This window comes from Nicotiana tomentosiformis, chromosome 3 (genome assembly GCF_000390325.3).
Source record: "Nicotiana tomentosiformis chromosome 3, ASM39032v3, whole genome shotgun sequence".
Taxonomy (NCBI): Eukaryota; Viridiplantae; Streptophyta; class Magnoliopsida; order Solanales; family Solanaceae; genus Nicotiana; species Nicotiana tomentosiformis.
The window spans coordinates 148956549-149100727 of NC_090814.1; the positions used below are offsets into that span (position 1 = coordinate 148956549).

Genomic DNA, 144179 nt, shown 5'->3' on the forward strand with positions numbered 1-144179 from the left:
TCTTTTAAATAAGATCTTCTCCCTTGTTCTTCCCTCTTCCTATGATGAAGACCTGCTAAGTGATTTCCGAAAGCTCCCACTATGACTAAAAAGCTCCCAATAGGCCACGTAGCAGCTTAAGCTTATATTATAATAAAGTAAGTAGGAAGGAGCGAAAGCTACTCGACCAGACGGGAGAGGCGACCAAAGGAAGCTAGTTCACCTTCTCTCCTCCGTTACAACATAGGTCATTCCAATCCCGGATGAAAATATTCCTAAATCGAAGTCAAGGAGGAAAGTTCCATCGTGTCCTTCAAAGATCGATCTGATAATTGCGTATATAAGGTTTTACCTAACTAGCCCTAAAGGTAACTTAAAATCCTCAAGCTCTTCTAGATACGTTTTCTCGGGATTTTTGCTTTCATTAGAGTGGTATCAGAGCTCTATTCTGAAGATTACATATAGAATAGTTCCTCTTACGATTAGTCGTAATTATTTATTTAATAGTTAGATTGGAATTTACCCTGATGAAATCCCTTGTGGGCTTATGAAAAGAAAGATATCCTTAAAGAAAGCATTACACATGAAGAAGAGTAGGCTTGCTTCTTTCAAGGCCACTCTACTGAATTCCTGACAGCAAACGAGCGGAATACTTGACCCAGAAAATACCCCGAGAAAGAGGGATCTCCGAGATCCACGGGAGATATGTCTTTTGTAGGTGATGAAAAGGTGTAGTTAATTCACTACAAATAGACTGAACACCGTAGTAGGAGCTACATCTCTCAAAGATCGACTCGAAGGTAGCCATACTTATCTTACGATATAAGTGGACTACCCGCGATATCGAAAACCATGAGAGATAAAGCAGAACCAGTCAGCCTTTGCATCACGACGTCGAATCATCTTTCGATGAAACGACGGTATGATGCGAGGAAGCCCCGTCCGCATCAATGATATAGTGGGTGATAACTCTTTGACTCCAGGGATGGACCCATCTCGGCTGTGGATCTAATCAGCTCCATCTGACCGCCAGCCTCCACAGTGAAGCTTCCGGCTACAGCTTCCACTGCAAGACAGGAGTTGAAGTGAGTGCTTCAGGTGGATAAGCTTCGGCGCTCTCAACCTGGTTTGGATCGTTTGACTATGGCTCCGCGTTCTTTACAATCATAAGCTCGATCACGAGGGTCCAAATCAGGGTCTCCATCTCGCCTTATTTATTAACTAAATTCGGGAAAATCAAAATTTGCATAAGTTATAGGTATAGCTCAGGAGATGAAATTGGATCCGCATCATCTGGAACTAAAGAAGCTTCGGGGTCTTGATTTCCATTCTATTCTGCATATGGAATTAGAACCGGGAAACCCCATGATCGTGATTTGATCATCATTAGGTGGTGAGAAAGCACGCCTTATGACGAAGGGGGAGCATTACGCCCGATCAAGACAGCAGTCTGCCCTCTAATAGAGGGTGCTATGGAAGAAATTAGGCATTGAACTGAGGTTTAGTAGTGCTTATCACTCAGGACGGCCAGACTCCAGTCGTCGGTTTACTGGAAGACTTGCTGAAGAGCTTAGTGCAAGGGAGACCGAGCAAGGGGGATAAGTTCTTCCAACTGCTGAGTTTGCCTATAAAAACGATGTGAATCGGCCTATATTAAGTAAGGGGGGAAGTAAGCATTTGAAGTGGTGTATGGTAAGAGGACTAACAATAAGGGGGAAGCGCAGCGATCAAAGCTTTGGTTTAGGGTCCACTTGGTTTAAACGAAAGAAGAGATCTTTCTAGCGATTCAGTTCCTAGAGGGTTCCAAACCTAGCCTTCCAATATGAGAGCGAGACAAGCAAGCCTGAATCCATCTAATGAAGGAAGTGATGCTTGCTACGATCAATATCCGAACAAGACCTTGACTTTGAATCTAGATGATGGGTGGTACCCCCTCTCCCGCGCGATTTGATCTTTCTCCCATTTGTCGAGTCGAGCTATCACCCCGATTGGAATAGATATACACAGCCCCTCTACCCCTTACTCTAGTCAGCTTTCTATCTCTTTCTCCAACCTTCGATGATCCTCCTGCAGGCAAATCATCGAAGTCAAGAAGAAGTGAATGGGCCTGATCTTCCGATATCGATATCTGATCCCTAAGCTGAGCTCCAAAGTCTGGATTTCTTCCTAAAGCTAAAGTAAGGGCAAGGCCCCGGTCGGTTTTCCCTTTCTTTCCTGGTTATCTGTTCTCTAGTCGTATAATCATACCATTCTGCCATACTATTTTCATAATTCATTCCACGTGGAAAATCGTCTAGCTATGGAACTCTTCATCAGACGATTTCTCATATGATTATTTTCGTGAATTCGATGTAGAAGAAGTTCGCCTTGCCTCCCTTTATTAAGTACTAGGCTAAGGGCGGACCCCTAACCTAAGAGTTCTGGTTATGACCAGCCGAAAACAGGCCCTCTAGATGCCTTATAACCGTACTTTTAGCCTATTCCCGCTTATGCATACTTCATGGCTGATAGGCCTACAGACACTTGACGCCCCGGAATAGCCTTGCTTTCGCATTCCCCCTCCTTCCTTAGATCAGGTTAGCACTTATGCTGCTTCACGCAACTATATTCAATCAATTGAGTAGAGAGGGCAATTGAATCAGTCGTCATCCTTCGCTCTTGTGCTAAAGGCTCTCTTACCACAGGTCGCCATTCCATCCTTTTTCGAAAGGGTAGATGCTTTTCTCCTCGATTCATCGAGATTTCAAGTTGACATCTCGAACATAATCCTGTTGTTGGTAATGGCCTTGGCGAATGACTTGCCACGCTTTCTAGGCTTGACTCTTGTGGGATGTGCTCAGCCGCCTCCAACTCTTTCTGTGGGTCAGACAACTTCCTTAGGTCAGCAGACATCATATTGATCTCTACTGCTCCCGCAAACGGTGATGTCTCGATTCCCATTGGTCGGTCTGCTATCCGGAACAAACCTTTGTCCAAGTAATCTTGAATCAGATTCCTAAAATTTACACAATTATTTGTAGAGTGAGTCCATTTCTCGTGCCATTTACAATAATGTTTTCCTTTTCTTTATTCTTATTTAGGTATCTTATGTCCAGGCAGACATGTCAAAAGCTGTTGATAACCTGGCGGCTGCTTCAGAGCTTCAGATGCCAACCAGTCGGCCGCGATCTTACCTTCTCTCTTCTCTATGAGTATGCTTACAAAAGCACTGCCAATCCCTTTGAACAAGATTCCAGCAAGCTTGGATCAGTTGTGCTTGAGGGTGATTAGAGGAAATCAAATGAATCACAGCATGCAAACAATATTCAAAATCAGTTTCAAGAATGACCTGCTTGTAACCCAAATCCCATGCCAACATACGGCCACGGTAGATGGCCCAGAATTCAGCCACAATCTTGGTTGTACAATCCAAATTCTCAAAGAAAGCAGACACCCATCCGCATTCATTTTAACAAAAAAGACTGTAAGGGAAAACCATCTAACAAAAATATTCGTATATTCTCGCTCATCCACGGGTTTTTCCCAAGCCAAACCCTACACACGGCCCTCAAGCACGGTCTAACGTGGAAAATGATTTTCCTTTTAGATGATGACAAACGAACTGAAAACTGCGAATGCTTCTAATTAATTGAATCTTTTTTTAGAATCCAATTTTCTTATATATATAGCAGAGTGGTGTCTTTATGATAATTCGTCAAGTAAACCTGCGCCCAAAGTGCTTATGTAGCCGGTCACCGTTTGGCTAAGATCCTTGATAACTGATTCATAAACCACTAATGCTTTCAGTCTTGTGTTAAGTGTTCGCATAGCGACTAAGGTCCTAAAAACTTGATGTCAGACTGTTCAACATGAGGGACATCTAACTCCTCTAACACAGATAACATAAAGACTAGGATTAGATGCTTAACATAACGACTCGTATGCTTTCACGAAAGATAGAGGAGCGACTCCGGAGAGAGACATCTAACAATTCAGCTAGAACAGATCCCGAGACTTCACCCCTTCCTTTAAACTGTTGGGCACTACATTCTATAAAAAGAAAGTGAAAATGAAAGGTAAACAAAAGAGAGAACAAATACAACAGAAAGCGTCAGAGCTTCGAAAGCCTGAAATTGAGCTTGAAATTGAGTGTCCTTGAATTGAGCCTGTCGTATCCTTCCCAACCCAAGACGACAAGGCGGTAACGGAACTACGGCAACTCCGGAATGCATCATGCGGTTTCTTTCAACGCATGGGTTATGGCCTAGGAGAACTCATGCGAATATTGGCATTGGGAAAGCCATGCGTTAGGTAAACCAACCGCACATTTCAAGCGAAGGAGTGAAAGCTACTCGACTATAATGGTTGGAGAGGACCTACAACGAGTTGCGGTTGCTTCGCAAGCAATACTCGACGGTATAGCGCATGCATCTCATCGTCTTGGGAGCACTCATAGTTGTTTGATTCGTTGCATTAGGGCAATACAACTACGAGAACCAGTCGTCCTAACGCTACTGTCAAACCTACTTACGTTTTCCTTATTACCACTCGTCGGGTAGTTATTCCGTAACACCACTAGTCGTTATAGCACTAGTCCTTTTTGTTTGGCGTTAGGGGGCCCCACGAGTCATCGCTAGCGTCATCGATTATTTTGAACACAGATCGGTCACACTACTGGTTGTTTGGAACGCTAAGGCCGAAAGGCAGGCGGTCGGGAACACTAAAGACGCTTGCTCTGGGCGCTAGGGGCCGTTGCTCACGCAAGCGAAAGGGTGTTTTGGAGCACTAAGGGCGACAAGTGGTTGCTTCGCTCAACAAGACTGAAACCTTCGCTTGCACCACTAGAGTCGTTCCGGCACTTTGAGTTGTTACTAATAGTAGTGTAAACAATATCCTCGAAACTAGCGCATGCGATATCCCTCGGTGTCTTTATGGTAACCAGCATGCGTTAGGGAAAGAGTATAGCAAGCCGAAGGCGATCCCCATAACTACAGGTGCTGGGTATCGTTTGCCATATCGCTCTAACGCACATCGTTATGGCGCTTTGGAACACTGCTGATCGCCACCTCTTGCAAGCAACCGTCGGTCACAAATGGGAATAATCATTCGCTATCATAGGCGCTTCTAATTTCTTTGGAGATTCTCAATGCAGCATGCGCTGAAATCCGCCTAACTACTTACTACTCTACAACACTTAAAATAAAAAATGAAATGGAATTCAAATTGGTTGAGAAAAAGAACCGCGCTAGTCGGAATTTGGGGAAAGATAGAGAGCTCTCTAGGCTCTCCTGATCAAATTGAGAGTTCTCTTTGCCAGTCCATGAATATGCCGCACCCAGCAGTTCGAGGAGTTGGCCAGATACGGGTCGAAGCCCTCCCTCGAAAAAGTCAGGACTTTTGGGCAGATTCCAGTATCCGACCCATCTCTTTCTGCCTATTCCCCGGGTTGTCGGAATATCTGGTTCGATCAGGACCAGGAGTCCCATTCATTCATTTATGGGAGCGACTCTCTGTTCCCATTCTCCACCGGGTCATCAAGTGATTAGCCAGCTCAATCCATTTTTCCATCCGATGATCTTCACCCTAGGACTGACTCTGTTCGACCTGCCTTGATTGCCTAGCTAATGCTACCGTCGCAAGCAACCTCTCAAAGAATAGGGAGTGAACGACCCTTCTATCTAGATCGGTGATTCCGTTCGGCCGAGCCAGCTATCGAAAGTCTTGCAAGCAACCTACACTAAGCTAAGCGAGCTAGAAGCTAAAGTGAATCTTTTTTGGCATCTTTTTCTTTGCTTTGACCGCGACTTTGTTTGGTCTTCCTCTTTCCTTCGGCCCATCTTTCAAAGCTAGCAAAAAGTTTGAGCCTTCGGGATCTCTCTTGAATGGCGGTCGGTCAGTCCTTTTCTTCTGTTGATGCTGAGACTGATGGTTTGACTGTCTCCCATATCATTCGATAATAAAGATCCACTACTTGCCTTGTCGACGCTAAACTCAGTACCTCGCTTCCTTACTAGTACACCTACTAGACCCATACTCATTACGAATGTGTTCACCAGACATCTGACTTAGCAACCATCTGCTTAGACCGGCAACGATAAGGAAGGAGATCTATGGATAATGGGATATAGAAGTCAAGTGCGACGGTCAGCTCAGTCAGAGCAAAAGCAGTCAGGCAAGGTTATCGTCAGACAATGTAGTGCAAGCGACGGGTAGTGCTTGCCATATGAAGAAGGCGACTACAATGGGAGACGAAGGCGACGTGGGCTTGCCATATAGATGTAGCGCTTGCAAGGCAATTCAGACGACGTTAGCAAGATGTAGCGCTAGCTAGGTTAGGGTAGCGCTTGCCATAAAGAAGCTAGCCAGAAAGCAGGTCAGGCAGGCGAGCGATAGTACAAGCAAGCTAACACGCGGGCGAGGTTGAAGGGGTCTTGCGCAACCTTCGGATTATCGCAAGCGCAACCTTTGACGCCTTCGTCGACAACCTCTCATTTGTTCGACTACTCGCGGGGCCTGCTGCGTTTAGGTATAAGAAGCCCCACCCGGGAAAAGAGTGTAAAGCAGTACTCATGTTAAATTGTGTCCCTTGTAAACGAAAGAGCTCATGCCATAAATTGCTAATGAAGACCGGGTCCCCAGTCGCTGACAATTGAGTATGGCATTCCATGCAATGAATATATCAGTTAATGACGTTGCCAAGGTAGATGTTTTTCTTTGCCTTTCAAGATATTGTGTATAAAGAGAAAGATAGCCAGTCCTCTTGGGCGGCCGAGAGTGTTATGTAAAAAGGACCAAGGAGGATCCTATCCTAAAGGAGAAGGAGGAGGAGTAGGAGTAGGAGCTAGCTTTAGGGGCAGAATCGAAGCGAAGAAATTAGTTCATGCCACGACGATCTATATGGAAGAGAAGTTTTGTTGATGCATTCCTCTTGAGAATGAAGAAGAAGAGAGATCCTCTTTTTAATAGGAAAATTTGGTCACGTAGATCTTCTATTTCGCCGGAATTCGTTGATTGCTCCGTACGAATTTACAATGGAAAAACTCCTGTTCGTTGTAAGATTACTGAAGGAAAGGTTGGTCATAAATTTGGAGAGTTTGCTTCTACATGGAAACGAAGACCTTCGAGAACAAATATTGGACCGGGAAGAAAAAAGGGGAAAAAGTAAAGTCTAAGCGCATATGGCACGAAAAGGAAATCCTATTTCGGTAAGAATTGATCTGAATCGTAGTTCAGATTCAAGTTGGTTTAGTGAGGGCAACCGCGAAAGTCACCGAATGGGTCAGTCTTTTAGTTCTCCCAGATTAGAATATCAAAGGAGGACGTTGCAGATGCCCGGGGCGGACACGACTTCTTCTAAGGCTAGAAGACCACTGGAAGACACCCAGGACTATAGCATGTCGTGAAAGAAGCACACTGGATGGGTGTGCTTCGACCGTGTCTCCGGGGCACAGTTGAATGTATATATCATGAACGCGAGGTGCAGGATACCAGGCCGAGAAACCCGGGCAACCATTCCCCTATGTGCCAATCGCTAGCGCATCCAGGGCCCCGGTGCCCAGCTCAGCTGGAGAGGCCTAGCTTGATCTGAGAAGTGCTAATTCGGTTCTGATAGACTTCATTCAAGAATGCCACCGCCCCGGGAATCAATAAGAAAACAAGTGCTAAGATTCAGATCAGTGAATAAACCGAAAGGAAAGAAGAGACCTTTCTCGCTCAGCGCCTAAAGTGCACTATGCTCCGCTTCAACAAATGAGAGTTTTCGGTGGAACCGGTGAACCACGCGAGCTGGTTAGATGCGTGGGACAGAGGGCTCGTAGTACCTGCTAGCGCGGCTACACAGTGGAAGGGAAGGAGCCTAAATCGACCCCCTTCTTTTTTTCTTTGAAAAAAGCAGTAAGGAGTAAGGAGATTAAACTCTCGGATGAGACTAAGCAGCTACCGACCGTTCCGACGCGCCCTTGACCTATTTTGATTAAGACCAAAAACCTATCTCTAAAGTGGAGCCTAGTTTAAGCTGTCAAACAAGTGATGATTGAATGAAAGAAAAACCACTAGTAGGGATATGGATGGAGTCTCGCTCAGTAAAGAGAGTTGACAGGAGAAGAGCCTTTACTTTCAAATGACAACTACCTCTTCCTGCTGCGAGGGCCTTGAAACCAAACCGCCCCCCGCCCGATCAAGTACCTGTTGCTTCGCTGGTAGGCCTACTTAGGTTAGGGTTCCAAACCTCAGTTCTTACCAACCTCCGGTGTGTAATCTATATCTTTCTAGCTAGAACTCGATCGAATAAGAATCATTGATTCCCTCTGCTGTCAATTTCTTATTCATTCATTGCATTCGGCCGGTGCTCCTTTCTCATCTCAAACCATAACTACTCTGAACGTTAGGGAAGATAAAGGAAGACCGCCTGAGCGAAGCGACCGAAGGAACTTGACTTATCCGAACCGAACGATAGCAGCTTAAAGCGTTGCCTATCACGAGCAGCCTCGCTCCTTGATCGGCGGGGAGGAGCATCTCAAAGTATGGGGCAAAGGATGTTATGTTTTGATTTTGTCTCCCGGGATCCACCACAGGTTGGGTTTGAGAGTCGTGTGATGGGTGACTATCCAGCACGGTTCGGAGAGCACTTTTAGTCTGCGCTGGTGAATGGAAGCCCCCCCTATCAAGCAAGAAGGAAGCGGCTCTTCCCATGGCGGAGTCACCATAAGGACAAGTAAGTGAGGATCATCATACTGCCTCTCTCTAATGCACTCATATAAAGAAGACCAAGCGACTGTGCAAGCTAGAACCCGACAGGGTTCTAAAACATCTAACCTCACGAACTGATTAGCCAAAGTCTGAACATCTGCAGCTAATGGCCTCTCACCAACCGGAATATACGCAAGACTGCCCATACTCACAGCCTTTCTACTCAAAGCATCGGCCACCATATTGGCCTTTTCGGGGTGATACAAAATGGTAATATCATAGTCTTTCAACAACTCCAACCATCTTCTCTGCCTCAAATTAAGATTTTTTGTTTTAACAGACACTGAAGGCTGCGATGATCAGTAAATACCTCACATGAGACACCGTAGAGGTAATGCCTCCAAATCTTCAGCGCATGAACAATGTCTGCCAATTCTAAGTCATGAACAGGATAATTCTTCTTGTGAACTTTCAACTGCCGCGATGCATATGCAATTACCTTTCCATCTTGCATTAATACTGCACCAAGCCCAATGTGAGATGCGTCACAATATACCGTATACGATCCTGAACATATAGGTAATACCAACACTGGCGCCGTAGTCAAAGCGGTCATGAGCTTCTGAAAACTCAACTCATACTCGTCTGACCATTTGAATGGGACACCTTTCTGGGTTAGTCTGGTCAGTGTGCTTGCTATAGATGAAAACCCTTCCACGAACCGACGATAATAACCTGCTAAACCCAGGAAACTCCAGATCTCTATAACTAAAGTAGGTCTAGGTCAATTCTGAACAGCCTCAATCTTCTTAGGATCCACCTTTATGCCTTCTGCCGATACCACATGCCCCAAAAGGGCAACTGAGTCTAACCAAAACTCACATTTTAAAAACTTGGCATATCACTGATTATTCTTCAAAGTATGAAGCACACTTCGAAGATGCTGCTCATGCTCCTCTCGTCTGCTGGAGTAAATTAAGATATCATTAATGAATACAACCACAAAATAGTCCAAATAAGGCTTGAACACCCGATTCATCAAATCCATAAATGCCGCTGGGGCATTTGTCAACCCAAATGATATCACTAGGAATTCGTAATGCCCATACCGAGTTCGAAAAGCTATTTTAGGGACATCAAAGGCCTTAATCTTCAACTGATGGTAACCATACCTCAAATCGATCTTCGAAAATACCTTGGCACCCTGAAGCTGATCAAATAAGTCATCAATTCTTGGCAGCGGATATTTGTTTTTGATAGTGGCCTTGTTCAACTGCCGATAGTCTATACACATCCGTATAGAGCCATCTTTCTTCTTTACAAATAATACTGGTGCACCCCAGGGCAAGATAATAGGCCTAATGAATCCCTGGTCAAGCAATTCATGTAACTGCTCTTTCAATTCTTTCAACTCTGGAGGGGTCATACGGTATGGTGGAATAGAAATGGGCTGAGTCCCTGGAGCCAAATCATTACAGAAGTCAATATCTCTGTCGAGTGGCATCCCGGGCAGATCTGCAGGAAATACTTCTGAAAATTCACGAACAACTGGTACTGAGTCCATTGAAGGGACATCCGCACTGGGATCGCGAATATAAGCCAAATAGGCTAGACACCCTTTCCTTACCATACGCCAAGCTTTCATATAAGAAATAACTCTGCTGGCAGAATGGCTAGGAGTTCCTTTCCACTCTAACCAAGGTAACCCCGGCATAGCTAGGGTCATTGTTTTGGCATGACAATCCAATATAGCATGATAAGGAGACAGCCAATCCATACCCAAGATGACATCAAAATCTACCATATCAAGAAGTAGAAGATCCACACTAGTCTCAAGATTACCAATAGTAACCACATACGAACGATAGACATGATCTACTATAACAGAGTCTCCCACTTGTGTAGATACACACACATAAGCAATCAGAGAATCACAAGGCACAACCAAATATGAAGCAAAATATGAGGACACATAGGAATAAGTAGATCCTGGATCAAACAGAACTGAAATATCCCTATGGCAAACTGGAATAATACCTGTGATCACAACATCAGATAACTCGGCCTCAGGCCTAGCTGGAAAAGCATAAAATCAGGGCTGGGCCCCACTACTCTGAACTGCGTCTCTAGGACGACCTCTAACTAGCTAGTCACCACCTCTAACGGTCTGACCTCCACCTATAATGGCCTGACCTTCACCTCTAATGGCCTGACCTCCCCCTCTAGCTACCTGACCCCTACCTCTAGCTGGCTGAGCAGGCGGTGAAGCAACCGGTGCCGGTATGATGGCACGAGAATCTTGTCGAGATCTATTACTCGCCAATCTAGGGCAATACCTCCTGATGTGACCAATGTTTCCACACTCATAACACCCATCATGATGTTGTGGCTGCTGAAGCTGAAGTTGACCCAAATAGGCCGGATAACCACTGTAGTAACTCTGGAGTGGTGGTGCACTGATAAGAGCTGAATGTGCACTGAATACTGGTCGTCCAGAGTAAGGCATAATAGGACCGTGACTCCCTGAAGCACCGGGAGATACATGAAGTGCTGAATGAAATGGTCTGGGAGGATGACCCCTACCAAAATTACCCTTACCTCCAGACGAGAGACCACTGAAACCACCGAACTGACGAGCCCTCTTATCGGACCTCTGCCCTCTTTCCTGTGCAAGAACCATCTCGATCCTCCTTGCGACATTAGTAGCCGCCTGAAAAGAAATCTCACTTCCGATTTCCTTGGCCATCTGAAGTCTGATAGGGTGAGTGAGTCCCTTAATAAACCTCCTCACTCTCTCTCTCTCCCTCCGTAGGTAGGAAAAGGAGAGCATGACAGACCAAATCCACAAAACGGGACTCATACTGAGTAACAGTCATACTGCCATGCTGTAGACGCTCAAATTGCTTGCGGAATTCCTATCTCAGTGTGATAGGAAGGAACTTCTCCAGGAATAGCTGAGAGAACTGCTCCCAGGTAAGTGTAGGCGATCCAACTAGTCTGGTCAATGTATAGTCTCTCCACCACCTCTTGGCGGAACCCGTCATCTGAAATACAGCAAAATCAACCCCATTGGTCTCAACTATACCCAAGTTTCGCGGCACCTCGTGGCAGCGTTCAAGATAATCCTGTGGGTCCTCAGAAGGTGTACCACTTAAGTGAACTGGAAAGAGCTTGGTAAACTTATCCAGTCTCAATAAGGCCTCAAAAGACATGGCGGGCCTATCACCGATCTGTGCCGCAATAACTGGCTGAACTACCCCAACTGGCGGGGCTGCTGGAGCCTGATTCTGGGGAGCCATCTGCTCCGGAGCGGGAGTAGTGGGAGTTTGTGCTCCTCCCCCAGCCTGTGAGACGGCTGGTGCCACTGGAAATGTACTATTCTGGGCCACGCCCTCCATAAGACTTACCAAATGGACTAGAGCGTCCTGAAGTACTGGAGTGACTATGAATCCTTCCGGGACCTGAACTGGTCCAACTGGTACATTCTGAACTGGAACCTCCTCCTGAAGGTCCACTTGAGGTTCTACAATAGGTGTAGCTGCTTGAGCTCTGGACTGAGCTTTACCTCGGCCTCTGCCTTGGCCTCTGGCATGACCTCGACCTCTACCCCTGGCCATAGTTACCACCAGGGGTTCTGGTCCCTGTCCATTGGTAGAGGTATGACGTGTTCTCACCATTTACGAGAGAATAAGAGTTGAATGGTTCAATCATCGATGATAGAATAAAATCGCACGACAGAATAAGAAAGAAGTGATATTGTTCCTAAACTTCATTGCCTCTGAGAGATAAGTACAGACGTCTCCGTACCGATCTTTCAGACTCTACTAAGCTTGCTTGTGACTCGTGAGACCTATGCAACCTAGTACTCTGATACCAACTGTCACGACCCAAAATTCCCACCTTCGGACCGTGGTGGCGCCTAACATTTCACTTGCTAGGCAAGCTAACGTTAGAATAATATTATCTATTTTTAAAATAATTTTTAAATCTATTAATAATCAAAGAACAAATATGGAAGTAAAGTCTAAATGTAGTGAATAATCCATAAAAATGACGGTGTCTAAATACCATCCTAGAATTGGTGTCACAAGTACACGAGCTTCTAGAATAATACAAATAAAGGTCTGAATAAAATAAAGCTGTCTGAAAATAAACACACAGCTAAAGTAAAATAGACGGGGACTTCAGAACTGCGGATGCCATGCAGTTATACCTCAAGTCTCCTCCGAGTAGCTGAAATCCGAGCAAGTCTATGGCACGCCGCTGGGACCAACTCTGAAATCTACACAAAAAGTGTAGAGTGTAGTATCAGTACAACCGACCCCATGTACTGATAAGTGCTGAGCCTAACATCGACGAAGTAGTGACGAGGCTAAGGCGGGTCACTTACATTACATGTACGCAATATTAGTAACAACAACAATAGTAGAAATAAATCAGGTAAATCATTTATAATAATTCAAGCCAACTCAGCAGTCATAACCAATTATCATTTCCATCAATTCTGTTGCAGCGTGCAACCCGCTCTCACAATATATTCACATTCAATTCTGTTGTAGCGTGCAACCCGCTCTCACAATATATTCCTTTTAATCAAGTCTGTTACGGCGTGCAACCCGATCCCCCAATATATATATATATGTATGTCGACTTTTAAATAAGTCTGTTGCGGCGTGCAACCCGATCCTCCAATATAGACTTGCAATAAGTCTGTTGCGGCGTGCAACCCGATCCTCCAATATGGACTTTTAATAAGTCTGTTGCGGCGTGCAACCCGATCCTCTAATATATTCATTATAATCAATCCTGTTGCGGCATGCAACCCGCTCATCCAACATATTTATTTACCAATTCTCATAGAAGAATTTTTCCAATAAATACAACAATTAATATAAAATTATAAGAAAACAAAATACAATAATTATGATTTAATTACGAAACAACAAAGGCAAATAGCAAATTATTATAAAAATCAGAGAGAAAATATGTAGTTTAATATTTAATATGCTAAATGTTAAATAAAAATTAAGGCACATAATTCAAATAGCATGTAACAATTAATGCAGGAATTCAAAGAAACAACTATTATAATAATTAATTCATGATTTAAAATAATTTATAATTTTTCAAGTATGTAGGCAAACAATTAATTTGATGACGTATAGACACTCGTCACCTCGCCTATACGTCGTTCACATGCAATTCACATAATAATTAATTTAAGGGTTCTAGTCCCTCAAGTCAAGGTTAACCACGATACTTTTCTCGCTTTGCAAATTTCAATCAATTATTCAACCACAACTTTTCCTTTTAAATGTGATTCTGGAAGCTTCAAATCTATTCACAAACAATTCGATATATTCAATACTAATCATAGGAATTAATTCCATATGAATTTGTAAATTTTCTGGATAAAAATCAGAAATTCATTTAAATATTCGACAATGGAACCCACGTCTCAAATCCTGAAAAAACTCACGAAATCTAAATAATTGTTCCGATACGAGTTCAACCATACAAAAATTGTCCAATTCTGATATCAAATGGACCTTCAAATCTAAATTTCTCGTTTTTGGAAGATTTTAGAAAAATCTAATTTTTCTTCCATAAATTCGCGGAATTATGAAATATAATCAATATGGGATAAAGAATACTTACCCTAATATTTTTCGTAAAAATTGCCCAAATATTCGCCTTAACCGAGCTCAAAATGACCAAAATGAGTAAAAATATCGGACTCTTCGATGTATACACTGCCCAGGCATTTCTGCACCTTCCGTGCCTGGGCTCGCACATGCGAGCTCGCATCTGCGAGAAAAATCTCGCATCTGCGAAATGGGGCTGCCAGGCAAGGCCTCACACCTGCGGAGAAAAAATGCGCACCTGCGCTGCCTTCGCTTCTGCGATCATTTGGTCCGCTTTTGCGGACGCGCGGGTGCGTGTAGGTTTCCGCACCTGCGGACTTTTGCCTAGCCATGCCCGGGCACATCTGCGATCGAAGGCTCGCTTCTGCGAGCTCGCACCTGCGAGAAAAATCCGCAGGTGCGATTACAGCAGAAGGAAAAATACAAATTTTGTTTAAGTCCAGTTCTTGATCCGATTTCCATCCGTATCACTCTCGGGGTACTCGAGACCCCGTACGAATATACCAACAAGTCCAATAACATAATACAGACTTATTTGGGGTCTCGTATCACGCCAAACAACGTTGAAATTATAATTCACACCCCGATTCAAACTTTGAGTTTTAAACTTTCAATTTCCAAATCTCGTGTCAAAATATATTAAATGAATCCGGAATGAATTTAAATTTGGCACACAAGTCATAAATAACATAACAGAGCTGTTTAAATTTTCAGAATCGGATTCCGGCTCCGATATCAAAAAGTCAACCCCGTGGTCTAACTTGAAAATCTTTAGCCTTTAAATTGCTAGTTCCGTTAAATGGTCATAACTTGAGCTAGGGACCTCCAAATTAAATTTTGGGCATACGCCCAAGTCCCAATTCACGATACGGAGCTCCCGAAACTGTCAAAATACTGATCCCGGTCCGTTTGTTAAAAATATTGACCAAAGTCAACTCTATTGAGTTTTAAAACTTTATTTCATATTTTAATCCATTTTTCACATAAAAACTTTTCGAAAAATTATATGAACTGCGCATGCAAGTCGAAGAATAAAAAATGGTACTTTTCGAGGTCTTAGAACACAGAATTACTTATTAAATTTAAAGATGATATTTTGGGTCATCACACCTGCGCGTGCGTGCCTGCGGAAATCCTTTCCGCTCCTGCGGACCTTGTGCATCTGCGATGACTCTAACGCATCTGCGGGCATCGCAGATGCGAAAATTAACCTCGCACCTGCAACCCCGGGCACTCCCCCATTTTTCCGCTTCTGTGCTTGTCTCTCCGCACATGCGATCCCGCACCTGTGATCTCTCCACCGTAGGTGCGAAAATACGAGATGCATGAAGACTTCAGTGGCAACACAAATCCAACTTTTAATCCGTTAAGCACTCGAAACTCACCCGAGGCCCCCAGGACCTCAACCAAATATACCAACCAATCCTAAAATACCATACAAACTTAGTCGAGCCCTCAAATCATATCAACTAACGCTAAAATCACGAATCATCCTCCAATTCAAACTTAAAGAACTTGAAACTTCAAATTCCTACAACCGATGCCGAAACCTATCAAACTACGTCTGAATGAACTCAAATTTTGGACACAAGTCATATTCAATATTACGGACCTACTCCAACTTCCGGAATCATATTTTCACTCCGATATCAAAAATTTTACTAGCGGTCCAAAACTCCAAAAATTTGGCTTTCGCCAATTCAAGCCTAAATAAGCTACGGACCTCCAAAATACAATTCGGACACGCTGCTAAGTCCAAAATTATCCAACGGAGCTAACGGAATAGACGAAACTCCATTCCGGAATCGTCTTCACACAGTTCCGACTACGGTCAAAATCCTAAAACTTAAGCTTCCGTTTTAGGGACTAAGTGTCCCAAATGACTTCGAATCATCCGGTAATTGAATTCAACCACGCACACAAGTCAATACACATAATACGAAGCTGCTCAGGGCTTTATGCCGCCGAACGAAACTTAAATTCTCAAAACGATCGGTCGGATCGTTACAAACAGGCCCCCACTAAAATTTATCATTTCAAAAATCCAGCTCTTCGATTTGAATAGATTTATCAAAGAGTAAATTTCGTCAAAATAAATTTCCATTAAAACAAGAGAAAGGAAATCAATTTCCATTCACTGCATGCGTTTCTCCAAGGTCATTGTTAATTATAGATATAGATTAGGTCTGTTACTAATTGGTCATGGAGAAATAGGTTTAAACAACATTTGCGTATGTTGCTCCGGAAAAAGTTGTTAAATCAATCACTAATATGGAGAATTTAGTTTGCATTTCTTGAAATTTGTTGAATAATTAATACACAAATCAAAAATCCAGTTAAATAAGAAAGACAAGTGTTAGAACATAATTTAAAGTTTTAAAATTTGATTTTGTTCAACTTTTAAATTATATTGTGTGATTAGTATTAAAAAATCTCTTTCTTCTTTATTAATAATGTACGTTATAGAAACTCCAGTTAAATAAGAGAGATAAATATTCTCTTCATATATTTGTTTGAATAGAAATTGAAGCTCAAAATTGATTTTCTTCAACTTTTGAATATTTTTGTAGGATTAATTACTAAGAAATATTTTTTTATTACTCCTCGATTTTATTTTATATGATGATATTTGAATGGATCGTGAAGCTTAAGCAAGAAAAGAAGAGATTTTACACATACTAACGGTACTCTTAGAACTTGGGTCATATATATGCTATGATATTTTTATGGTTTTAAGACCATGTAATTAAGAATAAACTAAGAAGTTCAAAATTAAAGAATTTTCAAATATAAAAAATTGCCACTCTTGTTTCTAAAAGAGTAAAACTGAAAGAATGTCATATATAACGAAACAAAGGTAGCGAAAATATTCAACAATTCTTTTCCTTTATAAACATGCCAAAAGAGCAATAAAATGTGTCCTTTTTGGGGAAAGATTAAGAAAAAGAGTTTCACGTAAAATGAAACAAATGAGATTAAATAATAGAGAGCTGCTAAACGGCCACGTTAAGTTGGCCCAAATGTGGCCACACTCGTAAAAAGACTATCATAACCTTATTCAGTTTTGCAATTTTTCCCCCAAATAATTTTCCCTCTAAAACACACTAATAAATACAGTAACTTATTTCTATTCCCAAAATACATTGAGCAACTAAAATTGATACATGTTTCCATACATATGAAGATGAAAAGTCGCTATATACTTTGTGTATTTTATGTGTATAGCAAATTATACTGTATATTTAATAAAAATTAATTATATACTTTATTTAATAAAAATATACGATCTACACATCAACAAAACAAACCTTTCATTTTTTTTATCCTTAAACTAAACATGAATTCAAACCAAGAAACTTGGTAGTACAAGAAACATTTAACTTGTTTAATTTAATATTTATTGCACCACACTCATTTTAATATAATACAAATAAAAACAAAAAATTATTTTAAAAGAAACTTTGACTCTATTGCTCATATCCAAAATATGATTTTTCTTATTATATATTTTTTTAAAATCATCTCAAATTCAAATAAGTCATATCCTTTTATTTTTTAAATTGGACCCCATTTTTAAAAAAATCATCTTATGCGTCCAGACTTAAAGTATTCGCTCTCAATTAAGATATTAATCATAAAGAACTATTTTCTTATTTTTTAAACATATTATATACAATATTGTAACAACGTTCCTACTATTATTTTTTTTCTCTATATAATATTTTTTTTAAATTATTAAAAAAAAGTGGATCGGAAGAAAACGGATCACATGGTTAGTGAATAGCTATTAAAATAAGAATCTTAATTTTTGAAAGCTTGCAAAAGCTATTTACTATAAAAATAGGAGTAGGGTGATTGCCTACGCGTCCAGACAGTTAAAGGTACATGAAATGCGCAGATGCGCCGTTTTGGACCGCAGGTGCGAGGAATTGCCCGCAGATGCGGCCCCAGCCCGGATAAGTGACCTTCGCACCGGCGATGATTTTTCCGCAAGTGCGGATATTGCTGGGTTGAAGAAGCAACTTCGTGGGCTCATCCCGCATTTTTCACCAATTCGATTTAGAGCTCGGTGGGAGATGATTTCTCGAGGGATTTTGAAGGAGAACTATTGGGTAACTAATTTTAACTCTATTTTGATCATAATACATTAATCTATTGTTGTTTTCCTCATCTAATTAAGGAAATTGAGGGTAGAAGTTTGGAAATGGGGGAAAAGGTTCCCCAATTGAAAATCTGAGATTTGAATGGAAATTTGACGTCGGATTTAGATGATTTTTGTTCGAGTGAACTCGTGAGTGAATGGGTGTTCATAATTTATAATTTTTAGCCGATTCTGAGACGTGGGCCCGGGGAGAAGTTTTGGGCATTTTTCCTAATTTCATGCTTTAGGTTCGAATTAATTAGCTAAATTAGTTACTTGTAGTTATATTTACATTATGCAATTAATTTGAATAGATTCGGGCCATTTGGAGTCGGATACTCGCGGCAAGAACATGATATCAAGTTGATTTAAGCGGTTCGAGGTAAGCGGCTTACCTAACCTTGTGTTGGAGACTTTTCTTTAAGATGTTTGATATTAATTGATGTGTGGGCGCCGTGTACGTGAGGTGACGAGTACGTACACGGGCTATTATTACAAAAATTCCATTTTTCCTTTCTAAATCATAAACTATTTTTTTCCTTATTAAATTGCACTAATACATTTAATTGTTAAACTTAGACTAGAGAAGTATGCTTATGTGTTTTAACTGCCTATTTGACATTATGTGCGCCATGCTTAGTTAAGTCCCTACTTTCCTTATATGTGTTCAGTATAAACTGTATAACTCGATGCCATATCTGCCATTTCATCTTGCGTTGCATATTTAAATTGGGACTACGGATGTATTCCGGGAGATCCCCATGTACTGCATGTTTAAATTGGGACTACAGACGTATTCCGGGAGATCCCCCTGTACTGCATATTTACTTTGGGACTATAGACGTATTTCGGGAGATCCCCCAGCACTGCATATTTACTTTGGGACTAGACGTATTCTGAGAGATCCTCATGTACTGCATATTCATTTGGAACTACGGGACGGTATCCCGGGAGATTTCCCACTGTGTTTACCTTATTCTGAGTCGAGGACTCCTTTAACTGTTAAATTTTTGAGAATTTCTTTAACTGTGTTACCGTAAATTTTACTTATATCTTTTACTGTTTAATTTATTATATTTACTCCGGTAGGGCCTTGACCTGACCTCGTCACTACTCGACCGAGGTTAGGCTTGGCACTTACTAGGTACCATTGTGGTGTACTCATGCCCTTCCCTGCACATGTTTTCGTGTGCATATCCAGGTACGAGCTATCAGCCTCAGGGTTAGTGCGTGTTGCTGATTCTAGGAGACTTCAAGGTATTATTGCTTGCGTCCGCAGATCTTCGGAGTCTCCTTCTACTCCCTCGCCTAGAGACTTTCTTTATTATCTTCAGACTTTTGTATAGAGCTACATAGATTATAGCAGCTTGTGACTTAGTGATATTCCGGGTCTTGGAAAATTATTTTGTATATGCCGAGTGGTACTACTCTTGGCTATTCACAATATGCTGTTTATCTGTAAAATGCTGTGTTTTCTTATTATTTTTCGTAATATTAGGCTTACCTAGTCGTAAAGACTAGGTGCCATCATGACACCTTATAGAGGGCTAATTTGGGTCGTGACAAGTTGGTATCAGAGCACTAGGTTCATAGGAGTCGCGAGTCACAAGCCGGTTTATTAGAGTCTCGCAGATCGGTGCGGAGACGTCCATACTTATCTTAGGGAGGCTATGTAACTGTTAAGAACAATCATATTTCTTTGATTTCCTTGTCGTGCGAGTTATTGACACCAAAAATTCTAAGATTCTATTCTATTCTTTCTCACAGATGGTGAGGACCCGTACTAGGAGGACCAACAATTAGGCACTCGAGCCCCCTGCCAGAGCCGCCAGAGGCCGGGGTAGGGGTAGAGGATGACCACGCGGTGCAGACCGAGCACCTACGAGAGCTGCGTCAGAGGAGCCCCAGCAGCTCCAGCTAGAGGGCCAGCACTAGAGATCCCTAATGCTACTCCAGCCCTCCAGGAGATTTTAGCTCAGTTCATGAGCATGTTCAGCACTCTGGCTCAAGCTGTACTATTTCCGATAGCTCCCGCTACATCTCAGGTCATGGGAGGGGCACAGACTCCCGCAGCCCGCACTCCTGAGCAGAGGGTCCAGGTTTATCGGGCCCTAGAGTATATTCCTATGCCCCCAGTGGCTCCGGTTCAGCATGAGATCAGGGTAGTGGCTTCTGAGGCAGAGCAACTCAGACTTGAGAGGTACAAGAAGTACCACCCGCCTACTTTCAGAGGACTAGCTTCAGATGATGCTCTGGGTTTTCTTGAAGAGTATCATCGTATTCTCCGCACTATGGGTATTGCGGAGACGAGTGGGGTTTCGTTCACTGCTTTCCAGCTGAGGGGAGCAGCATATCAGTGGTGGCATGCCTATAAGCTGAGCAATCCGGACGAGGCAGCCTCACTCACTCTGACTCAGTTTTCAGAGATGTTTTTACGTGACTATGTTCCTCAGAGCCTTAGGGATGCTTGGCGCGCAGAGTATGAGCAGTTGCGCCAGGGTGCTATGACTGTGTCGGAGTATGCAGTCCGTTTCAGTGAGTTGGCTCGCCATGCACCTGCTCTGGTTGCTAAAGTAAGAGAGAGGGTTCGTCGCTTCATTGAGGAACTCCACCCCAGTATTCGGACCAGTATGGCCAGGGAGTTGGAGATGGACATCACTTATCAGCAAGCAGTGAGCATTGCCAGGAGAGTGGAGGGCATGTTTGCCTGGGACAGAGAGGAGAGAGAGGCCAAGAGGTCTCGAGAGACTGGTCATTATTCGGGAGCTCGTGCACCAGCAGCATGCTATGGTAGAAGTTTTGTGAGTCGCCCTATTCATTCAGCTCTTCTAGCAGCCAGCGGTGTTCCAGCTCCTCCTAGACCTCAGAAGCCCTATTATGCACCGCCAGTATCCAGCATGCCTCATACTCGAGGTGATATTACCGGCCAGTCCAGCAGGCCAGGTCTGAGTCAGTATCAACCGTCGCGTCCTCTGAGAGGTTGTTTTGAGTGTGCTGACACTCGTCACCTGGTTAGAGATTGCCCCAGAGCCAGGAGGGATGCACCTTCACAGACTTATAAGCCTCCACGTGCTCCACCGGGTCCTTCGGCCATTCTTCCAGCACCAGCTGCCACCCCACCTCCTTAGCTAGCTCGAGGTGGAGGTCAGGGAGGTCGAGGTCGCCCTAGAGGGGGAGGCCAGGCCAGGTACTATGCCCTTCCAGCCCGTTCAGAGGCCGTTGCTTCAGATTCAGTCATCACAGGTATCGTCCCTGTCTGTCATAGGGATGCATCAGTATTATTTGACCCAGGCTCTACGCATTCATATGTGTCTTCTTATTATGATCCACATTTGGGGATATCTCGGTATTCTTTGAGTTCCCATGTTTATGTATCTACTCTCGTGGGAGATTCTCTCGTTGTGAATCACATATATCAGTCGTGTTTGATTGCTCTTAGTGGTTTTGAGACCAAAGCCGATTTGTTATTACTCAGTATGGTAGATTTTGATATTATCTTGGGTATGGACTGGTTGTCACCCCATTATGCAATTCTTGATTGTCACGCTAAGACCGTGACACTAGCTATGCTTGGCTTGCTGAGATTAGAGTGGAGAGGTACCTTAGAGTATACTCCCCGAAGGGTCATTTCATTTCATAAAACTCAGCGAATGGTTGAGAAGGGGTGTGATACGTATTTGGCCGATGTGAGAGATGTCAGTATTGATACCCCTATAGTTGAGTCAGTTCCAGTAGTGAGGGACTTTCCAGATGTGTTTCCAGTTGATCTTTCGGGTATGCCGCCCGACAGAGATATTGATTTTGGCATTGATTTGTTGCCGGGCACTTAGCCCATCTCTATTTCTCCATATCTTATGGCTCCTCCTGAATTAAAGGAGTTGAAGGAGCACTTATAGGAGTTGCTTGATAAGGGCTTCATTCGGCCCAGTGTGTCACCTTGGGGTGCTCCTGTCTTATTTGTGAAGAAGAAGGATGGTTCTATGCGGATGTGTATTAATTACCGCCAGTTGAACAAAATCACAGTGAAGAACAGGTATCCATTGCCTCGTATTGATGACTTATTTGATCAGTTACAGGGTGCCAGAGTGTTTTCCAAGATTGACTTACGTTCAGGTTATCACCAGTTAAAGATTCGGGAGTCAGATATCCCGAAGACTGCTTTCAGGACCAGATATGGTCACTATGAGTTTCTTGTCATGTCATTTGGGCTGACTAATGCCCCAGCAACCTTTATGCATTTGATGCATAGTGTGTTCCTGCCTTATCTTTATTCCTTCATCATTGTGTTTATTGACGACATCCTACTATATTCCCGATCTCGGGAAGATCATAAGCAGCACCTGAGGACCGTGCTTCAGACTTTGAGGGAGAAGAAATTGTACGCAAATTTTTCTAAGTGTGAAATCTGGCTTGATTCAGTGGCATTCTTAGGCCACATAGTGTCTTGTGATGGGATCAAGGTAGATCCGAAGAAAGTGGAGGCAGTGTAGAGCTGGCCTAGACCGTCATCAGCTACGGAGATCCATAGTTTCCTTGGTTTGGCGGGGTATTACCGTCGCTTTGTGGGGGGATTTTCATCCATTGCAGCACCTATGACCAGGCTAACCCAGAAGGGTGCTCCGTTCAGGTGGACCGAGGAGTGTGAGGAGAGCTTTCAAAAGCTCAAGACAGCTTTGACTACAGCCTCGGTATTAGTATTGCCTACAGGTTCAGGGTCTTACAGTGTCTATTGTGATGTCTCGAGGATTGGCCTTGGAGCGGTATTGATGCAGGACTGTAGGGTGATTGCCTACGCATCTAGACAGTTGAAGGTGCATGAGAAGAATTATCTGGTTCATGATCTCGAGTTAGCAGCTATTGTTCACGCCCTGAAGATCTGGTGTCATTATTTGTATGGTGTTCCCTGTGAGATTTACACTGATCACCGGAGTTTGCAGCACTTTTTCAGGCAGAAGGACCTTAATTTGCGTCAGCGGAGGCGGTTGGAGCTACTTAAAGACTATGATATCACTATATTATACCACCCGGGGAAGGCCAATATAGTGGCCGATGCCTTGAGTCGCCGGGCAGTGAGTTTGGGGAGTTTGGCATACCTTTCGACAGATAAGAGGCCCTTAGCCTTGGATGTTCAGGCCTTAGCCAGTCAGTTCGTGAGATTGGATATTTCAGAGCCTGGCCGGGTATTAGCTTCTGTGGTTGCTCGGTCTTCTCTTTATGACCATATCAGGGAGTGCTAATATGATGATCCTCATCTTCTAGTTCTTCAGGACAGGGTTCGGCGAGGTGATGCCAAAGATGTGACTATTGGTGATGACGGTGTGATGAGGATGCAGGGCCGGATCTGTGTGCCCAATGTAGATGGGTTTCGGGAGTTGATTCTCGAGGAGGCCCACAGCTCGCGGTACTCCATTCATCCCGGTGTCGCGAAGATGTACCAGGATTTGAGACAGCACTACTGGTAGAGGAGGATGAAGAAGGATATAGTAGGGTTTGTGTCCAAGTGTCTAAACTGTCAGCAGGTCAAATATGGGAACCAGAGGCCGGGTGGATTACTTCAGAGGTTAGAGATCCCAGAGTGGAAGTGGGAGTGGATAACCATGGACTTTGTAGTTGGGCTTCCACGGACTTTGAGAAGGTTCGATACTATTTGGGTGATCGTGGATCGGCTGACCAAGTCAGCTCATTTTATTTTAGTGTTGACCACTTATTCTTCTGAGAGGTTGGCAGAGATTTATATCAGAGAGATTGTCCGCCTTCATGGTATTCCAGTATCCATCATTTCAGACAGAGGTACATAATTCACATCACGCTTTTGGAGAGTCGTATAGCAGGAGTTGGGTACTAGGGTGGAGTTGAGCATAGCCTTTCACCCTCCGACAGACGGGCAGTCTGAGCACACGTTTTAGATTCTTGAGGATATGCTCTGTGCCTGTGTGATGGAGTTCGGAGGGTCATGGGACCAATATTTGACACTTGCAGAATTCGCTTACAACAACAGTTACCAGTCCAGCATTCAGATGGCACCGTATGAGGCTTTGTATGGTAGCGGTATCGGTCCCCAGTGGGATGGTTTGAGCCGAGCGAGGCCCATTGTTGGGTACAGATTTGGTCCAGGATGCCCTGGATAAGGTGAAGGTGATTCAGGAGAGACTTCGCACAGCCCAGTCCAGGCAGAAGAGTTATGCGGACCGGAAGGTTCGTGACTTGGCATTTATGGTTGGTGAGCGGGTCTTGCTTCAGGTATCGCCTATGAAGGGTGTCATGAAGTTTGGGAAGAAGGGCAAGCTGAGCCCGAGGTCCATTAGTCCTTTTGAGATATTGCGGCGAGTTGGGAAGGTTACTTATGAGCTTGCCTTGCCTCCCAGCCTAGCAGGAGTTCACCCGGTATTCAACGTGTCTATGCTCCGGAAGTATCACGGTGATCTGACTCATGTATTGGATTTCAACTCAGTCCAGTTGGACAAAGATCTATCTTATGTTGAGGAGCCAGTAGCTATTTTGGACAGGCAGGTCAGAAAGCTCAGGTCAAATAATATTGCTTCAGTAAAGGTCCAGTGGAGGGGTCAGCCGGTCGAGGAGGCGACTTGGGAGACCGAGCAGGATATGTGCAGCCAGTACCCTCATCTTTTCACAGTTTCAGGTATGTCTTTATACTCGTTCGAGGACGAACGATTGTTTTAAGAGGGGGATGATGTAACGACCTGGCCGGTCATTTTGAAAATTAGAGCCCCGATCCCCTAATATCTTTTTTCCCTATATTTGTTTCTGCTTTTGGGATTTGCCGGAGTGTTTGGTTATGGAATTCGGAGAGTTTTGGGACACTTAGTCTCTAATTATGAGTTTAAGCCTTAGAGTTTGGACCGTAGTCGGAACTGTGTCAAAATGGATCTGGAATGGAATTCTGTCGACACCGTTAGCTCCGTTGAGTAATTTTGGGGTTAGGAGCGCATCCGGAATGTGTTTTGGAGGTCTGTAGTAGATTTAGGCTTGAATTGGCGAAAGTTAATTTTTTGGCGATTTCGGCAGATAGTGAAAATTTTGATATCGAGCTCGGAATGGAATTCCTAAAGTGACTGTAGGTTCGTAGTGTCATTTGTGACATGTGTGTAAAATTTAAGGTCATACGGACTAGATTTCATGTGATTCGGCGTCATTTGTAGAATTTGGAAAATTTTAAATTCTTAGGCTTAAATCCGTGCTTAATTCATGATTTTGGTATTGTTCAATGTGGTTTGAAGGCTCGACTAAGTTCGTATGGTGTTTTAGGATTGGTTGGTATGTTTGGTTGAGGTCCCGGGGGCCTCGGGTGTGTTTCGGATGCTTAACGGAATGAATTTGGACTTAAGAAAAATCTAGTGCCTTTGTTGGTTCTGGTGTTTCGCACCTGTAGAAGGGAGGCCGCAGGTGCGAAGAAAGTGCGCAGATGCGGAATTGGTGGGGCAGGTGATGGAGCGCAGGTGCACAAGTTGGACCGCACCTGCGAGCCCGCAGGTGCGAAGTGTGGGCGCACGTGCGGAGCCTGGCTGCATTAGTGAAATGCGCTGATGTGCCGTTTTGGACCGCAGGTGCGAGGAATTGCCCGCAGATGCGGCCCCAGCCCGGATAAGTGATATTCGCGCCTGCAATGATTTTTCCGCAGGTGAGTGACCGCAGATGCGGCCCCATGAGCGCAGGTGCGGAAATCACTGGGTTGAAGAGGCAGCTTCGAGGGTTCATCCCTCATTTTTCACCAATTCAATTTAAAGCTCGGTGGAAGACGTTTTCTTGAGGGATTTTGAAGGAGAACTATTGGGTAACTAATTTTAACTCTATTTGGATCATAATACATTAATCTATTGTTGTTTTCCTCGTCTAATTAAGGAAATTGAGGGTAGAAGTTTGGAAATGGGGGAAAAGGTTCCCCAATTGAAAATCTGAGATTTGAATGGGAATTTGACGTCGGATTTAGATGATTTTTGTTCGAGTGAACTCGTGAGTGAATGGGTGTTCATAATTTGTAATTTTTACCCGATTCCGAGACGTGGGCCTAGGGAGACCTTTTGGGCATTTTTCCTAATTTCACGCTTTAGCTTCGAATTAATTAGCTAAATTAGTTACTTGTAGTTATATTTACATTATTCAATTAATTTGAATAGATTTGGGCTATTTGGAGTCGGATACTCGCGGCAAGAACGTGATATCGAGTTGATTTGAGCGGTTCGAGGTAAGTGGCTTGCCTAACCTTGTGTTGGGGACTTTCCTTTAAGATGCTTGATATTAATTGATGTGTGGGCGCCGTGTACGTGAGGTGATGAGTACGTCCACGGGCTATTATTGCAAAAATCCTGTTTTTCCTTTCTAAATCATAAACTATTTTTTTCCTTATTAAATTGCACTAATACGTTTAATTGTTAAACTTAGACTAGAGAAGCATGCTTACGTGTTTTAACTGCCTATTTGACATTCGGTGCACCATGCTTAGTTAAGTCCCTACTTTCCTTATATGTGTTCAGTATAAACTGTATAACTCGATGCCATACTTGCCATTTCATCTTGCGTTGCATATTTAAATTGGGACTACGGACGTATTCTGGGAGATCTCCCTGTACTGCATATTTACTTTGGGACTACGGACGTATTCTGGGAGATCCCCCAACACTGTATATTTACTTTAGGACTACGGACATATTTCGATAGATCCCCCTATACTGCATATTCATTTGGAACTACGGGACGGTATCCCGGGAGATTTTTCACTGTGTTTACTTTGTTCTGAGTCGAGGACTACCTTAACTGTTAAATTTTCGAGAATTTCTTTACCTGTGTTACCGTATATTTTACTTTTATCTTTTACTATTTAATTTATTATGTTTACTCCGGTAGGGCCTTGACCTGACCTCGTCACTACTCGACCGAGGTTAGGCTTGGCACTTACTGGGTACCATTGTGGTGTACTCATGCCCTTCCCTGCACATGTTTTCGTGTGCATATCCAAGTGCGAGCTATCAACCTCGGGGTTAGTGTGTGCTGCTGATTCTGGGAGACTTCAAGGTACTATTGCTTGCGTCCGCAGATCTTCAGAGTCTCCTTCTACTCCCTCGCCTAGAGACTTTCTTTATTATCTTCAGACTTTTGTATAGAGCTACATAGATTATAGCAGCTTGTGACTTAGTGATATTTCGGGTCTTGGAAAATTATTTTGTATATGCTGAGTGGTACTACTCTTGGCTATTCACAATATACTATTTATCTTTAAAATGTTGTGTTTTCTTATTATTTTTCGTAATATTAGGCTTACCTAGTCATATAGACTAGGTGCCATCACGACACCTTACGGAGGGCTAATTTGGGTCGTGACAGTATTGCATTGGTTCTTCGGAAATGAGCTAAGTGAAAGTTTTCTAGCCAATGGAATGACTTATTCCATTAGTAGTTCAAGGGTTATAGTGAATACGTATATTATCGCATAGCAGCATGATAGGTGCAGTGAGCGGCATGGAAACTTGAAGTTGAAGGTCAAGGTTGCGGTTTTATTTTGAGAAGAATGTCACGAGCTCGGGTGAGCAGGGAAGAAAATTTAGATGTTTAGAGTAAGCTGGCGTTATCTTAGTGTCGCCTGAGAATGGTGTTCGGTGGAAGAAGTATTGTGTATTGGTTTGTGGATTGTGAATTACCTTACATATTAGCACGGTCGGTGGTATGGGAATGCAGCTGTTGCCACCTGGGGCGGAATGGTTGTGGGAGCGTACCCTACGGAGAGATTTGTATCGGTGTGGCGTGGTAGTCACCTAATTATTATAGATTGAAACCAAGTATGGAGATTTTGATGAGGTCGCTAACGTGTGTGTTTATGCAGAGAGGCGTTCTATTCCTTGGGCGGTGGACTATATGATGGTTGTTCCGGATTTAACGGTTGTTATTGTGTGTCATGGAAAAAGGTTATTATGGATCTTTGGAAGGATATTGGCTTAGTATGATATGATCAGAATTGGTGTGAGGTTCTTTGTAGCTTGTAGTGTAATATGAGCAGGATGGCTCTCGAGATGCGGGTCATTATCACGCCTTAGTTGTGTTTGAGTTTTGTAGCATGTGGCGCTATCCGTCTCCCCGGTATTTGTATTATACACTCGGTGTGCTTGTGGTTGATATTCGGGTATATAATATTTGGATCGGGTTGCACGCTGCAACAGTGTCATGATGGATCTGGTTGCACGCTGCAACAATGAAATGTTGAGTATGGTTGTGTATATTTGATTTTGTGTATTTTGTTTCTCATTCTCTGAGGAGAGTTCATAGCGCCTGTTCGAGCATTGTTATTTGTTACGTGGGCTGGGAAGTTCCATTCCAGAGTTCATTTTTTTCTTATGTATCGCATTCGAGTTTGTAGCCTGTTCGCACATTGTTGGCGTCATACGAGATCTTGGTCAGTGTTTGAGGTGGCTTATTGCCTGTATAGCTTATACTGGGTGAGATGAGACTATTGGACCTGAAATTAGTGTAATCAGATTTATATAAGGTATATTAAAGGATAAATATCCCTATTCAGTTCAGAATGAGGTAATGGTCCTTGTCAGGAGGAGAAACTCCATGATTTGTTAATTCGGCAAGTGTTTATGAGTTTCTACGCATCTCTTTCGTCGTGGCAGTATTGCGAGTATTGGAGCAGGGCTTATATGTGTTATGGGGTGTATTATGGACTACGGATTTGTGAAATTAAAGACATTAGGTCGGAGGATGATATTATGGGCAACCGACTTATGTGGTGCATGGGGTGATTGAAGCACACATGCACAATCATGTTTTGGTACAGTGCGTGATGATTGGTACGGTGTTCGTGTGTTAGAATAAGGTGCTGTAAAGAAATTCGGGTGTTGGAATTTGGGTCTAAGGCTTATAGATTGAATAAAAGAAAGGACCTTCAATCTGGCTCGAGCTGAGGTGCCAAACTGAGATTGTGATGGTACGAGTAGGTGCACGAGGTGTTAAACAGTGATTTTGGACAACTTTGGAGTAGTTCTTAGCACGTTCAAGGATGAACGTATGTTTAAGTGGGAGAGAATGTAGCGACCCGACCGGTCGTTTTGAGCCCTAGCACATCATTCAGCGGTTTGAGGCCTTGAGAAGATTCACTTCGGGTATTGTGACTTGCATGTGTGGCCGGAATTTAATTTCGGAAAGTTCGGAGTTGATTTGGAAAGCAAATCCTCATTTCGGAATCTTTAAGTTGGAGAATCGACTAAGGTTGGACTTTTGAGTAAACAACCTCAGAATTAAGATTTGAAGGTTCCAATAGGTTTGTATGATGATTTCGGACTTGGGCGTATGTTCGGGTAGAGTATCGGTGGCCCGGGAGTATTTCGGCACTTATCACGAAAAGTTAGTATTTTGAATGCTTAATAATTTCCTAAGTTTGGGTTGGAATGGATTTTTATGTTATCGATATCCGTTTGGGATTCCGAACCTTGGAATAGTTTCGTATGGTGATTCTGATCTTATGAGCGTATCTGGACGTTGACTTGGAGGTCCGCAGATCATTTCGGCGTCAATTGGCGAAAGTTGGAAATTTGGATAAATTTTAGAAGTTTGACCGAGAGTGGACTTTTTGATATCGGGGACAGATTCTGATTCTAGAAGTTGGAGTGGGTCTGTAATGTCAATTATGACTTGTGTGCAAAATTTGAAGCCAATCCGACGTGATTTGATAGGTTTCAGCATCGATGGTAGAATTTTGAAATTTCAAAGTCCATTAAGCTTGAATTGGGGTGCGATTCGTGATTTTGATGTTGTTTGATGTGATTTGAGGCCTCGAGCAGGTTCGTGTTATGTATTGGGATTGGTTGGTACGATTAGACACGGTCCCGGGGGCCTCGGGTGTGATTCGGGGTGGTTCCGGACCAAGTTTGGGTGTTTTGATGTTGCTGGTTGTTGGTTCTGGTGTTGTTCTTCGCGTTTGCGAAGAAGGATTTTGCTGCTAGGACTTTGTTCTTCGCGTTCGCAAAGAAGGAATTTCTACTATCCGTCGTTTGACTTCGGAAGCTTATATCTCTCAATCTATAATGAATCTAGAGATGATCCAAAAATAAAAGTTATAGCCCTTGGTGTCTAGGTTTCAGAAAGGTAAACCATTTATAATTTGGAGTTGTGTACAAAACGTTATGGTGGATACATTACAGACTATCAGGGAAGAGTTTAGAAATCTCTGCTGCACAGGGCTGAGTTTGAAAGCTTATATCTCGCAATATTCAATGAATTGGGAGATGATTAATATATGAAAGTTATAGTTCTTGATGTTTAGTTTTCAGAAAGTCAAACCATGTGTGATTTGGAGTTTTATACAAAACTTTATGACTATTATACTAGAGGCTGTCTGAGAAGAGTTTAAAAATGGCTTTTGAGAATTTTGTTCATCGCGAACGCGATGGGGAGCTTGCGAACGCGAAGAAGGGTCGCCTGGGCAGTGTATATGTTTGCAAAAATGGGTTTGGCTCATTTCATCTCATTTCCTCCATGGGAGTCGATCTAGGAGCGATTTTGGAGGTCCATCTTCATCACCTATGTCAAGATAAGTGATTCCTACCTATTGCAAGTTAAATACTTGAATTTTATATAGATTTTAATATGGAAATTCATGGAAAAATTATGAAAAATTTGGGGGTTTGGTAGAAAACCTAAAAATTGATATTTTTGAATTTTGACCACGAATTGGGAATGGAATTGAGAATAAATCATATGTTTGAGTTCATATTATTATGGGTAATGTTTATCTTTGAAAATATTCAAAATTCGGGCACGTGGGCCCGAGAGTTGCTTTATCGACTTTTCGAGCGGAGTTAGAAATTATTATAAAGTGATTAATTATGAGTATTAGAGCATGTTTTGATTGGGTTGCAACTTATTTGACTAGTTTTGGAGCGACGGGCGTCGGTTTGAAGTAGTAGGGAGGCTTTGGAGCTGGTTACGGAATTTCGGAGCGAGGTAAGTCTCTTTTCTAATCTTGTAAGCGGAAATTTACCCCATAGGTAAAATAATTCAATAGGTGCTTTTATTTGTGGGGGCTACATACATACGAGGTGACGAGAGTCCGTGCGTAGCTACTATTATGCTTATGTCCGGGTAGTCTAGGACCTAAATCACGTTATACTTGCGATGCTTGCATCCTACTTTTTAATTTAACCGTTTAAAACATATTGGAACTTGATAAAAGAATTTCAAAAGGGTTAGACTTCACCTACTTGGGTTTTGGACGGGTCACTTGACCGTTAATGAGAATTGATATTTCTTTAAACATCAAACCTAAATAAATCCTTGATTTGGTTGTCTGAATGTGTTTATCTTTTGTGAAACGGGCCAAACGCCTCGGTAGATTAAATAGATGCATCTATGGTTCGCGTCGTTCGACCCTCCGGCAGTGCACAGTTTAATATTATGTTGGATCGGGCCATACGACCTCGGCATGATTAGCGCATGACTTAATTGATTGTTTTAGAATTATTGATAATTGATATGGCCTCATTGGTCGGAGATATAAATTATTAAAAGATGAAAATAAATTTGGAAATCCACTATTAACAAGAGAATTTTTTACCTACCTCATGATATTGTGTTTACTGTTGGTATATTAATTATACCCCATAGTAAGTGTCCGAGTCGACCCCTCGTCACTACTTCTTCGAGGTTAGGCGGGATACTTACTGGGTACGCGTTGATTTACGTACTCATGCTACACTTGCTGTACATTTTTGTGCAGGTACATATATGTTTAGCGGCCTTGTGGACGCAGAGGCGCGATTATGGTGGGGACTTAGGTGAGCTGCATTCCATACGATGCTCCGCAGCCAACAGAGTTTCCTTCTAGTACTTACATTTTTCCTGTCCAATTTGTATTCCGAACAGTTGTTGTATTTTATTTTACATTCCTAGTTAATGCTCATGCACTTGTGAAATCGGGTTTTGGGATGATTATGGATTGCACTGTATTGGAATTTTTAAAGATATTATTATGTATTTTATAAACTTCATCTTCTACTATTTAATTGAGGGAAAAAACTATGATTTCAAAAATATTAAAATGAGACCTGAATTAAGTATTTAGTATTGGCTTGCCTGGCAGCGGTGTCCAGCGCCATCACGACCTTTAATAGATTTTGGGTCGTGACATTTCTGCTCTTCTTAGCCAGAAAACGCCATCTCCGACGAACTTTCTTCTCTTCTTTGCTATTTAGTCACATAAAATGATTCAAATATATTGTATTATGTACAAATTCACTCAAACATATTGTATTTTTATATAAATATATTTGTTTTGCCTGTATTTTATGTATTTCGAAGATCTGTATTTTTTTAATACAGCTGAATATACCTTTATTCATGTGTACTGTACATACAGTGTGCATGAATACAAGATATAAATATTGAAATACAAACATTAAAATAGAACATAATATAAACATTGAATACATTTAATTTTAAAATATAGTGAAATACGGTAAAATATACTGAATACAAATAAAAATAAAGTGAATACACCAAATGAAATATATTGAATACAGCAGTAATAACAAGTATTAGGAATAACTAAAATATTGTTAATACAAATACATTTGAATACACTGAATATAAAATAGCGAATACAGTAAATACAAATATTGAATCTATTTTATTTTTTTTAGCAAATTATATTACTACGCATGCTGCCTAGTAGTTATTCTACTAATAAATAAAAACCACAAAGGAAGAATACAAGTAAGGGGGCCAATAGCTACAGTATTGTTGTTTCTATGCCTTGGCTATATAATCATCCATCTGCGCCTCCATTGCCTCTTAATTGCAGCCTCAATAGGCTGCCGGCATAGTCTCACGAGGGCGAATGATCTCATAGCCGTATGGATATTTTTCAAAGGCGTAGGACATAAGCAAACACATATTGCGCTAAACCTTACCTTACAATTCCTACTGAGGCATTAACAACCCCATGTACTAGTAAGCATATAAAAAATAAGAACTAGAACGCACTAAGTATTTTAAGATCATCACAAAGTTTATAACATACTCTGTGATGATATTACATATGGTAATACTTTTAATGCCTTGAATGCAACAGTAAAAATAAATATTGAAACACACTAAATACAAAAGTTAAATACAACATTTATATACAACTGAAAAATTATTCTAATTAATTGGGTTGATAATGAGGTATGTTAGAATTGATTTTGTTGAGTTATATTAGGAGCGTATCACGTTAATTAATATTATTTCCGTTATTAGATAGCTGAACATACATATTTTTAAGGTGATTGTCGTTACTGTATTCATGAATACATGGCGCGAATACATGTGAATACATGCGCGTACAGCTGGACTGTCCTGATTTTAGGCGCTTTTTGCTATTGTATTCATGAATACAACAGCGTGAATATAGCGAATATACTATCATAACAACTTAATAGTAGTTATAGGAAGTAATTATGTATACAGTAGCTATAGAAAGTTAATAGTACTAAACAATAATGGTTTATGAAAATTTCTCTAATTTAAAGTGGTGGGGCCATGGTCCAGCTAGTCTATATATAAATATAAAGGAGGGACATTGGCAAGGTGATATGACACCATTTTATGTTTAGCAATTATATTTATATTTTATCTCCTTTTTGGCATTTTTACCTTCTTCCTTCTCATTCATTTATTACGTTTAAAAAAACTGTATTAAAGAAGAAACAATCTTTGCTTGAAACGTTGCTTCGGTTCTTTTGCTGGACAGTCCAAACATTGCTTCAAATCAAAGCCCAAGATAAACCAGACGTCCCTTCCTCAAATCTCTCCTCTACGCCGGTCATAACTGTACACCACCCAAAGTATAAGACAAGGAAAAATCAACAAGGCAAATTAGGAGCCATTGGTGGCGGACTTCCAATTCTGATTCGGTGTAGAATCAGCGACCACCAATGTTATTGCTTCGAAGCACTCGATGTGGCACCTCTTATCAATCAGAATACACATTTTTTCTTATTTCTCAATTTTTTGAGGTTTTACCCCTATTTTATGTATTTATGCGTCTCTTCACTTGCGTCTCCCTTTTTGCGTCGGGTCAATCGATTTTTTGACTCTTTATAAATTTATTTTTAATTTTATGACCCTACCTCTTATTTTACGTATGGGAGATTTACTTTTACACGTAAGAGATATGTCTTTTACACATAAAAGATTAAAAATATTATTTTTTTTTAATTCAAAATTGTAAAAAAGCATGACGACAAATAACACATTTGTTTGTTTGCCTCTCAAGCGCGTCTTCCTATTTCTCTTCTATCTGACTATCTCTCGGTCGCCCAAGGTAAATCAACTCTTTCTCTTTCTGAGATTTTTCTGTTTTCTTCCATATTTCTGCTTTTGACAGTTTTAGGTTTTATTTCATGTTAGGTTGGTGCTACGTGTATCTTTAGAGTGGATTTCCTGTTTGATTTCAGGTCAATTGTAGCAATCAAAATTTCATTTTCTGCCTCTTTCTTGCCCACTTTGTGACATTCAATTAATCTTGAATGGAAATATAAATTTCGCTCTTACACTTTTGAGATGAAAATACACTCAAAATCATACACTTTTGGCCATTTATCAATGCACCTTATTTATTATAAATCAAAATTATTTTAAAATATTATTTTTTATAGCTACCTTTTATATTTTATAGTAAAATAGGTATTTATGGTATATACTACAACTGAGGCATGAAATACGCTATTTATATTTTTCCTCTTTCTCAGAGCTTGTTTTTCTTTCTCTCTCTCTTCGAGAGACTCAAGCCCTAGTATTGATGGCGGACGAGAAATAAGAATCTCTCTCTTCAAGCAACTTCCTCTGACAAGCTTTATAAATTAGCAATACGACATAGATGTTTACAAATTACCTACTGGATTTTTCCTCTTTTGCAATTTATTTTTCCCTTTTGATTTTTCTTTTCGCATTTGTTACTAAACTTGAGGGCTGCAACGAAGATTCACTAACATTTGTTGGCATGGTTTCATATTTTTCTTTGGTAACCTACAACTATAATGTATTTTATTGAGAAAAGGAAAAATAATTCAGTGATCATAAATTTATTGTACGGATCCGACGAACTTTCTGCTCTTCTTGGCCAGAAAACGCCATCTCCGACGAACTTTCTTCTCTTCTTTGCTATTTAGTCACATACAATGATTCGAATACATTGTATTATGTATAAATTCACTCAAACACATTATATTTTTATATAAATATATTTTTTTTGCTTGTGTTTTATGTATTTCGAAGATCTGTATTTTTTAACACAGCTGAATACACATGTAGTCATGCATACTATACATACAATGTGCATGAATACAAGATATAAACATTGAAATACAAACATTAAAATAGAATAGAATATAAATATTGAATACATTTAATTTTAAAATATAGTAAAATACGGTAAAATACACTGAATACAAATAGAAATACATTGAATATAACCAATGAATATACTGAATACAACAGTAATAACATGTATTAGGAATAACTAAAATACTATTAATACAAATACATTTGAATACACTGAATATAAAATAGCGAATACAGTAAATACAAACATTGAATCTATTTTATTTTTTTTAGCAAATTATACTACTAGGCATGCTGCCTAGTAGTTATTATATTAATAAAGAAAAATCACAAAGGAAGAGTACAAGTAAGGAGGTCAATAGCTACAGTATTATTGCTTCTATGCCTTGGCTATATAATCATCTATCTACGCTTCCATTGCTTCTTAATTGCAGCCTCAATAGGCTGCCGGTATAGTCTCACGAGGGCGAATGATCTCATAGCCGTATGGATATTTGCCAAAGGCGTAGGACATAAGCAAACATATATTGTGCCATGTGAGTTGTGAAACGGCTTGGTGAATTTCTTATGTGTTGGGGTTCCGCATAGCGATGGTGTTATGTGAGCAGGATGGCTCTCGAGATTCAAATCATATACCGCACCTTAGTTGCGCTTGAGTTTTGTACTGTATGGCGCTATCTGTCTCCCCAGGGATGGTATTATGCACTTAGCATGCTTGTGGTCGATATTCGGGTATTTTGTAATAATGAGCATTCTAGCTCAGTAAGTATCTCCTTATATAGGTTTTATGTGCGGATCGGGTAGCATGCCACCACGGGTATGTTGTTTGGATCGGGTCGCACGCCGCAGTAGTGTGTTATTGAGTACAGTTTCCCTTATCTATTATCGTTTGTTTTGCTTCTCATTTTCTGAGGAAGATTCAAAACATCCTTACGGATGTTTAAATTAGTTACGTGGATTGAGTGGTTCCTTCCAAAGTTCGATTCCTTATGTATCACATTCGAGTTTGTAGCTTGTTGGCACGTTATGGCATCATATGAGACTTTTGGCAGTGTCTGAGGTGGCTTATTGCCTGAGCAGCTTGTACTGGGTGAGACTAGATTATTGGACCTGGGATCAGTGCGATCAGATTTATAGGAAGCATATTAAAGAGTAAATAGTGTTATCCAATCTAGACTGAAGTAATGGTTCTTGTCGGGAGGAGAGACTCCATAAATTGTAATTCGGCAGGTGGCTATGCGTTCTACACATCTGCTCTGTCGTGGCGGTATTGCAAGAGTTGGGACCAGGCTTATATATGTCATAAGGGGCATGGTGAACATCATATTCGGGGAATGTCGGCTATTATGATCAGAGGATATTATTATGGTTATGCAAATATTGCGGTGCATGGTGCGAATTCAGCAAAGGTGCAGTCATGTTCTGGTACGTCGTGTGGTGATTGATACGGTGTTCGTATGTTGGAAGAAGGCCTGGCAGAGAAGTCCGGATGTTGGAACTAGGATATAACGCTAATTTGACAAAACAAAAGGGGAATTCTTCAGATTCACTCGATCCAGTATGCTCAACTGAGTTGGGGTAGCACGGGTAAGTGCACGAGGTGCTAAATAGTGAATTTGGACAACTCCAGCGCAGTTCTTAGCACATTCGAGGACGCACGTGTGTTTAAGTGGGAGAGAATGTAACGACCCGACCGGTCGTTTTGAGCCCTGGCGCATCGTTCGGCGGTTTGAGGCCATGAGCAGCTTCACTTCAGGTATTATGACTAGTACGCGTAGTCGGAATTGAAATTCAGGGAGTTCAGAGTTGATTTGGAAAGAAAATCCTCATTTCGGAAGCTTTAAGTTGGAAGAATTGACTAAGGTTGGATTTTTGAGTAAACGATCTCAGAATCAAGATTTGAGGGTTCCAACATGTTCGTATGATGATTTCGGAGTTGGGCGTATGTCCGAATCGGGTTTTGGATGACCCAGGAGCGTTTCGGCGCCTATCGTGGAAGTTGGCATTTTGGAAAATTTTTATAAATTTAGGTTGAAGTGCATTTCAATGGTATAGATGTCCGTTTGGGATTCCCAGTCTAGGAATAGCTCCGTATGGTAATTCTGGTATTGGGAGCGCGTCCGAAAGTGGATTCGGAGATCCGTAGGTCATTTTGGAGTCATTTGGTTAAGGCTAGAAATTTGAAGATTTTTAAGAAGTTTGACCGGAAGTGGACTTTTGAAATCGGGGTCGGAATCTGATTCCGGAAGTTGAAGTAGGTCCGTAATGTCAAATGTGACTCGTGTGCAAAATTTGAGGACAATCGGACGTGATTTGATAGGCTTCGGCATCGATTGAAGAAGTTGAAGTTTCAAAGTTCATTAAGTTTGAATTGGGGTGAGATTCATGATTTCGATGTTGTTTGATACGATTTGAGGTCTCGAGCAAGTTTGTGTTATGTTATGGGACTGGTTGGTATAATTGGACGGGGTCCCGGGGGCCTCGGGTGTGTTTCGGGATGGTTTCGGACCAAAACAGAATGATTTGCTGCTGCTGTATCTGGTATCTGGTTTCCTACTTCGCGAACGCAAAGGGAGTCCCGCGTTTGCGAAGAGGAACTTTGAGGCTGCTGGGATTTGGCCTTCGTGAACACGAAGTTTGAGACGCGAACGCGAAGGTTGAGACGCGAACGCGGTGAAGAACTTGAGGAACCTACGCGAACGCAAGTGGGGAGTCGCGAACACATAGAAGGAAATGAGGACTAGGCCTGAGGATATTTGGCATATGCGAACGCGAGGCTGGGTATGAGAACGCGAAGCAGTGTGGGCGGAAAGGAACGTGAACGCGAAGTGGAAATTGGGGCAGTGTGTCTTTGGCCTTCGTGATTGCGATGGTCTTTCCGCGATCGCGAAGAAGCGCGAACCTGGGCATTGCAGTTTTATATACGGGATTTGGCCATTTTCCTCCACATTTCTTTTCGGTTGGGCAATATTTGGAGCTTTTGAAGAGGAGATTTCATCATCTATTATGAGGTAAGTAATTCCTACATATTGTGAGTTAAATACATGGTTTATATATGGATTTAGACATGGAAATTTGTAGAAATTGTGGGTTTTGGTAGGAAACCTAGAAATTGATATTCTTAGATTTTGATCATGAAATGGTGAATAAATTATATATTTGAGTTCGTAGGGTTATGGGTAAAGTTTATCTTCAAACATTTTTGGAATCCGGGCACGTGGGGCCGAGGTTGATTTTATCAACTTTTCGAACGAAGTTGGAAATTGTTACAAAATGATTAACTATGAGTATTAAAGTATATTTTGATTCGGTTGCGTCATATTTGACTAGTTTTGGAGCGACGGGCATCAGTTTGAATTGTCGGAGCGGCTTTGGAGCCGGTTATGAAATTTTGGAGCAAGGTAAGTCTCTTTTCTAACCTTGTAAGAGGAAATTAACCCCATAGGTGAACTAAATTATTATGTGATTCTATTTGTGGGGGCTACGTATGCACGAGGTGACGAGAGTCCGTACGTAGCTACTAACTATGCCTATGTCCGGGTAGTTTTAGGCTTACATCATGCCTTGTTGCTATTGTTGTTGAGTTTATGTTTATTGCTTGCCTTGAAAGGAAGCGAGATTGAGTTAGCTTATTAAACGTTTCGAAAGAAGTTGAAATTGGGGAAAAGTTGGGAACTTAAAGGTTTTCATTTGAACTTTGTATTTTTGAAAATAATTGAGGAACACCATAATAACTTAAGAAATCTATGTGTAACCGCGTCGCATGTATGTTTCGCGAGCGGGGTAATTTCGTTAAAAAGCTACAAGCAGAATTTCCTTTATTTTGAAAAGAATCAAGAAATAGATATGATTTTAAATGTTAAATTTATATTTGACCGCGTCTCACGTATGATTCCGAGCGGGGTATTTCCTACTACTCTCATGAGAGCGGGCCGATCGCCTCGGCAGGTTAAATGGATGCATTTATGGTTCGCGCCATTCGACCCTCTTGCAGTGCACGGTTTAAATATTTGTTGGATCGAGCTATACGACCTCGGCATGATTTGCGCATGCTTGTATTGCTTGCCTTGACATTTTTAAATAATAATATTGCCTCCCTGGTCTGAGATAAATTGATAAATGATAAAGTAGGAATTTGAAAATGTCTTATTAACAAAAGAATTGTTTACTCATTTCATGATATTGGGCTTACAGCCGCTCTTCATGATCCATGCTTAAATTATATCATTGGTGTCATGGCCCAAAATCCCAACTTGTTGTGATGGCGCCTATCTCGTTACTAGGCAAGCCGAAAATCTCAATAAACCACAATCTCTCTTAAGTTTGAAAATATAATATTTAAATACAATATAAAATCCCACAAATACTGATATGAACACTCCCCAAAACCTAGTGTCACTGAGTACATGAGCATCTAATATGGATACAAGTCTGGAACATAAGGTCTATAATAGTCTAAGACCAAAATACAGTAAACAAAGAGGTAGGGAAAGAGAGACAAGGTGTGCGAAACATGGCAGCTACCACTGAATCTCCGGAAGATCAACTGCATGAGAGAATCAACACCAGCTATGTCCAGAAGCATCTGGATTTGCACACGAAGTGCAGGGTGTAGTATGAGTACAACCAACTCAGCAAGTAACAATAATAAGTAAGGAATTGAAAATAGTGACGAGCTATACAATTATAATTCATTTCTAGTAATTCCAGCAAAGAATAGACATGCTTTCAAATCCGGTAGTTTAAGTCAAATCAATTTTATACAATTCAAGTTCATGTAATCCGGATATAGAATTCTTCAAAAAATTTCCCCACAACAATAGATAGCAACTAAGTGCATCAACCAATGAAAAACAAGTACAACCTCTCAGGACAGCAATCACTCACTAGGCTCCCAGCCCTCAACACTCACACTCCATGGGTACCCGTGCTTGCTGGGGTGTACAGACTCTAAAGGGGCTCCTACAGCCTAAGCGCTATAATCTGCACAGATAACTTACGTGTTGCACGGACAACTCATGTGCTATAATATAAATATCTAGATCCGCACGGCCAACTCACGTGTTGCACAGCCAACTCACGTGCTATAGTATAATATAAGGATCTGCATGGACAACTCACGTGTTGCACGGCCAACTCACATGCTATAGTATAATATCTCATAATCAGGCCCTCAGCCTCACTCAGTCGTAAAGCTTTCCAGTCTCTCGGGCTCTCATCAATCATAAAATCAGCTCAAACAACAATGATATGATACGTCAATAATGAACAAATATAGATTGGGATAAAATAATCAAGTAAGTTGTGACTGAGTACAAAACAACAATTTAAGCAGATAATTCAACATGTACACGACCTTTGTGGGTCCCAACAATGCCAACATATAGCCTAAGTATGGTTTCTAGCATGACTTATAGTCAAATTTCCACAACATAGAGAGAGCACATGACTATCAACAAGTTATTCAGATTTACAGTTTCCACGGGATGGACCAAGTCACAATCCCCTCGATGCACATCCACACGTCTGTCACCTAGCACGTGTGTCACCTCCAAAGTAATCACATGATACGAAATTTCGGGGTTTCATACCCTTAGGACCAGATTTAAAAATGTTACTTACCTCAGAGCGTGAAATTCTTTACTCTGCTATGCCTTTGCCTCGCAAATCGGCCTCCGAATGCCTCAAATCTAGTCACAAATAATTTGTTTCAGTCAATAAAATTTATTGGAATTAATTCCATAAGAAAATACGAATTTTCCATAAAAATCCAAAATTTAGCTCAAAAATCGCCAGTGGGACCCACGTCTCGGAACCTGACAAAAGTTATAAAATCGGAAAGCCCATTTAATCACGAATCTACCCATACCAATTTTACCAAAATTCAACCTCAACTCGACCCTCAAATCTACAAATCTTATTTTGAAATTTCTAAGTTCAAATCTCGGATTTACACCTCAAAATCATGTAATCTAGTCGGATTATTCGATGATAATTCAATATTATGGAGTAGAAATGATCACAGGGGACTTACCTCAAGTTTTCCTTGAAATTCTATCAAAAATCGCCTCTCCTCAAGCTCCAATTTGTCAAAAATGGCGAATGGGACGAAATCCCTGCTTTATAATTCTGCCCAGACAGCCCCCGATCCTGGGCCTTCGATCGTGTTCCTCGATCCTGGGCCTCGATCCTGACCCTCTATTCTGATCCTCGATTCTGGCCCTCGGTCATGGCCCTCGACCCTGGCCTTCGATCTTGCCTACAATCGTGGCTTCGATCTTGGGCCCTCGATCCTTTCCCTCGATCATGGCCTTCGACCCTGGCTTTCGATCCTGCCTCCGATCGTGGCTTCGATCATAGCCCTATTTTGGGCACGATTCAGGGCTCGATTCTGAGAGATTCTGGGCTCGATTCTGAGCTTGATTCTAAGAGATTCTGGGCTTGATTCTGGGAGATGGAATTTGCAGTAGAAGAAAATTGCAGCAGCTATTTTAGCCCACTTTTTGATCCGTTAACCATCCGAAACTCATCCGAGCCCCTCGGGACCTCAACCAAATATATCAACAAGTCCTAAAACATCATACGAACTTAGTCGAACCCTCAAATCACCTCAAACAATGCTAAAACCATGAATTACACCCCAATTCAAGCCTAATAAATTTTGAAATTTTAAGTTTCTACAAACGACTCCAGAACCTATCAAATTACGTCCGATTGATCTAAAATTTTGCACACAAGTCATAAATGACATAACGGAGGTATTTAAATTATCAGAATCGGATTCCGACCCCGATATCAAAAAGTCAACCCCCCGGTCAAACTTCCCAAAAATTCAACTTACGGCATTTCAAGCCAAATTCCACTACGGACCTCCAAATAATTTTTCGGACACACTCCTAAGTCCAAAATCACCATACGGAGCTATTGGAATTATCAGAATTCGAATTCGAGGTCTTTTACATATAGATCTACATCTGGTTAACTTTTCTAACTTAAATTTTTAATTATGAGACTAAGTGTCTCATTTCATTCTGAATTCCTTCCGGACCCGAACCAACTACCCCGGCAAGTCATAAAATAACTGTAAAGCATAAATTGAGCAGTAAATGGGGAAACGGGGTTATAATACTCAAAACGACCATCCAGGTCATTATAATTGGTATATTAAATATAGCCTATAGTAAGTGTCCGAGTCGACCCCTCGTCACTACTTCTTCGAGGTTAGGCGGGATACTTACTGGGTACGCATTGATTTACGTACTCATACTACACTTGCTGCATATTTTGTTGTGCAGACACATATATATTATTGGCCTTGTGGGCGCAGCGGCGTGGTTGATACAGGGACTTAGGTGAGCTGCATTTTGTGAGACGATTCACAGCCAGCAGAGTCTCCTTCAGAGTATTTGTATTTTTTTTCAGTCCAAATTTGTATTCCGGACAGTTATTGTATTTTATTTTATCCCCTAATAAATGCTCATGCACTTGTGACACCGGGTTTTGGGATTCATTATGGGCGTTCAGTATTGAAATTGATAAAAATATTATTATTTTTTCTGAAAAATCTCATCCTTTACTATTTAATTTGAAGGAAAGTATGATTTCAAAAACATTAAAGATGATGACCAAATCTAGTATTTATTGTTGGCTTGCCAAACAGTGGTGTCCGGTGCCATCACGACCTTAATAGATTTTGGGTCGTGACAACATGGTATCAGAGCCCTAGGTTCACGTAGGTCTCGTGAGTCATGAGCGAGTCTAGTAGAGTCTTATGGATCGGTACGGAGACGTCTGTACTTATCTCCGAGAGTCTACGGGGCTGTTAGGAGCACTTCCCTTTCTTGATTCCTCATCGTGCGATTTGAATCCTTCGAGGATTATGTCTTCATTTCCTTCCTATTCGATCTTATGCGACGTGAAGCGCTGGTTACAAATCGAGACTTAAGGAATTTTAATGGTACTACAGATGTGATGCGGGATGTTTCTCCCTACGTAATTGATTGTGTTATTGTCGTCGCCATGTGGAAGGATATTCTATCAATTCAGCTCAGTGGCTGTACTTCTGAGAACTTTGAGGCTATGCACAGGTTGCGATGATGCTCATGAGTTATTATCACACAGTATCGATGTGATGGTAGGATGTTTGCCTATGTGTTGGGGCAGTGAATAAAAGGAGGTTTACTTAGTGCATGGTTCCGAGATTCAGTATCTTATTTTGGCGGAGGAAAAGCAATTGGCCTATGAATGTCCAGATTTGGGTTGATGGAGTAACGAGGCTTGGTATTTTCTAGTGTGATGGAATCTTCATCCGAGGTGTGGTTTCGTCGTCCTTGATTGAATGTTTTAAGTTCGTCGGTGTTATGATTTTCTTCGATTCGCCTTTGGGGCAGGGTAGCATATGGGTTCTGTGGTAGGATGACTACACGCCTTGAGAAAGTTTAGAGTGATCTGGGATTCATGGTGGACCGTGACTAGGTCTACGAACTTAATTTGGAGTATTGGTTGCTATATTGAGGAAGATTGGGTGTGACAGGAGGGAGTTGCTTGATATGAAGAAGGATACAACATAAATTTGGATTGGAATATATGGTCGCACCTTTAGTTGATGTCCATGAGGAGTGAACGGACCTGTACAGCTGGTGAATGAGCACGGGCTCAGGATGGGTTACTGATTTCGTAATTATTGTATCTAGTTGCATTGGATGATGTCGGCATGGAATTTCCATAGGTGAGTTATCTCTTGTGAGCAGGTTAGCGGTTGCGTGGTGTTGGTGGGGCTGTCACGAAAGAATTCTACTGGTTATACGGCAAGAGGTCGAATATGTGAATGTGGTTAGTGATTCAAAGTGTTCATGAAAGGTCAAATGGAAGGACTTCGAGGAATTTGGCGAGTTGGTTGTGCAAGATCAGTTCAACGATGAAGAAAGAATCTTGGCGGGTTCTAGAGTTATGCAATGGTAGCTTCAAGCTAAGTGGGAGAGTTCCACCGCCTACGGCTGGATTGCATGGTCGGCTAATTGTGAGATTTCTGGTTATCGACATATTGGTGGGATATTATGACTAAGGAAGAGAGAACATCAGCGGTAATTTGAGCAAAGGATTGAGGAATGTGTGCTATAGTAGGCCTTATTGACTCATGTTCAGGTTTTGGGAAGGTTCAGGATTTATGCTTCATGTAAAGGTGATTTACAAGGAAAGTGATTCAGCCGGGTGCTTCTTGAAAGGGCGTTCATGTACTAGTGAAGCCTGGGAGTTTGATTATATTCGGTACCAAGTCAGAGTGGGTGACTCTCAACAACGGTCCTAGTGGATTCAAAAGTTAAAGTGTGGTGCCTAAGAATTTTGAGTCCGTAGTATAGTTAAGTATTGAGCTGTTGCAGAGGATTATAAAAGTGGATTGGAGTGATATTATCTTCGGTATGCGGTGTAGCAATGGAAGAATGGGAGAAAATAACTCGGAATCGTAAGGGAAATATCAGAATGGGTGTACTAGTTGAAGATGCAGATGTGCGCACAAGGAGGGTGCGAGATGGTTCGTGGGTTTTGGGGACAATGTGGTCTCGTGAGATGGGGTCACTCAGGATGAGTGCGGATTGAGTTCGTTATATTGATAAAGGAGTTGTTGTTATTTCTAAGGAAGATCCAAAGTAAATTAGGAGAAGTCGAGTTCGGTTAGCAATGGTTGAATCGGCTTAGTGATGGCAATGATCAGCTCCTTCAGTGTGTTGGGTTATTCATGTGATTGACGGTCGCCGTAACTGATCTTATTTGGAGGCTTTCGAGTATTATGGCTTGTTATGTGCAGATGGATCCCGGAAGGGTTATGGTGGATTAAACCACTACTTGAGGTTGGTATTTTTTGCGGATATGAGGATTCAGTCGCATGTTGCAATGGTTCTCTTGGAATGAGTTAAGTAAAAGGTTTCTATGTGATGAAGTATTTACCCTATTAGTAGTTCGGAAGTTAAGACGAAATTTTTGCGCTATTGCGCATTGGCATGATTAAGTGCAGTGATCAGCATGGGATTTGGAAGTTGAGGATCAAGGTTGCGATTCGGTATTGGCAAGAATGTCACGAGCTCGGATGAGCGAGAAAGGACTCAGATGGTTAGAGCTAGGTGGCATTATTTTTAGCATCACCTGAGATCGGTATTCTGTGTAAGAGGCTTTGAGTAGTGATTTCGGATTTTTGATTTGCTTTACAGCATTTGTGCGGACGGTGGTATGGATGTGCAGAATTATTATCTAGTGCGGAAGGTAGATTGTATAAGTGTGACATGTAGTCACTGGATTGATCGAAGATTGGAACCAAGTATGGAGATTGCGGTACTATTGTTCATGTGAGAATTTATGCCCGGAGGGGGCTCGGTTCATTTGGTTGTAGACTGTGGGAGTTTGTTCCGATTATGATGGATGTTCTCGTGTGTTATGGGAAAAAGGGTTATTTTGGACCCTTGAAAGGTTAATAGCCTAGTACGGTGCGATCAAAATTGGCTTGAGGTCTGTGGATAGATTTAAATATGAATATGGGCTCTATATCAGGCCGGATGTGTTCATTTCAGCATAGCGTTCCTTGTGGAGGAGTATTCGGACGTTGGATGTCGTTTCATCGTCAGCTATTTCATGTAATACTATATTGCGCAGTGTGAGTTGTGAAACAGCTTGGTAAATTTCTTATGTGTTGGGGTTCCAAATAGCGATGGTGTTATGTGAGCAGGATGGCTCTCAAAATTCAAATCATATACCGCACCTTAGTTCTGCTTGGGTTTTGTAGCGTATGGCGCTATCTATCTACCCAGGGATGGTATTATGCACTTAGCGTGCTTGTGGCCGATATTCGGGTATTTTGTAATAATGAGCCTTCTAGCTCAGTAAGTATCTCCTTATCCAGGTTTTATGTGTGGATCGGGTGGCACGCCACTACGGGTATATTGTTTGGATCGGGTTGCACGCCGCAACAGTGTGTTATTGAGTACAGCTTCCCCTATCTATTATCGTTTGTTTTGCTTCTCATTTTCTAAGGAAGATTCATAACATCCTTACGGTTGTTTAAATTAGTTACGTGGGTTGAGTGGTTCCTTCCAAAGTTCGATTCCTTATGTATCACATTCGAGTTTGTAGCTTGTGGGCACGTTGTGGCATTATATGAGACTTTTGGCAGTGTCTGAGGTGGCTTATTGCCTGAGCAGCTTGTACTGGGTGAGACTAGATTATTGGACCTGGGATCAGTGCGATCAGATTTATAGGAAGCATATTAAAGAGTAAATATTGTTATCCAGTCCAGAGTGAAGTAATGGTTCTTGTCGGGAGGAGAGACTCCATAAATTATAATTCGTCAGGTGGCTATGAGTTCTACACATCTTCTCTGTCGTGGCGGTATTGCAATAGTTGGGACTAGACTTATATATGTCATGAGGGGCATGGTGAACATCAGATTCGGGGAATGTCGGCTATTATGATCAGAGAATGTTATTATGGTTATGCGAATGTTGCGGTACATGGTTCGAATACAGCAAAGGTGCAGTCATGTTCTGGTACGTCGTGTGGTGATTGATACGATGTTCGTATGTTGGAAGAAGGCTTGGCAGAGAAGTCCGGATGTTGGAACTGGGCTCTAAGGCAAATTTGACTAAACAAAAGGGGAATTCTTCAGATTCACTCGAGCCAGTGTGCTCAACTGAGTTGTGGTAACACGGGTAGGTGCACGAGGTGCTAAACAGTGATTTTGGACAACTCCAGCGCAGTTCTTAGCACGTTCAAGGACGAACGTGTGTTTAAGTGGGAGAGAATGTAACAACCCGACCGGTCGTTTTGATCCCTAGCGTGTCATTCGGTGGTTTGAGGCCATGAGCAGCTTCACTTCAGGTATTATGACTAGTACGCCTAGTCGGAATTGAGATTCAGGGAGTTCAGAGTTGATTTGGAAAGAAAATCCTCATTTCGGAAGCTTCAAGTTGGAAGAATTGACTAAGGTTGGATTTTTGAGTAAATGATCTCGAAATCGGAATTTGAGGGTTTCAACATGTTCGTATGATGATTTCGGACTTGGGCGTATGTCCGGATGGGGTTTTGGATGACCCGGGAGCGTTTCGGCGCCTATCGTGAAAGTTGGCATTTTGGAAGAATTTCATAAATTTGGGTTGAAGTGAATTTCAATGTTATCGATGTCCGTTTGGGATTCCGAGTCTGGGAATAGCTCCGTATGGTGATTCTGGTATTGGGAGCGCATCCGGAAGTGGATTCGGAGGTTCGTAGGTCATTTTGGAGTTATTTGGCTAGGCTAGAAATTTGAAGGTTTTTTAGAAGTTTGACCGGAAGTGGACTTTTGATATCGGGGTCAGAATCCGATTCAGAAAATGAAGTAGATCTGTAATGTCAAATGTGACTTGTGTGTAAAATTTGAGGACAATCGAACGTGATTTGATAGGTTTCGGCATCGATTGTAGAAGTTGTAGTTTCAAAGTTCATTAAGTATGAATTGGGGTGCGATTCATGATTTCGATATTGTTTGATGTGATTTGAGGTCTCGAGCAAGTTTGTGTTCTGTTATGGGACTGGTTAGTATGATTGGACGGGGTCCGGGGGCCTCGGGTGTGTTTCGGGGTGGTTTCGGACCAAAACGGAATAACTTGCTACTGCTGTATCTGGTTTCCTTCTTCGCGAACGCGAAGGGAGTCCCGCGTTCGCGAAGAGGAACTTTGAGGCTGCTTAGATTTGGCCTTCGCGAACGCGAAGGTTGAGATGCGAACGCGGTGAAGAACTTGAGAAACCTACGCGAACGCGAGTGGGGAATCGTGAATGCGTAGAAGGAAATGAGAACTGGGCCTGAGGATGTTTGGCCTACGCGAACGCGAGGCTGGGTATGCGAACGCGAAGCAGTGAGGGCGGAAAGCTTCGCGAACACGTCGTGAGGAACGCGAACGCGAAGAGGAAATTGGGGGAAGTGTGTCTTTGGCCTTCGCGATCGCGATGGTCTTTCTGCGATCGCGAAGAAGGGCGGACCTGGGCAATGAAGTTTTATATACGGGATTTGGCCATTTTCCTCCACATTTCTTTTCGGTTGGGCAATATTTGAAGCTTTTGAAGAGGAGATTTCATCATCTATTATGAGGTAAGTAATTCCCGCACATTGTGAGTTAAATACATGGTTTATATAAGGATTTAGACATGAAAATTTGTAGAAATTGTGGGTTTTGGTAGGAAACTTAAAAATTGGTATTCTTGGATTTTGATCATGAAATGGAGAATAAATTATATATTTGAGTTCGTAGGGTTATGGGTAAAGTTTATCTTCGAAAATTTTTGAAATTCGGGCACGTGGGGCCGAGGGTGATTTTATCAACTTTTCGAACGGAGTTGAAAATTGTTATAAAATGATTAACTATGAGTATTGAAGTATATTTTGATTCGGTTGCGTCATATTTGACTAGTTTTGGAGCGACGGGCATCAGTTTGAATTGTCGGAACGGCTTTGGAGCCGGTTATGAAATTTCGGAGCAAGGTAAATCTCCTTTCTAACCTTGTAAGAGGAAATTAACCCCATAGGTGAACTAAATTATTATGTGATTCTATTTGTGGGGGCTACGAACGCACGATGTGATGAGAGTCCGTACGTAGCTACTAACTATGGCTATGTCCGGGTAGTTTTAGGCTTACATCATGCCTTATTGCTATTGTTGTTGAGTTTATGTTTATTGCTTGCCTTGAAAGGAAGCGAGATTAAGTTAGCTTATTAAACGTTTCGAAAGGAGTTGAAATTGAGGAAAAGTTGGGAACTTAAAGGTTTTCATTTGAACTTCGTATTTTTTAAAAGAATTGAGGAACACTATAATAACTTAAGAAATCTATATGTAACCGCGTTGCATGTATGTTTTGCGAGCGGGGTAATTTTCTTAAAAAGCTACAAGCTGAATTTCCCTTATTTTGAAAAGAATCAAGAAAGAGATATGATTTTAAATTTTAAATTTATGTTTGACCACGTCGCACGTATGATTCGCGAGCGGGGTATTTCCTACTACTCTCATGGGAGCGGGCCAATCACCTCGGCAAGTTAAATAGATGCATCTATGGTTCGCGTCATTCGACCCTCTGGCAGTGCACTGTTTAAATATTTGTTAGATCGGGTCGTACGACCTCGGCATGATTTGCGCATGCTTGTATTGCTTGCCTTGAAATTTTTAAAGAATGATATTGCCTCCCTGAGATAAATTGATAAATGATGAAATAGGAATTTGGAAATCTCTTATTAACAAAAGAATTGTTTACTCATTTCATGATATTGGGCTTACAGTCACTTTTCGTGATCCATGCTTAAATTATATCATTGGTATATTAAATATAGCCCATAGTAAGTGTTTGAGTCGACCCCTCGTCACTACTTCTTCGAGGTTAGGCGGGATACTTACTAGGTACGCGTTGATTTACGTACTCATACTACACTTGCTGCATATTTTGTTGTACAGGCACATATATATTATTGGCCTTGTGGGCGCAGCGGCGTGGTTGATACAGGGACTTAGGTGAGCTGCATTTTGTGAGACGATTCGCAGCCAATAGAGTCTCCTTCAGAGTATTTATATTTTTCTTTTCTGTCCAAATTTGTATTCCAGACAGTTATTGTATTTTATTTTCTCCCCTAGTAAATGCTCATGCAATTGTGACACCGGATTTTGAGATTGATTATGGGCGTTCAGTATTGAAACTGATGAAAATATTATTATTTATTCTGAAAAATCTCATCCTTTAGTATTTAAAGGAAAAAATAGCCGAGTCAAATCCCTGTTCTACTGATTTTCTCTGTTCTCTTTATTGCTCATGCCTATGCCTAACAAAATAGTTATGAAATCTGCATGGGAAAAACATTGGCTTCTCATGCCGATCTTCCATGAAGCCAATTCGACAAGTAACTTGAGCATGTTGTAAAATTGTGAAGCCGCACTACTGATTTTCATCAATATCTTAAACGTAAATTGTCTATAGAAGAATTTGATGCATGCTACAGTAAGGGGAAAAGTTTCAATCTTTAGAGGTAATGCTATCAATCTTTTACAGATTTTAACTTTTTTCTTCATCTTATTTATAGTTAAAGTTTCAAGATGAGGTACATTTATTAGCTTCTGTTGTCGTCAATGAGTCTTTCAAGGTCTTCGGATTTGCATTGCGTGATCAAGCACTCAATGGTGTGTCCTTAAATCATGGAAATTCTTGTGCTGATAAGAACTTTCATTGAACTTCGAGGTCTTGCGCGCCTTAAAAATCTGAATTTGGAGGTTCAAGGGAGATTTCTTCCGTCTCTGAGTAAATCCCACTTGGGTAAACTGGCATAAAGTGCCAAATTATTCCAAGTACAAGAGGAGAAATCAGTTCCAAAGAGAAAAGCTAAACCAAGGATGCCAATGTGATTAATTCTCCTTTTTGCTAAGTTGTTGGATTTTCAACATGTAATTTTAATTAGTATTATTGGAAAAACTGAAATAGATGTTTAATTTTCTGCAGGTTTAAATTGCAGAAGTAAAAGAACGGGATAATATATATGATGCAAGTATGCAGCTGGAGGGAATGGAAAGCAGAAACAAAAATTACTTTGATGCATTTGTTTTTGAGTTTGCAAAGACTGACTGTGCAAACTTAATGTTCGAGCCTTTTTGAGAAGTATTTTTTTGATCTGTTTTGCATAAAAAGTTAACCTTTTTAATATTTTCAACCTTGGTTTTTGAAATCTTCCAACAACTCAAATATTAATGCAATTTATGTTCCAAATGATGGAAAGTTAAATATTAGCAAGATGGTTGAGTTCTTCTGTATATATGTATTTTCATTAGGGGATAGGCGGTATCTCTTTATTCTTCATGATATTGACCACATTTCTGATCCCTATTTGCATTTTAGTGGATTGATCTGGTATGAGAAGTTGTTCAATAGCCCCTCAACGCAGTTCTTCTGAATTTCGAATAGTATTCAGGATCCTTTGTTTTCGATTATCTAATAAATCACTTAATGAAAGTAGATTATTTTTCCATTCCTTTCCAAAATTCCATAATCCCGTCCCGAACCAAACATGAATCTTTCGATTCATTCTTTTTGATAGGCCAACTCAAAGAGGGAAATGCAAGGGCTACTGGGAAGAGAGAGCCGCTGTCAATGTCTCAATAAAAAGCAAGGAGAAAAGCACAACGTGGGCTTCTCCGAGCTTTAGGGCATAAGCTCACTTTAAGCGATTTTGACAACACTGGCTTCAAAAATTATATCTTAAGGTGCAATAGTGTATTGTGAATCACAAGAGATGATACCAGAAGCCAAAAGACTTATTAGGGTGATACTGTGATCCAATTAAACACCTTATGTTAGTTAACATATTTCTATAGATATATGGAGATTAGGCACAAAGAAAAATACAAATATAGGCAACTGGATTAAATGACAATAACTTCGCAGAAGCATATTTGCCTTACTCCCCATCCCTCCATGTTTAAACAAAAAATTAAAAGGGAATTTAAATACATAGAGAGAGTGGATGCCTTTTTTCCTACTTAAAAGAAGAAAACTCACTGTTTAAAGCTCGCTTTAGAGCAAAACAAAAGAAAAAGTCATAGAGCATCATCTCAAGGTTAGTTCGATGCAAACCAGCTTGTCAGAATTTAAAAAATTTTGAATTTTATTATGGAAATAGATATGTTTCTTTACAGTTTGTTTGCAAATTATTTGTGATACAAAAATAAATTACAACCACAATATAAATATGAAGAAACATAATTTTATTGATAAACGATGCGGGTACAATTCTATTTATCCTTGATTCTTCTCTTCGATTTGTTATCCGTAATTCGAGGGATGGATCAGTGTATTCTCGAATGTAGGATGATACGGACCTTTCTGAATTATTTGATCTCCACGAAAGCCGATCATTGTATGGATATGCTTCTTGAAGTATTTGATTATCAAGAACAACGTCTATTGATCACGACGTTATTTTATGCCTTGATCCCTTTGTGAATATCCCGAGAATTTATGGGATGTTTGAGGCGACCTCAATTTGAGACCCATTTTCAAAGGAAATATGTAACCCTTTTTATAGGAGTAACCTAGGGTTATGATAGAGTAGCCTCCAAATTAAGGTTTTTGTAGAGTAGCATCCAAGCAACCCTAATAGACTTCTAGAATTGCAAGAGTCCGCTTGTAGTATCTTGAATTTAGGATTTACCTTGATCCGTTAAAATTTCGTTGTCTACAAATGCCCCCTACTTCAAGACTTGTCGGCTTGTAGACTTGATGAAACATACAGACGAGACTTGCTTACTCATGTGAGAAATTCATTTTTTGTATCTTCTCAAAAGAGTACTTGATCATACAAAGTTGTGTCGAACTGTAACTTGAGATGGATCCAGTCTTTAAAGAAGCTCTTGCAGAAATTTCATCTCGTAATTATGCCTAATAAACATGCTTATTGGCCCAATTTCAGAAAGATTATCGAGTCTTAAATTGAGCAGCATCTATGACATCATGGAATCCTTTATTTAATTCACCAAAATATAATAAGCAAAGTGAGACCATGCTTGTTACTTGTCGCAAGCATAGCCTATTTTTAAAGAATAAAGCATAGCAACCCCTTTGATAGGTTACTTGGCCTCCTTGAAATTACCATCGCCAGCTTTCTTGTGGCTTTATAGTTTTAGCGAGAGTAGTTTTGGTGAAGAATTAGTTGATGCCTTCACTTTACAATTTCACATTCATGGCAAGACTATTTGGGTATCTCCTCCTTTAGCTTGCGGCTTTGGCAAGGAACCACTGGGATAGAGGACAAAAGAACCTATCCCCAGAGATTGCCCCCATTGTTGGAGATTTGATTTTCTTCTTCTCCAAGGGGGTGTCAAGGGGTGAAATATGTGGTTGCGGTAACGTCTTTACTTGAATGATTGTTGATCTTTTTGAAGGCCATCACATTAGTTTGATTTTGAAACTTATAATTTCCAACTTGCAGGAGGAAGAGATGAAGGGCAGAACTGGTCCCACTGGGCGTGTCAATTTGGGTAAATCATTCTCCTTATTTACGTTAATGTCATTTATTACTCCCTCCGTTTTAATTTATGTGAACCTATTTCCTTTTTAGTCCGTGCCAAAAAGAATGACATCTTTCCCTATTTGGAAACAATTTACCTTTATGTAATGATTTATAGCCACATAAAATATATGTGTTTCATTTTATACCACAAGTTCAAAAGTCTTCTCTCTTTTCTTAAACTTCGTGCCAAATCAAATGAGTTCACATAAATTGAAACGGAGGGAGTATTATTTATTGCTTGAAATTCTTCTATCATTAATGATCTTGAAACATTGAATGTACACAGCATTTAATCATCCACCAATACTGTCCGATTTTATTTGGGTTGACTAGTTATAAATAGGGATATTATCATTAACTAGGTTTAACAAATTATTTGTGATACAAAAATAAATTGCAACCACAATATAAATATGAAGAAACATAATTTTATTGATAAATGATACAGGTACAATTCTGTTTATCCCTTGATTCTTCTCTTCGATTTATCCGTAATTCGAGGGCTGGATCAGCGTATTCTCGAACGTAGGATGATACAAATCTCTCTAGATTATTTGATCTCCATGAAAGTTGATCATTGTATGAATATGCTTCTTGAAGTATTTGATTATCAAGAAAAATATCTATTGATCACGACATTATTTTATGTCTTGATCCCTTTGTAAATATCCCGAGAATTTATGGGATTTTTGAGACGACCTCAATTTGAGACCCCTTTTCAAAGGGTATTTGTTTATAGGAATAACCTAGGGTTAGGATAGAGTAGCCTCAAAATTAGGGTTTGTGTACAGTAGTCTCCAAGTAACCTTAATAGACTCCTAGAATTGGAGGAGTCCTCTCGTAATATCTTGAATTTAGGATTTAGCTTGATCCGTTAAAATTCCGTTGTCTACACAGTTATCTACTCGAGTCATACCCATTCAGCACAGAACAACAATGAAATTGCAAAATTAAGAAGTATGAAGAGAACCAAAAAAAGTATTGAAAGAAAAAAAGACAAAGAAGAGGAGCGGAAGAAAAAAGATGAAGAAAAAAAGATCCGAGGAAAAATCAGAAAAGAGCAGCGAAGAAGAAGAACTCCAATCTAACCTGATTCGAAGAGAATCTTCAAAAAAAGTCTAAAAAAATAAAATTACTACCATTATCTATTTCTTTGTCTCTACTTGCTTTTAATCACACTCACAGATTTAACCCACAATAGCCATTGAATTGCGAAATTAGAAAGAGGAGAACCCGAAAGAAGCGCAGAAAGGAAAAACAGATGAAGGAAATGCGAAATTAATTGAAAGAGGAACATACCAGTAGGTAGAAGACCCAACAAGAACACAAACAAACATGAGAACAAGAGCACAGAGAAAGACTGTCGAAATTGTAGACGCTGAAGAAACATTCTTTGACAGTTCAGAGAAACAAAGGAAAATGCTAATGTTACACCTGTAGCAACATTCAATTTACACGTAGGTTGGCGTAAACAGTTATAAGACTCGTAAAATAAAATACGTATAAATGATGCAGAAATGTCAAAATTACCCTAAGCTTTTGTTCAAATGACGAGAAGCAGCCAGATCGAAATCTTGGCTCTTCTATAATATAGTAAAGTAATATGTGTGTGTGATGTAATCAAATATATAAAATTAATTCTCAGATGCATATGCAGAAATATTTAATATATTCTATCTCATTTAAGCTTACCAATATCAATTAGTATAAATTTACTAACTAGTTCCTACTATTAATAAGAGGGAGTTTGAGGAGCTTCAGGTCAACACGTCTGCTTGAGCAATTTGCTTAAAATCTGGGCCCACGAGTATATTCTTGTAATTGTAACAAAACTGAGCAATTCTATTGGCTTAAAAACTAGATTACTGTAGCTCCTTCATAAAATTTTTGTTGTACGGACTAATTTACCCTTTTGCTGATATGCAATCATCAAGCCAGACCAACTTTCCAACCCAACCTGCTTACTTTCTTCTTACTGTCCTCATTAATCACGTCACACGTGTCCTCATTGATTTAGTGCACATTTAAGATCATAAAACAAAAACCTCATTTTGTACTCTCTCTTTTTTTTTAACTTCAAATCGAGTCACGATTTTATAACCACTTGAGAATAATCTTTGTAAAAGGGGGACTTTGCCTGACCTTTTACTACAAGAGTTGAACTTGGAAACCAAATTTAGAAAGCTAAAAGGCTAACACCAAAAAATAGTTACATAGTGACTATAAAGCTGTAAATTCAAGGTGGTTCATATGTGAGGGTGCTTGCTTTTTTTCTTCTTGAATCTAAATGAAGGAAGTTGTAGTCTATCGATATTTACCAAGCCTCTAACCTGCCCAGGTAGGCTACCAAAGTGATATATATCCAAAGATCTGTCAGATTGTGGCTAAGGGATGCCAATTTATCCGCAACACGATTTGCTTCTATATAGCAATGCCGAGTTTTAATATCATGAGTATTTACCAATAACTTTCTCTCTTCTACTGTATCATTGATTCTCCAAGGTGTATCATATTCTCCAATCACTGAGTTTTGAAGGTTGAGTGAGTCAGTTTCTCCTATGATTGAGTTAAAGCCATAGTTGATGCACCATATAAGGCCATAGAGCAATGCACTAGTTTCTGCAGTGTTACTGGTGCACTGTCCCAATGGCAATGAATATGCCATTATGAGACAACCATCACTCCCTCTCGCTATACCTCCTCGTCCGCAGTTGCCATCTAGACAGATCCATCATTGTTCAGCTTCACAATGAGAGGTGGTGGTTTGAGCCATTTTACCATAGTAAAGCAGTTCATCACCACCTGAACTTTATACATGTTACATAAATCTTCCCAATTGTTTCCAAAGTTGATCTTCTTGAAATGAGATTTGATAAGCTGAGTGATGTTGAAAGTAATCATCTCTTTGGATCTGTGAAATGATGGTTTTTCCATATCAAATATAGAGTTGCACCTAGACCTCCATAGCTCCCAAATGATGATAGGAGGCATGATTTTGTGCATGTAGCTAGCCATGGGATTTTCCCCCTTCCGTTTCCAACAATTGAGTATGAGAGTCCTCAGATTGTTGTTTCTATACTCAATGTCCAATCTGCCAATAAAAAAATTCCACACTTGTTGTGCATATTCACTACTATAGAATAAATGATCTGTAATTTTAGGTACTCGGATGTCACTGAAACAAGTACAACAACTGCACCTAGAGTCGATGACAATCCCAAGGTTAGAAATTCCCTCATCAGTGGAAACCTTGTTGTGAACAGCCCTCCATGACATAAAGGACATTTTGAAAGGAACACATATCTGCCAAATATTAGCGTCATAGCTAGAAACTCTCTTTATTTGCCTTAACAGATTTCATACACTTGATATAGTAAATTTGTCATTATTATTGCTAGTCCAGATTGTTGAATCCTCCTTTTGTTGGTTGATGAGAACCTGCAAGGAAGACAAAGAAGATAGGTAAGTTTTTATGTGGTCAGGGGTTGGTACCGAAGAACTGACCAATACCATTGGCCATCCTTAAGTACTTCATTGATCTTTATATTACTCAATATGGGATTTTCAGATTGAGTTTCAAAAAGAGGACCCTTGTCCATCCAATTGTCAAACCAGAAGCTGATATTGCCTTTTTTCAGTTTTCCAAAGTATGTTTTGCTCCACTTTAATTTTGATTGAATACATAACTTTCCAACTATAGGAATTTCTTTTCATCCAGTTTGTACAAACTGGATTGCTAGCATTACAGTACTTTGCTTTCATAAATTGAGCCCAAAGGGATTGGGTGATTCTGAATTTCCACCACTGCTTGGAATTGAAGGCATTGTAAATGTCTTCTAATTTCATGAATCATGTTCCTCCTTCCTCAAAAGTAAAATACAAAGTCTTCCATGCCACTCAATGGTGTTTCTCCCTATTTGCATGCCCTGACCAAAAATATCTGGCCAAATATGTCTCTATCAGTTCAAAGGATCCTTTGGGAGGATGCACCGAAGCAAGAGTATAAATATTGAGACCCAGGAGAACATGCTTGATGAGAACTACCCTTCCACATATTGATAAGAATTTCAAATGACATCCTTTGATTTTGTTAATGGCCTTGCTCACCATATCTGAGAATGTGGCAAGAGTTTTCCTCCCAGTATATATATAGGACACCCTAGGTACTTCATAGAAAAATTACCATGTCTCTTACCAAGAATTCTGCCAACTCTAGTAATAATGCTTATAGCAGTCTTAGGTGCCATTGTATAATAACTTTTGTATTTGTTGATCATTTGACCACTAATCTTCTCATATGATTCTAAAGTCGCTAGCACCAGTTTCAGAGTTTGCTTAATACCACTACAGAAAATAATTGTGTCATCAGCAAATGAAAGATGAGAAATATGTGGTCCATTATGAACCATATAATACCCTTTGAATATGTTGTTGTTATGGAGTCCATTGAGCATTAGGGAAAGCAGCTCCGCACAGTGAATAAAAAGTGAGGGTGAAAGAGGATCTCCTTGTCTGAGTCCTCTTTTAGACTTGAAGAATCCATGCCTGCTACCATTGACAATAAGAGAGTACTAGTAGTTGGATATGAATCTGTAGATCATGTCTATCCATACTTCAGCAAAACCAAGTTGTCTGAGCATGAAACATAAGAAAGGCCAGGACACTTTGTCATAAGCATTAGCCATGTCAAGCTTAATGACAAGATTTAGACCTTTTTTAGGCTTGCAAATGTTATTAACAATCTCTTGGGTCAGTAAGATATTCTCATTTATCGACCTTCCCTTGATAAAACTACTTTGATTAAGAGAAATAATCTTGGGCAAAATGAGGCCGAGTCTAGTATTTATGATCTTTGCAATTATCTTACTAGATACATTACAGAGACTGATTGGTCTGATATCTGAGAAACTTTGTGGAGAGTCTACTTTAGGAAGCATTATCAGGCAAGCGTGGGAGAAAAACCTAGGTAGAGTGGCACCGTTAAAGAATGCACCCACTGCCTTATGTATATCATAAGAAATTACTTCACATGCACTTTGATAGAATTTATCACTCAAGCCATTAGGGCCCGGTGCACTGTCAGGATCAATCGAGAATACACAATCTTTAACCTCCTAGAGGGAAGGCATAGCTGTCAAGAGCTTCAGTAACCACCTTCTTCACTACATTTAGAATTTGAGAGTCTTCTACAACAATATCAGCTTGAAACATCTTTTGAAAGAACTGGACAGCTGCACTTGCTACATCATTGGAGCCCTCTATCCATTCTCCTTCCTCATTTTTTATTTTGAGGATAAAAAGCTTTCTTCTTCTATCCTTAAAAACTCCATGGAAGTAAGCTGTGTTGGCATCCCCTTCATCTAACCATTTGACCCTAGATTTTTGCCTTAGAACTTTCTCCTGAAGAATCAAGAAACTGGTGAATTCAGCTTTAGTTCTAGCCAACTTGGTCCTGATATCTTGAGTATTATTGGTAATAGATACCTCTTCAAGTTCCTTAATGAGCTTTTCCAGCTTCTTTGGTTCTTCATAAATATCACCAAAAGTAGTCTTTAACCATCTGCTCAGAGCACTGCATACTATTTTAGTCTTTTGGTGGAGGATATAAAGAGGATTCCCATGAACCTCTTCAACCCATGATTGTTGGATAACATTCAAGTATTCATCATGGTCCACCCATATATTCAAAATTTTGAAATATTTAGTATGAGTAGGATCATACTTCCCACATTCTATCAGCAACGGGGCATGATCAGAGCATATCCTAGAGATATGTGTAACTTTAGTCTCCCCAAAAAGATCAAATCATTCAACATTGTATGTTAATTTGTCTAATCTCTTCCAAATTGTGTTGGGAGGGTCTCTATTATCACTCCAAGTGAAAACAGTTCCATGAAATCCACCATCTTGTAAATTGCAATCATTCAGACAAGAGAGGAAATTAATTCCTTCTTGAATTCTATAGGGTAAGCCACCGAGCTTCTCCTCCGAGCTAATAGCTACATTAAAATCACCAACCACTCTCTGAGGGTCGTTAATGTTATTGGACGTGTTTCTGAGTTCATCCCTTAGAACATTTTTTTGATTTTCATCGCACTTGGAATACACAATGGTAATGTGAAATGAAATATTCCCACGAATTTGAGAAATTTGGAGTAAAACTTGTTGTTCTTTATCATCCAGGACATTGATTTTGTAATCAGCAGACCAAAAAATCCATATCTTTTTGGAATAATTGTGAAAATATTCTTGGTATCCAAGCATCCTTTTATACTTTTCAATCTTCCTTGCTCTCACCATGGGTTCCTGCAAGAAAATAAAAGGAAGGTTGGACTAGTTTTTAATGATTTTGAGCCTTTCCGCAGCACCTTGGGACCATATGTCCCTAATGTTCCATGATACATAACTAATCATTTGAAACATTTGAGTTTTGTTCCCCCTTAGCCTTTAAAATTTCTTCTGAATTCCTACTGTTAGGAGCCCAATTGATCTCACCTAGTTGATCACCAAGTCCTCTTGGAGAAAGATTGTTGAATTGAATAATATTTTGGTGGACTTGGGAGGTAATCACAGGATTGCATTCGACACTTTGATACCTCCCTGCCATATGATCATCATCAGATAAAGAGTTTTTCTTATCTTCATATTGTATTTCCATAATCATATCATGGTCTTGGGGATCACTGATAGCATTTGCTTCCCCACTCAAGGACATCTGGCTATTTTCTCCTGGATCAATGATTCTTGGTGGCTCATCTAGCAGTTGATATTCAAGCCCCATTTTTCTATCCTTCCAGCTAGCATATTTCTCAACAAGTTTGGGGTCAAGGCCAAAGAGTGATCTATACACCAAGCTATGATTTTCCTGATCCATGTCACTTGTCAGAACAACATCACCTGGTATGGTCACTTTTTCTTTAAACTTTCTCCTTTTCTTGTTCATATTCTTTGTTTCCTCTAGTCATATTCACTAGTGAAATATTCATGATATCCTTTTCATTATCGACAAACTCACAATCTCTGGGTACTCAGCATCCTTTCCTTGATACGTCTTTTTACCAGACTTGTTGATAGTAAGTAATTTTGACTTTTTCTTATTGTCTTTGTTACTGTTGTATTTGTCCCTTATTGTGTGTTTGGCCTGAGCTTGAGGGATCAAAGAAGTAGCAGCTAGGATCACTTCCATATTCACTTCACCTTCACTGTTGTTGTGGGTGACAATCACAGTACTTTGTCCCTCATTGATCATGTTGGCGGTGTTAGTATCATTCCCTTTTTGAGTTATCATAGCAACATGATTGTTGTTATCATTGTTTCTATTATTTTTTTATTCACAGTATGTCAACCATCTTCAGCTCCTTTGTCAATATTGGTAGCACTGTTGTTGTTAGCTGGTCTCTTACCCGTGGGTTTTACAGCAGCGTTAGAATTGCCATTGGTCTGTCCAGCATTCTGAGGCCTGCCCTGTTCTCTTCTTTGCTCATTTCTCCTAACTGCTCTCACATTTTTTATTTTGATTAGTATCATTCCTTTTGGTTTGCTCATTAACCTCGCTGTCATTCTGAACTCTCAATTCTCGATGTAAAATTCTACACATTCTGTTTGAATGTCCTTGCCTCATACAATGATTGCAAAATGCATGTAGTGATTCATATTCAACTTTCTGAATAAACTCTTCTATATTGCCTTCATGGTTCCTGATCTCGACAATGACCTCATTTAAAATTGGCTTTGCAAGGTCAATTCCAATTCTAAGCTTTGCAGTAGTGGGTCTTGTTTTGGTGGTCGTTGCCTTGTCCAAAATCAAAGGAAAATCTATAGGATCAACTATACGACATATTGCGTCCCACTCATCGAAATTCCATGGGAGATCAGGAAGTGTGATCCATACCGGAATTCTGGTGGTATTAGGTTCCGATTTAAATTTTGTGGTCCACTTCTCAAGACTCATCACAAAATCTCCACCCAAAATTCACAAAACTTCTAGTAGCTACTGCATTGTGATCATCTAAGTTATCAAAATCAATAAATACATGTTTCATGTCATAAGCTCCAACGGTTATGCATCCTTTCCCAGGAAACACTTTCGCGAATTCCTTCTTAATAATGTCAATCGAGGGACGGATCTTAAAAAACTTACCGACTATAGTCCATTTGCATGACTGAGCCAAAATATCATTTTCCTCCTTAGTGAAACTTACCATTGGTTTACCGTTAATCAGCTCGTAAGATTTGAGAGGGAGTCGGATTCTGCTCCTTGGTTGTGGGGTTTTGATTCCTATGGCACCTACGTAAGAATTGTCGCCATTGCTTTTACTTTGATAGCTAGCAGCTTTATTAGCAGTAGTATGGGTCCAGGTTTTGGGAAAATTTTGATTAGGAAAAGAAATTTCACTAATGTTTGTGGGTTGGGGTGTAAAAGATTTTTGATTTGGGATAAGAGATGTTGTCGGAATTTGGGTGGGGATTAAAGGCGGTGGATCGGGGGGGGGGGGGGGGGAGGGAGGGGGGAGAGGGGGTCATTGGGTTTCTACGCGTTTGGTAAACATACAAAGTGCTTATAAGCCAAGTGTTTATAAGTTAAAATCGGCCATAAGCTATAAGTTGGTCACCCCCAACTTATGATTTTTCAGCTTATAAGCACTTTTAGTTTGACCAAGACTTTTACTAATTTATCCTTAATAATATTTTTTAATTTACAAAATATTTTTTTCAAAATAAATTTTTAAATTTTCTCTTCATTCCATATTCGTTGTTTATCATTTTCTCTACAAAGAAACTTTTTAATTCATAATCTTTTATAAAAAATTTAAGGGTATTTTTATCTTTTTAACAAGAGAACAGTTTATCAGCACTTTTCTACCAAACATATCAGGTGCTTATTATCAGTTTCAGCACGTCTATCCAAACACATAAATAGATATTTAAAAAATTAATTCCAGCACTTCAAGATTATCAGTTATTTACAATAAGCTAATCCAAACGGGTTAAGTTTAATTAAGGTTGCTCCTTAATTAAATTATTTTGTAAGGGAAGGAGTACTCACTGCAATTACAACGTTATTACATGGTTGCGGCGAATACGTGCCAGCATCGATGTGGGCAAGATATATAAGACTTAATCATTGAGCTATTTTATTGGAAAATTTGAGAATAAAAAAGAAAATATACAAAACAACTTATACTATTAAGAATCATAATTTGAGTTATACTACAAGTTAGAGTCTCTCACTTAATCACTATTATTCTACTCGATTAAAACCAGTGAGGTGTTTTTTTGAAAATAGTGTTAGATAATTTGATAACAAAGTATGAAATTGAGAAAACAGCCCTTCTGGAGGAAACTAATCATCAATAAGATAGAGGTAAAAATTTATAAAATCTTCTTTATAATCAATGCCATGTCCCATGTTTCTATCTCAAGTGGAATTGAAAAACATAGGTAATATACATAATAAACCAACATATATATGTGCATGTATAATAAGCCCTCCGTCCCATTTTAAGTATCGGATATAGTTTTTCAATTGTATTTATGTTCTTATTGATTAAATTTTTTATCTACCGTTGATTTCTTAGGGCCTCATTTTAGTTGGAAATAATTTTTTATACATTAATATGTTCAGCTAATGAGATTTCAGAAGTTCACTACAGCTCAAAAATCTATAATATATATGCTAATTAAAAGCTCGAAAAAGTGCAAAAACATAGATAAACCAAAAAAGAAAAATGAAAAATAAAAAAATAGCAACTTTAGTTGAAAGAATAATAGTATGACAAAATATTTTACATGTGAAGTAGAACATCGTACTTACAGTGAGGACTACAAACATTAAATGTTAATTGTAACCATTTTCATAGTTGTTTGAATGATTAGCTTATCAAAATAATGAGAAAAAGAAAACTTTATCTCTATGAGTTGCAAGATTTTATTGTGCGGAAAATACCTTGATTTTCGGGTATCGCTCGATCATTTTCATTTTCTGGTACGGAATTGAGAATAACTAATTGAGTAGCATACGATGCGGTTTCACTTTAATACGAGACTTCATAAAATTAGTTGGATAAATAAATCTAACATAATAATAATAATTTATAAGTTTGCACAAAGTGACTCTAGGATTCAAATTTCACACAACGTTAGTATACAACAATTAGCTTTTAGGTAATGGTTGTGAGTTGTGACTAACAAATTGTTATACGTTTTCTCATTTACTGATCTTAAGTGGCTTCGTAATATCTTTTATACCATTTGGAGATAGACTAACATAAGAGTTATTTAGAGGCATTTTCAAAGAGACAAATTTAGACCATTTGGATTGATAGGATCAGAACTTAAATAATGGCTAAAAGAATATACAGTGCAAATAATCTAATTTTTTTATAACTAAAAAAAACTACACTCAAACTTTTAGAACGGTATTATTGGGCCCGTGCTGCGGCTATCATAACTAGTAAAATAAATAAAAGGAAGACAACAATTTCAAGAATATTTTTTCTGCGAAATAGAATCAGAGGTGCGAGTAAATGGGGAGCGATAAGAAGACGACGGAGGAGAAGAGGAAGCATAAGAGAAATTCGCCTTCTTCTCCACGAGGTTTTTTCCTTTCTTGTGTCTTCCAAAATCTGCAAAGAGATAATTTTTGAATATATATGGGCTTATACGTCTTTGTGTCTGCTTAAACAGATGAAGTGAAAAGCAAACGCCAGAATATCAAAGGGGATGAAGAGCGAAGGAAAGAAAAGGACAAATCCAAGAAGGAGAAGCACAAATCCCATAAATCCAAATGTCATTCTAGTGAAGGTACTTGCACAATTTTTGTTTTTGTTTTAAATTTTGTATATGAGTTCTGTTCAGTATTAAGCTGAGAATTTACTGATTTTATTATGAAAATTTAGGGATTTTGTTCTTTACTTGGGCCTCAGAAGGGTTCGTTTAGTTCCGTAAAACGTTTGCGATTTAGAATTTGATGTTGTTGCTGTTAGGGTTTGCTGCACTGATTAGTATAATGAGTTTGAAAAGGGAAAGCAAGTATTATGCCGCTCAGCAATCCTTTTGCTTTGTTTTCCAATTCAATTGATAGTTATGTGTAGGTTATGTGATCTGCCATTTATTAAGCAACTAAACTATAAATTAGGGCTGCACACAAACACATATAAAAAAGAAAAAGAAGAAAAATGATGGGTACGTATGTGCAAATAGTTAGAACACCATTTGCCTTTGGAAATGATGGGTGCTTGCTAGTGGCTAAGCCTTCTTCTTTGAAATGGAGTTCTTTGTTCAGATCTTCCATTTACAATGGTGTTATTTACTGAACTCCAAGATCTTAGAGTGTAATCCATGTACAGATGTGAGTCAAAGCTAGGATATCTTATTCTAATAACTGAAAAGGTCTTCGATTGCTGTGCACATTTTGTTCAAATAGAATTAGGGTTCCCTTGGGTTCTTTCAACTCTTTATATAGTGATGGAGTAACTAATAGTCTTAGAGATAGAGTTGTGACTTGTCAGTGATGATCTGTTAGATTTGGCAATCTTTTACAATGAAAACAAAGGATCAAAGACTGGATCGCTGGTTCTACTTCATGTTACTAACCTTTGTTCTTGATATTATTAGGTTTCACTCCATTATTTTGTGTGACTCATGGTGACATCTTGTTGGTAGCTTTATAGATTTATACCACTATTGTTTTTTTTTTTTGATGAACTGGGAATTTATTCATTAGAAATTACTCACTACTACAGTTTTGATCCTGTGGATCATTACATATACCACTATAGTTATTTTGTATGATTATTATAGCAAGTGGTCGTTTCTGATATTTTAAATATTGTATGTTATACATAGGGAGATGTGTGCACTTAAATTAAATGGTTCCCCTGTATGTTACTGGTTTGGTGCTAGAAGTTATGTTAGACACGCTGACTCACTGATATTGCTTCAGAGAAGAAGTCAGGGGAAAAGCACAAAACCAAGAGCCACAAACATAAGGATAAATCGGTGAGTGCTTCTTGTTTAATACCTACATTTCTTTTGCTTCAAAATAACATTCTCAAGCTTATCATTTTACTCTGTATCATATCTCGTGGAAGGAAAATTGTTATCTGCTCGCGTAGTTATTATCCTTCGCACTAATTTGTTGCTGTATGTAGGTAGCATTGGTTTAAGTTGGTGTTGAATCTGTTGAATATAATAGGTTGCTCGTCTTTTTCTGTTTTGGCTGGAACTGATAGTTAGATATAGCTTTCTTGTGGTATGACCTTTCAGCTATCTATGTTAATTCTTGTAGAGAGTCTTCATTACATATGTGGCTGGCTGATGCTTAGAAATAAGTCTGTAAACTTGGAAAAATACTGGAGTTCCATTTTCTTCAGTTGTGATATCTGAAATCTTGGTTGGACTATTGCTGTCTTGATTGCTGATATAAAATATTTGTGAAATAAACCAAGGTATTCATATATGGAGGAATCATTCTTTTGAAGAGAACCTGTCAGATTCAAAAAGGGCAATAATTTCTGTGTGGTGAATTGTTAATGGCGTCCACACTATCAGAGCTCTTTAATACTTGAAAAATTGTTAGACTGTAGCAGTAGCAGTAACTGTTTTCGCCTCTGTTCTTTCTCATGACTTCCTTTATGAAAATAGCTCTTTAATACTTGAAAAATTGTTAGACTGTAGCAGTAGCAGTAACTGTTTTCGCCTCTGTTCTTTCTCATGACTTCCTTTATGAAAATAAGTAGGACATCCATTTTGACTCAGGCTTTATTCCTCCATCTTTGATTTTTAATTATTTTGCTTTACCTTCTTTCTCAGAAAAACAAGTTTGAAGAGTTATCAAAAGATGATTATTTCTCTAAGAACAATGAATTTGCTTCTTGGCTGAAAGATAAGAAGAATTTGTTCTTCTCAGATCTTTCGTCTGAGACTGCACGCAATTTATTCTCTGACTTTGTCATACAATGGAACAAGGGAAAGCTTGACAGCCAATACTATGAGGGAATTGCAACCGGGCCTCGGTCATCCCACGCTTGGAATATCAAAAAGTAATAGAATTCCATGTTTCTTCTCTTTAAGGAGCAGTTGTATTGTCTTTTTCCCAGTTGTCCGATGGTTATGTCTTAGGCTTCTGTATTTTTGTGTTTTCTTTTTTCAGCAGAACATGCTTAAGCCTTATGAAGATACTTTCTTGGATGCCTGGTAAAATCACCCTATCTGTTATTTATCAAGGCCTTCGGGTGCTGAGACGGACAGTACTTATGATTCACGTAAACTCAATAGTTTTTATTCATACTTTCGATATGTATTAAAAACTTTATTAAATACCTATAAATATTAAACTATAAATTCAATTATTATCGTATATTAACTTGAGGTTACTGCATGAACTCTTAAATTTTAAATTTTAAATACGCATCTGTTTGAGTGCCTATTTGGCAACCCAAAACACTATACAATGATATATTCAAAAAAATGTTCTGGCTTGGAGAAGGTACTTTGATCCAGCCTCCAGTGTGACCACTGACCAGATAGCGGATAATATATATATATATATATATATATATATATATATATATATATATATATATATATATATATATATTATGTGGCTCAATTTTTAATTGGGATTTTAGTGAAAGATCAGACAAAGATACCCAACTGGGCACACTTTAAACAGTACTCTCGCTGTTTTGATTTTTCATGTTTTCTTTCACTAATAATTCTCCTCATTTTGGTGGAAAAATAGAAATGAAGCTAAAGCAATAAACGGCATATAAACGAGCTAAAATACCAAACTAATAAACCATGCAAGCCAAAATAAACAATCAGCAAACAATTTTCTCCAAATACAACCATAATGAAGAATCATTGGCCTTAGCTAGAAACCAAAAACCAAGATAAACAAAGCTCAAAATACACAACATGGTAATTTCAACTTACAAATATAGCTAGGCCCGATTAATTGAATGACCAACACTTAATTTCAAGTTACTATGGAAATGGAAGAGTTAAATTTTAATTAGTGCTTTAGCAATGGGGAGGATTAGGGAGTTTGCATTTCTGAGGGAGTTGCATTGCAAGTGTTGGATCAACTCCTAAAGAAGGCAACCAGTGAGAATTCATATAAGAGCAAAGGCATCCCCAGTCTGCATGTGCCAGCGCGCTGCAGCACTTGGCTGTGGGCGCCGACGGGTTCGGGGGTGTTACTGATGGTTTACATGACATTAAACCTTCTCCTGATATGTTACATATTCCCTGTGCTCTCGACACTTCTATGCTAAAACTGCTCAACAAAATGGCAACCAAAGCCAATGCCACAGGTTTTTTGGCCAAGTAATGCTCCATGTCCATATTTCTCTTTCTTTCTTTCTTTCTGTGAGTGTATGTAGAGAAACAACATGACATAAAGGATTTATATAGTAACAATGTGTGTGTATGATTGGGTATGGGTTTATGGGCAGGGGCAGGGGCGGATCCAGCATGCCCGTATCGTGTTCTTGTGAACCATAATTTTTTACACGAATATAAATTTGTATAAAAATTTACTAAAATTATAATAAATAATATTTATGACCGTATAATTTTAAAATAGACTGGGTTCAATGCTAAAGATATAAAAGTTAAATTCTACTGAATTCAGTCTCTGGTCATATAGAGTAGCTACTGGGAATCCGTGAAAGTTCATTGGATTTACTTTCTGGCAAAACTCTAGTGTCACGGACTCTGGTTTTTATGTGTAGTCAAGTGGCGATTCTCATTATATATATCAGTGCATTGACCATTTGATCCTTGTATATTGATCTTCACTGTTCACTCGTTTTCAAGTAGTGTCTTTGTCAAGTTTAACTTATTCGTCTCATATTTCCAGCCTATTTATTTTCAAGAATCACACAGCCTTCTTCTAATTCATTTCTGTTTTTTCCCCTTATTATTAAGTACCCCATCGGTTTCAATTTATATGAACATTTTGGTTATGAACATTCATTTTAACTCATCTTTGAAGTTAAATTAGATTAGTTCAACTTGATATTTTAAAATCAAAATATAAATATTTAAAACTATACAAAAATACTATAAGTTGTAATTTTTCTCATGTCAATATTTATACTTGTATACTATATTAAAAGTGGGAAGCCTTTAAGGCTAAAGTTAAATTACAAAAATACCCATAAAATGGACTTTTTTACTCATTTTAAGTATTAATTAATAATAATATTCAAATGAAAAGAATAAAACTAATTTGAAGTACTGTTCTAACTTAGAATAGTTGTGTCCTTTCAATTGTATAACTAACCTATAGAATAGTTGTGTTCTTCCAATTGTATAACTAACCTTTCCATTCAATAATAGTCTTTAACCATATGTAACCTTTAGAGTTAATGCTCCAATAGAATATCATCGACAAACAGAGAAATCAAATAAATGTTCTTTTTGCCAACTTCTCATAGAAATGATTATTCTGGTATAGATTTAACTAATTCATCCCCTGGCCATGATAATTCAAGTCTTTGCCTTTTTACAAGAGGGGTTGCTCAGATGGTAAGCAACCTCCACTTCCAACCAAGAGGTTGTGAGTTCGAGTCACCCCAAGAGCAAGGTGGGGAGTTCTTGGAGGGAAGGATGCCGAAGGTTTATTGGAAATAGCCTCTCTACCTCATGGTATGGGTAAGGTCTGCGTACACACTACCCTCTCCAGACTCCACTAGTGGGATTATACTGGGGTGTTGTTGTTGTTGCCTTTTGGCGATATTTTCTTCTACTATATATTCTCAATCTGGTCTAACTTATGATGCTAAAGTCTTTGCCTTTTGGCGGTATTATCTCTATCTTTATGGACTTGCTTTTCTCAAATCTCATTAAAATTACTTGTGAGTATCATTTAAATGTTTATCCGAAGATTCTATCATTTTTATATGTTTCATGATTCTTTGTAAGTTTTACTAAGTTTATTTTATTTTAATACTTAGTCTTCCATGTGATGCGACTCCCTGAATGATATATAATCAAAAATAATATCTTTATTAATAACATAGTCTTCCTTAGAAAAAATTAACATTTGAAATACCTAATTAGTAATTTTATAAAAAATTATTATATTAATCAAAAAAATACATTAGTTACATGATTAATGCTAAAGAGACCATTTGTTTTAACATATTTCTATTATAACGTCATGAACATATACATTTTTCGCGTGTATAAGAAGGCCCATGTATTAAAAATTTAAGACATAATTGTTTTGCACGGGTATCAAAAATAAAAGAAAATAATTGAAGATATATATAAATGTGTGACTCTTTGTCTGAAATCTTCATTTATATTTAAGAATATATCGAACTCAATAGTTGAAATGAATCAACTCATGACCAAAATGTAGCCCAATAGAAGATCGAGCCAACGAACATACACACACACACACACACACATATATATATATATATATATATATATACACACACACACATATGTGTGTGTGTGCGCGTGCGCGCACTTGAAAATTAAGAATAATGAGATTTCAATACGCGCGTATACATAAAAGAAAAGAAGGCTCTAACAACCTTACTTGACCTAATAATGGACGAGCCAACAACTACCCTCAACTCTCAAGGCCAGGCTAGCTTAAGCTACTTTTGTCACTATAGCCAATTGTGTGTCTCAAAAACAAAGAAATAGAGAACTTCGGGATCTTGAAATTTTTCCTTTCTTTAGCTTTCCTAGATTAAAGGAACCACAAATACAATGACTACCATTAAAAAAAAATTCACTCTACCATGCACGTCAAGATTGACATATGGTTTGATAGCGACATAGTCAATATGAACCAAGAAATAACCTCCTACATACACCTTTCCATAAGACTAATTAACATGCCAACTTAATGGAATTTTTATTGTTTACATTCTCCGATAAGTTAACTTATCGGAAATAACGTAAGGATTTTTTAAAATCAAATAAAAGTTATAACATTATTAATAGTCAATTAAGTCATGTTAATCCTCACCACTCCCCAGTGCACAGAAAAGTTGAAATGACTTTTACTAATAATACCATTATAAAGAAATTTGACAATGACCTTCCCAATTAAAAAAATTCAAATGGGTTATCCTTCGAAGAGGCGAAAATTTTAGTGAGGACACTATCTTGTGGTAATTCTTTATAGAAATTTATGGATTATTTTAACACAATTGCTTTATAGTTGTCACTAATTTAATCTCATAGTTTTCATATGTAATTTTCATGTTAGTAACAATGAAATTACTTTGGAGAAGGATGAAGTAGGAGAACAGTTTTTTAAAAAAAAGGTAAGCTAAAATTACGTAAGTTTTCATGAAAAAATATTAACTTTTTGTACTATATAAATAAGATAATGTAATTCATGCAGTTTTTAATTTTAAAATATAGCGATATCATATAATTATTATACTTTATAGGATGATTTTACTGAAAATCACATGTATCTAATTAGATGTTGATTGTTTATCTTTGTAGGTTAAGATGATCCAATTATTACTACTATATGATAATTTATATTGATCATTCATATATATACTTTATCTTGTCATATATAATTATTTACTCAAATATTTTTTTATTAATATTGATAATATTTTACAAAATCGTGTACTACATGACTCAGATATACACGTGCAACGCACGTGCAGAGAAAGTAGTATAATAAAATACATACTAAAATATTGGTCAAACTTCACACTTTCTGAATCTCGAAAAATAGAATGTGCCACAGAGGAATTTACCCGGTTATGGGTTTACCCGAACCCAATAACTTTTGTTCAAATCATGTATTTATCTTTTAAAATTCATTAATTATATACAAAAATTTATTTAGAACCCAGTAACTTAAAGAGCAATTTATGCAAAATACCATTGAGCTTAAAATAATTAACCTTTCCTATCCATTTGAAAACTATTTACAATATATACCTACCTAATTAAAACTAATTACCCCTACCTCCCACCATGACCCATTTAATATCTAGGGGTAGGTATTTAATTTTTTTCCTAATATATTTAAAACTTCTTTCCATTGCTTTTAGGTTATACGAGTCCTTTTTTTCCTCTTATAATTCAAACCTACTAAATTCTAATAATTTGCTGGAACTATAACAATGAGTGTAGTCCTAAGGAAACGATCTTCCGCATCCCTCAAGTACCTAAAGACTAGTAAATAAAAATGAGCAATTTATTCAAAATATTCATTGAGCTTAAAATAGTTACCCTTTCCTATCCATTTGAAAACTATTTATAATATATACCTATCCAATTAAAACTAATTACCCCTACCACCCACCGTGACCCATTTGGCTTAGCTTAGCTTAATTCGACTTGGCTTGATTTAGTAGCTTAGTTTGACTTCATTTGGTTAGCTTTAACTGGGTATTAAAAAAATGAGTAGGAGGCAAACCACATGGGCAGGGACAGGTAAATAGTTTCCCACTGCTGCAAAATTAAATACGATCTCTTTCCATATAAATAGTTTCCCACTGCTGCAAAATTAAATACGATCTCCTTCCATACTTAACAAGCATCAGCTAGTTCCGGGCTCCATTTGCAAGCCTCCTGAGCAAGATCACATCCTTCATTACGAGCTTGTACACATGCTACTAGAGCTATTCGATTAGCTACGGCACCTGGCGCATTACCCCAAGGACGTCCTAAAGTTCCTCCACCGAACTGTAGTACGGAATCATCCCCAAAGATCTCGATCAGAGTAGGCATATGCCAAACGAGAACACCTCTTGAAGCCACGGGTAGAACACCTGGTAAAGAGACCAAATCTTGAGTGAAATAAATAGCGCGACTTCGATCTTGTTCAACAAATTCATAACGCAGTAAATCAACAAAGCCCAAAGATATTTGCAAAAGATCCCCTAACTTAATAGGATTAAAACCCCGAGCTCATAAGCTTAAAATCCTAACTCCGCCTCGCACTCGAGGAGTCTTCATGGGAATCGATTTGATTCGACTCTTTAACTGATATTCGATTGTCAAGAGATAAATGAATATAAAGCTAGCTATGACGTAAAGAGGTATACTAATAGCATCATGACATATTTGTCTAAACAAAACTAGCTAGGATTGGAGCACCTTTTGAAAACTTAAAAAGTAGAAATATTTTTATGGATTCAGCTTACTGAATAATATGACTTTCAAATGTTCTGGTGAATCCCTGTGATAGCATGCTTATGTGGATTAGACGAATTAATGTTGTACAGTTATTCCTCCTTGTTACGTTACAAGTTCTTTCATTCAATCTCCCATAACATTTTTCTGTGGAGTATACTCTCTCAGTTGTTGTAATACATAGTTGGCCAAAAAGCAATACAAAAAGAAGCAAAAGGCCGCTTTTTTTGTATTCCAATCGAAGTGGAATGACAACAGAGTAAAAATCTACTTTCAACGAACTTTGTAACTTTCCTAATACAACAGTGGCTTTTCACGGTACTTTCTGGAAAAGGGATGAGAAAAACTGCCTCTTAAAAAAAATAAAAAATAACTATACGCACGTATTCACAATTTGAGATACCATACATTTTCAAAAAAGAGTTACTAACTTGTTTTTATTGAATGTTCCCAAAGAGATAATTCGAGACAACCAAAGTAGGAAAAAGATGGTAAATTTTAAAATGGTGGTAAATTTATCGTTTGTGCATTCATTCCAAAATCAGATAGAAACACCTGAACAATAATTTGGTGTTTGCATTCCCGCACACTTGCTGAACTTGTGAAGTACATGACAGTCAATACATCCCGTTAATTTGTTGTTTGTGCATTTATTCCAAAATCAGATAGATATGAACATTCAGATCTCATTGCGCCTGGAAAAATGAATAGCACTGCATGAAAAGCCTGTCAACAAGAAGTTAATACTGCACTATATGCAGCACTGAAGCAAAACCAGTTACAACAATTTTTGAAATCAAAGAAATTTTTTTGTTAGATGTCAAAGGAAGTACTACATATATTTAAGATAATTATGTCCAACGTGCCGTTAGGCTGGTTGTGTTAGGATATCTTTGTGACTTGGACGGAAACTGTCTCTTAAGTTGGAAGCGGGTATAGCACAACCACAGTTTCCTTCAGACCCCAATGTCTTTGTGGTCTTTTTTTTGTTGGACAAGGTGTTCGGGCCAGCTTGCGCATACCTCGACTAATTCTACCTACATCTGCATTTATGCAAGCCAAATGATATGAAAAGAAATAAGTTCAAAATGGAACTCCTTACACAACAGCAACTTTCGAGGTGCTATCCCTAGATCAAAAAAAGAACCCGATATCTAAAAGCTATGCTGTTCTTTTTGGTTATCCTTTATCTAAATGATGACAAAGCAGCAATCATTTGACACTAAAGAGTAATTAGACTTCCATTCTCAATGGCGATGCTTTGAAAAGCAAAATAACAGAAAATTTTTACTCCAACTGTATTGGATAGATATAGGTAGGAATGAAAGCAAACCAAAAACCTACTTCAAGCTTCTAGCATGAGCTGCAGATAATTAAGCACCCTCAATTGTTAAGCAACTGGAAGTTGAAGGATAAAAAATGCAGGGTCTATAGCTCGGTGCTAGATCATCAGGCACTTTACTCACACAAAAAGTCATGCTAGAATTTGAATGCTTACCCTTCAACTCATCTTCTTCTTTGTCAGCCTGCACTTTCAGTCTATACTCCAATGCGCAACCCTAAAATTTCATCAAGTACACATTCTTCATCCAAGCAATTGTAATTTGCAATATCCAGTAAAACTTGCAGACAAGAGGTGTTCAGCATAGTGGTTAGACCGATCTTACCAAATAGTCCACCATCATCTGAACTGGATTTAGAAGGGAAAGGAAAATAGGCCTCAATCATTCACAAAGATTGCTTCAGAACAAATTATGATAGAACGTAACAATGCATAAGAATAACTGGCCTACTGCATAGTACCCCATGAATGGCAAATTGGTTCAGTTATATCATTGACTATTACCAAACCATGAAATAAATTGCATCAAAACAAAATCCTGAAGATAGTCAATACAGGTCAATGTTGTTTACAATTTAACATTTGGAAAGAATCACCAGCAGAAATACGGATTTCAGAGTAGATCTTTCAAGATTGGATTTTGTCATATCCAATTTAACTTGGGGTCCAGTGTAATACTACTTACGCAAGAAACAGATTAACCTTTTAAGTGTGCCAATCAATTAACTGTACCTAAATTTGCTATATGAATCTACTATATCAATTCTGCTAATTTAACGTCCATTTCATTCAAATAACAAATAAATTGTCTTTTAAGACAAATTAGGAGCTCCCTCAGAGTAGAGGAGCTGTAAATCTCACTTATTCCTACACGGTAAATCAAGTCTCTAACTAGAAAGAGAAAACGCTTGGCAAACATCAGACTAAATATAGGTTTTTTCTAATAACCGTGGTCTCGGGGCCAGCTTACGTACTCATCAACTAATCCCACTAGATACCTGCTACCTCCCACCAGCAACAGGTGCCAGGTAACTCGGTCCATCAAGGCTTGGACAAAAGAGAAGAAATCAACTAAGCCTATTTTAGATTCTTTATTTCCCATTTGACATGATCTAAGCTAAATCCACATTGATTTCGAGAAAGGGTTACATACTTTGAGACAACATTAAATAAGTTACCTCAAGACAGATGAAGAAAAGATAAATGCAATCTGATCCAGATTTCTAGTTCCAAAGATCCTATTATTAGCTGACAATACAGTCCCGCACTCACGACATTCAATACGTTACAACCCAACATGGCACATGTTACATAAAGTGTGCACAAGCAACTTGAGTTTTGTGAATGGTAATACCGGTGTCGGTTCAAGATTTCAAATTTTATTTTGTTACTAACTATTCCCAAACAAGTGCTTTCGGGGCATGGCAAGAATATACACGTAAAAGAGACAGGAAATATCAATCAGATAAGATATCAGTTTCTAGCTGCAGTATCCAAAGTGAATCCTCTTTAAGGTGGCAATATCTTATTCAGCATGGCAAATGACTTTTAAGAGAAACATGATTTCCTTGTGAGAGAAAGGTCTGCCTTTTATTATAAGCACTTAGTGATGGAAATACAAGAACTTCAAAAGACAAGTTATTAAGAGAAACATGATTTCCTTGGAGGGTTTTACACCTCCTGCTTTCCTGTTCTCTATACTGAACAATAGGTCTAAAAACACATTGAAGGTACTGAAAAACAGTGCTTCCTCAGTTTATATTATAGAAACAGTTTTTGATTATCTAAGATAGTGAATATAACATTATGGAAAAAACTGAGCTTTATTGTGATGCTCCAAAGCAATGCCAATGCTAAAATAACATTCAAATAGCAGACTATTACACAAAAAAGAGTTCCATAAAACTTAAATTCATAGTCCTCCCAAAGGAAATTTAGAGCCTTTCTATCCCCAACTCTGCCAACAAACAAATCACCATCCAGACATTTCTACATGGCAACTTAATGACGGCGAAGAACCAAATGCTGACAATAGAAGTACATAATACACACTTACCCTGTTATAACTGAGAAAGCAAATCAGTGCTTGGCATTTTTGCTCAACAAATATTTCTTGAGAACATCCATGACTGATCCAAAATCTGCTTTCACTTCCACAGGTGGGTTAGCAAACCGACATTCCATGTCCTTTATTTCCTTTGAGTGATAATCAATCTTTGATTGAGTAAACTTCAATCCATGTGCTGTACTCACAACCACGGTCTTATCATTTGGTCCGATAACTCCACTGTTTCTCAACTTGAACAGGGCAGTCAATGCCACACCAGTGTGCGGGCAAATGAACATCCCAGTCGAGTCTGCCTGAGCCATAGCATCCATCAACTCCTCCTCTGTTGCCTCCTCCACTATCCCGTCACAGTTCTTCAGGGCAAAAACAGCTCTATCTATAGACACTGGGTCACCAATCTGTATAGCAGATGCAAATGTGGTGTTCGCCTTCACGGGTTGAAAGTCTTTCCAACCGGATTTATAATGCAAATAAAGCGGATTCGCGTTAGCTGCTTGAGCACACACAAGCCTAGGGATACGATCAACGAGCCCCAACTCTTTGCACATCATAAAACCTTTATAGAACGCATATATATTACCCAAGTTCCCTCCAGGAACTATCACCCAATCGGGAACTTGCCAATCAAACTGCTGCAAAATCTCAATTGCTGCAGTCTTTTGCCCTTCTAACCTCAAACTATTCAACGAATTCGCCAAGTAAATTGGCAACTCAGCAGTGACTTCACGAATCAACTGCATACAACCATCAAAATCGGTGTCAATGCTCAACACAAAAGCTCCGTTAGCTATCGGTTGTACCAGCTGCGCCATAGATATCTTATTTGCAGGTAAAAATACAATCGATGGAATCCCCGCAGATGCACAGTAAGCTGACAATGCAGCTGACGTGTCACCAGTGGAAGCACAGCCCACACCAACAACCGGTTTATGCATTTTCCTTAACCGGTTCACTTGACTCACCAAAACAGTCATACCTAGATCCTTAAAACTACCTGTATGACTAATTCCACAGTGTTTTACCCATAAATCACTCATGCCTAGAAACTGTTTGCCAAAACGCTCAGCCCAAAAAAGATTTGAGTTTCCTTCAAAAGCACTAACAATATCATCACTATCGATTTCGGGTAGGACCCATTCCTTCTTAGACCAAACACCTGACCCGTAAGGCCACGTCGTCTTCCCGACACGTGAATCAAAAAGTGACCTCCAGTACTGACCGTCAAACTTTTTTAAAGCGTCCATATCATGTTGAACATCAAGTAGGCCGCCGGAGCGGCTCCGGTAGATGATTTCATCGAGAGAATACCATTCATCGGAGCTTGGATCCGCATTGAAAGGCACGTACCTGCAGTGACATACGCAGCACTTTTTGATGTCAGCATTAAATAAATGAGCAATGAGTAAATTATTGTAATTTTAGACCCACTATTTTCATTTTGCTTATTATCTATTCATTTCGCTAGTATATCTTCCCCTACATACCTGGCGGAGAAATTGTGGGAGGAGGTGGGGCGGCGAGCGGCCTCTTCGCGGATATTTTCGTCGGCAGGGCGGCGGTGTTTCTGGGGAGGGATAATTGCGTCATTTGTAGAGGCGGTGGCTTTGATTGGATTGATGAAGTGAATAGTGGGATTGGATTTAGGAGGAGATTGGTGATGGAGTTGGGGAGAAGGAGGAGAGAGGAAAGAATATCTGAGCATGAAAGAAGCCGCCATTAATGGAGTGTCGAAAATAGTTAAAGCAGCTGCGGAAGGGGGAGAGGCGGGGGCGGGGATTTTGTCATATTTAGGGGCTCCTTATACGTCTGGTCAATGTCAGCCCTTCACAGACCTATTCGAGATCATGACACGTGTCTCGAGGTTTGATCCAGCGGCTAGATATGTTTTGCATTTATTAATAAATCGTGGGAACAAATCCAGCGTCGTCTTGCTTCCTCATTCTTCAGGTGGCAAGTGACCAATTCATAAAAAGATTTTCTTTGGAAATGAATATAATTTGCACAACTTTACCATGGTTGTTTGGCTTATAGTAGAAGAAAATTTCAATCTCCGTATAAAAAATCTTATTACTTGTATAGCGTTTGATTTTTCGAGATAAGATTTTCCATACCTACAATTTTCATGAAGTTAATGTATCGTATGATTTTCGACATTAGACACCGCATAGGTTATTTACACGAAAAACATATATTGGTATAGTAACTTTTACATATATAATCGGCAAAATACATATACCACCTGAATTATTGACCAAATTTCCCTTACACATTTTTTGCGAAGTAAAATTACCTTATACACTTAATCTTTCGAAAGTGTAATGTTTACATACTTTTTTTATGAGGTGACCTGCACGTGTAAGTGAGCGCGTTAAAGGTAAATATTTAGTCCAAAATTTGTTTTTTCTTATTTTGTTTTAAATAAAAAGAAGAAGAAAAGTATCTAAACCCTTTCGCCCCGGCTGCTACCCTTCCCCTCCCTCCTTATCTTATCCAAATCCCCTTTTGCTACACAAATGACCCATTTATTTATTTTTTTCTCTTTCTTGCTAGCTTTCACACTAGTACCTTCCACCGTAGAAGAATGAATTTTCAACCTTGATTTCTTCATCATTCTTTTATTTTTTTGTTTGTTAAATCCAGGTTGATTTGGAGTTTGTTTTGTGGAAGGTGCAAGGGAACATTATATTGGTCTACGGAGGAGGCAACCAGAAATGGATTCAGGATTTGAGTCTTATGAGTTCCAACCGTAATTTCAAATTAATATACAATAATAATTGGGTTCACAGTTATATATTTATAAATATTTAATAAATTTTTTAATATAAATACAGAGTCTACACAAGAGTTACTGGATTTCCTGAACCCGTACTCAATGTTCTAGGTCCTCCCTGGAGGCAACATAGGCCGGTATTATCTTCCTAAGCATCGGCGGCTTAAAGTTAATTATTTTCGGCTTCAATTACTACCAATTCAATTATTCCGATGAAAAGAAAGAGGACAAGTGATAAAATTCTTCAACTAGTTCTCTTTCTTAATCAAAGTGCCACCCTAATTTCTTCGGTGTTTATTACTGCTGGGAGGAAGATGCATTTGAAATTACCATGGAAAATGACTGACGGATGTGAGGATGAAGACAGAGAGAGTGTTAGGGAAGATGATTTTTTTTTTTCTTTGTTTTAATGCAAATTGAGGTGTATTTTTAAGTATAATTTGTTTTCCCTAAGACATAACACGTGTCACACATTGATTGGAGGGTGTAATGCAATCTCTAAGAAGAAGTGGTTAATCACAAAAGTGATGTGTTGTAGGCATATTTTCTAAATGTTGAGTGTGTAAGATGATTTTCCTCCGCAAAAAAATATGTAAGGAGGATTTGATCAATAGTTCAAATGTTATGTATTTTGCCTATATAGTGACAAAATGTTGGTTTTACTCAGCACGCGAAAAACTAAAGCTTAATTAGCAGGCCGTGAGCTTGCCACTCTCATCGTGCACGCAGAAGTTACAAACATGGTTACTTGCTCTATATTCTGCTCCGAATTAACTCAACAAAAGTCACAAATCTCAGAGAGAATTACCATTATCGACGTGGGGACCGGCTCTCAAAGGCACCTACATAGTGCAAAAATTTGTTGAGGTTTTTTGTTTTTAAGATGAATTAGTTTTAAAATGAGGGTGAATGGGAAATGGAGGGAAAATAAAATTTTTGAGTAAAATTTTAAGTTTTCCCCTCTTGACAATGAGACATTGTCCCATATTGGAAGAGGAAAAGATTTTTGGTGGTATATATATATTTGCTCTTCTTGTAGCTCTTAAAGAGTTAAAGAAAGCAAGTCTCGCGCCGTCGTCGTCGTCGCTCGCTCGGCTTCGGCTACGGCTTCGGCTTCTTTGATTAATTTTTTGGACCAAATTTATTTGTTAATAGTAAATATTAACGTAAGATTATCCGCATTTGTAACGGATATTTTTCAATCCGTGTATTGACCACCAGCTGCAATAGCAGCTGCCTAATGCTCTTCCCACCATGAATGTGCTTGCTCCACAAACAAGCTAGTGCATGCTCCACCATGGAGGGTGGACGATTGTTCTTCTTCAACACTGGCTGCTATATATATGTGCAACAGCTGTTGAAGAAAGACACACATAAGACACACAACTGAAATCGCTCAACAGATTTGCCTATACATTGCACTCCTTCCTCTCAGTATTTTCATACGATTTTCTGAATTTCTACTCCTTCGTTAACTTATATTCATTACGATAACTTATATTTTGCAGAATTATTATTTACAAATACGGCAATATTGGCGGGACTAACAATCTTAAGAAATTTAATATTTATTTCTGTATTTGTGTTATTCTTATTATTCTGCAAACTAAAACCTTTGTTCGTTTATTAAACGTTTGTTTGTGTCATTCTTTTACAGAAAAAAATGACGACTGAAAGCGAAAACCAAGCTGTTCCGATGGTGACTGCCAACGCATCGACAAGCCGAACACCGGCGTTGGCACCGGCAGAAAAACCCGAAAAAATTTTCGGGATTGATTTCAAGCGCTGGCAGCAGAAGATGTTCTTCTACTTAACTACGTTATGTCTACAGAAGTTCATCAAGGAAGATGTTCCTGATCTGCCAGATAAAACTCCAGAGAATGAATGCTTTATCGTGATTGAAGCGTGGAAGCATTCTGATTTTTTATGCAAGAATTATATTCTTAGCGGACTGGATGATAATCTGTATAATGTATACAGTGGCGTGGAGACGTCAAAAGAATTGTGGAATGCGCTTGAAAAGAAATATAAAACTGAAGATGTCGGGATGAAGAAATTCGTTGCCGCAAAATTTTTGGACTACAAAATGGTAGATATCAAGTTTTTTATTACCCAAGTCCAGGAATTGCAAGTGATTATTCATGATCTACTTGCTGAAGGTCTTGTCATCAATGAAGCATTCCAAGTAGCAGCAATGATTGAGAAGTTACCTCCGTTGTGGAAAGACTTCAAAAATTATTTGAAACACAAACGAAAGGAAATGTCCCTTGAAGATCTCATTGTTCGGTTGAGAATCGAAGAGGACAATAAAGCTGCTGAAAGGAGAGGCCGTGGAAATTCAACAATAATGGGAGCAAATATTGTTGAAGATAACAAAAAGAGGAAGAAGGCTTCTAGTCCGAAATATTACCCAAGCAAGAAGCGGTTCAGTAGAAACTGCTATAAGTGTGGAAAAAACGGACACAAATCTACGGAGTGTCGTGCTCCGAAGAAAGACAAGAAAAGGGGTCAAGCAAACATGGTAGTAAACCATGATGATGTTGATAACTTGTGTGCCATGCTTTCTGAATGTAACTTGGTGGGAAATCCTAAACTGTGGTGGTTTGATTCAGGAGCCACTCGCCATGTTTGTGCAGTTAGAGAAGCTTTTGCTACTTATGCTCCTGCTGGACCCGGAGAGACAGTTTATATGGGAAATGCTTCAACAGCAAAAGTTGAAGGATATGGGAAGATATTTCTGAAAATGACTTCTGGCAAGGTCATGACTTTGAACAATGTCCTTCATGTTCCCGAAATGAGAAAGAATTTAGTCTCTACTAGACTTCTTGTTAAGCACGGTTTTAAGTGCGTTTTTGTGTCCAACAAGGTTGTCATAAGTAAGAATGAAATATTTATAGGAAAAGGTTACCTCACCGAGGGCCTTTTCAATCTAAATGTAATGGTTGTGGAAAACAATAATAATATTTCAGCTTCTTCTTACTTACTTGAGTCAAATGATTTATGGCATGTACGTTTGGGTCATGTCAATTATAAAACCTTGCGGAAAATGATTAACTTGGAAGTACTGCCTAAGTTTGAATGCGAAAAATCAAAATGTCAAACATGTATGGAATCTAAGTATGTTAAACATCCTTATAAGTCAGTTGAAAGGAATTCAAATCCTTTAGACTTAATTCACATAGATATTTGTGACATGAAGTCAATACCATCTCGCGGTGGAAAGAAGTATTTCATAACTTTTATTGACGATGGTACTCAATATTGCTATGTTTACTTACTGAATAGTAAAGATGAAGCAATAGACGCATTCAGGCAATACAAAAATGAAGTTGAAACGCAACTTAACAAGAAAGTAAAAATGATAAAAAGTGATTAGGGTGGTGAATATGAATCTCCTTTTGAAGAAATATGTTTAGAATATGGAATTATTCATCAAACAACAGCCCCTTACACGCCCCAATCTAATGGGATTGCGGAAAGAAAGAATCGCACATTAAAGGAGATAATGAACGCGTTGTTGATAAGTTCTGGTTTGCCACAGAACTTGTGGGGGAAGCCATTCTTACGGCTAATCGAATATTAAATCGAGTGCCCCATAGCAAAACACAATCCATTCCATATGAAAAATGGAAAGGAAGGAAGCCTAACTTGAATTATTTTAAAGTGTGGGGGTGTTTGGCAAAAGTGCAAGTTCCTAAACCCAAAAGGGTAAAGATAGGACCGAAAACCGTTGATTGTGTTTTCATAGGATATGCGACAAATAGTAAAGCATATCGATTTCTGGTTCATAAATCAGAAAATCCCGACATTCATAATAATACGGTTATAGAATCAGATAATGCTGAGTTCTTTGAAAATATATATCCGTATAAAAAGGAATGTGAGTCGTTTGGTGAAGGATCTAAACGATCTCGGGAAGAAACAAAAGAAAGTACATATAATCAGGAGGATCCAAGACGCAGTAAACGTCAAAGGACGTCTACTTCATTTGGACCAGATTTTGTGACTTTCTTATTGGAGAATGAGCCTCAAACATTTAAAGAAGCTATGACTTCTTCGGAATCATTGTTTTGGAAAGAGATAGTCAATAGTGAAATAGAATCCATATTGAACAACCATACATGGGAATTGGTTGATCTTCCTCCTGAAAATAAACCTTTGGGTTCTAAATGGATTTTTAAGAGAAAAATCAAAGATGATAGCACTATTGACAAATTCAAGGCAAGACTCGTAGTCAAAGGGTATAGACAACGAGAAGGTCTAGACTACTTTGATACATACTCTCCAGTTATAAGAATTACGTCTATACGGATGTTAGTAGCATTAGCTGCAGTGTATGGTCTTGAAATTCATCAAATGGATGTTAAGACGCCGTTCTTAAATGGAGAGTTGGAGGAAAAAATTTACATGGAACAACCTGAAGGGTTAGTGGTTTCAGGTAAAGAAAAGAAGGTATGTAGACTTGTTAAGTCTCTTTACGGACTAAAACAAGCACCCAAACAATGGCATGCGAAATTTGACCAAACAATGTTGTCAAATGGTTTTAAGATAAATGAATGTGATAAATGTGTGTACATTAAAAATGTTCCAAATCACATAGTCATTGTTTGCCTATATGTGGATGATATGCTGATAATGAGTAATGACATTGCCAACATAAATGCTACTAAGCGTATGCTCAATAGCAAGTTTGATATGAAAGACTTGGGAGTTGCTGATTTAATTCTGGGAATTAAGATCCATAAGACTCCTCAAGGTCTGGCATTGTCACAATCTCATTATATTAAGACAGTACTTGAAAAATTCAAGCACTTGGGCTTTAAAGTTGCAAAGACTCCAATTGACGTGAATCTTGCATTAGTAAAGAATAAAGGCCAAAGCATATCACAATTGGATTATGCTCGTGTGTTGGGATGCTTAATGTATATCATGAATTGTACACGACCAGATATAGCTTGTGCTATAAGTAAACTGAGTCGATATACGAGCAATCCAGGTCAATCTCATTGGATGGCAATGAAACGAGTTTTGGGATATTTAGAACATACCCAGAACTTTGACTTGCACTACAGTAAATTTCCTGCGGTGATTGAGGGATACTGTGATGCAAATTGGATCACCGGTTCAACTGATTCTAAGTCCACGAGTGGATATGTATTCACTATTGGTGGAGGAGCGGTATCTTGGAAGTCGTCCAAACAAATATGTATTGCCCGCTCTACAATGGAGGCTGAATTCATAGCCTTAGATAAAGCCGGTGAAGAAGCTGAATGGCTCCGGAATTTCTTGGAAGACATTCCATTTTGTCCCAAACCGTTGGCACCAATATGCATACATTGTGATAGTCAAGCGGCAATTGGAAGGGCTGGGAGCGTTATGTATAACGGTAAATCTCGTCATATACGACGAAGACATAAAACCGTTAGGCAATTACTCTCTAGAGGAATTATCACGATTGACTATGTAAAGTCAAGTGATAATGTGTCGGATCCACTTACAAAAGGCCTAACTAGAGAGGTAGTTGAGAAATTATCAAGGGGAATGAGGCTATGGCCGAGAACAAATCATTGTGGCGGTAACTCTACCTAGAAGACTGGAGATCCCAAGATCTAGGTTCAAGGAGATCAAACAAAGTCATTAATGACGGTTCAACATTGTCAAATAAAATTTTAGTCCGTTCTCGTGATGAGATAATGTTCAGTACCAAGGATAAAACATTAAGGCTTTTTAATAATTTTTAAATTTGATACGGGGTATATCAAATAGTGTATCTACAGGATGACACGTTTAGGAATCACCTATGTAAGTGTGAAGTATTAGTCGCTTCAAGGAGAACTTTGTAAGGCCAGTTCTCTACGCATTTATGAAACCAGGCGGTGTTCATGGCTGAAACGAACACAACAATGAGAACCAAAGACGGTTAAGGGTTGATTGTGTGACTTATGGTTGTTTAGGTATACACCAAATATCGACAGTTCAAAGATATCAAATCTATCGATTGACCGAGTATATCCGACACAAGTTTACTACGGAAAGTTCAAAGGGAAACCTACTTATCCAGATGCGATTAATTCTTACTTGTAAATCACACAGTTTTTCCATGCATACTTCCGTGATATAACCATTCCCCATTCATGTGGGGGATTGTTGAGGTTTTTTATTTTTAAGATGAAATAGTCTTAAAATGAGGGTGAATAGGAAATGGAGGGAAAATAAAATTTTTGAGTAAAATTTTAAGTTTCCCCCTCTTGACAATGAGACATTGTCCCATATTGGAAGAGGAAAAGATTTTTGGTGGGTATATATATATTTGCTCTTCTTGTAGCTCTTAAAGAGTTAAGAAGAAAGCAAGCCTCGCGCCGCCGTCGTCGTCGCTCGCTCGGCTCGGCTTCGGCTACGGCTACGGCTTCGGCTTCGGCTTCGGCTTCGGCTTCGGCTTCGGATTTGGATTTGGATTTGGATTTGGTCAAATGATTGATTGATTAATTTTTTGGACCAAATTTATTTGTTAATAATAAATATTAACGTAAGATTATCCGCATTTATAACGGATATTTTTCAATCCGTGTATTGACCACCAGCTGTAATAGCGGCCGCCTAATGCTCTTCCCACCATGAATGTGCTTGCTCCACAAACAAGTGCTTGCTCCACAAACAAGCTAGTGCATACTCCACCATGGAGGGTGGACGATTGTTCTTCTTCAACACTGGCTGCTATATATATGTGCAGCAGCTGTTGAAGAAAGACACACACAAGACACAAAACTGAAATCGCTCAACAGATTTGGCTATACATTGCACTCCTTCCTCTCAGCATTTCCATACGATTTTCTGAGTTTCTACTCTTTCGTTCTGCACTGTTTTAACTTCAAACAAAGCAACTGTAAGTGTGATTTGCTACCGAACTTTGTGTTCGCTGAAACACTGGGGTTTAAAGTACCACTACACCAGTGTGTGATTCGTTCTATCCTGGGAGGAAATAATCCATTACCTTGGGTACTAGGAAGGGATTAAATTCCTTAAGGAAACACTGTGAATTCAGTGAGCTCGAATTAATTACTGTTTCATTACGATAACTTATATTTTGCAGAATTATTATTTACAAATACAGCAATATTGGCGGGACTAACAATATTTTGGGAGGAGATGTGGCGGCGCACCTCTTCGCCGATGCTCTCATCCAACTTGTAGGATATTCAAACCGAATCGAAAAATCGCACCAAACTGATTAAAAAATCCGATTAGTTGGTTTGATATGATTTGGTATTGAGTAAAAAAAATCCGAACCAAACTGACATATAAATATCTAATTTTTATATATACTTTTAAGACTTCATATAGAATTTGATTTAAAAAATATTTGAGATTCTCTCATGAGATGTAATATTTAATAGAACTATGAAATGCATCCATTTTTATTTACTTTAAATAATGAGTTGTATTGTCACTTTCTTATAAGTGTTATTGAAATGCGTCAATCTCTTTGTTCTTTTATATTCATATATGTAAAGATCTGTTAAATTATATATTTTTTTGAATTTGAAATGTTATTTCGATAATTTTAAAATTAAATAGAACATATCATTATTTAGGTTTCATATTGATTTTTATGTCTAATTATTAAATTTGGTTAACCTTAAAAGTGCACATGAATGAAAAATAATTGTTAGACGACTAAGAAAATAACTATCATGCGTTGCTAAAAATATTCTCCCATAAAAATATTTCAATAGATCATATGTTTGTCATCTTTTTCAATTTTTACTAAACATATATTCATTTATCAAAACTTTATCTATAACTTTAACAAAATAAGATTGAAATAATATTCATGTAACAAAAAAATCAAAAAATAACCGTCAAAATCGAACAAATTCAAACCGATATAGTTAGTTTGGTTTAGTTTTAATAAAAATCAAATCAACCCGGTCTATGTGCACCCTACCAACTTGTATGCAAATCCTTTGATATCCTAGTTTTACGAGCAATTTTTTATACACCAAACATTATTCAAGCTTATACCTTTTACACACCTTTAAAAGGTTTCAACCAAATAAGATATAAGTTTTGACTTCTCCATACTTGACACTGATGAAGTATTAGGAAAATGATATTTTGCAAATTAATAGTTTAATACTACTAATTTATTATATTTGGTGGATCGAGAGGCTAGGTGATTATTTTATTTTATTTATTTTTGTTATCTCTGCATAGAAGTAGATAATTGTAGTTTGCTTTCCGTAAAAGAGGATCACGGAAGAAGCACATGCTAAAAATGATCGTGGCTGGATCTGGATAGCAACATTGGATTTCCAGAGAGGAATCTAGCAGGGCTGTTCATTTTGGATCGGATATTCGAAATTCGAATCGATCCGTTCATTTCGGATTTCAAATTTTGGATTCGGATATTTGGATCGGATTTCGGATTGTGTTTCTTAAAATTCTGGATATTTAGATCGGATTTCGGATTGTGTTTCTTAACATTTCGGATATTCGGATCGGATTCGGATCGGTATAATTGTAATCCGATCTGATCCGAAATCCAAAATTATTAGGACATGTATAAATATTAAATTTTAATTTCGAATAGTTAGTGCTTCCTTTACATCTTCCTAAGTTATTACCTTTACAGTTGGTGGATTTGGCTATATTGGCACCATAGTACTCTCATAATTACAAAAACATGAATTTTTCTTACTGTATTGCCTTTTTTACAAAGAAAATATACATATGAGTTTACAACTTTAAGGCATAATAATCCGATCCGAAAATTCGATCCGATATTAATTCGGATTGTATTTTGTAGAATACGAAATTTAAAATCCGAATATGAAATATGCTAAATCCAATCCGATCCGATCCATATACAGCATAAGAATCTAGCGGTAGAATCATTAACTTTTTTCTTTTCTCCAATAATATTCTTTGAACTTTATTCTCTTACTTGGGCGAGCGATTGTAACGTAATAATAAGTACAATCTATATAATATTTTATAAGTGAGTCTGATACTCATTAATGTTTGAATTTTATTGAAAATTTTTATAGATCAGTGATACTTTCTTTTATTTCTGAAAACATATAGACAACCTTCCCATAAACATTTTTTAAAGAAAAATAGTTATCCAGATGCAAGTTTTCCCCCCAAATAATTTCCCTAAAATCATTGCCAAAAATTATCCAAAACCACCAACGTTCACATGTCTTCTTTTTTTCTTTCACATGTTCAAACACTATTAGAAAGACACTAGTCCCATTGTTCTATTTGTTTGACACTATTTTCTATTAGTTCGTTAAAAATAATGATGCGTTTTTATATTTTTTTACACAATTTTTAAACAATTACATAAATATTATGTCATGTTTAAGACTGTAAATTTCTAAATTCCTATAGTTATATACATAGTATGTCATTCTTCTTTAGCCGATGGTCTATCGGAAATAGTCTCTCTATTCTGCTAGGGTAGGGGTAAGGCTGCGTTCATCATACCCTCCCCACACCCCACTTGTGAGATTATACTGGATTGTTGTTGTTGTTGTATATACATAGTATGTCATATTTAAAATCATAAATTTTAAAATATTCTTTGTTTACATTGTCAAACAATAGAGGAAGTACTATACTATTTAAGGGTGGCAAGTGGGTCGGTCCAGGCCCGGGACCGCGGGCCAAACGGGCTAAACGGGCCAGGACCGTTTGGTCCGATTTTAGTGGGCCTGGGCCGGTCTCGTGGGCCGGTCCTATGATTTGGGCCCGTCATGCTCGGGATCGTTTAGCCCGCCAGGGCCCGGGACCGGCCCGGTTCTTTAGCGGGCCAAACGGTCGTTGGGCTGTCAAAAATAGTCGTTGGCTATTTATAAAATAGCCATTTAACCCCCCTCCCCCCCCCCCCCAATTTTGTTTTAATCCCAAACTTTTTATAATTACACTTTTTTCCTATTTTTAACTATAAATACCCCATCATTCTTTCATTTTTTCTTACAAAATCATCAATCTATCACAATCTCTCTCTAATTTTCTTCTATAATTGCTACTATTGCTTACTTTATTGTTACAATTTGTGAAACAATTGTGAAGTTGGTGAATTAAAATCTTCAACGATAATCAATTTCCAACAAGTTGTTCGTCAATTCGGTAAACTCGTTCCAACTCTTAAGTTTTAATATTATAATTTTGTTTGTTTTATTTATTTTCTATTACTTTATTAATTAAGATGGCTTCCTTAAAAAAACTTTTTGGTAAAAATAAGAAAAAATCCAAGAGTGACGAATCTAGTGCTCAATTTGTTCCTCCCCCACTGCCCCGGGTTCCCCGAACCAAACTCCATATACGTCATACACCTGCTATTCTTGATAGCGATAATAGTTTATTATAATTTACTGAAAGTCAATTTTACCATAATATTAGATCTGGTGAACAATTAGACCATGAATTAATGAATGCTCTTTATTCTAATCCAACTATTGATGAAAATGATGACGAGGAAATAGATTTTGATGAAACTCAACCGGATGACGATACACCAACTAGTCCTGCTCCTGATGTTAACCCAACTAGTGGTAACCCTGCTAATCCAAATGATGCCCCATTTGATACTCCTGTTACTACCTCTACTTTTTCTAGACAACCTAGCAAACGGACGGAAACATCTCCCGTTTGGCCATTTTTTACTCAACTAATTCCAAAAAATAAGGTTAAGTGTAAAACTTGTGGCGCGGAGTTAGTTTTTAAATATTTTAGATCGCGGGGGGAGGGGGGACGTTGGCTAGACACATAATGAAACGCCCTCAAGATAAAGTGAGATATCTTCATCTGAAAGCTTTGGCCGAGGGAAAAAGTTTACCTACTCCTAGTCAGGTTGACCCTAGTACCGGTTCAAATCAATTTCAACCGGGAATTAACACCGTTACCGGTGGTATTTTATATTATGATCCAAAAAAAGATCGGGAAGAATTGGCAAAAATGGTAACTGTTATGTGTTTACCCTATAGTTTTCCTTATGATCCTAACTTTGTGCATTATATTAGAAATTTTTTAATCCTACTTATAAAGATTTTCCTCGCACAACCGTAAAGAGCGATATTTATAAATATAAACATGAATATGAACAATATTTGCGCTATTTATTTACTCATATAAACTGTCGTGTTGCTATTACAACTATATTGGTAGAAGTGGTAACGACTGTAATTACCTTACTGTTACCAGTCATTGGATTGATGAGGATTGGATAATGCAAAAGCGCATTATTTCTTATAGAATAATTAATTCACGTCACACATGGCAGTTTATTGCTAGCACAGTTATAAATATTTGTAGATATTTTTGCATTAGTGATAAAATAATGTCAATTTCAATGGATAATGCTACTAGTAACACAAATGCTATAGCCTTGCTTACCATTACGCTAAATCCTACATTTAGTGATATTTTTCATGTTAGATGTATTTGTCATATTTACTAATTAATTGTGGGTGATGGTATGAGAATTTTAAATATTAAAATTGAAAAGGTTAAAATGGCTCTTAACTGACTTTTTTATTCAAACCGTAGAAGTAGACTTAGAGAATATTTTAAAAGATGCGATGAATTTGGCCTAAGAGAAAGAAAGGTTCCTAAACCTTGTCCAACTAGATGGAATAACATATATGAAAGTTTGGTTGTTGCATATGGATATAGAAACCCCATAAACTCAATATTTAATGCACATATAAGTGATGATGATGAGCACCTTACAAATAGGGATTGGGCTAATGTTAAAATACTTGTAGAATTTTTAGAAAAATTTCATATTGCCACAAATGGTGGAAGGACAAAGAAAAATACTTTTCGGTTCTTTCAAGGATTGCCCAAGACATTTTAACTATTCAAGCTTCAACAGTACTTTCAGTCAAGCAAGACTTCAACTCGGTAATTATAGAGCGTCTATGAGGGAGAGTTTGAAAAAATAGTACTTTTCAGAGATTGCATCCGGTCGGAAAGAAGAAATTTTGGACTTGCTGAATCACAACCAGATGAAGACGAAGCTTACGAAGAAATGCTAGTTGAACTTGCGGAGGATGTTGCTTCGCCCGGAAGTGGCAATGACCAAGCAACTTTTCTGCCACCACCAACAGAAATTCCTCCGGACCTTGATAGATTTATGAAGTTTGTAAGAGATACCATGTAACTTGTATGAACAAAAATTAGTATGTATTATGTAACTTATATTTTGGCACATCTTGATTAGTTTCTTTTTCTTCTCAATGGTGGTATTAGCACCTTGTTGTGCTCATTCCATAGGGGGATGAAGACTAAGAAAGATATTGCCATATTTTTTAATGCTATAATAAAATTACAAGGCATATCTCTTTACAATATTTTTGTCTTTAGACTTAGATATTATTTTTAACATCCTTTTGTCTTTAGACTAATATATATACTATACTATAATATATATACATTTTATATATAGTATATAAGCTGTATATATAGCTTATCGAATATAACTTTTATTTATATATATTATACATTTAATATATATACTATACTATACTATATATATATCTTATATATAGTATATAAGATGTATATATAGCATATCGAATATAGCTTATATATAAATATACTATATATACATCTTATATCGATATATAATATATATACTATACTATATATACATCTTATATATAGTATATAAGATGTATATATAGTTTATCGAATATAGCTTTTATATATATATATATATATATACACACATCTTATATATAGATGTATACTATATATACATCTTATATCGATATATATATATATATATATATATATATATATATATATATATATATATATATATATATATATATATATATATATATATATATATATATATATATACACATACTATACTATATATATCCCACCAGCCACGCAGTTGGTCAGTAAAACCTGCAACAATCATTCTGCAAATATTCCTATCTGTATTTTTCACACTTTTACAGATAGTTGCATACATAAGCATCCTATGTACAAGAATAGTTAATTGCCTATCAGTCAAACCATCAAGATTTCATTCATAAATTTCGGAACCACTGTAAGACGTATTAGTCTGATTCCAATCACGTTCTTCTATTAAAACATCTTGAGGAGTAGGACGATTGTAATAATAAGTCTGCATTCTAGGTTTATCAGCATATCTGCTATCAGTAAACTTATTATTCTTTTTGGGATAACTTTTGAGTTTATTAAACTCTAACAAAACATCATTTTTATAATCAAAAGAAGCATCCATTTTATCAGCAAAATCTTTCGATAAATCAATAGGTTTAATATTTAAACCGGATAACTTTTTATCAAGAAGTTCTTCTAAATCATCAAAAGATTTAAATTTAAAATCCTGAATCTCGGGGGGTCTTTGAATATGAGTAACAACAATTTGAGGTTCTGATTTGCTTCTTAAAGTAGAGGTAGTATCAGTTATTCTCTTGCTAGTACTCATATCTTTTATCAAAATTATTAAATCATCAAGTTTTTTATCAAGAAAACTAATTTGTTCTCCCAAAACTTTAACATATAAGCTCAAATAATTATTTTGAGAAATTAATTTATTAATTTCTGCGATACTAACTGCAGCAACATTTTCATCAATAAATTTTTAAAATGCAGTAAAAGTAATACTTGTATTATTAGTTAAAACAAAAGGTACTTGAGGAGGGTAAATGGCTTTAGTAATATTACCACTCCCGTCTTTATAAGATCTTTCTAAAACTTTTATAAAAAGTGGTAAATATGTGGTTATAAACCAAGGAACAAAATACATAATTTGATTATGTAAAGCACAAGTTTCATAAAATTCTTGAGAAATACTGTTCAAATCCTCTTTACTATAAGTATAAAAAAACCAAGTTTTAAACTGATTCCATTTATCACTGAAAAATTCGTTTTGAATATAACCTCTAGCTTGTGACCCGGGACTAAAATCTATTTGGTGTGGAATTATTTAAATACCATTTGGGTCAAAATCCATATCGGACGCAGAAGGAATATCCTTATCAGAAATATTATCACTATCCTGGACAATATTTGTCTGGGGGTTAATCTTAACCTTTTCAACAAGTTTAACCCTTTCAACTGGTTTATCACCTACTTTTGTAGAAATTGTGTGCAAAGATGCAGCACGACTTCTAGCTGGTCCATAGACTGGTTCAACAGGAGAAATATGTTGAATATCGGGTAACAGTCTATGATTTGTGAAAGAATGTCTATTATAATTAGAACTAATAGTAGGTAACAGTCTATTATTAAAAAATGACTGTCTACTATAAGTGGAACTATTATCGTCAAACTGAATGCAAATCCTACCATCCAGATTTTGAGTAATATGAGAATACTCAGTATTACTGACAGCATCAGTTATCTGACTGGGGGATATAACCGAATCCAAAGTCCATGTAGTTGGAAAATTAATTTCCTCCCACTTAATAGGTCTCATCGTGGTGACCTTAGACTTTGCAAAATTCATTTCTACTAAAATAGTCTGATCAGATGTATCATATAATTTACATTTGGGGTTTAACGTAGATAGTAATTTAAAATAAATCATATATGATAAACATATCAGTTCAGAACTAGGCGCATAATTATAACCATGCGTTTTCACATTTAATGTTAATGCATCAAGTATATTAACATCAGATAAAGATAATTATAGATTTGGTTGAGTATTAAAATATACTGGGCCGTAGGCAACAGTAGATTCAATAGAACCCATTAGAGACTGTCTGAAATTCAGATTTCTAGCATCTCTAAGAGCGGCTAAAAACGTCTCTGGTAACCCTTTAAGGGTTAATGGTTTAAAAGCAATTTGTACCATACCAATATGTAAATAATTATACTGGTGTTTATAAACATCTACATCATGCTTGTTTAACAAACGAATAGTCTGTTCAGACGAATTCAAAGCTAAAGATTGCTCAGTTGTTTTAACAAGTTATTTAGAAGAGAGTTTATCAAACCATCCATAATCATAAATTGTTCTAATAGGAACTTTAGGAATAGTCCATTTGTCTAACAAATCATGGTTTTGAGGTATATCTACCGGTTCTAAGAGGTAATTATGGTGAAATTTCATACAGAGACTATACCTATGGTAAGTTGATAGAAATTTGCAAAGGTGCTTGAGGAGGGTAAATGGCTTTAGTAATATTGCCAAACCAAACTATTTTGTATAACAATTCTTTTGAAAATGTCTAAATGCTTAATATGCATTTCAAGTGTTTTAGAAAATACCAAAGTTCATTTATATTTAAATAGATGCCTTATTCTTTACTTGAGGTTAATAACCGTCTGTTGAACAAAAATACAACTCCAGCAAGAGATTCTTCTTTCGATGATTTAAAAATTAAAGTTAAAAACTTGAAACGAGAGATCAAATCTCTTAAACAAAATCAAATGATTTGTGATCATAGGATTACTCAGATTGAGAAAATCAATTCTCCAGCTGAGAAATCTAATGATAAAAATAAAGGTATTTCTGAAAATGATATTGAAGAAAAACCTATTAGTTTTAATCCTAAACATGATATGTTTTTAGGAATGATGCAAATTATTACTGCTCATAAATGGTATATCAAATGTACTATTCTCATTGATAATAGTTTTTCAATTACAAACATTGCCATGATTGATAGTGGAGCAGATGTTAGTTGCATTCAAGAAAAACAAAAAGATACTTCTGCCAAGCAAAGTGATACTTTTGCTTCCATCACAAAAGATGACAATGATTATATCAAGTCATATGAGAAAGTGTCAAAAAAAGAAATGATATTTCTTTTAGAAAACTCTGACATTCAGAGAAAAGAAGAGCCGTGGAAGATATTCCAAAGGTATTTAATAAATGGTTTATATTATCCGGGTGAGTCATACAAAACCCGCTCATATTATGAAACAATATTAACTAGTACTGGCAGTGCAGATTTTTAGTACTTTTCTAGATATAGCACATACGAGAACGTTTATAACTTTTAGAAGATTATAATTAAACAGATTATATCTGTTGAAGACTGGGGTATATCCACAATGAAAGAAAGGCAGATAAGCCTTAACAAATCTAGAATGAATTTTATCTATTGAGATTATATCCAGGCATTTGATAAAGTGTTATACTACAATAATGATCGACACAAATATACTTGGTTTATTAAAGTGTGTGCGAAGATATTTGCAGAGGCTGTTCCTAATTGGTTTCTGAACTGGCGGTCATACCACTGTCCGACAGTAAAAATTTTACCAGATCCATTTCTCAGATTATACAAAGAATGGATAAAAATTTCCCCTTTTATAAACAACTTATATCACTCAGATCATATATATTACCCAGATAAAATTAATAAGATTTATTTCTTTCTGGAATTCTCTATTCCCTAGATACATAAATGGAATCCAGAAGTCGGATTCACCGAAGAACAAGTCCCATGCTTATACAGGACTTTTTACAACAACTTTTGGGACAAGTTAATGAAGAAGGATCCCAAAATAAAGACATTATATGGTCAAGAACTCTTAGATTCAATCGAAATAAAAATCCAAGAATATTCCTGCAAACCTTAGAAAGAGGTAATTGATGACAGCTCAGTGAGGCATATTGCCAGAAGGATTTCCTTTCAAGAAGGAGATAAAGCAGAGATGATTAACAACTATTTGGAAGAGGCCAAAAGAAATTTACTTCATTCCATTAATCAATATGAGAAACCAGACACTTCTATGCAGAGTGAAACCAGCAATGATGATATCGCTGAAGATTCTCAACCCTTTGAATCAGAGAAAATACTGTCTGATGAAGATTTACATAATGCGGAAGAATTCATCCGTAAAATGAAAGAAGCGGAAAAAAGACCAGCACAGTGAAACAGCTGGACCCACTCAAACAGTGAAGCCGCTGGACCCACAGCACAGTGAAGCCGTCGGACCCCACTCAAACAGTAGATACACTGTTTCAACAGTAGAAACACTGTAATAGGGACCCACGGGACCCACTTTTTACTGTTCATAGATTCCTTTCCTTTTCTATTTATAGAATTCATTCGTTCAGATGAAAGGGAAACGAAGTCGAGACCCTCTCTCTCTAAAACTCTCTCTCTCTCTAGAATTGTAAGTAAATATCTTGTAGCTGGTAGCTTGTAATAGAAGAACAAAAGTAAATAAAGTTTTCAGTTCTTCATCTTCAGGGCCTTGCATCTTGGCCAAAAGGTACATATTTCTTTCTTTTTAAAGTTAGTATTTCTTATAATCTCTCCTCTCTGGCCGTGACGATGTCCGGCTAAGAGACATCATATCTATATTGAGTATCTAACTTCTCTCCTATATAAACCATGAAAGAGACGGCATCTATTTAAATATAAATGAACTTTATATATAGAGTTTTGACTTGGTGTCAAGATGGTTGATACAGTCTAATATAACACTGCTCTTATTGGCTTTGCCTTAGTGGTTTCGTCTAGCCAGCCATGAACCTCAACCCGATAAAGGAGTTAAAAGGGCATCTTCTTTCACGGTTAGAACTGCTAGACACATAGGCTCAATAAAAGTATGCTCTTTAAATATTTGAGCAGTCAAATATGCTTGCAAATGTGCGTATAACAGACTATCTTCTGGAATATCTTCCAGATGGACAGATGGTCCGATCGATGAACGGTGATTTCTGTTTTAGTTTAATTGAGAAGGAATGGCGGATTACCGCCCGCCACTTGATCCTGTTAAAATGGTATCAGAGCCTAGGTACTTTCATGGTATATATAAGATAGATATGAAATATTCGACATAGATATGTTTCTGAAATATGGATTTAGGAGAAACTAGTATGAAAAATACTAGGTTGGAAGAGGTAGATATACCTCAAAACCTTGATTTGTTAAACAAATGGACTATTCCTAAAGTCCCTATTAGAACAATCTATGATTATGGATGGTTTGATAAACTCTCTTCTAAACAACTTGTTAAAACAACTGAGCAATCTTTAGCTTTAAATTCTATATATACACACTTTATATACATCTTATACATATAATATATATATACTATACTATATATACATCTTATATATGTGTATATATATATATATATATATATATATATATATATACATCTTATATCGATATACTATATATACATCTTATATACTATATATATATATCTTATATACTATATATATTCGAATATCTATACATCTTAGATATTTATTTTAACATTCTTTTGTCTCTAATATCTATTTATTTTTCTTTTAAAAAAAATAAAAATATTGGGCCCACTTAGCCCGCGGCCCGGGGCTGTTTAGCCCGGTCTCGGGCCGGTCCTTAGAAAAAGCCCATTTGGCCCGTTTAATTTGGGCCCGGACCCGAAACCGGGGCGATTTGGACCGGCCCATTTGTCCTGTTTAGGCCCGAGACTGGCCCACTTGCCAGCCCTAATATTATTCAAGAGTGATTATTGGGCTTTGATCGACAGCTAACCGACCCGACATTTGGGCTAATGCAGGTATACGGAAGAACAAAATACCTGCACACAGCGGATTGGTTTAGTTGAGAGGATAAGGTTCGGCACGTCAGAGTGTCGTCCTTTTGGAACAACATAAACTTGTTTGGACGAATATAACCCTACCCACTCTGCAAATTGACAGTAGACACGTGCTTCCCTCCTCTTCCTTTATCCAAATTCCCTCACAAAAAAAGAAAAAAGCAGAAAGATCCCAAAAAGTAAAAAGAGAAAGTTCCCATATTTGATGGAGAAGTAGCTGCAGCAGTAGTTCACCTTCATTTCTGTGTATTGAAAATAGCTCTGATTACCTCCGGCGAGATCCTAGCTTTTCCGGTGAGTTTTACTACTCTTACTGCCGTTCTGACTGATCCAAGTCCACCGCCATGATTCTTTCCTATATAATACGGTCACAGAAATGTTAGGTCCTTTTGCTATTACCCACTTTCGATCTAAAATATGGCTTCGCCAGCGCAAAAAAATCTTCCATTCTCCAACTAGCTTCAAGTTTACCCTAAATTCTACTGTACACTTCTGACGTGAATGAAAGTGAGGTCTGGGATCAAAACGGATTGAGAAAATTGAGACCGAATTTGATAAAGTGGCGAAAATGAGTTTAGGTGCAGCGGAGGAGGAATCGTCTCAGGAAATCCAGTTACCGGCGGATATAGACTGGAAAATGCTGGACAAATCCAAGTTTTTCTTCCTCGGCGCCGCCTTATTTTCAGGTGTTTCAGCTGCTCTTTACCCTGTTGTGGTGTTAAAGACTCGGCAACAGGTAGCGCAAGCTCATCTTTCTTGCTTTAAAACAGCTTTCTCTGTAGTTAAGTACGAAGGGATTCGCGGATTGTATCGCGGGTTTGGTACTTCGTTGATGGGTACAATCCCAGCCAGAGCACTTTATATGGCTGCACTCGAGGTTACAAAGAGTAACGTCGGTGCAGCCACAGTTAGGCTCGGAGTTCCCGAGCCTACTGCGACCGCCCTAGCTAGCGCTGCAGCTGGGCTGAGCGCTGCCGTGGCAGCCCAATTGGTATGGACTCCGGTAGATGTAGTGAGCCAGCGGCTCATGGTGCAAGGTGGTTCGTGTAAATATCTCAATGGGGTCGATGCGTTTCGTAGAATCCTTAAAACAGATGGGCCTAAGGGACTCTACAGAGGTTTTGGGTTTTCGATTTTGACCTATGCACCATCCAATGCGCTTTGGTGGGCATCTTACTCCATTACTCAGCGGCTCGTCTGGAGTGGTTATGGATGTTACTTCTGCAAGAGTGGTGAGGCAAAAACTGAGGATGAAATTAAGATTTTGAAACCCGACTCGAAGACTGTTATGGCGGTTCAGGGAGTGAGTGCAGCCATGGCAGGCGGCATTTCAGCTCTGATTACAACACCATTAGACACAATCAAGACGAGATTGCAGGTCCTAGATGGCGATGAAAATGGGCGGAGAGGGCCAACGGTGGCCCAAACAGTAAGGAATTTAGTAAGGGAAGGTGGGTGGATGGCTTGTTACAGAGGATTAGGTCCTCGATGGGCTTCAATGTCTATGTCCGCAACCACTATGATAACTACTTACGAATTCCTCAAACGCCTCTCCACAAAGAGTCAAGAAAGCTGGGCGTCGTGAACCCTGTGAACGTCAAATTAGGCTAAAGTTATCAGTCTTCTTCCCCTGTTTCACCTTTACTATTGTTAGGTTTACGGTTTGATCCATTCTTTTTGAATGATGATCTTTTTTTTTTTTTTTAGAATCAGCATGCTGAGTTAAACACATAGAAGCCTAGAGCAAGAACTGAAATAATGTTGTTATGTTCATGTACATACTATGAATCTGTATATAGTCCATCTTTCAGCCGATCGGTTTGGCAGGCAAGCTACCTTGATCCATTTTCGGCGTTGATTCATTACGATCAAAGGCTGGAAACATGCTTTAAAGTGTGCCAAGGGAATAACACTACTTTATGTTTGAACCTATGTACCCATAAAATGTCACGCCTCTCCACTTTCAGATCTCACAAACTAACGGATGTATGACTTTGGATAGTGTTTTCTCTATCCTTCCCCGGTTAAATATTAGGCGTATATGACTAGGTTGGAAATCATAACGTTCGTCCAGCAACGAATTCAGGAAATTTAATAATTTAAATACTCTTTGCCAGTGTGCTGTGGAAGGGTATTCAAAATTTATTTTTAATAAATAATAAATAATATTTTACCTTATATGTATTATAATTTTTCGTCGAAGGCTTGGACCAACATAGCTTTCCCCTGCGTGCACCTAACCCAGACATCGAGCATTAGTCTCTTATTACTAGACTATAAAGCCCCTGGGCGACTTCTCTTCTTCCTTTAAGATAATTTAAGACCTTTTATATTGGGGGGTGTTTCAAGAATTCAACCAAATAGTAGGAATACATCCTTTTCAAGTCTTTCTTCTTGTGCTACGAAAATATTGGGAATCACTGAAACGATTGGAAGATGAGAATCTGTATTGGACTTAATTGACTTGTAGCTAATCTCAGCCAATGGTAGATTAAGATTCTTCTTTCTGTCTGATGATGATGATGATGTTGATTTGAACATGTTGCGTATAAAGTCTTAATTCTTTTTAATCTTAATGAGACAGGAGAAAGTGGTGGGTCCAATGTGATTATCCAACATTTTGGGGATTAGATTTAGACGATTATCTTAATGTTTAAAATTCAGATAGCTAATGATAGTGGTTAACAACACAAGTAGCCGACCATTATACATAAATTACTATAAATGAAACTTTTGACTGTTATGCAACAATTATATGAGCAACAGCGTCTTCTTCTGTTTTTCTTTTCTCCCCTATCAGTTTGTTAGAGAAACGTGATTGCTTAGCATTTCCTTAAAAAATGGCTCAGGCTACCGGATCGGTTTAGATTATTTTAAGCAGAGGTTTTTAAGGAATTTCGTCCTGATGTAATTTAATTAAGGAAATACAGCTAATGATAGCGAGTTAAGTGAATAAACAAGGAGAAGCAACTGTGAATTGAATTGCTTCCAAAGCATCAAACTTTAATGAACTTCCTAAGAAGTTGACTCATAGTTGAAAACTTGCAGAAAATGTCGATAAGTTAGGTAGTTCATATCATGCCAATTGAGTTTTTTATTTTTATTTTTTATTTTTATGTATTCAACAATAAACTAAAATATTAAGAGTAATGATTAAGGACTGCAGGATTACCAGATTGGACTACAACTGATATTTTTTCTTTTTACGATAATGGCTTCTTAACCGGCTTGCGTGTATCTCGACTAATCCACAATCTAATTTGAAATTGAGGTCAATCTCGATAGTTGTCACAAGAAAGACGCCCCCATCTCTAAAGAGGCAGATAATGGCTTCTTAACCGGCTTGCGTATCTCGACTAATCCACAATCTATTTTGAAATTGAGGTCAATCTCGGTAGCAGGGGCGACTCTAAGGCTTTGGTTAGTGAGGCCATTGCCTTAGGTCCCCAAATTTTGAAGGCCCCCAAATTTATTTTAAATTCTTATTATTATTGTTACTATTATATATTATATAATTTATATAAATAATTAGCATAAAAAAGTGTTACAATATATTTTGTTACTTGATTGAGGTTATTTTATACAATAAATTTATAAATTATGATAATTTTGTTCACTCATTAATTAGTATATTTGACAAGAGTGGGTTGTTCTAGTGGTGAACACCCTCCACTTCCAACCAAGAGGTTGTGAGTTCGAGTCACCCCAAGAGCAAGGTGTGGAGTTTTTGGAGGGAGGGAACTGAGGGTCTATCGGAAATAGCCTCTCTACTGCAGGGTAGAGGTAAGGTCTGTGTACAAACTACCCTCCCCAGATCCTACTAGTGGGATTATATTAGGATTAAGGGCCTCCGAATATGATTTCACTTTAGGCCCCGAGATCTGTTGAGCCGCCCCTGCTTAGTAGTTGTCACAAGAAAGTCACCCCTATCTCTAAAGAGGATTATGTACTACGCAACTTTCTTATGTTATAAGGTTTCGAAGACTCAATTTACCCGAAAAAACTCTCCATATGGTAGCCCAACCTATTCAAAGGGTCGTTAGACTGCCACTTACTAAGCGTTGGTTTTATCCTCGGCCTAGCAGCCAATCACAGGTGTAAAAATGTGCAGCCCTGTGCACTAAGTTCCCGCTATGCGCGGAGTCCGGGGAAGGGTCGGATCACAAGTGTAAGAGAAAGAATGACAAAAGGGATTGGGAGCTAATCACAATAGTGAGTCTGTTATCCTGCTACAACAACCCAGTGAAATCCCACGAGTGAGGTCTTGGGTCTGGAGAGGATAGTGTGTACGTAGATCTTACCCCTACTCCTCCGAAGTAGAGAGGTTGTTTCCGATAGAATCCTCGACAACAACGGGTAGAAATTAAACATTGTAAAATATGGACCATAGTTTAACTGAACTACCGTTAATTTAAACAGAACCAACATATAAGGACCCTTAGTTAGAGCCAACTATACATAGAGATGAGGCCTACCCAATTAGAGACCCACAACTTAGAGCCAAATATAATGAATAGCCTGACCAACATAAACAGTCAGATGCATCTAACAGCAGGAGAACTCTACATTCACCACATTCTAAACACTAGGTCCGCGCTCTCTTGTTGCTGCAAGGCGGACATTTGTATTGCTTAATGAACTCTGCCCTGGCGGGGGTGATCTTCACACACTTGCCATGGAACCACATTTCACAAATGTCGCAACATATCCAAAATTCATCCTCTGCATATTTCTCCCCACATGCCCCGCATAGTGTCTCACCTTGCACCTCTTCGTCCTCCTTCTCATCCAATCCCTCCTCTTCTTCTTCTTCTTCTTCTTCATATTTTTGTAGCAACTTTGTAAACTTTCCTTGAGACTCTGCTGCCTTCTGTTTTTTACAACCGGAAAAGAAATCGACGATAGCTTAAAAAGAAGTTGACATCATGTGGCAATACAATCAAAAGATCACACACTATAAAAGCCCAGAAACCAGAAAATCATAACTTAAAGTTCGATATTCAGACGCTTAGTCAAGGTCTGTCACAAGAACCATAAGCTCGATATTCAGATGCTTGCAATCAGACAGAAGATTAACTTCAAAAGTAAACAAACTAATACAACACATACAAAAGTTATCACATAAGATAAAAGATCATGCTAAAGCTGACATGCAAATAAAGCATACTTGGAGAACATAATCCTTTACCTTTTTGGAGTTTGGCTTGGATTTGTTGCTTCTATGGTTAGAGACTGTAGATTTTTCTTTTTGTTGCTTCTTTGTAGCACCAGTCACTACTTCATATACAGTAGGCAGATCATTTATCATGTTGAAGAGCCTCTTCCTGGAAAATAGAAGGCAACTAATGATCATGGAAAGCAACATAGTAAACTTCACGAGACGTGAAAGCACAATGAGTGCTGTCGTCGTTGAGTCACAGTTGACACAATTTGATCTGGTATGATTTTCTAGCAAAAGACACAAATCTCTGGTAGGTTAATAGAAATACGAATGTACTTATCCTCTACGCACAAAGTAATGTGAAGAAATCTAGAACACAGGCTTCCTATTAACATCACATTCAGTATGAAGGATTCCATATACAACAAACACCAAAATGCAGAAATGAATTCAAGTTGAACCAAGAAATTCCATATTCCTCAATTTGAGTTGCTTTTCAAAGAACATAACTGACATTGCATACTGTTTGCTGTTAGTTGGTTGACTCGGCTAAGTGCAAGTATGCTTGACAAGCATGTGATATATAGATCATACAAATTAAAACACCCAGACGTCAATTGATTAACACTCATTTGGGAGCAAACTATACAGAAAATAAACCAAGCTAGATGGACCGTATTAACCTGTTAAGAACCAAACCTACTAACCCAAGGGTGTGGCCCAGAAGTGGGAGGAGAACCATGAGGTCTCAGGTTAATTCTTTCCATCTGCCTAAGCTTTGGTGGCATAGTTACCCAGTACCTATACTGGTGGGAGGTAGCAGGTTTCCGTATAGAATAGTCGAGGTGCGCGCAAGCTAGCCTAGATACCACCGTCATGACGTCATCATAAAAAATAAAAATAAAAAGAACCATGCCTATTGTTAGAGTTGTATCAGCTCATTTCTATAGGTGCAAGATAATACACTTCGCGTTCAAGTCAATACTCAACAAGCTTTTTGCATTTTTCACACCTCTTCTATGCCTATTTTTTGCACTTCGCATCCTGTCCTCTCTGCAGTTTTCCTTCTTAACCTCTTCATCTTCTTACAAAATCACTGAAACAATAGGTTTCGATTCAAATGTTAACATTTTATAAGTAGTAAAAAGGATATATTACCTTATATAACTAATTAACGACATCAAGATCTTGAACATCCTCCATTCTTTTGGCCTAAGCTTTTAGAGGTGCAGTTAGGGATTTGGGCAGGAAATTCATTTCACAGGGTAGCATTCCCAATTTAGCTCAGTAAAGTGTTTGGATTCGGACTAAAAGATACTTTCAATGATCTTTCCCGAAAGTAAAGTGGCAAAGGAGCAAATATAAATAAATAAAGGACAGAGACCAAAGAGAAAAATGTTGCATGCATCAGCGGTGCAAAATGCAAAGAACTGATAGTAACCAAGGTTTCTACTTTTAGCTTCTCTTGCTAGTAATAATGCCAGGCATCGCTAGCTCAACACCAAAAGCATCTAAACTGAATGACCAACCTAAAAACTCATTAATCAGATGCATCACTTCTGCTTTTAACAGAAAGCATGTTTTGTTTGAGAAAAACCACACGAAAGGAAAAACATTAATGCACTGAGAAGCAGAATCAACACAAAATGCTGATACAAAGAAAATGTCAATGAGCTACTGGAGCAGGGAAGAATCGCGAAACATAAAAAATTGCTTTTACAAGCATAGAATAGCTGGAAAAAAGAAATTGACTGAGAAGAAGTACCTGTCGGACTTATCAAATCCAAATCTAGCAGCATAAAAGAAGGCAACAGAAAGCAACCAAGCGTCACTGTGGACGGCAACTAAGGAAAGCCATTCCTTTTCTTGCATCCCATCTCTAGCAAAGTTAATACCAAGAACAGGCTCTGGAAGCTCTGGTGGTACTTCTTCAGCAGGCATATTAACCTCCCATTGCTCGTTTGGGAGTCCAAACAAGCACAAGTTCTCCTTTTCTGCATAAGAAACAGTTGACATATTTGATCATGAACAAGAAGCAATAGGAGTATTGTGTCACAAGGAACTCGAGATACGACTGACTAAACATATTGACTGTAATAAAACTCAGAGGAGGGCAGGGGAGTTGCGGTGACGAGGCAGCTTATAACCCCATAAACAAAATCTCAAATTGAAAAGTCCTAAATGTTATAACCCTGATCAGCCACCCTAAATAACACTTCCAAACGAAGAGCAACGACTCAGGATTAGAAGTGTTTCGTTTAAGCTAAACACACTGTAACTTTGATTCTACTTCTGTTTCAAGGAGGGTTAAAGATTTCCTAATAATGCGTCGACATGAGAACATGCATACGTGGATCTATATTATCATGAGGGAAATTTATGGAAATTTTTATGTACCATTAATTAACAATATACGAGAAGTTCTGAATATTGCCTCCCCAAAAATTAAGATTTAGGGGCATAATCAAAGTTGAAGTGCAAATTTTGCATCTGATTTGAGTGAGCAACTATGTAATTATGCAAAGAATCTAGGCAAATTAATGAAAAAGAGAAAATACAGAAACAAGCAATGTTGACTACATGATTTTCCTCTCCTAAGAGAAAGGTTGTACCAAACATGAAGAAAATCTTGTGAAACACTAAAGAAACCGTGTTTTTTTGGGTACGGTTACATAAAACAACAACCCAGTAAAATTCTACAAGTGTGATCCGGGTATGGCAGCGCGTAGGCACCCCTACCCAGAGGAGTAGAAAGGGTGTTTCTGTAGGGTTACATAAAACATGAATCTCAAAATTTATGAAGTTATAGTTTAAACAGAGAATATTCTGTTTTAATTTCTTAAGTGATATTTAATATATTTTGAAATACAAGGATAAGCAATCATTCTTATTGTATACATAATCACCAATGTAGAATGATGCTGTTAATATAAAACTGGAAAAAAAAGGACTTACCAGGATCACACTGCTTAAAAAATTCTTCCACTTCTGAATAACGAAACAAATAAATCAATTACATAAATCAGCAAAAATAAACATATTGACAAAAGTGAAATTTAATATAAAAAGAAAGAAGAAGAAAAGGAGAGGAAATTAAACCAGTGGTGAGAGCCTTAATAAGAGCAGCACGTCGGCCCTTGAAATCCTGAAACACATCTTTCACACTGAGGGTATTGTTCTGTTCTCCTCCTAATTTTCCTCCTTCTTCCATTATTAATGCAATTTGTTTTACAGCGGCGGCAAAAACGAGAAGAAAGAAGTAAGTCAAGCAGTTTTGACTTTGTGTACGAGGTTGTCAAGTTTAAGTAGGGCCCGATTATCGCAATAAATTTTGGGATTAAATTAATCTTGTATTTTATTAATTGGAGGTATTAGCTAACATTAATATTATTTCTATATCAAAATCTTAGATAGAATTATAATATTGGGATATCTTGGTTTTGGATTTGGTGCCGAGTGTACATTGACCCAACCAATCCACAATTTAAAGTTTATGAATAGTAATGCATGGCTTATGATGAAGGGAATCTAATATGATGCCGGAAATCTAATATCTAATATCTAATATAAAAACTAATAATACAGGAATTAGTAAAAAGGATTCTTCAATATTTAGTTAGATATATTACATTTTAGTATGCAATATATAGTTTAAGATATGTTTACTTTTATACAAAATAAGAGTTTTTTTTATCATTATGAAGGTTAATTTTGTTGTTTAACATTTCTCAATCTATGTATCACTAATATTGTCGAATTTTGTTTTTGCGTTCTATCCCGCATAAAATAGTACGTAAAAGTTCAAATAACTTATGCAAAAAAAATAATAATTAATGATGATTTTTATTTGGAGATTAAAAATCTACTCAAATTCCAATTACAGATTGTATAAACTAATGCTGATTTTTATGTGAAGATTATATTTTCTATAACCCCAACCAAACGACGCCTAATAATATATACGTAATATTCTTAACCATCTGGTCAAGGGTAGTAACTATTCATAATAACTCTAATTTGATTATCTAAAAATTAAGATAAAGGATATTAGACCCTCAATAAATACAATTTAAAGCCAAAGTTTAACCACTTTGCTTCCTTACTCCTTTAAACACCCACTCAAATTGGACTCCAAACTTCGGATAGCTCAGTAAAATTAGTGGTTTAAAGTCAAATCTTACTTAGAGGTGGTAAATATATTCAATAAAATTCATTTTATATTTGAAGTAAGTGAGAGTATGAGAGAAAACATAAGAAAGAATGAAAAAAGAATGTGCATTTCAAACTATTTTGTTGTTTGACAGAATAGACAAATAGTATGAAGAAGTAAAAAAAAGAGAAGTTGACTCTATAAAGTATAAGAATTAAAAAGAACTGAATATTGCAAGCTTAAGTGATCAACGAGAATAGAGATACCTAAAAGATTAAATGAATAGAGAAAAAGAATTAGGTGAAAGGAGTGATCATACATCGATATATGATATAAACTATCTCATTCTTTATTCTATTCTATTTCTTGAAAAAAAAGAAAGGGTAACTCAACTTATCAGCTAGAGTTGGTGGTGAGGCCAGCTGACATAATGTACACATGAATGCGAGAATTCGAGTATAACGACTCGACCGGTCGTTTTGAATATTATAACCCCGTTCCCTCAATTACTGCTCAATTTATGCCTTGCAATTGATTTATGACTTATCAGGTTAGTTGGTTCGGGTCCGAAAGAAATTCGGAATGAAATGAGATAGTCTCATAATTGAAAATTTAAGTTAGAAAAGTGGACTGGATATGGACCTATGTGTAAACGACCTCGGATTTGAATTTTGATGATTCCAATAGCTCCGTATGGTGATTTTGGACTTAGGAGCGTGTCCGGAGAAATTTTTGGAGGTCCGTAGAGGAATTAGGCTTGAAATGCCGAAAGTTGAATTTTTGGGAAGTTTAACCGGGGGGTTGACTTTTTTATATCGGGGTCGAAATCCGATTCTGAAAATTTTAATAGGTCTGTTATGTCATTTATGACTTGTGTGCAAAAATTGAGGTCAATCGGACGTGATTTGATATGTTTCGGCGTTGTTTGTAGAAACGGAAGGTTACAAAGTTCATCAGGCTTGAATCTATGTGTGATTCATGTTTTTAGTGTTGTTGGATGTGATTTGAAAACTCAACTAAGTTCGTATGATATTTTAGGACTTGTTGGTATATTTGGTTGAGGTCCCGAGGGCCTCGGGTGAGTTTCGGATGGTTAACGGATCAAAAATTGAACTATAACAACTGTTGCAATTTCCTTCTGTTGGAAATTTTTTCTGCCAGAATCGAGCCCAAATAAATCGAGCCCAGAGTCAAGGGCCACGATAGAGCCCAGGGTCGAGGGCCACGATCAAAGGCAGGGTCGAGGATCAGGATCGAAGGCAGGGTCTAGGATCAGGATCGAAGCCACGATCGAGCCCAGGGTCGAGGGCCGCGATCGAAGGCATGGTCGAAGACATGATCGAAGGCCAGGGTCGAGGGCCATGATCGAGGCCCAGGATCGAGGACCTCGATCGAAGGCCAAAATCGATGGCCAAGATCGAGGCAAAACCAAGGCAGTCTCGGCAGAATTATAAAGCACGGACTTCGTCCCATTCGCCATTTTTGACAAATTGGAGCTTGAGGAGAGGTAATTTTTGATAGATTTTCAAGAAAAACTTGAGGTAAGTCCCTTGTGATCATTTCTACTCCATAATATTGAATTATTATTGAATAATCCGACTAGATTACATGATTTTGAGGTGTAAATCAGAGATTGGAACTTAGAAATTTCGATATAAGATTTGTAGATTTGAGGGTTGAGTTGAGGTTGGATTTTGGTAAAATTGGTATGGTTAGACTCGTGGTTGAATGGGCTTCCGGATTTTATAACTTTTGTCGGGTTCCGAGACGTAGGCCCCACGGGCGATTTTTGAGCTAAATTTTGGATTTTTATGGAAAATTAGTATTATCTTATGGAATTAATTCCAATAAATTTTATTGACTGAAACGAATTATTTGTGACTAGATTCGAGGCATTCAAAGGCCGATTTGCGAGGCAAAGGCATAACAGAGTAAATAATTTCACGTTTTGAGGTAAGTAACAGTTATAAATCTGGCCCTGAGGGTATGAAACCCCGAATTTTGTGTCATGCGATTATTTTGGAGGTGACGCACGTGCTAGGTGACTGACGTGTGGGCGTGCACCGAGGGAATTGGGACTTGTACCGTTCCGTGGAAATTGTACAGTTGAATAAATTATTGTTAGCTATATGCTCTGTATGTGTTGAAGAAATTTGACTGTAAATCATGCTTAGGCTATGTGATAGTACTGTTGGGAACCACAGAGGTCACGTACTTATTGAATTATTTGCTAATTTCTATCTTATGCTCAGTCATGATTTTACTTGCGTATCATACCTCAGTCTTTCTTGATATTTGTTGATGCATTATGTTATCTTTGTTTGGGCTGGTCTTTGTGATTTCTAAGAGTCCGAGATACTAGAGAGGTTAAGGACTGAGTAAGGCCGAGCGCCTGTCGGTGAGGTAAGGATATTATGGCACGTGAGTTGTCCGTGCAGGATATTATAGCACGTGAGTTGTCCGTGCAAATTATGGCACTTGGGCTGTTGGAGCCCCTCCGGAGTCCGTACACACCCCCAGTGAGCGCGGGTACCCATTGAGTGTGAGTGCTGAGGGCTGAGAGCCGAGTGGTTGAGTTTTTGTGATGAGTTGAGTGACTGTTGCCTGAGAGGCTGTACTTGCTTTGCATTTGTTGTTGCACTTGGTTGCTATCTGTCATTGTTGTGAAATCTCTGAAAGATTTTATATACGGATTATACGAACCTAAACTGTATAAAATTGAATTGACTTAAACTGCCGGATTTGAAAGCATGTCTATTCTTTGCTGGAATTACTGAAAGTGAACTATAATTGTATAGCTCGTCATTATTTTCAGTTCCTTAGTTATTATTGTTACTTGCTGAGTTGGTTGTACTCATACTACACCTTGCACTTTGTGTGCAGATCCAGGTGTTCTCGGACATATCGGGTGTTGATCATTTCACGCAGTTGATTTTCAGGAGATTTTGAGGTAGTTGCCGTGTTCCGCAGACCTTGTCTCTCCTTCTCTATCTCCTTGTTTACTGTATTTGGTCTCAGACTATTATAGACCGTATTTTCCAGACTTGTATTCATATTAGATGCTCATGTTCTCAGTGACACCAGATTTTGGGGAGTGTTCATGTGAGTATTTGTGAGATTTTGTATTGTATTAAATTATTGTATTTTCAAACTTAAGAGAAATTGTGATTTAACGAGATTATCGGCTTGCCTAGTATCGAGATAGGCGCCATCACGACAGGTTGGGATTTTGGATCATGATAAATTGGTATCAGAGCCTAGGTTACATAGGTCTCAGGAGTCATGAGCAGGTTTAGTGGAGTCTTGCGGATCGGTATGGAGACGTCTGTACTTATCTTCGAGAGGCTGCAGAACCCTTAGAAAAATTACACTTTTTTGTATTTTGTCGTGTGAATTTGTTGATTCTGGAAACTAAATTTCTGCTATTCTATTCTCTCACAGATGGTGAGGACACGTACTACTGGATCGGACGGTCAGCCACCAGTGCCACTAGTTAGGGCCGCGAGAGTTCGGGGCCGTGGTAGAGGCCGAGGTAGAGGTAGAGGTAGAGGTGTAGCTCGTACCACAGTTGAGCCAGCACCTGTAGAACCACCAGTTGCTCCAGCTCAGGAGCAGATTCCGGATATAGCTGAGCCGACATGATCAACTCAGGCACCAGTTATGCCCATTGAGATTCCAGGCCTTCAAGAGACTTTGGCCCAGATATTGGCAGCCTGCACTGGTCTTGCTCAGGTGATTTCGGCTCAGGCCGCACCTGCCACTTCTCAGGCCGGGGGAGGTACTCATACCCCTATTGCACGTACTCCAAACCAGGTAGTACAAGGTCTTCAAATACCGGGGGCACTACCAGCTCAGCCGGTTGCAGCTGCTCAGGCCCCGGTAATTCCTGTTATGGCAGATGATGAGCAAATAAGACTTGAGAGATTTGATAGGCTTCGACCTCCACCTTTTAGCAGTGCTGAGTCAGAGGATTCCCAGGGTTTTCTAGATAAGTGTCAGCGGATGCTTCTGACAACGGGTATTCTAGAGACCAGTGGGGTCTCATTCATTACTTTTCAGTTTTCTGGGGCTGCCTTCAGATGGTGGGAGTCTTACGAGAGGTGTAGGTCGGTCAGTGCAGCACCCCTTACCTGGCAGCAGTTCTCCGGTCTATTCTTGGAGAAGTTCGTGCCTCAGTCCTGTAGAGAGGAGCTGCGCAGGAAGTTCGAGCAGCTTCGTTAGGGCGATATGTCTGTGACACAATATGAGATGAGATTTTCAGAATTGGCCCGTTATGCTATCTGGTTGATTCCCACAGACAGGGAAAGGATCAGGAGATTCATAGATGGCCTCACTTTTCAGCTGCGATTACTCATGACTAGAGAGAGAGTGTCTGGTGCTACTTTTGACGAGGTTGTTGACATTGCTCGTTAGATTGAGATGGTTCGTAGCCAGGAGCGGGTTGAGAGGGAGGCTAAGAGGCCTCGGGATTCCGATTATTTCAGCGGTGTTTCTTCCGGGGATCAGTTTTACCGCGGTAGGGACCGTTCTTACAGACACGCTCAGGCGGGTCGTCTAGCTCATCGTGGTGCATCATCTAGCCACGGTTCTTACAGTGCTCACTCATGCCATTTTTCATTCAGTGCACTACCAGCGCAGAGTTCTCATCATGCCTCGTCCGCTCAGGCTTCTACAGGTAATTTTTTGAGTTATTAGGAGCAGCAGTTCCGTCAGAGGAGGGGTTATTTTGAGTGAGGAGAACTGGGTCATTTCAAGAGAGATTGTCCTAGGTTGTTGAGTGGGGCTCCACAACAGAGTTCTCGACCAACGACACCAGCACCAGTAGTTACACCACCCGCCCAGCCAGCTCGAGGTGGGGGTCAGGCAGCTAGGGGACGCCCAAGAGGGGGAGGCCGGTCAGGTGGCGGTCGGGCCCGATTCTATGCTTTTTCTGCCAGGCCAGATGTTGTTGCTTCAGATGCAGTGATCACAGGTATTGTTTCAGTGTGCCATAAGGAGGCTTCTATATTATTTGACCCTGGTTCCACTTATTCATATGTATCATCATATTTTGCTCATTATCTGGACATGCCCTGTGAGTCCTTAGTTTCACCTGTTTGTGTATCTATCTGTGGGTGATATTATTACTGTGGATCGTATGTATCGGTCGTGTGTGGTAACTATTGGGGAACTGGAGACTAGAGTTGATCTCTTATTACTTGGTATGGTAGATTTCGATGTAATCCTGGGTATGGGTTGGTTGTCTCCATGTCATGTTATTCTGGACTGTCACGCAAAAATCGTGACGTTGACGATGCCGGGGTTGCCAAAGGTTGAATGGAGAGGTTCTCTAAATTTTGTTCCTAGCAGGGTAATTTCTTATTTGAAGGCCCAACGTATGGTTGGAAAGGGATGTCTGTCATATTTGGCCTTTGTGAGAGATGTTGATGCTGATCCTCCTATTATTGATTCAGTACCGATCGTGCGAGACTTTCCGGATATATTTCCTGTAGACCTGCCGGGTATGCCACCCGACAGGGATATTGATTTCGGTATTGACTTAGTGCAGGGCACTCAGCCTATTTCTATTCCTCCATATTGTATGGCACCACCTGAGTTAAAAGAATTGAAAGAGCAACTTCAGGAACTCCTTGAAAAGGGGTTTATTAGGCCTAGTGTGTCACCTTGGGGTACACCGGTTCTGTTTGTAAAGAAGAAAGATGGTACTATGCGGATGTGCATCGATTATAGGCAGTTGAACAAAGTTACAATCAAAAATAAATATCCATTGCCATGTATTGATGATTTATTTGATCAACTTCAGGGAGCGAGGGTGTTTTCTAAAATTGATTTGAGATCTGGGCATCACCAGTTGAAGATTCAGGATTCGGATATTCTGAAGACGGCATTCAAAACTCGTTATGGCCACTATGAATTTCTTGTGATGTCTTTTGGGCTAACCAATGCCCCAACAACATTTATGCATTTGATGAATAGTGTATTCCAGCCATATCTTGATTTATTTATAGTGGTATTTATTGATTATATTCTGGTGTACTCACGTAGCTAGGAGGAACATGCACAACACTTGGGTATTGTATTACAGAGGCTGAGGGTGGAAAAACTTTATGCCAAATTCTCTATATGTGAGTTCTGGCTTAGTTCAGTGGCATTCTTGGGACATATAGTGTCCAGTGAAGGAATTAAGATGGATCCGAAGAAAATAGAGGCAGTTCAGAATTGGCCCAGACCATTTTCAGATACTGAGATTCAAAGTTTTCTCAGCTTGCTTGGTTATTATCGTCGTTTTGTGGAGGGATTCTCGCCTATTGCATCGCCTATGAATAAATTAACCCAGGAAGGTGCTCCGTTCAGGTGGTCGGATGAGTGTGAAGAGAGCTTTCAGAAGCTCAAAACAGCTTTGACTACAACTCCAGTATTGGTGTTGCCTACAGGTTCAGAGTCTTATACTGTGTGTGACGCGTCGCGTATTGGTCTCGGCACAGTGTTGATGCAAGACGGTAGGGTGATTGCCTATGCATCCAGACAGTTAAAGGTACATGAGAAGAATTATCCTGTCCACGATCTTGAGTTAGCAGCTATTGTTCATGCCTTAAAAATTTGGCGGCATTACTTCTACGGTGTCCAGTATGAGGTATATACCGATCATCGGAGTCTACAACATTTGTTTAAACAGAAGGATCTTAACTTGCGACAACGAATGTGGTTAGAGCTGCTTAAGGATTATGATATCACCATTCTCTATCATCCCGGAAAGGCCAACGTGGTAGCCGATGTCTTGAGTCGTAAGGCGGAGAGTTTGGGAAGCTTTGCATACTTACCGGTAGCAGAGAGGCCTTTAGCCTTGGATGTTCAGGCGTTGGCTAATCAGTTTGTTAGATTGGATATTTCCGAGCCGAATCGAGTTTTGGCCTGTGTGGTTTCTCGGTCTTCTTTATATGATCGCATCAGAGAGCGCCAGTATGATGATCCACATCTGCTTGTCCTTAAGGACATGGTTCAGCATGGTGATGCCAAGAAAGTCACTATTGGAGATGACGGTGTATTACGGATGCAGGGCATGCTATATGTGCCTAATGTAGGTGGTTTACGTGAGCTGATTCTCCAGGAAGCTCATAGTTCGCGATACTCTTTTCATCCAGGCGCTGCAAAGATGTATCAAGATTTGAGGCAACACTATTGGTGGAGGTGGATGAAGAAAGATATAGTTGGGTTTGTATCTCGGTGTTTAAATTGTCAACAGGTAAAGTATGAACATCAGAGGCCAGGAGGATTGCTTCAGAAACTTGAAATTTCGGAATGGAAGTGGGAGCGTATTACCATGGACTTCGTACTTGGGCTCCCACGGACTTTGAGAAAGTTTGATGCTGTTTGGGTGATAGTAGATCGGTTGACCAAATCTGCGCATTTTATTTCAGTCGGTACTAATTATTCTTCGGAGCGATTGGCTGGGATTTATATTTGCGAGATTGTTAGCCTACACGGTGTGCCGGTGTCTATTATTTCAGATCGGGGTACGCAGTTTAGCTCACAGTTTTGGAGGGCAGTGCAACGAGAATTGGGCACATGGGTTCAGTTGAGTACAGTATTTCACCCTCAGACGGATGGACAGTCCGAGCGCACTATTCAGATATTGGAGAATATGCTACGCTCTTGTGTCATCAATTTTGGGGGTTCTTGGGGATCAATTTCTGCCACTCGCGGAGTTTGCTTATAATAATAGCTACCAGTCAAGCATTCAGATGGCTCCGTATGAAGCTTTATATGAGAGACGGTGTCGGTCTCCGGTGGGTTGGTTTGATCCTAGTGTGGTTAGAATATTGAGTACTGACTTGGTTCAGGATGCTTTAGAGAAGGTCAAGGTGATTCAGGAACGGCTTCGCGTGGCACAGTCTAGACAGAAGAGTTATGCTGACAGGAAGGTTCGTGATGTTGTTCACATGGTTGGGGAGAAGGTTGTGCTCAATATTTCACCCATGAAGGGTGTGTTGAGGTTCGGGAAGAAAGGCAAGTTGAGCCCTCGATATATTGGGCCTTTTGAGATACTTAAGAAAATTGGGGAGGTGTCTTATGAACTTGCTTTGCCACCTAGTCTATCAGGTGTTCATCCAGTGTTCCATGTATCTATGCTCCGAAAGTATGTCGGGGATCCGTCTCACATTCTGGATTTCAGTACAGTACAACTGAACGGTAATTTGACTTATGATGTGGAGCAGGTGGGTATTTTAGACCAGTAGGTTCGAAAGCTAAGGTTAAAGAACATAGCATCAGTGAAGGTGCAGTGGAGAGGCCAGCCAGTCGGAGAAGAAACTAGGGAGATTGAGCAGGAGATGCGGAACAAATATCCACACTTATTTGAGACTCCAGGTATTATTCTAAACCCGTTCGAGGACGAACGTTTGTTTAAGAGGGGGAGAATATAACGACCCGACTGGTCGTTTTGAATATTATAACTCCGGTCCCCCAATTACTACTCAATTTATGCCTTGCAATTGATTTATGACTTATCGGGTTAGTTGGTTCGGGTCCGGAAGGAATTCAGAATGAAATGAGATACTTAGTCTCATAATTGAAAATTTAAGTTAGAAAAGAGGATCGGATATGGACCTATGTGTAAACGACCTCGGATTTGAATTTTGATGATTCCAATAGCTCCGTATGGTGATTTTGGACTTAGGATTGTGTCCGAAAATATTTTTGGAGGTCCGTAGAGGAATTAGGCATGAAATGCCGAAAGTTAAATTTTTGGGATATTTGACCGGGGGGTTGACTTTTTTATATCGGGGTCGAAATCTGATTCTGAAAATTTTAATAGGTCTGTTATGTCATTTATGACTTGTGTGCAAAAATTGAGGTCAATCGGACGTGATTTGATAGGTTTCGACGTTGTTTGTAGAAACGGAAAGTTTCAAAGTTCATTAGGCTTGAATCTATGTGGGATTCGTGTTTTTAGTGTTGTTGGATGTGATTTGAAGACTCAACTAAGTTTGTATGATATTTTAGGACTTGTTGGTATATTTGGTTGAGGTCCCGAGGGCCTCGGGTGAGTTTTGGATGGTTAACGGATCAAAAATTGAACTACAACAACTGCTGCAATTTCCTTCTGTTGGAAATTTCTTCTGCCAGAATCGAGCTCAAATAAATCGAGCCCAGAGTCAAGGGCCACGATCGAAGGCAGGGTCGAGGATCAGGATCAACGCCACGATCGATCTCAGGGCCGAGGGCCGCGATCGAAGGCATGGTCGAGGACCAGGGTCGAAGACATGATCGAAGGCCAGGGTCGAGGGCCATGATCGATGCCCAGGATTGAGGCCCAGGATCGAGACCCGGGATTGAGGATCTCGATCGAAGGCCAAAATCGAAGGCCAAGATCGAGGCAAAACCAAGGCAGTCTCGGCAGAATTATAAAGCACGGACTTCGTCCCATTCGCCATTTTTGACAAATTGGAGCTTGAGGAGAGGCGATTTTTGATAGATTTTCAAGGAAAACTTGAGGTAAGTCCCTTGTGATCATTTCTACTCCATAATATTAAATTATCATTGAATAATCCGACTATATTACATGATTTTGAGGTGTAAATCGGAGATTGAAACTTAGAAATTTGGAAATAAGATTTGTAAATTTGAGGGTTGAGTTGAGGTCGGATTTTGGTAAAATTGGTATGGTTAGACTCGTGGTTGAATGGGCTTCCGGATTTTGTAACTTTTGTCGGGTTCCGAGACGTGGGCCCCACGGGCGATTTTTGAGCTAAATTTTGGATTTTTATGGAAAATTAGTATTATATTATGAAATTAATTCCAATAAATTTTATTGACTGAAACGAATTATTTGTGACTAGATTTGAGGCATTCGGAGGCCGATTTGCAAGGCAAAGGCATAGCAGAGTAAAGAATTTCATGTTTTGAGGTAAGTAACAGTTATAAATCTGGTCCTGAGGGTATGAAACCCCGAATTTTATGTCATGCGATTATTTTGGAGGTGACACACGTGCTAGGTGACTGACGTGTGGGCGTGCACCGAGGGAATTGGGACTTGTACCGTTCCGTGGAAATTGTATAGTTGAATAATTTATTGTTAGCTATATGCTCTGTATGTGTTGAAGAAATTTGAATCTAAATCATGCTTAGGCTATGTGATAGTACTGTTGGGAACCACAGAGGTCACGTACTTATTGAATTATTTGCTAATTTCTATCTTATGCTCAATCATGATTTTACTTGCGTATCATACCTCAGTCTTTCTTGATATTTGTTGATGCATTATGTTATCTTTGTTTGGGCTGATCTTTGTGATTTCTAAGAGTCCGAGAGACTAGAGAGGTTAAGGACTGAGTAAGGCTGAGGGCCTGTCGGTGAGGTAAGGATATTATGGCACGTGAATTGTCCGTGCAGGATATTATAGCACGTGAGTTGTCCGTGCAGCACGTGAGTTGTCCGTGCAAATTATGGCACTTGGGCTGTTGGAGCCCCTCCGGAGTCCGTACACACCCCCAGTGAGCGCGGGTACCCATTGAGTGTGAGTGCTGAGGGTTGAGAGCCGAGTGGTTGAGTTGTTGTGATGAGTTGAGTGACTGTTGTCTGAGAGGCTGTACTTGCTTTGCATTTGTTGTTCCACTTGGTTGCTATCTGTCATTGTTGTGAAATCTCTGAAAGCTTTTATATACAGATTACACGAACCTAAACTGTATAAAATTGAATTGACTTAAACTGCCAGATTTGAAAGCATGTCTATTCTTTGCTGGAATTACTGAAAGTGAACTATAATTGTATAGCTCGTCATTATCTTCAGTTCCTTAGTTATTATTGTTACTTGCTGAGTTGGTTGTACTCATACTATACCCTGCACTTTGTGTGCAGATCCAGGTGTTCTCGGACATATCGGGTGTTGATCATTTCACGCAGTTGATTTTCAGGAGATTTTGAGGTAGCTGCCGTGTTCTGCAGACCTTGTCTCTCCTTCTCTATCTCATTATTTACTGTATTTGGTCTCAGACTATTATAGACCATTTTTTCCAGACTTGTATTCATATTAGATGCTCATGTACTCAGTGACACCAGGTTTTGGAGAGTGTTCATGTTAGTATTTGTGAGATTTTGTATTGTATTAAATTATTGTATTTTCAAACTTAAGAGAAATTGTGGTTTATCGAGATTATCGGTTTGCCTAGTATCGAGATAGGCACCATCACGACAGGTTGGAATTTTGGGTCGTGGCATCGAGGTCTCATAAACTACTACTAAAAATCAAATTTGTTTTTTTTGTTTGTGGATAAATGATATCCGGTCAGGCCTATGGCCGGATACTTTTGAATCTACGGCCACCGGCCCGGCCGACAGATTAGACTAGTAGATTATATACACAAACTTTGGTAATTTGTTTTCCAAGACAGTATAAGTAAAACAACATTGGTATGATATAGCCTAGTGACAGCTCCAACAGGATTTGCCCGTACAAAACCAGCCATTATTAACTAAATTATAGCCTGTTTGGCCAAATTTTGTTTTTTTATCAAAAGTTGAGGTGTTTGATTAAGCTTTTAGATGGAAAAAAGTTCTTTTGAGGAAAAGCAGAAACAGTTTTTGAGAAGTAGAAAAAAGTAGCTTCTCTCCAAAAGTACTTTTGAGAAAAATATACTTAAAAGCAGTTTTCAAAAGCTTGGTCAAACACTAATTACTGCTCAAAAATACTTTTCAAATTAATTAGCCAAATATAAACTGCTTCTCGCCAAAAACACTTTTTTGAAAAGTACTTTTGAGAAAAGTATTTTTCAAACTAAGCTGATTTTAGAAGTTTGGTCAAACACAGGCTATAAGACTAGTGAGGTATTTAAAGCAGTAAACAGAAAACAATTATGCCAGGTTATGGCCAACTATGTAATACTTAGCAATTATGTACAGTACTACATACTAACATAGCCAAGGATGACTTCCCAGTTCCCACTTTTAATAGCAAACATTTCATCAAAAAGAAGATAAACATGGATTGCTGATGTGATCTTTCTTCTCTTTGTCCCTACCAGAGGACTGAGGGATATGATTGCTGATGGTAGATCGCTTCACTGTTTGAGCTACTCGTGATGCCAGAGCAGGGTGTGGAGACGCAACTCGCCTTATAGCTCTCGGATTGATGAACATCAGGCTCCAATATTTTTGTGTTGATCAGCTGCAGCTCATCAGATAACGGAACGTCTTGACCGTTGATCAAATCAGGGGATTTGGCCTCTCTGAGCTTCTTCATATTGACAAAGTGCCCACCGGGTCCTCGAGCCCTATTCAATGCATGACGATGCCGGGACTCATGGAGATATGGCTGAAATGAATTGTCAAATAAAAATAATATGATTAAAGCACAGAAAGGCCGATGCAGTTTAGATTTTAGCTGGTTCAACTAAAGTTTGATCACCCAAAAGGTCATCCTATGTTTTAGAACTCGAATTTGCGCTCTTAAGCCTTAAAAATCTCATTTTTACCCTTTTCGATTTGCGTGCGCAATCCGAACAGATATCCGAAAAGCTTTTATGTTGAAAACTAATGAAAATAAGAATTTTTGCCTTAAAAGTTGATTTTAGTTAACTTCGGTCAATATTTTTGGTAAACGGGCCCGAATCCGTGCGTTGACGGTCCTGGTGGGTCCGTATCGAATTATGAGATCTGGGCGTATACCCGGAATCGAATTCGGAGGTCCCTAACTTGAGTTATGAATTTTTGATGAAAATTAAAAGTCTGGAAGTTATTTATTTTTAAGAATTGATTGATATTTGGCATTGTTAGTATCGGGTCCGTATTTTGGTTCCGGAGCCCGGTACAGGTTTATTATGATATTTAAGACTTGTCTGTGAAATTTGGTGAGAAACGGAGTTGATTCGACGTGATTCGGATGTTCAGTTGAGAAAATAGAAATTTTAAAGTGTTCTTGAGAATTTTATTTGATTTGGTGCTAAATTCGGAGTTTTAGGTGTTATTTTGGCGATTTGATCACGCGAGCAGGTCCGTATGATATTTTTTGACTTATGTGCATGTTTGGTTTGGAGCCCCGAGGGCTCGGGTGAGTTTCGGATAGGACACGACATGTTTTGGACTTGGGAAAAATCTGGTTTTCTGCAGATTCTGGTATCTGGCATATCCTTCTTCGCGTTTGCGAAGGTCCTCTCGCGAACGCGAAGAGTAAACTAGTGAGGCTGAGAATTCTTCTTCGCGAACGCGAAGTGATGGGGGATATACCCTTCGCGAACGCGACCGGATCATCGCAAACGCGAAACACTTGGGGACCTTGGGGAGGGTTGGTCGTTCCTTCATCGCAAACGCAAGCAATGCGAACGCGAAGGCCAGGGGGAGTAACCATCGCGAGCGCAAGCATGGTCTCACGAACGCGAAGGCTTGGCAGCCAGTACCCTTCGCGAATGCGACAGTGCTCTCGCGAACGCGATGAACACTGTCTCCCAGCACTTAACAGAATCCAAAAACGGGATTTAGCCAAAAATTCATTTTTCTCAAAAACCAAACGGTGAGAGGCAATTTTTCAAGAGCCATTTCTTCCCCAAATTGTTGGTAAGTGATTCTAAACTATTTTCTTTCAATTACCCATTACATTTCTTGAATTATCAATCTAAAATCTAGAGTTTTCATGGTAGAATTAGGGGTTAGGGTATAAACTAGAAATTTCAAAAATTTGGGTATTTAGACCTCAATTTGAGGTCGGATTCTAAAACCAATTATATATTCGGACTCGAGGGTGAATGGGTAAATGGATTTTGGTTCGAACCTCGGGTTTTGACCAAGCGGGCCCAGAGTCGATTTTTCGACTTTTTGGAAGAAAATTTGAGAAATTTAATTTATGCAATATAATTGATTCCTTTAGCAATATTTGATATTATAGAGTCATTTTTGAATAGATACGAGTGGTTTGGAGGTGTAATCCAAAGGAAAAGCTGTGATTAAGAATTAAGTGGCCTTCAGAGCGAGGTAAGTGTTGTGTCTAACTCTGACTTGAGGGAATTAGGAACCTTAGATTACTTGGTAAGTGAAATCTATGTGAGTGGCATATATGTGAGGTGACGAGTACTTATGCGCCGTCAATTTACCTGTTTTCCATGTTTCTCTGTTTTTCTTATATTGCCTCTTTCCTATGCCAAATTGCTACGTGTTATGCTAGTGTTGTTCAATTTATCGTTCTTATCATGTTTACGGATTTTCTTGTGATAATTGAGTTTTTATTTCAAAGTTGAGATTGATATTATGAAATCAAATGTTGAAGTAAGGTTTGTACTTGTTATCCTATCTCCCTGTTGTTATTTATGCATTGCATTATAGTAAGAGAGAGTGTAAAAGTACGAAGGGTGATGCCGTGCCATATTGTGAGTGTTAATGCACGAAGGGTGATGCCGTTCCATATTGTGAATGTTAATGCACGAAGGGTGATGTCGTGTCGTTTCTATTAATTTTATGGTGAGATTGAGAGTAAAAGCACGAAGGGTGATGCCGTGTATTTTTCCTTAATGTATTCACTATTCCTGTTGATTCATGGTATATTGACTGCTCGGTGATCATTCTGTTGTAGTTCTTTATCTTGTATTCTCCTCAGTATGTTCCCCTCCCGACAATTCCTGTTAAGTTCTTCATTTATGTTATTTGTATATACACTGTTAAATTATACAGGTTGATTTGTAAGTGCCTTGCCTTAGCCTTGTCACTACTTCGTCGAGGTTAGGATCGACACTTACTAGTACATGAGGTCGGTTGTACTGATGTTGCACTCTGCACTTTCTGTGCAGATTTTGATACCGGCTCAGGTTGATCGAGATTTTGCTATTGGTACGATGTCCGGAGACTCAAGTAGATCTGTCCGCATTCACAGACCTTGAAGTCCTCGTCTATTTTTTATTTCCTACTGTTTTCTTTCATTCAGACAGTTGTATTTCTTTCAGACTATTACTTGTAGTAAATTCTAGAATGCTCGTGAATTGTGACTCCAGATCCGGGTGGTAGTAATTAATACAGTTTTATGATATTTCGCACTTATTATATTTTATCTTAGTTAATTATTGTTAATTACTGAATGCGAATAAGGAATTGGTTTAAGGATTCTCTAACGTTGGCTTGCCTAGCAAGTGAAATGTTAGGCACCATCACGGTCCCGTTGGTGGGAAATTTCGGGTCGTGACAGTTGGTATTAGAGCACTAGGTTGCCTAGGTCTCACGAATCATGAGCAAGCTTAGTAGAGTCTAGAGGATCGGTACGGAGACGTCTGTGCTTATCTTCCAGAGACTATGAAGTTTAGGAACAAGTTTCACTTCTATTCTTCTCTGTCGTGCGATTTTGCTTTCTCAATACTGATTGAACTCTTCTACTCTTATTCTCTCGCAGATGGCGAGAACACGTACCGCTTCCTCAGCTGAGCAGCAACTAGATCCTCCAGTGACAGCTCCTACGCGGGGTAGAGGTTGAGGCCGATGCCATGCCAGAGGCCGAGGCAGGGGCAGGGCTCAGCCTAGGGCTTGACGAGGAGGTTCCAACAGTGGAGACATAGATAGAGCTTGACGAGGAGGTTCCAGCCCAGACTGTTCCTGCCGGACCAGCTCAGGTTCCGGAGGGATTTATTGCTACCCTAGTACTTCAGGACGCTTTGGTCCGTTTGGTGGGCCTTATGGAGAGTGTGGCCCAGACTGACGCATTTCCCGTGGCACCAGCAGTCTCTCAGGCTGGAGGAGGAGCCCAGATTCCCACCACTCCTGCTCCGGAGCAGATAGCTCCCTAGTATCAGGCTCCGGCAGCTTATCCAGTCGGATTAGTTCAGCCGGTTATTGCGACACAGGTCGAAAATGGGCCAACTATAGCTTTTGAGGCTTTTTGGAGATTGGACAGGTTTACCAAGCTCTTTCTTGTTCACTTCAGTGGTGCTCCTTCAGAGGATCCCCAGGAGTATCTTGACAGCTGTCACAAGGTTCTACGGAACATGGGTATAGTGGAGACCGATGGGGTCGATTTTGCTGCATTTCAGATGACTGGTTCCGCCAAGAAATGGTGGAGAGATTACTTGTTGACCATACCAGCTGAGTCACCTGCTCTTACTTGGGACAGGTTCGCTCAGCTCTTCATAGAGAAGTTTCTGCCTATCACATTGAGAGAGGAGCGTCGCTGTTAGTTTGAGCATCTCCAGTAGGGCAGTATGACTGTTACTCAGTGTGAGACCCGTTTTGTGGATTTGGCCCGTCATGCTATTCTTCTGCTTCCCATCGAGAGAGAGAGAGGGTGAGGAGGTATATTGATGGACTTGCTCAGCCTATCAGATTGCAGATGGCTAAGGAGACTGGGAGTGAGATTTCTTTTCAGGCGGCTGCTAATGTCGCCGGACGAGTCGAAATGGTTCTTACTCAGGGAGGTCAGGGGTCTGACAAGAGACCTCGTCATTCCGGTGAGTTCAGCGGTGCCTCATCTAGAGGCAGGAGTACTTTTGGTAGAGGCCATCATCCCAGGCCGTTTCATTCAGCGCTCCAGGCATCCCACGGTGCCTCAGGTGGTCGTGTCCCTCAAATGCATTATTCCAACCAGCTAGCCTACAGTGCACCACCAGTTCCTATTAGTGTACCTCCACTCCAGAGTTATCAGGGTGGTTATTCAGGTCGACATGGTCAGTTTCAGGGTCAGCAGTCATAGCAACCGAGGTTATGTTATAGTTATGGTGATCTGAGGCACATTGCTAGATTTTGCCCTCGAGCAATGGGCTGCTCACAACATCAGAGTTTTCGTGCCATAGTTCCGGCACCAGTTGCTGCACCACCTGCTCAGCCAGCCAGAGGCAGGGGTCAGACAGCCAGAGGTAGAGGCCAGACAGTTAGAGGTGGAGGTCGGGCCGTTAGAGGTGGAAACCAGCCAGCTAGAGGCCATCCCAGGGGCGTAGTTCAGGGTGGTGGGGCCCAGCCCCGGTGTTATGCTTTCCTAGTCAGGCTTGAGGCTGAGTCATCTGACGCTGTTATCACAGGTACTGTTTCAGTTTGCAGTAAAGATGCTTCAGTTCTATTTGATCCGGGATCTACTTACTCCTATGTGTCATCCTGTTTTGCTTCCTATTTGGTTGTGCCCCGTGATTCTTTGAGTGCTCCTGTGTATGTGTCCGCACCAGTGGAAGATGCTATTGTTGTAGATCGTGTTTATCGTTTATGTGTGGTCACCATTGGGAGTCTTGAGACTCGTGTAGATGTAGATCTTCTACTTCTCGACATGATTGATTTTGATGTCATACTGGGTATGGATTGGCTGTCACCTTATCATGCTATATTAGATTGTCACGCCAAGACGGTGGCCTTAGCCTTGCAGGGGTTGCCTCGATTAGAGTGGAGAGGGAATCTTGGCCATTCTACCAGTAGGGTTATCTCTTATGTGAATGCTCGGTATATGGTCGAGAAGGGGTGTCTAGCTTATTTGGCTTATGCCTGCGATTCTAGTGCGGAGGTTCCTTCCATAGATTCGGTGCCGGTTATTTGTGAGTTTCCAGAGGTGTTTCCTGCAGACTTATCGGGGATGCCACCCGACAGGGATATTGATTTCTGTATTGATTTGGCTCCGGGCACTCAGCCTATTTCCATTCTACCATATCGCATGGCCCCGCCAGAGTTGAAAGAATTGAAGGAGCAGTTGCAAGATTTGCTTGATAAGGGCTTCATTAGACCTAGTGTCTCGCCCTGAGGTGCACCTGTGTTGTTTGTGAAGAAGAAAGATGGATCGATAAGGATGTGTATAGATTATCGGCAGTTGAACAAAGTCACCATCAAGAACAAACATCCATTGCTGAGGATTGATGATTTATTTGATCAGCTTCAGGGTGCCAAGGTGTTTTCAAAGATTGATTTGAGATCTGGCTACCATCAGTTGAGGATTAGGGTATCCGATGTTCCTAAGACAACTTTTCGGACTCGGTATGGGCATTATGAGTTTCTAGTGATGTTATTTGGGCTGACAAATTCCCCGACAACATTCATGGATTTGATGAACCGGGTGTTCAAACCCTACTTGGATTCCTTTGTGGTTGTGTTTATTGATGATATCTTGATCTACTCCCACAGTCGAGAGGAGCATGAGCAGCACCTTCGAATCATTCTTCAGACTCTGAAAGACAGCCAATTATATGCTAAGTTCTCAAAATACGAGTTTTGGTTGAGTTCAGTTGCTTTCTCGGGTCACGTTGTATCAGCAGAGGGTATTCAGGTGGATCCTAAGAAGATTAAGGCAGTCCAAAACTGGCCTAGACCCACATCAGCTATAGAGATCCATAGTTTCCTAGGTTTGGCGGGTTGTTACCGTCGATTTGTGAAGGGGTTTTTATCCATAGCAGCCCCGTTGACCAGATTGACCCAAAAGGGTGCCTCGTTCAGTGGTCAGACGAGTGTGAAGAGAGCTTTCAGAAACTCAAGACAGTTTTGACTACGACACCGGTATTGGTGTTACCCACAGGTTCAGGATCTTATACAGTATATTGTGACGCATCTCGTATTGGTCTGGGTGCGGTATTGATGTAGGGTAGCAAGGTTATCACATATGCTTCGCGGTAGCTGAAGGTTCACGAGAAGAATTACACTTTTCATGATCTAGAGCTGGCAGCCATTGTTTACGCGCTGAAGATTTGGAGGCACTATATTTAAGGCATGCCATGTGAGGTATTCACTGATCATTGGAGCTTGCAGTATTTGTTCAAGCAGAAGGAACTCAATTTGAGGCAGAGGCGGTGGCTGGAGCTATTGAAAAACTATAATATCACCATATTGTATCATCCCGGGAAGGACAATGTGGTGGCTGATGCTTTGAGTAGAAAGTCAGTCAGTATAGGTAGCCTTGCATATATTCTAGTTGGTGAGAGACCGCTTGCATTGGATGTTCAGGGCTTGGCCAACCAGTTTGTGAGGTTAGATATTTCTGAGCCCAGCTGTGTTCTAGCTTGTATAGTTGCTCGGTCTTCTTTGTTTGAGTGCATCAGAGATCGGCAGGATGATGATCCTCATTTACTTGTCCTTAGAGACACGGTGCGGCACGGTGGTGCGAAGCAGGTTACTGTTGGAGATGACAGAGTTTTGAGGATGCAAGGTCGTATTTGTGTGCCTAATGTGGATGGACTTCGTGAGTTGTTCCTTAAGGAGTCCCACAGTTCCTGATATTCTATTCATTCGGGCGCCGCCAAGATGTATCAGGACTTGAGGTAGCATTATTGGTAGAGGCGAATGAAGAAGTACATAGTTTTCTATGTAGCTCGGTGCCTAAATTACTAGTAGGTAAAGTCTGAGCATCATAGACCTGATGGTTTACTTCAGAGGTTAGATATTCCTAAGTGGAAGTGGGAGCGTATCACTATGGATTTTGTTGTTGGACTCTCACGGACCCAGAGGAAGTTCGATGCAGTTTGGGTCATTGTGGATAGGCTGACTAAGTCAGCGCATTTCATTCCTGTGGCAGTTACCTATTCCTCGGAGCGGTCGACAGTGATTTACATTCGTGAGATCGTTCGTCTTCACCGGGTGCCCGTGTCTATCATTTCTGATCGAGGTACGCAATTTACCTCGCACTTTTGGAGGGCAGTTCAGCGTGAGTTGGGTACGCGGGTTGAGTTGAGCATAACATTTCATCCTCAGACGGAAGGGCAATATGAGCGTACTATTCAGATCTTGGAGGATATCCTCCGCGCTTGTGTTATAGGCTTCGGAGGATCGCGGGATCAGTTCATGCCCCTTGCAGAGTTTGCCTAAAACAACAGCTACCAGTCGAGCATTCAGATGGCTCCCTATGAGGCATTATATGGTAGGCAGTATCGGTCACCAACTGGGTGGTTCGAGCCGGGAAAGGCTCGGTTGTTGGGCACAGACTTAGTACAGGATGCCTTGGATAAGGTCAAGATTATTTAGGATCGACTTCGCACAGCTCAGTCCTGGTAGAAGAGTTATGCCGACCGTAGAGTTTGTGATGTTGCATTCATGGTCAGAGTGAGAGTGTTACTTCGAGTATCACCCATGAAGGGTGTAATGAGGTTCGGAAAGAAGGGCAAGTTGAGCCCTAGGTATATCAGACCTTTTGAGATTCTGGAGAGAGCAGGAGAGGTGGCTTACAGGCTTGTGTTGCCACCTAGTTTAGCAGCTGTTCATACGGTATTCCATGTGTCCATGCTTCGAAAGTATCACGGCGATCCGTCCCATGTGTTAGATTTCAGCTCTGCCCAGTTCGACAAGGATTTGGCTTACGAGGAGGAGCCGATGGCAATTCTAGCCCGACTAGTTCGCCAGTTGAGATCAAAGAATTACCCTCCAGTTCGAGTGCAGTGGGGAGGTCAGCCTATTAAGGCAACTACTTGGGAGTCCGAGTCCGATATGCGGAGTAGATATCCCCACCTTTTCACCAACCCAGGTAATTTTCTATGTCCGTTCGAGGACGAACGGTTGTTTTAGAGGTGGAGAATGTGATGACCCAAAAGGTCATCTTATGTTTTAGAACTCGAATTTACGCTCTTAAGCCTTACAAATTTCATTTTTACCCTCTTCGATTTGCGTGCGCAGTCCATGCAGGTTTTCAAAAAGCTTTTATGTTGAAAACTAATTAAAATAAAATGTTTTGCCTTAAAAGTTGATTTTAGTTGACTTCGGTCAATAATTTTGGTAAACGGGTCCGGATCCATACTTTGACGGTCCCGGTGGGTCCGTATCGAATTATGGGACCTGGACGTATGCCCGGAATCGAATTCGGAGGTCCCTAGCTTGAGTTATGAATTTTTGATGAAAATTAAAAGTCTGAAAATTATTTATTTCTAAGAATTGATTGATATTTGGCATTGTTAGTATCGGGTCCGTATTTTGGTTTCGGAGCCCGGTACAGGTTCATTATGATATTTAAGACTTGTTTGTGAAATTTAGTGAGAAACGGAGTTTATTCAACGTGATTCGGACGTCCAGTTGAGAAAATATAAATTTTAAAGTGTTCTCGAGAATTTCATTTGATTTGGTGCTAAATTCGGAGTTTTAGGTGTTATTTTGGCGATTTGATCGCGCGAGTAGGTCTGTATGATATTTTTTGACTTGTGTGCATGTTTGGTTTGGAGCCCCGAGGGCCCGGGTGAGTTTCGGATAGGCCACAGGATGTTTTGGACTTGGGAAAAATCTGGTTTTCTGCAGATTCTGGTGTCTGGCATATCCTTCTTTGCGTTCGCGAAGGTCCTCTCGCGAACGCAAAGAGTAAACTGGTGAGGCTGAGGATTATTCTTCGCCAACGCAAAGGCCTGGTCGCGAACGCGAAGTGATGGGGGATTTACCCTTCGCGAACGCGACCGGATCATCGCGAACGCGAAGCACTTGGGGACCTGGGGGAGGGTTGGTCGTTCCTTCATCGTGAACGCGAGCAATGCCTCGCGAACGCGAGCAATGCCTCGCGAATGCGAGCAATGCCTCGCAAATGCGAAGGCCAAGGGGGAGTAGCCATCGCGAACGCGAGCATGGTCTCGCGAACGCGAAGGCTCGATAGCCAGTACCCTTCGCGAAAGCGACAGTGCTCTCGCGAACGCGATGAATTCGCCCAATACTTAACAGAATCCAAAAACGGGATTTAGCCAAAAATTTATTTTTCTCAAAAACCAAACGGTGAGAGGCGATTTTTAAGAGCCATTTCTTCCCCAAATTGTTGGTAAGTGATTCTAAATCATTTTCTTTCAATTACCCATTACATTTCTTGAATTATCAACCTAAAATCTAGAGTTTTCATGGTAAAATTAGGGGTTAGGGTAGAAACTAGGAATTTCAGAAATTTAGGGATTTAGACCTCAATTTGAGGTGTGATTCCATAACCAATTATATATTCGGACTCGAGGGTGAATGTGTAAATAGATTTTGGTTCGTACCTCGAGTTTTGACCAAGCGGGCCCGGAGTCGATTTTTTGACTTTTTGGAAGAAAATTTGAGAAATTTAATTTATGCAATATAATTAATTCCTTTAGCAATATTTGATATTATTGTATCATTTTTGAATAGATACGAGTGGTTTGGAGGTGAATTCCAAAGGAAAAGCTGTGATTGAGAATTAAGTGGCCTTCGGAGTGAGGTAAGTGTTGTGTCTAACCCTGACTTGAGGGAATTAGGAACCTTAGATTACTTGGTAAGTGAAATCCATGTGAGCGGCGTATATGTGAGGTGACGAGTACTTATGCGCCGCCAATTTACCTATTTTCCATGTTTCTCTGCTTTTCTTATATTGTCTCTTTCCTATGCGAAATTGCTACATTTTATACTAGTGTTATTCAATTTATCATTCTTATCATGTTTACGGATTTTCTGGTGATAATTGAGTTTTTATTTCAAAGTTGAGATTGATATTATGGAACCAAATGTTGAAGTAAGGTTTGTACTTGTTATTCTATCTCCCTATTATTATTTATGCATTGCATTATGATAAGGGAAAATATAAAAGTACGAAGGGTGATGCCGTGCCATATTGTGAGTGTTAATGCACGAAAGGTGATGCCGCGCCATATTGTGAGTGTTAATGCACGAATAGTGATGCCGTGCCATATTGTGAGTGTTAATGCACGAAGGGTGATGCCGTGCCATGATGTGAGTGTTAATGCACGAAGGGTGATGCCGTGCCATGATGTGAGTGTTAATGCACGAAGGGAGATGCCATGTCGTTTCTATTAATTTTATGTTGAGATTGAGATTAAAAGCACGAAGGGTGATGCCGTGCATTTTTCCTTAATGTATTCACTATTTCTGTTGATTCATGGTATATTGACTGCTCGGTGATCATTCTGTTGTAGTTCTTTATCTTGTATTCCCTCCAGTATGTTCCCCTCCCGACAATTCCTGTTAAGTTCTTCATTTCTGTTATTTATATATACACTGTTAAATTGTACATGTTGATTTGTAGGTGCCTTGCCTTAGCCTTGTCACTACTTCGTCGAGGTTAGGCTCGACACTTACTAGTACATGGGGTCGGTTGTACTGATGCTGCACTCTGCACTTTCTGTGCAGATTTTGATACCGGCTCAGGTTGATCGAGATTTTGCTATTGGTCCGCTGTCCGGAGACTCAAGGTAGATCTGTCCGCGTTCACAGACCTTGAAGTCCCCGTCTATTTTTTATGTCTTACTGTTTTCTTTCATTTAGACAGTTGTATTTCTTTCAGACTATTACTTGTAGTAAATTCTAGAATGCTCGTGAATTGTGACTCCAGATTCGAGTGGTAGTAATTAATACAGTTTTATGATATTTCGTACTTATTATATTTCATCTTAATTAATTATTGTTAATTACTGAATGAGAATAAGGAATTGGTTTAATGATTCTCTAACGTTGGCTTGCCTAGCAAGTGAAATGTTAGGCGTCATCACGGCCCCGTTGGTAAAAAATTTCGGGTCGTATATATATATATATATATATGTATGTATGTATGTTATAAACAGGAAGCCCCTAACATGAATGTTAAATTACTAAATTAGCCTTTTATTATTTAACTAAATAATTTATTTAATGTTTCTAGAAACAAATCCTACAGAATATTCCAAACGCTACCGATACCCAACGCTTCGTATTGTTGCTCTTAGTGAGTGGTTGCTTCTATAAATGTTTCGAGCAATAACGAACCTACGTTCTTCTGCCTGCTTTTGTGCCCAATTAAGTCAATGATTCATATGATTAATTAACAGTCTCTAAATCCTTAAAAAAACCATATCCTTATAAACAAACTTTTGTGCATTTTCTTCTTCTCACAAGTCAGTATTTTTGCGTCTTTCGAAGCCAAACCTCGAAATGAACTTTCCGTAAGTGATTACATTTTCTTAAACTTTAAGTTTTTAAAAGAAAAATTGTGCCTTCTTCATTCTACTACCTGAAATTGTGTCATGCCTATTCATAACTGAGGAATTTATATCGATTTGATTCCGAAAATACATTATTGGTTGAAATTGATGTTACTGTATTGAAACCATAATCATCACAGATTTATGGTAAATCCTAGGAGATCAGACTCTAATAATAATTTAGAATATATTTAAAGAAGTTATTTTTGTCTGTATAGAATGTGCCTATTAACAGCAGTACTAACTACTAATAGTGATTCAGAAGAGGTTCGTTCTGGCTACACAGTCGAAGTAAAGAAGATGAACTTCAAAAATTAACTTGGAATACATCAAACCTCGCAGAAGCTTGCAAAGCTAGCAAAATATAAGTCAATTTTATGTCACTAAAGTTTTCTAATATATAATTTTACTTTTGAGAGGAGAAAAACTACAATTATAATATGTCTAAATCTCTTAAATATTACTCATTTGTTTTTTGAATATCTAACACGTATTGAAAGAAATCATTCTATGTCCCCTTTTGTTTTTCATTGTTGATTTTCACTACTAGAAAACTGGCATATTTCGTCCAAGGTATACCGACCGAAAATGGTCAAAAAAAAAAAATCCGACCGAAATCGGTCGGAAATTGCTAAATTGGTCGCAAAAGTCAACAAAAATATATCTGACAACGAAAATAATGGTCCCACAACAAAAAAATAAAAATTTCGACCGATTTCGGTCGGAAACTGGTCAATATTTGACCAACACCTGGTTATACTTGTATATAATATACACAAATAATTTTTTATTAAATATTTTCTAATTTTTCGACCGAATTCGGTCGAAAATTTTGAAATTATTATTTCCCGCCCAAGGCAATTGGTTTTTAATATAACAAAAATTATATATATTTAATTAACCAACCAGAATAAGTTATAATTATATATTTTCGACCGACTTCGGTCGAAAAAATAATTTTAAAATAATTAAAATATAAATTTAATAATATTACTGACCGAAGTCGGTCGGTTTTTGTCACCCTTTATATAAATAGCTTTTAAATAAATAATATTTAATACTATATATATATATATATATATATATATATATATATATATATATATATACACACACACACACACACACATATATGTACATAATATTTAATTGATTTAAGATCCTAAATTTTAATATTCAATATTTAATATCGAATATAACTTTTATATATATATATATATATATACACTATACTATACTATACTATACTATATATACATCTTATATAGCTTATATACTATACACTTAGTATACTATATAGCTTATATACTATACACTTAGTATACTATATAGCTTATATAGCTTATATATATATAGAATATAAATTATATACTATACACTTAGTATATATATATATATACATATATCGAATATAGCTATATATATATATATATATATATATATATATATATATATATATATATATATATATACATCTTACTATATACATAGTATATAAGCCATATTCGATAGTATACATCTTACGATATACTATATATACATCTTAATATAGTAAGATATATATATATATATATATATATATATATATATATATATATATATATATATATAAGATGTATATATCCTGAACAATATTTGTCTTGGGCCCAACCTGGTCCATAATAGAAATCTGATACCATTTTAACAGGATCAAGTGGCGGGCGGTAATCCGCACGGCCTTCTCAACTAAGCTAAAGGAGAAATCACCGTTTGTTCGAGATCTAGAATTGTTTCGTACCTCTGCTGATATTTATATGTCCACCGAGGTTTTCACCAGTTAAAGATTTCTATTTTAACATACTTGAGAATTCTTAATCTAGCTAATTCAGTACCCTTATATTTAAAGAATGGCGGTAATTCGCACAATCAGTAAGGATATAAGAATTGAAATATACTTGAATTTTATATATAGTTTAATGACTGTATGGAAGGTTAAAACCTTTACTCAAGCAAGGGGTCTGTCTTAATATAATACATACTTTTATTGAGCCCATGTGTCTAGCAGTTCTAACCGTGAAAGAAGATGCACTTTTTAACTCCTTTATCGGGCTGAGGTTCACGGCTGGCTAGACGAAGCCACTAAGGCAAAGCCAATAAGAGCAGTGTTATATTAGACTGTACCAACCATCTTGACACCAAGTCAAAACTCTATATATAAAGTTCATTTATATTTAAATAGATGCCGTCTCTTTCATGGTTTATATAGGAGAGAAGTTAGATACTCAACATAGATATGAAGTCTCTTAGCCGGACATCGTCACGGCCAGAGAGGAGAGACTAGGAGGAAAACTAACTAAGGAAGAAATCAGTACCTTTTGGCCGGGATGTAAGGCCTAAAAATGAAGAACTGAAAACTTTATTTACTTTGTTCTTCTGTTACAAACTACAAACTCTTACAAATTCTTAATTACACTTGAAAAGAGAGAGAGAGAATTCTAGAGAAATATTGTTTAAATTCTCTTTACTATAAGTATAAAAAAACCAAGTTTTAAACTGGTTTCATTTATCACTGAAAAATTCTTTTTGGATATAACCTCTAGCTTGTGACCCTGGACTAAAATCAATTTAGTGTGGAATCATTTAAACATCATTTGGGTCAAAATCCATTTCGGACGCAGAAGGAATATCCTTATCAGAAATATTATCATTATCCTGAACAATATTTGTCTTGGGGTTAATCTTAACCCTTTCAACAGGTTTATCATCTACTTTAATAGAAATTGTGTGTAGAGATGCAGCACGATTTCTAGCTGGTCCATAGACTGGTTCAACAGGAGAAATGTGTTGAATATCAGGCAATAGTCTACGATTGGTAAAGGAATGTCTATTATAATTAGAACTAATAGCAGGTAACAGTCTATTATTAGAAAATGACTGTCTACTATAAGTGGAACTATTATCATCAAACTAAATGCAAATCCTTCCATCCGGATTTTGAGTAATATGAGAATACTCAGTATTACTGACAACATTAGTTATCTGATTGTGGGATATAACCGAATCCAAAGTCCATGTAATTGAAAAATTAATTTCTTCCCACTTAATAGGTCTCCTCGTGGTGACCTTAAACTTTGCAAAATTCATTTCCACTAATATAGTCTGATCAGATGTATCGTATAATTTACATCTAGGGTTTAACGTAGATAGCAATTTAAAATAGATTCTATACGATAAACATATAAGTTCAAAACCAGGTGCATAATTATAACCATGCGTTTTCATATTTAATGTCAAAGCATCAAGTATATTAACATCAGATAGAGATAATTGCAGATTGGGTTGAGTATTGAAATATACCGGGTCGTAGGCAACAGTAGACTCAATAGAACCCATAAGAGACTGTCTAAAATTCAGATTTCTGACATCTCTGAGAGCAGCCAAAAACGTCTCTGGTAACCCTTTAAGGGTTAATGGCTTAAAAGCAATTTGAACCATACCAATATGCAGATAATTATATTGGTTTCTATAAACATCTACATCATGCTTGTTTAACAAACGAATAGTCTGTTCAGACGAATTTAAAGCTAAAGATTGCTCAGTTGTTTTAACAAGTTGTTTAGAAGAGAGTTTATCAAACCATCCATAATCATAGATTGTTCTAATATGGACTTTAGGAATAGTCCATTTGTTTAACAAATCAAGGTTTTGAGGTATATCTACCTCTTCCAACCTAGTATTTTTCATACTAGTTTCTCCTAAATCCATATTTCAAAAACATATCTATGTCGAATATTTCATATCTATCTCATATATACCATGAAAGTACCTAGGCTCTGATACTATTTTAACAGGATCAAGTGGCGGGCGGTAATCCGCACGGCCTATCACAAATCATTTGATTTTGTTTAAGAGATTTGATCTCTCGTTTCAAGTTTTCAACTTCAATCTTTAAATCATCGAAAGAAGAATCTCTTGGTGGAGTTGCATTTTTATTTAAAAGACGGTTATTAACTTCTAGTAAAGAATAAGGCGGGGAATATTCAAATTCTTTTTCAAAAGGTTTTGTAAAACTAGAACTTGAATTAGAACTTGAACTAGCAGCCAAATTAATAATTTTTTCACAAAGTTTTTTATCAGTAACTTCTTTTAAAAGTTCTATTACATTATCAGACGTAATAGTTTTCATGTTCAAATCTTGAAACTGTGATTGCAATTTATAAAATTCATCATCACCACAAGTACATGTATCACCTTTGCAAGTTGTACAAGTATTATCAACATTTTTATCACTACCAGATAAATCAAGTAAATCTATTTCAGCTTCTGATTCTGACTCAGAATAATAATCAGATTCTGATCCAGAAGTGTATAACAAACCATAAACCTTATCACATAACTCATCGTCTAGTCCTAAGGTTTTCAGCTTTTGAAGCTTACAATTTGGGGCTATATGGCCAAATTTGCCACACTTATAATACTTAATGTCAGCAAGATCTCTCTTAGACCTATTTTTGGTAAATCTAGTAGACTTGCGATGAGCTTTCTTAGCTTCTCGTTCCTCTTTGGATCTATATCTAGATCTCTTTCTCCTATAAGGACTGTCTTGGTTGGGGTATCTATGATACTTATGTTTCTTCTTCTTATGAGTAGAAGTCTCGGGTAAACCGAACTGGGTGCAAAAGTCTCCTAATTGGTTTTTTCCTTAAGCTTATCCATTTTAAGCTGTCTGGACAATCTTAATTCATTGCACAGGTTTAACCCTTCCTGTGTGCAAATTCCTATCAACTTACCATAGGTATAGTCTCTGTATGGAATTTCACCATAACTACCTCTTAAAATCTTTCTAACTCTTTCAGCAAATAAAGAGGGAAGACCATCTATAAACTTAGCTTTCCAATGTTCAAGCTTATTCTCTGGTAGTTCCATTACTCTACTCATAAAAGAGTCTTTATACCATCTAAAATCATCTAAGGTCTTACATCTAAGGCCATTAAGAAGAGTACGGACAGTCTCATTCTGGTTGGTAAATCTACCGTTGAAGTGTTCTAATATAGTAAGAATAAGAGTGGAATGATGCAAATTATTACTGCTCATAAATGGTATATCAAATATACTATTCTCATTGATAATAGTTTTTCTATTACAAACATTGCCATGATTGATAGTGGAGTAGATGTTAGATGCATTCAAGAAGGTTTAATACCTATGAAATATTTTCAAAAAATTACTCATATGGTTAGATCTGTATCCGGACATGCTTTAGATATAAAGTATAAATTGCCTAATGCGGGTATTTGTCAGAATAAAATCTATATTCCTCATTTCTTTTTCTTGGTTAAAAACCAGTTATACCCTCCTATTATACTTGGAACACCGTTTATTAACGCCATTTATCCTTTTACTAGCATAGACTCGAAAGATTTTACTGCTACTTATAAGGATAAAGAGATAAGTTATACTTTTGTTACAGATCCAGTAACTAGAGATATTAATGCTTTAATTGATATGAAGCAGAAACATGTTGATTCTTTGAAGTTAGAATTGTTTAGTATGAATATATTTGATACTTTGAATTCTACTAAAATACAGGAAAAGATTAAAATGATTTTCGAAAATATTGCTATTGATATTTGTGCAGAACATCCCAGTGCTTTTTGGAATAGAAAAAAGCATATTGTCACTTTGCCTTATGAAGATAATTTCTCTGAGGATGATATTCCTACTAAATCTCGACCTTGTCAGATGAACGCGAAATTAGTGGAATTCTGCAAAAAAGAGATTGATAATTTGTTACAAAAGGGTTTGATAAAACCCTCAAAATCTCCTTGGTCTTGCACAACTTTTTATATTAATAACGCAGCTGAAAAGGAACGTGGTATTCCTAGATTGGTCATTAATTATAAACCCTTAAATAAATATTTGAAGTGGATTAGGTATCCTATTCCCAATAAAAGAGATTTATTGTCAAGATTATATGATGCCAATATATTTTCAAAATTTGATTTAAAATCTGGATATTGGCAGATTCAAATATTTAAAGAACATACTTATAGAACTGCTTTTAATGTTCCATTTGAGCAATATGAATGGAATGTTATGCATTTTGGTTTGAAGAATGCCCCTTCTGAATTTCAAAAAATTATGAATGATATTTTCAATCCCTATCTAGATTTTATCATTGTTTATATCGATGACATTTTGGTATTTTTCAAAACACTTGAAATGCATATTAAGCATTTAGATATTTTTAAAAGAATTATTGTACAAAATGGTTTGGTTATCTCAAAACAAAAAATGAGTTTATTCCAAACTAACATTAGATTTTTAGGACATTATATTTGTCAAGGAAAGATTACTCCTATTCAAAGATCGATCGATTTTGTTTCAAAATTTCCTGATGTTATTACTGATAAAACTCAGTTACAAAGATTTTTGGGAAGTTTAAATTATATATCGCCTTTTTATAAAGATTTGTCGTGTGATTTAGCCCCCTTATATGATAGGCTAAAAAAGGATTATAAAAACCCTTGGACTGATAGTCATACTGCTTTGGTTAAAAATATTAAGCAACGTATTAAATCGTTACCTTGCTTGACCCTTGCTAATCCTGCTTGGCAAAAAATTATCGAGACAGATGTGTCTAATATTGGTTACGGAGGGATTTTGAAATAGATAAATCCCAATAATAAGCATGAATATCTGATTAGATTCTACTCTGGTAAATGGTCTAAAGCCCAGTGAAAATACGCCACTGTGGCACATGAAATGTTAACCATAGTACAATGTGTTTTAAAATTTCAAGACGATTTATACAATCAAAAGTTTTTGATAAAAACTGACGCACAATCTGTTAAATATATGTTTAACAAAGACTTTAAACATGATGCCTCGAAAATGATATTTGCAAGATGGCAGGCTCAATTAGCCCCTTTTGATTTTGAAATACAATATAAAAAGGGAATTGATAATTCTCTGCCAGATTTCTTATCTCGTGAGTATTTACAGGATGGAACCCCCCTGGGGTAGGGGAAGAGGTAGAGGTTGGGGAAGATCATCCCCACAGTTCAAAGGAAGATCATCACCTTCAGGATCGTCATACGGATCCACATCAAATTCCCCAGTTATACAAATGGGAAGAAAGAGTTTAACCAATGAGAGAATATCTCTCAGAGAAGAATCATCGATCGGACCATCCGTCCATCTGGAAGATATTCCAGAAGATAATCCGTTATATGCACATTTGTAGGCATATTTGACTGCTCAAAAACAGAAAGATACTTCTGCTAAGCAAAGTGATACTTTTGCTTCCATTACAAAAGATGACAATGATGATATCAAGTCATATGAGAAAATATCTAAAAAAGAAATGATATTTCTATTAGAAAATTCTGATATTCAGAGAAAAGAAGAGCCATGGAAGATATTCCAAAGGTATTTGATAAATGGATTATATTATCCGGGTGAGTCATACAATACCCGCTCTTATTATGAAACAATACTCACCAGTACTGGCAGTGTAGAGTTTCAGCACTTTTCTGGTTATAGCATAGATGAGAACGTTTATAACTTCTCGAAGATTATAATTAAACAGATTATATCTGTTGAAGACTGGGGTATATCCACAATGAAAGAAAGACATATAAGCCAATAAATCTCGAATGAATTTTACCTATTGAGATTATATCCAGGCATTTGATAAAGTGTTATACTACAATAATGATCGACACAAACAAACTTGGTTTTTTGATACTTATAGTAAAGAGGATTTAAACAATATTTCTCAAGAATTTTATGAAACTTGTGCTTTACATAATCAAATTATGTATTTTGTTCCTTGGTTTATAACCACATATTTACCACTTTTTATAAAAGTTTTGGAAAGATTTTATAAAGACGGGAGTGGAAATATTACTAAAGCCACCTACCCTCCTTAAGCACCTTTTGTTTTACCGAATAATAAGGGTATTACTTTTACTGCATTTCAAAATTTATTGATGAAGATGTTGCTGCAGTCAGCATCGCATAAATTAATAAATTAATTTCTCAAAATAATTATTTGAGTTTATACGTTAAAGTTTTGGGTGAACACATAAGTTCTCTTGATAAAAAACTTATTGATTTGACAGCTTTGATAAAAGAAATGAGTACTAGCAAGAAAATAACTGATATTGCCTCTACTTCAGGAAGCAAATCAGAATCTCAAATTGTTTTTACTCATGTTCAAAGACCTCCTGAGATTCAGGATTTTAAATTTAAATCTTTTAATGATTTAGAAGAACTTCTTGATAAAAAGTTATCCGGTTTGAATATCAAACCCATTGATTTATCAAAAGATTTTGCTGATAAATTAGATACTACTTTTGACTATAAAAATGATGTTTTGTCAGAGTTTAATAAACTCAAAGGTTATCCCAAAAAGAATAGTAAGTTTGCTGATAGCAGATATGCTGATAAACCCAGAATGCAAACTTATTATTACAATCGTCCTACTCCTCAAGATGTTTTAATAGAGGAACGTGATTGGAATCAGACTAATACGTCTTACAGTGGTTCCGAAATTTACGAATGGAATCTTGATGGATTAACTGATAGACAATTGACTATTCTTGTACATAGAATGCTTATGTATGCAACTAACTGTAAAAGTGTGAAAAATACAGATAGAAATATTTGCAAAATGATTGTTGCAGGTTTTACTAGCCAACTTCGTGGTTGGTGGGATAATTATTTTGACTGTCGAAGAAAGAGCAATGGTTATTAATGCTCAAGCCACTGACGAAGGAGTTGATAACTTAGGCATGGAGAAGATGCTGTTTATACTCTTATTCTTACTATATTAGAACACTTCAACGGTAGATTTACCAACCAGAATGAGACTGTCCGTACTCTTCTTAATGGCCTTAGATGTAAGACCTTAGGTGATTTTAGATGGTATAAAGACACTTTTATGAGTAGAGTAATGGAACTACCAGAGAATAAGCTTGAACATTGGAAAGCCAAGTTTATAGATGGCCTTTCCTCTTTATTTGCTGAAAGAGTTAGAAAGATTTTAAGAGGTAGTTATGGTGAAATTCCATACAGAGACTATACCTATGGTAAGTTGATAGGAATTTGCACACAGGAAGGGTTAAACCTGTGCAATGAATTAAGATTGTCCAGACAGCTTAAAATGGATAAGCTTAAGGAAAGAAACCAATTAGGGGACTTTTGCACCCAGTTCGGTTTACCCGAGACTTCTACTCATAAGAAGAAGAAACATAAGTATCATAGATACCCCAACCAAGACAGTCCTTATAGGAGAAAGAGATCTAGATATAGATCCAAAGAGGAACGAAAAGCTAAGAAAGCTCATCGCAAGTCTACTAGATTTACCAAAAATAGGTCTAAGAGAGATCTTGCTGACATTAAGTGTTATAAGTGTGGCAAATTTGGCCATATAGCCCCAAATTGTAAGCTTCAAAAGCTGAAAACCTTAGGACTAGACGATGAGTTACGTGATAAGGTTTATGGTTTGTTATACACTTCTGGATCAGAATCTGATTATTATTCTGAGTCAGAATCAGAAGCTGAAATAGATTTACTTGATTTATCTGATAGTGATAAAAATGTTGATAATACTTGTACAACTTGCAAAGGTGATACATGTACTTGTGATGATGATGCATTTTATAAATTGCAATCACAGTTTCAAGATTTGAACATGAAAACTATTACGTCTGATAATGTAATAGAACTTTTAAAAGAAGTTACTGATGAAAAACTTCGTGAAAAAATTATTAATTTGGCTGCTAGATCAAGTTCTAATTCAAGTTCTAGTTTTACAAAACCTTTTGAAAAAGAATTTGAATATTCCCCGCCTTATTCTTTACTAGAGGTTAATAACCGTCTGTTAAATAAAAAAAAAGGAAGCGAGACCCTCTCTCTCTAGAATTCTCTCTCTCTCTCTTCAAGTGTAATTAAAAATTTGTAAGAGTTTGTTGTTTGTAACAGAAGAACAAAGTAAATAAAGTTTTCAGTTCTTCATCTTCAGGCCTTGCATCCCGGCCAAAAGGTACTGATTTATTTCTTAGTTAGTTTTCCTCCTAGTCTCTCCTCTCTGGCCGTGACGATGTCCGGCTAAGAGACTTCATATATATGTTGAGTATCTAACTTCTCTCCTATATAAACCATGAAAGAGACGGCATCTATTTAAATATAAATGAACTTTATATATAGAGTTTTGACTTGGTGTCAAGATGGTTTGTACAATCTAATATAACACTGCTCTTATTGGCTTTGCCTTAGTGGCTTCGTCTAGCCAGCCGTGAACCTCAACCCGATAAAGGAGTTAAAAAGGGCATCTTCTTTCACGGTTAGAACTGCTAGACACATGGGCTCAATAAAAGTATGTATTATATTAAGACAGACCCCTTGCTTGAGTAAAGGTTTTAACCTTCCATACAGTCATTAAACTATATATAAAATTCAAGTATATTTCAATTCTTATATCCTTACTGATTGTGCGGATTACCGCCAGTCTTTAAAAATAAGGGTACTGAATTAGCTAGATTAAGAATTCTCAAGTATGTTAAAATAGAAATCTTTAACCGGTGGAAACCTCGATGGACATATAAATGTCAGCAGAGGTGCGAAACAATTCCAGTTCCCGGTCAAACGGTGATTTCTCTTTTAGCTTAGTTAAATTTTATATATAGTTAAAACAAGTGGCGGGCGGTAATCTGCATGGCCTTCTCAACTAAGCTAAAAGAGAAATCACCGTTTGACCGGGAACTGGAATTGTTTCGCACCTCTGCTGACATTTATATGTCCACCGAGGTTTCCACCAGTTAAAGATTTCTATTTTAACATACTTGAGAATTCTTAATCTAGCTAATTCAGTACCCTTATATTTAAAGACTGGCGGTAATCCGTATAATCAGCAAGGATATAAGAATTGAAATATACTTGAATTTTATATATAGTTTAATGACTGTATGGAAGGTTAAAACCTTTACTCAAGCAAGGGGTCTGTCTTAATATAATACATACTTTTATTGAGCCCATGTGTCTAGCAGTTCTAACCGTGAAAGAAGATGCCTTTTTTAACTCCTTTATCGGGCTGAGGTTCACGGCTGGCTAGACGAAGCCACTAAGGCAAAGCCAATAAGAGCAGTGTTATATTAGATTGTACAAACCATCTTGACACCAAGTCAAAACTCTATATATAAAGTTCATTTATATTTAAATAGATGCCGTCTCTTTCATGGTTTATATAGGAGAGAAGTTAGATACTCAACATAGATATGAAGTCTCTTAGCCGGACATCGTCACGGCCAGAGAGGAGAGACTAGGAGGAAAACTAACTAAGAAAGAAATCACTACCTTTTGGCCGGGATGCAAGGCCTGAAGATGAAGAACTGAAAAATTTATTTACTTTGTTCTTCTATTACAAACTACAAACTGTTACAAATTCTTAATTACACTTGAAGAGAAAGAGAGAGAATTCTAGAGAGAGAGGGTCTCGTTTTTTTTTTCTGAACGAATGAAACGTATAAATAGAAAAGAAAAGAAACCATGAACAGTAAAAAGTGGGTCCCGTGGGTCCCTGTTACAGTATTTTTACTATACAAAACAGTATTTCTACTGTTGATAAACAGTGTATCTACTGTTGATGAACAGTGTATCTACTGTTTAAGTGGGGTCCGGCGGCTTCACTGTGTTGTGTGTCCGGTGGCTTTACTGTGTTTGTGGGGTCCAGCTATTTCACTGTGCCGGTATTTTGTCTGATTCTTTCATCTTGTGGAGGAATTCTTCCGCATTCTGCAAATCTTCATCAGATAGTATTTTCTCTGATTCAAAGGGTTGAGAATCTTCAGCGATATCATCGTTGCTGGTTTGATTCTACATAGAAGTGTCTGATTGTAATGACCCAACCGGTCATTTTAACTTTTAGAACCCCGTTCCCTAAAATAAAACTTTTTGTAGGTGCTTGTAATGATTTATGACTTGCGGGGATGGTTGGTTCGAGATTTGAAAGTGTTTGGGGTGAAACCAGAACACTTAGTTCCTTAAGTTGGCCTTAAAGTGCTAAGTTCGACTTCGGTCAACATTTTGAGAAAACGACCTCGGAATAGAATTTTGATGATTCCAACAGCTCCGTATGGTAATTTTGGACTTAGGAGCATGATCGGAATTTTATTTGGAAGTCCGTAGTGAAATTGGGCTTGAAATGGCTAAAATAGGAATTTAAAGTTTGAAAGTTTGACCGGGGAGTTGACTTTTTGATACCGGAGTCGGAATCCAATTCTGAAAATTTTCATAGTTCCGTTATGTAATTTATGACTTGTGTGTAAAATTTGAGGTCAATCGGAGTTAATTTGATAAGTTCCGACATTGAATGTAGAAGTTGAAAACTCTTAGTTTCATTAAGTTTGAATTGGGGTATGATTCTTGGTTTTAGCGTTGTTTGATGTGATTTAGAGGTTCAACTAAGTTCGTATGATGTTTTAGGACTTGTTGGTATATTTGGTTGAGGTCCCGAGGGCCTCGGGTGAGTTTCGGATGGTTAACGAATCAAAAGTTGGACTTAAAAAGCTGCTGCAATTTTCTCTTCTGCTGCATATTCTGGGCTGTGATCGAGCCTCAGATCGAGCCCTAGATATCGAGCCTCAGATCGAGCCCCAGATATCGAGCCCACGATCGAGGCCTGAGTCAAAGCCAGGGACGAGGCTCAGTATCGAAGCCTCGATCGAAGGCAAGGCTCGAGGGCATGATCAAGGGTAAGGCTCGAGGGCTAGGATCGAGACCCATGCTCGATGCCCTGATCGAAGGCTCAAGCTCGATGCAATGATTGAGGCTATGATCGAAGGCCCAACCTCGATACCCTGATCGAGCTCCCTGAGATCGAGCTCCTTGAGATCGAGCTCCTTGATCGAACTCCCTGAGATCGAGCTCCCTGAGACCGAGCTCCTTGATATCGAGCTCCTTGATCGAACTCTCTGAGATCGAGCTCCCAAGATCAAGCTCCCCTGATCGAGCTCCTTGATCGAACTAGGCAGAGCTGTAAGTTATAAAAGCAGAGGACATTCGTCCCATTTGCCATTTTTGGCGAACTTGAGCTTGAGCAAAGACGACTTTTGGCAGATTTTCAAGGGAAAAACATTGGGGTAAGTGATTCTAACTCGGATTTGGTCTACATATACAAGTATATCATTGTTTTCACAATTTAATTAGTGTTTTGAGATTGAAATTTGAAAAAGTTTAGAAATCTCATAGAAACAAAATTTTGAGATTTCGGTATCGATTCGGAGTCGGATTTGAGTGAAACTGGTATGGTTGGACTCGTAATTGAATGGGTTGTCGGATTTTGTAACTTTTGTCGGATTCCGAGATGTGGGCCCCTCAGGC

The 144179-nt window shown here is 38.6% G+C and overlaps 6 protein-coding genes across 23 annotated transcripts; 2 read left to right on the plus strand and 4 right to left on the minus strand.

Moving 5' to 3' along the window:
- Nucleotides 1–58927: 58927 nt before the first annotated feature.
- On the minus strand, nucleotides 58928–60121 carry LOC104091665 (uncharacterized). The gene is made up of 2 exons (XM_009597050.1): nucleotides 59695–60121; nucleotides 58928–59553 (listed from the first exon to the last, which is right to left on the minus strand). Exons 1-2 carry the CDS (start codon nucleotides 60119–60121, stop codon nucleotides 58928–58930), a joined length of 1053 nt encoding a protein of 350 aa, XP_009595345.1.
- A 4136-nt stretch (nucleotides 60122–64257) lies between these two features.
- Nucleotides 64258–67173, plus strand: LOC104091610 (style cell-cycle inhibitor 1-B). The gene is made up of 5 exons (XM_009596991.4): nucleotides 64258–64417; nucleotides 64508–64624; nucleotides 65766–65821; nucleotides 66635–66864; nucleotides 66975–67173. Exons 1-5 carry the CDS (start codon nucleotides 64348–64350, stop codon nucleotides 67126–67128), a joined length of 627 nt encoding a protein of 208 aa, XP_009595286.1. The 5' UTR covers nucleotides 64258–64347; the 3' UTR covers nucleotides 67129–67173.
- Nucleotides 67174–67846: 673 nt separating this feature from the next.
- Nucleotides 67847–68170, minus strand: LOC104091618 (putative lipid-transfer protein DIR1). The gene has a single exon (XM_070199344.1). The coding sequence runs from the start codon at nucleotides 68168–68170 to the stop codon at nucleotides 67847–67849; it is 324 nt and encodes a 107-aa protein (XP_070055445.1).
- Nucleotides 68171–72253: 4083 nt separating this feature from the next.
- On the minus strand, nucleotides 72254–78158 carry LOC104091622 (threonine synthase, chloroplastic). Of its 18 annotated transcripts, none has more exons than XR_011415067.1 (5): nucleotides 77856–78158; nucleotides 76360–77718; nucleotides 74460–74520; nucleotides 73517–73656; nucleotides 72254–72597 (listed from the first exon to the last, which is right to left on the minus strand). XR_011415067.1 is itself a non-coding variant. In XM_018769229.3 (4 exons), the coding sequence occupies exons 1-2, from the start codon at nucleotides 78086–78088 to the stop codon at nucleotides 76383–76385; spliced, it is 1569 nt and encodes a 522-aa protein (XP_018624745.1). In that variant the 5' UTR covers nucleotides 78089–78158; the 3' UTR covers nucleotides 74111–74520; nucleotides 74629–74651; nucleotides 76360–76382. The 18 variants fall into 18 exon arrangements, 4 of the variants coding, with proteins under 4 accessions (XP_018624745.1, XP_018624733.1, XP_009595323.1 ...); XR_685209.4 differs by lacking the exon at nucleotides 73517–73656 and adding an exon at nucleotides 74629–74651; XR_685204.4 differs by lacking the exon at nucleotides 72254–72597 and adding an exon at nucleotides 74629–74646 and having other exon boundaries at nucleotides 73371–73656.
- Nucleotides 78159–97827: 19669 nt separating this feature from the next.
- LOC104092589 (uncharacterized) lies at nucleotides 97828–99502 on the plus strand. The gene has a single exon (XM_009598225.4). It carries the CDS (start codon nucleotides 98256–98258, stop codon nucleotides 99270–99272), a length of 1017 nt encoding a protein of 338 aa, XP_009596520.1. The 5' UTR covers nucleotides 97828–98255; the 3' UTR covers nucleotides 99273–99502.
- Nucleotides 99503–102050: 2548 nt separating this feature from the next.
- On the minus strand, nucleotides 102051–106117 carry LOC104092570 (PHD finger protein ALFIN-LIKE 4-like). The gene is made up of 5 exons (XM_009598199.3): nucleotides 105948–106117; nucleotides 105804–105836; nucleotides 104614–104842; nucleotides 102876–103011; nucleotides 102051–102557 (listed from the first exon to the last, which is right to left on the minus strand). The coding sequence occupies exons 1-5, from the start codon at nucleotides 106057–106059 to the stop codon at nucleotides 102273–102275; spliced, it is 795 nt and encodes a 264-aa protein (XP_009596494.1). The 5' UTR covers nucleotides 106060–106117; the 3' UTR covers nucleotides 102051–102272.
- Between the last annotated feature and the right edge of the window lie 38062 nt (nucleotides 106118–144179).

What these genes read in the sequence shown, in the direction of transcription:
- LOC104091665 (XM_009597050.1), bottom strand. Translation starts at nt 60,121, where the DNA reads ATGGTGAGAGCAAGGAAGATTGAAAAGTATAAAAGGATGCTTGGATAC. An exon ending in TGGAACTGTTTTCACTTGGA is followed by an intron (nt 59,554 to 59,694) that starts GTGATAATAGAG and finishes CGTTGCTGATAG; the next exon opens with AATGTGGGAAGTATGATCCT.
- LOC104091610 (XM_009596991.4), top strand. Translation starts at nt 64,348, where the DNA reads ATGGGGAGCGATAAGAAGACGACGGAGGAGAAGAGGAAGCATAAGAGA. An exon ending in TTCGCCTTCTTCTCCACGAG is followed by an intron (nt 64,418 to 64,507) that starts GTTTTTTCCTTT and finishes CTGCTTAAACAG; the next exon opens with ATGAAGTGAAAAGCAAACGC. An exon ending in CACGCTTGGAATATCAAAAA is followed by an intron (nt 66,865 to 66,974) that starts GTAATAGAATTC and finishes TTCTTTTTTCAG; the next exon opens with CAGAACATGCTTAAGCCTTA.
- LOC104091618 (XM_070199344.1), bottom strand. Translation starts at nt 68,170, where the DNA reads ATGGACATGGAGCATTACTTGGCCAAAAAACCTGTGGCATTGGCTTTG.
- LOC104091622 (XM_018769217.3), bottom strand. Translation starts at nt 78,088, where the DNA reads ATGGCGGCTTCTTTCATGCTCAGATATTCTTTCCTCTCTCCTCCTTCT. An exon ending in TCCCACAATTTCTCCGCCAG is followed by an intron (nt 77,719 to 77,855) that starts GTATGTAGGGGA and finishes ATGTCACTGCAG; the next exon opens with GTACGTGCCTTTCAATGCGG.
- LOC104092589 (XM_009598225.4), top strand. Translation starts at nt 98,256, where the DNA reads ATGAGTTTAGGTGCAGCGGAGGAGGAATCGTCTCAGGAAATCCAGTTA.
- LOC104092570 (XM_009598199.3), bottom strand. Translation starts at nt 106,059, where the DNA reads ATGGAAGAAGGAGGAAAATTAGGAGGAGAACAGAACAATACCCTCAGT. An exon ending in TATTAAGGCTCTCACCACTG is followed by an intron (nt 105,837 to 105,947) that starts GTTTAATTTCCT and finishes TTCGTTATTCAG; the next exon opens with AAGTGGAAGAATTTTTTAAG. An exon ending in TTTTAAGCAGTGTGATCCTG is followed by an intron (nt 104,843 to 105,803) that starts GTAAGTCCTTTT and finishes TTTCTTATGCAG; the next exon opens with AAAAGGAGAACTTGTGCTTG.